General features: G+C 42.5%; 5 protein-coding genes across 9 annotated transcripts; 3 read left to right on the top strand and 2 right to left on the bottom strand.

Moving 5' to 3' along the window:
- The first annotated feature begins 32,457 nt into the window (after nucleotides 1–32,457).
- SFTPB (surfactant protein B) lies at nucleotides 32,458–56,380 on the top strand. Its single transcript, XM_066593122.1, has 11 exons — nucleotides 32,458–32,506; nucleotides 37,060–37,190; nucleotides 39,038–39,109; nucleotides 43,229–43,348; nucleotides 44,092–44,241; nucleotides 49,690–49,776; nucleotides 49,871–50,054; nucleotides 50,772–50,923; nucleotides 53,139–53,219; nucleotides 54,229–54,336; nucleotides 56,186–56,380. Exons 1-11 carry the CDS (start codon nucleotides 32,458–32,460, stop codon nucleotides 56,219–56,221), a joined length of 1,170 nt encoding a protein of 389 aa, XP_066449219.1. The 3' UTR covers nucleotides 56,222–56,380.
- A 3,519-nt stretch (nucleotides 56,381–59,899) lies between these two features.
- USP39 (ubiquitin specific peptidase 39) lies at nucleotides 59,900–75,612 on the bottom strand. The gene is made up of 13 exons (XM_066593121.1): nucleotides 75,482–75,612; nucleotides 73,405–73,480; nucleotides 73,233–73,327; nucleotides 73,006–73,142; nucleotides 71,170–71,322; nucleotides 69,425–69,650; nucleotides 68,457–68,531; nucleotides 64,710–64,777; nucleotides 63,333–63,521; nucleotides 62,749–62,891; nucleotides 62,179–62,314; nucleotides 60,843–60,929; nucleotides 59,900–60,579 (listed from the first exon to the last, which is right to left on the bottom strand). The coding sequence occupies exons 1-13, from the start codon at nucleotides 75,537–75,539 to the stop codon at nucleotides 60,532–60,534; spliced, it is 1,491 nt and encodes a 496-aa protein (XP_066449218.1). The 5' UTR covers nucleotides 75,540–75,612; the 3' UTR covers nucleotides 59,900–60,531.
- Nucleotides 75,613–75,766: 154 nt separating this feature from the next.
- Nucleotides 75,767–81,398, top strand: C2H2orf68 (chromosome 2 C2orf68 homolog). Its single transcript, XM_066593123.1, has 4 exons — nucleotides 75,767–75,919; nucleotides 77,650–77,765; nucleotides 78,388–78,524; nucleotides 79,316–81,398. The coding sequence occupies exons 1-4, from the start codon at nucleotides 75,819–75,821 to the stop codon at nucleotides 79,436–79,438; spliced, it is 477 nt and encodes a 158-aa protein (XP_066449220.1). The 5' UTR covers nucleotides 75,767–75,818; the 3' UTR covers nucleotides 79,439–81,398.
- A 14,079-nt stretch (nucleotides 81,399–95,477) lies between these two features.
- TMEM150A (transmembrane protein 150A) lies at nucleotides 95,478–109,330 on the top strand. Of its 4 annotated transcripts, none has more exons than XM_066593119.1 (8): nucleotides 95,478–95,554; nucleotides 98,373–98,551; nucleotides 100,952–100,999; nucleotides 102,346–102,432; nucleotides 102,540–102,607; nucleotides 102,830–102,957; nucleotides 104,714–104,891; nucleotides 106,274–109,330. In XM_066593119.1, exons 2-8 carry the CDS (start codon nucleotides 98,487–98,489, stop codon nucleotides 106,513–106,515), a joined length of 816 nt encoding a protein of 271 aa, XP_066449216.1. In that variant the 5' UTR covers nucleotides 95,478–95,554; nucleotides 98,373–98,486; the 3' UTR covers nucleotides 106,516–109,330. The 4 variants fall into 4 exon arrangements, with proteins under 4 accessions (XP_066449216.1, XP_066449215.1, XP_066449214.1 ...); XM_066593118.1 differs by having other exon boundaries at nucleotides 95,483–95,578; XM_066593117.1 differs by having other exon boundaries at nucleotides 95,548–95,625.
- Nucleotides 109,331–116,040: 6,710 nt separating this feature from the next.
- On the bottom strand, nucleotides 116,041–141,923 carry RNF181 (ring finger protein 181). 2 transcript variants are annotated; one of them, XM_066593115.1, is made up of 6 exons: nucleotides 141,834–141,923; nucleotides 136,093–136,190; nucleotides 127,816–127,949; nucleotides 127,469–127,584; nucleotides 119,098–119,172; nucleotides 116,041–116,681 (listed from the first exon to the last, which is right to left on the bottom strand). In XM_066593115.1, the coding sequence occupies exons 2-6, from the start codon at nucleotides 136,176–136,178 to the stop codon at nucleotides 116,622–116,624; spliced, it is 471 nt and encodes a 156-aa protein (XP_066449212.1). In that variant the 5' UTR covers nucleotides 136,179–136,190; nucleotides 141,834–141,923; the 3' UTR covers nucleotides 116,041–116,621. The 2 variants fall into 2 exon arrangements, with proteins under 2 accessions (XP_066449212.1, XP_066449213.1); XM_066593116.1 differs by having other exon boundaries at nucleotides 141,790–141,903.
- Nucleotides 141,924–144,179: the final 2,256 nt, after the last annotated feature.

Here is a 144,179-nt window from a genome sequence, read left to right as displayed (position 1 = left end):
ATGAGACATTGGATGAAGAGTGTACTGCAAGTTCCATTTTAACCTGTCTAGCAAGAGAAAGATGTCTACGGCTCACTTGTGTCAGAATTCCATGTACGTCATGGGGCGTGAGGACCACAAGAGGGTAGTCTAGGACCACCTCAGAAGCTTTCTCAAGTAGTGCTTGTACAGCCAGAACTGCTCTTACACAGGAGGGTGAACCCCTGGCTACTGCATCAAGATGTGCACTGTAGTATGCTACAGGGCGCTTTTTGTCACCATGCTCTTGTGTGAGGACGGCAGTAGCATGTCCCGCCATCTCAGTCACGAACATCTGGAAGGGTTTATCATAGTCTGGCAGACCCAGTGCTGGAGCACTGGTAATCTGTATTTTCAGCTGATGGAAAGCTGACTCGGCTTCCGGAGACAAAGCAAATGGCTTAGAACTCAGGCAGTCGTACAGAGGCTGCATGGTCATGGAGGCAGAGCGAATCCACGGCCGACAATATGAAACTAACCCCAGAAATGTCCGCAACTGAGCATGGGAGGTAGGGAGTGGCATGTCCTCCACCACCTTGGTACGTTCTGGCGTGAGGTGTTTTGTACCAGGACCTAGGCAGTGACCAAGAAACACAACATGAGATTTGCAAAACTGTAATTTGTCTTTACTGGCTTTACACCCACTGTCTGCAAGAAAACAAAGGAGGCTGAGTGAGGCCGCAACGCAGGTAGGTCTGTCCGGTGCACACAGTAGGAGGTCATCAACATACTGAAGCAGGGCCACACCTGGTGGGACCGTCCATGCATCAAGTACAAGCCTCATACATCGGGTGAATTGATTTGGGCTGTTTTGTGCCCCTTGTGGTAGAACAGTCCAGCAGTACTGTTTTCCTCGGAACGTGAAGGCGAACAGGTACTGGCAATCGGGGTGGATCGGGACGGACATAAATGCATTGGCGAGATCGATCAAGGTGTACCAACAGGTTCCGGAAGGTATGGTGGACAACAGAGTGTAAGGATTGGGGACCAAAGGTGTTTCTAGGATGGTCACCTTATTGATTTCTCTTAGATCGTGAACCATCCGGTAGGTATCAGGTTCACCTTTCTTCCCTTTCTTTTTAACCGGGAAGAGTGGCGTGTTAGCGGGTGAGACGCAAGGTTTTAAAGCATTCAAGGCACATAACTCTGTAATAGTGGAGGCTATTGCGTCTTCCTGTGCCATGGCTAGGGGATATTGGCGGATCATGGGGGCTTTTTCCCCATCTTTGAGATATACCATGACTGGGGGTACGTGGAGATGGCCCAAGTCTGTCTTCCCTTTTGCCCAAAGGGTCTCTGGCACTGCTGAGAGAACCTGTGTATCTTCTGGGGTCAACACATATACAGTACAAGAAGGAGGCGGAGTGACCAAGTCTGCTGCCATGAGACAGAATACTTGGTGGTCGGCCGCAGAGGTACTGACATGAGCCTCACCGGAAGGATGGAGCTGAATACAGCACCCCAGGGGTCCCATCACATCGGTTCCCATGATGCAATCCCCAGCGGGTGACACCAGGAAGCGAGTGAGGACTCGTGACCCTTGAAAGGAGACTTCTATGGGCTCGGTCTCACGCATGGGTGTTGGTTCCCCGGACACTCCAACGGCTATGGCTATGGAGTCTGAGAGGGGAATACTAAGGTCATTGACTTGTGAGGTACTGACACATGATTTAGTGGCCCCTGTGTCAATTAAAAAGGGCACCTCCTTCCCCTGGATTTTTAGAGGCTGAAAAATTTGTGGCCCACGTGCGTCAGTAACTATAAGGGACACGGGGGAAGGAGTGCCAGACCTTCATTGGTAATTGGTATACCCGTTATTTCCCTGTGGGCGGGATGATGTGGTATTGGCCGTACTTCCCTGTTGCCCCCTTTCGTCTAACATGTTCTGTCTAGGGCGTTTAGGGGCTCTACAATTACGGGCCAAGTGTCCAGTCTTCCCGCAGTTATAACACTTACGGGTCTCCCGCCTGGGGTCTGTAAGTCGGACTGTGTCCCCCTCCATGGTGTAATGTTTAACCATAACACCCTTTGTATCTTCTGTGTCCATGACAAATCCTACAGCTTTCTTATATAGATCACGCGGTTTGGCCTGTCGCCAATCGGGGGTACATGCTTTAACGCGTTCAGACAGGCGCTTATCTATTCCTTGCATAAAGGCTTCACAAAAAGCAGCATTACGTATTGCTTTTGGACAATCATATAAACCCAGATCTCTGCCAACTTCCTCTAAACGGCCAAAGTAACATTCAATAGACTCGCCCTTGTTCTGTCTACACTGGGTTAGGGCTGTACGTCTCTCTTGGGCTTTATCCTTAAACCAGGCTTTAACCTTGTCAACATATTGAGTACCACTAAGTAATGTCTGGGGGTCATCTGGGCGATCTTCAAGACCACAAAATTGAGCAATACTATTGTAAAGGCCCAGAGGACATTTTACATTCATAAGACATTCCATATCTGTCCAAGTGGCAGAGTAGTTTTTCTGTATGACTTCCAACTTTCTATGGAAAGCTGCTGGCTCTGTCTGGGGATCGGGCAGTTGCTGACACAGTGCCATCTGGTCTGTGGCGCTCCAGGGTCGCCATGTAGTGACTGTAGACCCGGGAGTTGGTCTATGTGCGTCCGTAGGTCTGTCATTAGAAGACGATGGTCTGTCAGTGTCCTCTTGTCTGACCGTGCCCAATGGTGGACTCGGTCTGTTTGGTTCTCTATAATGGGTAGTGGAGGTTGTAACTGGGAATAAGGGAATCGGTTGTCTACACTGATCCCTGGGACGTGGAGTCCCACATACTGTACAGAGTTCTTTAAAACAGGCATTCTGTTGACCACAACGTGGACAGTCCCAAGCCGGACCTCTATTTACTTCAGGGCCTGGGGATCCTGATTGAGGGCTGTAGGGAGGTGTATCCATCTGGGCAGTAGCCTGTGGATACGTAGGAGGCAAGGGCGGCAAATTGGGATACAGAGAATTAAAGGGATTATTAGGAGACATTGGTGGAACGGCCGGGACGACAGGAGAGACTAATGGAACCGTAGGGGTTTCCATGGGAACGTCTATTGGTGGCCGGGGCATAGGACAATAAACTAAAATGCCCTCGCCTCGGGATTCGGAGTCCCAGTGTTCGTCTTCTGCTGTTTTAGAGCAGTCCAGAATAGCCTTCATGCCTTTTTCCAAACCCTTATTTCTTATTTCCTTTCTATGCTTATCCTCATATTGTGACCAAAATTCATAATTGAATGTTCCCGCCTTCTTAAGGCCTATACGTTTGTAAACTTTATAGGCTTGTCTGCAAATGTCCTCCCCTTCTCTATCTTTAATTATCTCAATAGGAGTCTGATATATCTTAGATTGTTCAGACCCCATCTTGACCACTTCCGACTATTCTTCACTAAGTATACAGGACGTATATTTCACACAGTAAACTAAGATAATCACTGAGACTATCTGGGAACACACAGTTCCCTGTCCCGGAATAGATTTACAGAACTAAAACGTGGTCAACTTCAAACACTAGGATTCAGGGGAGACCAGACTTCGCCTCTTAGGGAACTTTTAGTAATATTATAACAGATCCAGAGTAACAATATGACTGCCAGAAATGAGACTATAACAATAACAATTATTTCAATCTCCAATACAGACAACATGACTCTTTAAGTCCCAATGAGTGAGTTCTTCCGTCTAGGACAGTTAAATGAACTTATTCACTCTAAAATATGGACGGGGCAGAAAATATAGGAAACAGGCAACAACATACCTCTAGTCCGTTAGAGACACACAGATCAAAAGAATCCAGACTGTATAATAGTAAGATAAGCTCTTACCTGTTACACCGGTGTTTTAGTCTGGGGTCTCCGAATCCAGTATCCACGTCAACGGGCCAGGAGTTTGTTTCAGTCTACTGGTTGCGATGTCCCGTAAAGGTAAGCCCCGCCCCCTAGTTGGACGCCAAGAACTGTCGAGGGTTAATTTGTTCAAACAGACTGATCAGTTATGTTGTCGGTTCCGAATTGACCTAAGCAGGAGGAGCGCTCCTTTTGAGAGTCTAAGTACTGACCATACACACGGTATATGATGAAGTAATGAACTCTAAGTCTTTATTGGCATAGTCTCAGTTTATATAGAAGATCGCCCACGCAGGGATGCGACCTCTGGTAATACAAGGAGTAACCTCATGATACATACATTCATCTGATAAAAACACATGACTTCTATATCTTACAATGACATAATCATTCAATAAACTTTGACATTTAGGCTTGATATATGACATTCAAGAAATAGCTGATTTCACATGACTTTTAGACTAGTACATTAGTAAATATAGAGAAATAGCTGACAACTTCTTTGCGGTTAGGCTATGTCTCACTACATTTATGAACATCTGCTCTTAACTTCCTGATTCCACTTAGATCAGACGTTTGGCCTATTACTCAATAGTCATGAGTCCTTCAGAGCAGAATAGAATATTTGCAGTATTCAACCTTATTGATTCAAATAGATTACTAAGCAAAATATATTAACTCCTTTTTGATTAGCGACATTTATTAATTTCTTTACAGCCCCCATTGGCCCTTATCAATAGATAGATAGATAGATAGATAGATAGATAGATAGATAGATAGATAGATATGAGATAGAGATAGATATGAGATAGATAGATAGATATGAGATAGAGATAGATATGAGATAGAGAGATAGATAGATATGAGATAGATAGATAGATAGATAGATAGATAGATATGAGATAGATAGATAGATATGAGATAGATATGAGATAGATAGATAGATATGAGATAGATATGAGATAGATAGATAGATATGAGATAGATAGATAGATAGATATGAGATAGATAGATATGAGATAGATAGATATGAGATAGAGATAGATATGAGATAGAGAGATAGATAGATATGAGATAGATAGATAGATAGATAGATATGAGATAGATAGATAGATATGAGATAGATAGATATGAGATAGAGATAGATATGAGATAGAGAGATAGATAGATATGAGATAGATAGATAGATAGATAGATATGAGATAGATAGATAGATATGAGATAGATAGATAGATATGAGATAGATAGATAGATAGATAGATAGATAGATAGATAGATAGATAGATAGATATGAGATAGATAGATATGAGATAGATAGATATGAGATAGATAGATATGAGATAGATAGATAGATAGATAGATATGAGATAGAGAGATAGAAAGATAGAATGAGATAGATAGATAGATATGAAATAGATAGAATGAGATAGATAGATAGATATGAAATAGATAGATATGAGATAGATAGATAGATATGAGATAGATAGATAGATAGATAGATAGATAGATAGATAGATAGATAGATAGATAGATATGAGATAGATAGATAGATATGAGATAGATAGATATGAGATAGATAGATAGATATGAGATAGATAGATATGAGATAGATAGATATAAGATAGATAGATATGAGATAGATAGATATGAGATAGATAGATAGATAGATATGAGATAGATAGATATGAGATAGATAGATATGAGATAGATAGATAGATATGAGATAGATAGATAGATATGAGATAGATAGATAGATATGAGATATGAGATAGATAGATAGATAGATAGATAGATAGATAGATAGATAGATAGATAGATAGATAGATAGGAGATAGATAGATAGATAGATAGATAGATATGAGATAGAGAGATAGAAAGATAGAATGAGATAGATAGATAGATATGAGATAGATAGATAGATATGAGATAGATACATATGAGATAGATAGATAGATAGATATGAAATAGATAGATAGATAGATATGAGATAGATAGATATGAGATAGATAGATAGATATGAGATAGATAGATAGATAGATAGATAGATATGAGATAGATAGATAGATAGATAGATATGAGATAGATAGATCGATATGAGATAGATAGATAGATAGATAGATAGATAGATAGATATGAGATAGATAGATAGATAGATAGATAGATAGATAGATATGAGATAGATAGATCGATATGAGATAGATAGATAGATAGATACATAGATATGAGATAGATAGATATGAGAGAGATAGATAGATATGAGAGAGAGAGATAGATAGATAGATATGAGATAGATAGATAGATGTGAGATAGATATGAGATATGAGATAGATAGATAGATAGATAGATATGAGATAGAGATAGATATGAGATAGAGAGATAGATAGATATGAGATAGATAGATAGATAGATAGATAGATAGATAGATAGATAGATAGATAGATAGATAGATAGATAGATAGATATGAGATAGATAGATAGATATGAGATAGATAGATAGATAGATATGAGATAGAGATAGATATGAGATAGAGAGATAGATAGATAGGAGATAGATAGATAGATAGATAGATAGATAGATATGAGATAGATAGATAGATAGATATGAGATAGATAGATATGAGATAGATAGATAGATAGATAGATAGATAGATATGAGATAGATAGATAAATAGATAGATAGATAGATATGAGATAGAGAGATAGAAAGATAGAAGGAGATAGATAGATAGATATGAGATAGCTAGATAGATAGATAGATATGAGATAGATACATATGAGATAGATAGATAGATAGATAGATAGATAGATATGAAATAGATAGATAGATAGATATGAGATAGATAGATATGAGATAGATAGATAGATATGAGATAGATAGATAGATATGAGATAGATATGAGATAGATAGATAGATATGAGATAGATAGATAGATAGATAGATAGATATGAGATAGATAGATAGATAGATATGAGATAGATAGATAGATATGAGATAGATAGATAGATATGAGATAGATAGATATGAGATAGATAGATAGATAGATAGATAGATAGATAGATAGATAGATAGGAGATAGATAGATAGATCGATATGAGATAGATAGATAGATACATAGATATGAGATAGATAGATAGATAGATAGATAGAAAGATAGAATGAGATAGATAGATAGATATGAGATAGCTAGATAGATAGATAGATATGAGATAGATACATATGAGATAGATAGATAGATAGATAGATAGATAGATATGAAATAGATAGATAGATAGATATGAGATAGATAGATAGATAGATAGATATGAGATAGATAGATATGAGATAGATAGATAGATATGAGATAGATAGATATGAGATAGATAGATAGATAGATAGATAGATAGATAGATAGATAGGAGATAGATAGATAGATCGATATGAGATAGATAGATAGATACATAGATATGAGATAGATAGATAGATAGATAGAAAGATAGAATGAGATAGATAGATAGATATGAGATAGCTAGATAGATAGATAGATATGAGATAGATACATATGAGATAGATAGATAGATAGATAGATATGAAATAGATAGATAGATAGATATGAGATAGATAGATAGATAGATATGAGATAGATAGATATGAGATAGATAGATAGATAGATAGATAGATAGATAGATAGATAGATAGATATGAGATAGATAGATAGATAGATAGATAGATATGAGATAGATAGATCGATATGAGATAGATAGATAGATAGATACATAGATATGAGATAGATAGATATGAGAGAGATAGATAGATATGAGAGAGAGAGATAGATAGATAGATATGAGATAGATAGATAGATGTGAGATAGATATGAGATATGAGATAGATAGATAGATAGATAGATATGAGATAGAGATAGATATGAGATAGAGAGATAGATAGATATGAGATAGATAGATAGATAGATATGAGATAGATAGATAGATATGAGATAGATAGATAGATAGATATGAGATAGAGATAGATATGAGATAGAGAGATAGATAGATAGGAGATAGATAGATAGATAGATAGATAGATATGAGATAGATAGATAGATAGATAGATAGATAGATATGAGATAGATAGATATGAGATAGATAGATAGATAGATAGATAGATATGAGATAGATAGATAAATAGATAGATAGATATGAGATAGAGAGATAGAAAGATAGAATGAGATAGATAGATAGATATGAGATAGCTAGATAGATAGATAGATATGAGATAGATACATATGAGATAGATAGATAGATAGATAGATAGATATGAAATAGATAGATAGATAGATATGAGATAGATAGATATGAGATAGATAGATAGATATGAGATAGATAGATAGATATGAGATAGATATGAGATAGATAGATAGATATGAGATAGATAGATAGATAGATATGAGATAGATAGATAGATATGAGATAGATAGATAGATAGATAGATAGATAGATATGAGATAGATAGATATAAGATAGATAGATATGAGATAGATAGATATGAGATAGATAGATAGATAGATATGAGATAGATAGATATGAGATAGATAGATATGAGATAGATAGATAGATATGAGATAGATAGATAGATATGAGATATGAGATAGATAGATAGATAGATAGATAGATAGGAGATAGATAGATAGATAGATAGATAGATAGATAGATATGAGATAGAGAGATAGAAAGATAGAATGAGATAGATAGATAGATATGAGATAGATAGATAGATAGATATGAGATAGATACATATGAGATAGATAGATAGATAGATATGAAATAGATAGATAGATAGATATGAGATAGATAGATATGAGATAGATAGATAGATATGAGATAGATAGATAGATAGATAGATAGATAGATATGAGATAGATAGATAGATAGATAGATATGAGATAGATAGATCGATATGAGATAGATAGATAGATAGATAGATAGATAGATAGATAGATATGAGATAGATAGATAGATAGATAGATAGATAGATAGATAGATATGAGATAGATAGATCGATATGAGATAGATAGATAGATAGATACATAGATATGAGATAGATAGATATGAGAGAGATAGATAGATATGAGAGAGAGAGATAGATAGATAGATATGAGATAGATAGATAGATGTGAGATAGATATGAGATATGAGATAGATAGATAGATAGATAGATAGATATGAGATAGAGATAGATATGAGATAGAGAGATAGATAGATATGAGATAGATAGATAGATAGATAGATAGATATGAGATAGATAGATAGATATGAGATAGATAGATAGATAGATATGAGATAGAGATAGATATGAGATAGAGAGATAGATAGATAGGAGATAGATAGATAGATAGATAGATAGATAGATATGAGATAGATAGATAGATAGATAGATAGATAGATAGATAGATAGATATGAGATAGATAGATATGAGATAGATAGATAGATAGATAGATAGATAGATAGATAGATAGATATGAGATAGATAGATAAATAGATAGATAGATAGATATGAGATAGAGAGATAGAAAGATAGAATGAGATAGATAGATAGATATGAGATAGCTAGATAGATAGATAGATATGAGATAGATACATATGAGATAGATAGATAGATAGATAGATATGAAATAGATAGATAGATAGATATGAGATAGATAGATATGAGATAGATAGATAGATATGAAATAGATAGATAGATAGATAGATATGAGATAGATAGATAGATATGAGATAGATAGATAGATAGATAGATAGATATGAGATAGATAGATAGATAGATATGAGATAGATAGATAGATATGAGATAGATAGATAGATAGATAGATATGAGATAGATAGATATGAGATAGATAGATAGATAGATAGATAGATAGATAGATAGATAGATAGGAGATAGATAGATAGATCGATATGAGATAGATAGATAGATACATAGATATGAGATAGATAGATAGATAGATAGAAAGATAGAATGAGATAGATAGATAGATATGAGATAGCTAGATAGATAGATAGATATGAGATAGATACATATGAGATAGATAGATAGATAGATAGATAGATATGAAATAGATAGATAGATAGATATGAGATAGATAGATAGATATGAGATAGATAGATAGATAGATAGATAGATAGATAGATAGATAGATAGATAGATAGATAGATATGAGATAGATAGATCGATATGAGATAGATAGATAGATAGATAGATAGATAGATATGAGATAGATAGATCGATATGAGATAGATAGATAGATAGATACATAGATATGAGATAGATAGATATGAGAGAGATAGATAGATATGAGAGAGAGAGATAGATAGATAGATATGAGATAGATAGATAGATGTGAGATAGATATGAGATATGAGATAGATAGATAGATAGATAGATAGATAGATAGATAGATATGAGATAGAGATAGATATGAGATAGAGAGATAGATAGATATGAGATAGATAGATAGATAGATAGATAGATATGAGATAGATAGATAGATATGAGATAGATAGATAGATAGATATGAGATAGAGATAGATATGAGATAGAGAGATAGATAGATAGGAGATAGATAGATAGATAGATAGATAGATAGATAGATAGATATGAGATAGATAGATAGATATATAGATAGATATGAGATAGATAGATATGAGATAGATAGATAGATAGATAGATAGATAGATATGAGATAGATAGATAAATAGATAGATAGATAGATATGAGATAGAGAGATAGAAAGATAGAATGAGATAGATAGATAGATATGAGATAGCTAGATAGATAGATAGATATGAGATAGATACATATGAGATAGATAGATAGATAGATATGAAATAGATAGATAGATAGATATGAGATAGATAGATATGAGATAGAGAGATAGAAAGATAGAATGAGATAGATAGATAGATATGAGATAGATAGATAGATATGAGATAGATACATATGAGATAGATAGATAGATAGATATGAAATAGATAGATAGATAGATATGAGATAGATAGATATGAGATAGATAGATAGATATGAGATAGATAGATAGATAGATAGATAGATAGATAGATATGAGATAGATAGATAGATAGATAGATAGATATGAGATAGATAGATCGATATGAGATAGATAGATAGATAGATAGATAGATAGATAGATAGATATGAGATAGATAGATAGATAGATAGATAGATAGATAGATAGATATGAGATAGATAGATCGATATGAGATAGATAGATAGATAGATACATAGATATGAGATAGATAGATATGAGAGAGATAGATAGATATGAGAGAGAGAGATAGATAGATAGATATGAGATAGATAGATAGATGTGAGATAGATATGAGATATGAGATAGATAGATAGATAGATAGATAGATAGATAGATAGATAGATAGATAGATATGAGATAGAGATAGATATGAGATAGAGAGATAGATAGATATGAGATAGATAGATAGATAGATAGATAGATAGATAGATAGATATGAGATAGATAGATAGATATGAGATAGATAGATAGATAGATATGAGATAGAGATAGATATGAGATAGAGAGATAGATAGATAGGAGATAGATAGATAGATAGATAGATAGATAGATATGAGATAGATAGATAGATAGATAGATAGATATGAGATAGATAGATATGAGATAGATAGATAGATAGATAGATAGATAGATATGAGATAGATAGATAAATAGATAGATAGATAGATATGAGATAGAGAGATAGAAAGATAGAATGAGATAGATAGATAGATATGAGATAGCTAGATAGATAGATAGATATGAGATAGATACATATGAGATAGATAGATAGATAGATAGATAGATATGAAATAGATAGATAGATAGATATGAGATAGATAGATATGAGATAGATAGATAGATATGAGATAGATAGATAGATATGAGATAGATATGAGATAGATAGATAGATATGAGATAGATAGATAGATAGATAGATATGAGATAGATAGATAGATAGATATGAGATAGATAGATAGATATGAGATAGATAGATAGATAGATAGATAGATATGAGATAGATAGATATGAGATAGATAGATAGATAGATAGCTAGATAGGAGATAGATAGATAGATCGATATGAGATAGATAGATAGATACATAGATATGAGATAGATAGATAGATAGATAGAAAGATAGAATGAGATAGATAGATAGATATGAGATAGCTAGATAGATAGATAGATATGAGATAGATACATATGAGATAGATAGATAGATAGATAGATAGATAGATATGAAATAGATAGATAGATAGATATGAGATAGATAGATAGATAGATAGATATGAGATAGATAGATATGAGATAGATAGATAGATAGATAGATAGATAGATAGATAGATATGAGATAGATAGATAGATAGATAGATAGATAGATAGATAGATAGATATGAGATAGATAGATCGATATGAGATAGATAGATAGATAGATACATAGATATGAGATAGATAGATATGAGAGAGATAGATAGATATGAGAGAGAGAGATAGATAGATAGATATGAGATAGATAGATAGATGTGAGATAGATATGAGATATGAGATAGATAGATAGATAGATAGATAGATATGAGATAGAGATAGATATGAGATAGAGAGATAGATAGATATGAGATAGATAGATAGATAGATAGATATGAGATAGATAGATAGATATGAGATAGATAGATAGATAGATATGAGATAGAGATAGATATGAGATAGAGAGATAGATAGATAGGAGATAGATAAATAGATAGATAGATAGATAGATATGAGATAGATAGATAGATAGATAGATAGATATGAGATAGATAGATATGAGATAGATAGATAGATAGATAGATAGATAGATATGAGATAGATAGATAAATAGATAGATAGATAGATATGAGATAGAGAGATAGAAAGATAGAATGAGATAGATAGATAGATATGAGATAGCTAGATAGATAGATAGATATGAGATAGATACATATGAGATAGATAGATAGATAGATAGATATGAAATAGATAGATAGATAGATATGAGATAGATAGATATGAGATAGATAGATAGATATGAGATAGATAGATAGATATGAGATAGATATGAGATAGATAGATAGATATGAGATAGATAGATAGATAGATAGATAGATAGATATGAGATAGATAGATAGATATGAGATAGATAGATAGATATGAGATAGATAGATAGATAGATAGATATGAGATAGATAGATATGAGATAGATAGATAGATAGATAGATAGATAGGAGATAGATAGATAGATCGATATGAGATAGATAGATAGATACATAGATATGAGATAGATAGATAGATAGATAGAAAGATAGAATGAGATAGATAGATAGATATGAGATAGCTAGATAGATAGATAGATATGAGATAGATACATATGAGATAGATAGATAGATAGATAGATAGATATGAAATAGATAGATAGATAGATATGAGATAGATAGATAGATAGATATGAGATAGATAGATAGATAGATAGATAGATAGATATGAGATAGATAGATCGATATGAGATAGATAGATAGATAGATAGATAGATAGATAGATATGAGATAGATAGATAGATAGATAGATAGATAGATAGATATGAGATAGATAGATCGATATGAGATAGATAGATACATAGATATGAGATAGATAGATATGAGAGAGATAGATAGATATGAGAGAGAGAGATAGATAGATAGATATGAGATAGATAGATAGATGTGAGATAGATATGAGATATGAGATAGATAGATAGATAGATAGATAGATATGAGATAGAGATAGATATGAGATAGAGAGATAGATAGATATGAGATAGATAGATAGATAGATAGATAGATAGATAGATAGATATGAGATAGATAGATAGATATGAGATAGATAGATAGATAGATATGAGATAGAGATAGATATGAGATAGAGAGATAGATAGATAGGAGATAGATAGATAGATAGATAGATAGATAGATAGATAGATATGAGATAGATAGATAGATAGATAGATAGATAGATATGAGATAGATAGATATGAGATAGATAGATAGATAGATAGATAGATAGATAGATAGATAGATAGATATGAGATAGATAGATAAATAGATAGATAGATAGATATGAGATAGAGAGATAGAAAGATAGAATGAGATAGATAGATAGATATGAGATAGCTAGATAGATAGATAGATATGAGATAGATACATATGAGATAGATAGATAGATAGATAGATATGAAATAGATAGATAGATAGATATGAGATAGATAGATATGAGATAGAGAGATAGAAAGATAGAATGAGATAGATAGATAGATATGAGATAGATAGATAGATATGAGATAGATACATATGAGATAGATAGATAGATAGATATGAAATAGATAGATAGATAGATATGAGATAGATAGATATGAGATAGATAGATAGATATGAGATAGATAGATAGATAGATCGATATGAGATAGATAGATCGATATGAGATAGATAGATAGATAGATAGATAGATAGATAGATAGATATGAGATAGATAGATAGATAGATAGATAGATATGAGATAGATAGATCGATATGAGATAGATAGATAGATAGATACATAGATATGAGATAGATAGATATGAGAGAGATAGATAGATATGAGAGAGAGAGATAGATAGATAGATATGAGATAGATAGATAGATGTGAGATAGATATGAGATATGAGATAGATAGATAGATAGATAGATAGATAGATATGAGATAGAGATAGATATGAGATAGAGAGATAGATAGATATGAGATAGATAGATAGATAGATAGATAGATAGATAGATAGATAGATATGAGATAGATAGATAGATATGAGATAGATAGATAGATAGATATGAGATAGAGATAGATATGAGATAGAGAGATAGATAGATAGGAGATAGATAGATAGATAGATAGATAGATATGAGATAGATAGATAGATAGATAGATAGATATGAGATAGATAGATATGAGATAGATAGATAGATAGATAGATAGATAGATAGATAGATATGAGATAGATAGATAAATAGATAGATAGATAGATATGAGATAGCTAGATAGATAGATAGATAGATATGAGATAGATACATATGAGATAGATAGATAGATAGAAAGATATGAAATAGATAGATAGATAGATATGAGATAGATAGATATGAGATAGATAGATAGATATGAGATAGATAGATAGATATGAGATAGATATGAGATAGATAGATAGATATGAGATAGATAGATAGATAGATAGATATGAGATAGATAGATAGATAGATATGAGATAGATAGATAGATATGAGATAGATAGATAGATAGATAGATATGAGATAGATAGATATGAGATAGATAGATAGATAGATAGATAGATAGATAGATAGATAGGAGATAGATAGATAGATCGATATGAGATAGATAGATAGATACATAGATATGAGATAGATAGATAGATAGATAGATAGATAGATAGAAAGATAGAATGAGATAGATAGATAGATATGAGATAGCTAGATAGATAGATAGATATGAGATAGATACATATGAGATAGATAGATAGATAGATAGATATGAAATAGATAGATAGATAGATATGAGATAGATAGATAGATAGATATGAGATAGATAGATATGAGATAGATAGATAGATAGATAGATAGATAGATATGAGATAGATAGATAGATAGATAGATAGATAGATAGATATGAGATAGATAGATCGATATGAGATAGATAGATAGATAGATACATAGATATGAGATAGATAGATATGAGAGAGATAGATAGATATGAGAGAGAGAGATAGATAGATAGATATGAGATAGATAGATAGATGTGAGATAGATATGAGATATGAGATAGATAGATAAATAGATAGATAGATATGAGATAGAGATAGATATGAGATAGAGAGATAGATAGATATGAGATAGATAGATAGATAGATAGATAGATAGATAGATATGAGATAGATAGATAGATATGAGATAGATAGATAGATAGATATGAGATAGAGATAGATATGAGATAGAGAGATAGATAGATAGGAGATAGATAGATAGATAGATAGATAGATAGATAGATAGATATGAGATAGATAGATAGATAGATAGATAGATAGATATGAGATAGATAGATATGAGATAGATAGATAGATAGATAGATAGATAGATAGATAGATAGATATGAGATAGATAGATAAATAGATAGATAGATAGATAGATATGAGATAGAGAGATAGAAAGATAGAATGAGATAGATAGATAGATATGAGATAGCTAGATAGATAGATAGATATGAGATAGATACATATGAGATAGATAGATAGATAGATAGATATGAAATAGATAGATAGATAGATAGATATGAGATAGATAGATATGAGATAGATAGATATGAGATAGATAGATAGATATGAGATAGATATGAGATAGATAGATAGATATGAGATAGATAGATAGATAGATAGATAGATATGAGATAGATAGATAGATAGATATGAGATAGATAGATAGATATGAGATAGATAGATAGATAGATAGATATGAGATAGATAGATATGAGATAGATAGATAGATAGATAGATAGATAGGAGATAGATAGATAGATCGATATGAGATAGATAGATAGATACATAGATATGAGATAGATAGATAGATAGATAGAAAGATAGAATGAGATAGATAGATAGATATGAGATAGCTAGATAGATAGATAGATATGAGATAGATACATATGAGATAGATAGATAGATAGATAGATATGAAATAGATAGATAGATAGATATGAGATAGATAGATAGATAGATATGAGATAGATAGATAGATAGATAGATATGAGATAGATAGATCGATATGAGATAGATAGATAGATAGATAGATATGAGATAGATAGATAGATAGATAGATAGATAGATAGATATGAGATAGATAGATCGATATGAGATAGATAGATAGATAGATACATAGATATGAGATAGATAGATATGAGAGAGATAGATAGATATGAGAGAGAGAGATAGATAGATAGATATGAGATAGATAGATAGATGTGAGATAGATATGAGATATGAGATAGATAGATAGATAGATAGATAGATATGAGATAGAGATAGATATGAGATAGAGAGATAGATAGATAGGAGATAGATAGATAGATAGATAGATAGATAGATAGATAGATAGATAGATAGATATGAGATAGATAGATAGATATGAGATAGATAGATAGATAGATATGAGATAGAGATAGATATGAGATAGAGAGATAGATAGATAGGAGATAGATAGATAGATAGATAGATAGATAGATAGATAGATAGATAGATAGATATGAGATAGATAGATAGATAGATAGATAGATAGATATGAGATAGATAGATATGAGATAGATAGATAGATAGATAGATATGAGATAGATAGATAAATAGATAGATAGATAGATATGAGATAGAGAGATAGAAAGATAGAATGAGATAGATAGATAGATATGAGATAGCTAGATAGATAGATAGATAGATATGAGATAGATACATATGAGATAGATAGATAGATAGATAGATATGAAATAGATAGATAGATAGATATGAGATAGATAGATATGAGATAGAGAGATAGAAAGATAGAATGAGATAGATAGATAGATATGAGATAGATAGATAGATATGAGATAGATACATATGAGATAGATAGATAGATAGATATGAAATAGATAGATAGATAGATATGAGATAGATAGATATGAGATAGATAGATAGATATGAGATAGATAGATAGATAGATAGATAGATAGATAGATATGAGATAGATAGATAGATAGATAGATATGAGATAGATAGATCGATATGAGATAGATAGATAGATAGATAGATAGATATGAGATAGATAGATAGATAGATAGATAGATAGATATGAGATAGATAGATCGATATGAGATAGATAGATAGATAGATACATAGATATGAGATAGATAGATATGAGAGAGATAGATAGATATGAGAGAGAGAGATAGATAGATAGATATGAGATAGATAGATAGATGTGAGATAGATATGAGATATGAGATAGATAGATAGATAGATAGATAGATATGAGATAGATAGATAGATATGAGATAGATAGATAGATAGATATGAGATAGAGATAGATATGAGATAGAGAGATAGATAGATAGGAGATAGATAGATAGATAGATAGATATGAGATAGATAGATAGATAGATAGATATGAGATAGATAGATATGAGATAGATAGATAGATAGATAGATAGATAGATAGATAGATAGATAGATAGATATGAGATAGATAGATAAATAGATAGATAGATAGATATGAGATAGAGAGATAGAAAGATAGAATGAGATAGATAGATAGATATGAGATAGCTAGATAGATAGATAGATATGAGATAGATACATATGAGATAGATAGATAGATAGATAGATAGATATGAAATAGATAGATAGATAGATATGAGATAGATAGATATGAGATAGATAGATAGATATGAGATAGATAGATAGATATGAGATAGATATGAGATAGATAGATAGATATGAGATAGATAGATAGATAGATAGATAGATAGATATGAGATAGATAGATAGATAGATATGAGATAGATAGATAGATATGAGATAGATAGATAGATAGATATGAGATAGATAGATATGAGATAGATAGATAGATAGATAGATAGGAGATAGATAGATAGATCGATATGAGATAGATAGATAGATACATAGATATGAGATAGATAGATAGATAGATAGAAAGATAGAATGAGATAGATAGATAGATATGAGATAGCTAGATAGATAGATAGATATGAGATAGATACATATGAGATAGATAGATAGATAGATAGATATGAAATAGATAGATAGATAGATATGAGATAGATAGATAGATAGATATGAGATAGATAGATATGAGATAGATAGATAGATAGATAGATAGATAGATAGATATGAGATAGATAGATAGATAGATAGATAGATAGATAGATATGAGATAGATAGATCGATATGAGATAGATAGATAGATAGATAGATACATAGATATGAGATAGATAGATATGAGAGAGATAGATAGATATGAGAGAGAGAGATAGATAGATAGATATGAGATAGATAGATAGATGTGAGATAGATATGAGATATGAGATAGATAGATAGATAGATAGATAGATAGATAGATAGATAGATAGATAGATAGATAGATATGAGATAGAGATAGATATGAGATAGAGAGATAGATAGATATGAGATAGATAGATAGATAGATAGATAGATAGATATGAGATAGATAGATAGATATGAGATAGATAGATAGATAGATATGAGATAGAGATAGATATGAGATAGAGAGATAGATAGATAGGAGATAGATAGATAGATAGATAGATAGATAGATATGAGATAGATAGATAGATAGATAGATAGATATGAGATAGATAGATATGAGATAGATAGATAGATAGATAGATAGATATGAGATAGATAGATAAATAGATAGATAGATAGATATGAGATAGAGAGATAGAAAGATAGAATGAGATAGATAGATAGATATGAGATAGCTAGATAGATAGATAGATATGAGATAGATACATATGAGATAGATAGATAGATAGATAGATATGAAATAGATAGATAGATAGATATGAGATAGATAGATATGAGATAGATAGATAGATATGAGATAGATAGATAGATATGAGATAGATATGAGATAGATAGATAGATATGAGATAGATAGATAGATAGATAGATAGATAGATAGATATGAGATAGATAGATAGATAGATATGAGATAGATAGATAGATATGAGATAGATAGATAGATAGATATGAGATAGATAGATATAAGATAGATAGATATGAGATAGATAGATATGAGATAGATAGATAGATAGATATGAGATAGATAGATATGAGATAGATAGATATGAGATAGATAGATAGATATGAGATAGATAGATAGATATGAGATAGATAGATAGATATGAGATATGAGATAGATAGATAGATAGATAGATAGATAGATAGATAGATAGGAGATAGATAGATAGATAGATAGATAGATAGATAGATATGAGATAGAGAGATAGAAAGATAGAATGAGATAGATAGATAGATATGAGATAGATAGATAGATATGAGATAGATACATATGAGATAGATAGATAGATAGATATGAAATAGATAGATAGATAGATATGAGATAGATAGATATGAGATAGATAGATATGAGATAGATAGATAGATAGATAGATAGATAGATATGAGATAGATAGATAGATAGATATGAGATAGATAGATCGATATGAGATAGATAGATAGATAGATAGATAGATAGATAGATATGAGATAGATAGATAGATAGATAGATCGATATGAGATAGATAGATAGATAGATAGATACATAGATATGAGATAGATAGATATGAGAGAGATAGATAGATATGAGAGAGAGAGATAGATAGATAGATATGAGATAGATAGATAGATGTGAGATAGATATGAGATATGAGATAGCTAGATAGATAGATAGATATGAGATATGAGATAGATAGATAGATAGATAGATAGATATGAGATAGATAGATAGATATGAGATAGATAGATAGATAGATATGAGATAGAGATAGATATGAGATAGAGAGATAGATAGATAGGAGATAGATAGATAGATAGATAGATAGATAGATAGATAGATAGATATGAGATAGATAGATAGATAGATAGATATGAGATAGATAGATATGAGATAGATAGATAGATAGATAGATAGATATGAGATAGATAGATAAATAGATAGATAGATAGATATGAGATAGAGAGATAGAAAGATAGAATGAGATAGATAGATAGATATGAGATAGCTAGATAGATAGATAGATATGAGATAGATACATATGAGATAGATAGATAGATAGATATGAAATAGATAGATAGATAGATATGAGATAGATAGATATGAGATAGATAGATAGATATGAGATAGATAGATAGATATGAGATAGATATGAGATAGATAGATAGATAGATATGAGATAGATAGATAGATAGATAGATATGAGATAGATAGATAGATAGATATGAGATAGATAGATAGATATGAGATAGATAGATAGATAGATAGATATGAGATAGATAGATATGAGATAGATAGATCGATATGAGATAGATAGATAGATAGATAGATAGATAGATAGATAGATAGATATGAGATAGATAGATAGATAGATAGATCGATATGAGATAGATAGATAGATAGATAGATACATAGATATGAGATAGATAGATATGAGAGAGATAGATAGATATGAGAGAGAGAGATAGATAGATAGATATGAGATAGATAGATAGATGTGAGATAGATATGAGATATGAGATAGCTAGATAGATAGATAGATATGAGATATGAGATAGATAGATAGATAGATAGATAGATATGAGATAGATAGATAGATATGAGATAGATAGATAGATAGATATGAGATAGAGATAGATATGAGATAGAGAGATAGATAGATAGGAGATAGATAGATAGATAGATAGATAGATAGATAGATAGATAGATATGAGATAGATAGATAGATAGATAGATATGAGATAGATAGATATGAGATAGATAGATAGATAGATAGATAGATAGATATGAGATAGATAGATAAATAGATAGATAGATAGATATGAGATAGAGAGATAGAAAGATAGAATGAGATAGATAGATAGATATGAGATAGCTAGATAGATAGATAGATATGAGATAGATACATATGAGATAGATAGATAGATAGATATGAAATAGATAGATAGATAGATATGAGATAGATAGATATGAGATAGATAGATAGATATGAGATAGATAGATAGATATGAGATAGATATGAGATAGATAGATAGATAGATATGAGATAGATAGATAGATAGATAGATATGAGATAGATAGATAGATAGATATGAGATAGATAGATAGATATGAGATAGATAGATAGATAGATAGATAGGAGATAGATAGATAGATCGATATGAGATAGATAGATAGATACATAGATATGAGATAGATAGATAGATAGAAAGATAGAATGAGATAGATAGATAGATATGAGATAGCTAGATAGATAGATAGATATGAGATAGATACATATGAGATAGATAGATAGATAGATAGATATGAAATAGATAGATAGATAGATATGAGATAGATAGATAGATAGATAGATATGAGATAGATAGATAGATAGATAGATATGAGATAGATAGATCGATATGAGATAGATAGATAGATAGATAGATAGATAGATATGAGATAGATAGATAGATAGATAGATAGATAGATAGATAGATAGATAGATATGAGATAGATAGATCGATATGAGATAGATAGATAGATAGATACATAGATATGAGATAGATAGATATGAGAGAGATAGATAGATATGAGAGAGAGAGATAGATAGATAGATATGAGATAGATAGATAGATGTGAGATAGATATGAGATATGAGATAGATAGATAGATAGATAGATAGATAGATATGAGATAGAGATAGATATGAGATAGAGAGATAGATAGATATGAGATAGATAGATAGATAGATAGATAGATAGATAGATAGATAGATATGAGATAGATAGATAGATATGAGATAGATAGATAGATAGATAGATAGATATGAGATAGAGATAGATATGAGATAGAGAGATAGATAGATAGGAGATAGATAGATAGATAGATAGATAGATAGATAGATAGATAGATAGATAGATAGATATGAGATAGATAGATAGATAGATAGATAGATAGATATGAGATAGATAGATATGAGATAGATAGATAGATAGATAGATAGATAGATAGATAGATATGAGATAGATAGATAAATAGATAGATAGATAGATATGAGATAGAGAGATAGAAAGATAGAATGAGATAGATAGATAGATATGAGATAGCTAGATAGATAGATAGATATGAGATAGATACATATGAGATAGATAGATAGATAGATAGATATGAAATAGATAGATAGATAGATATGAGATAGATAGATAGATAGATATGAGATAGATAGATAGATAGATAGATAGATAGATAGATAGATAGATAGATATGAGATAGATAGATCGATATGAGATAGATAGATAGATAGATAGATAGATAGATATGAGATAGATAGATAGATAGATAGATAGATAGATAGATAGATATGAGATAGATAGATCGATATGAGATAGATAGATAGATAGATACATAGATATGAGATAGATAGATATGAGAGAGATAGATAGATATGAGAGAGAGAGATAGATAGATAGATATGAGATAGATAGATAGATGTGAGATAGATATGAGATATGAGATAGATAGATAGATAGATAGATAGATAGATAGATAGATATGAGATAGAGATAGATATGAGATAGAGAGATAGATAGATATGAGATAGATAGATATATAGATAGATAGATAGATATGAGATAGATAGATAGATATGAGATAGATAGATAGATAGATATGAGATAGAGATAGATATGAGATAGAGAGATAGATAGATAGGAGATAGATAGATAGATAGATAGATAGATATGAGATAGATAGATAGATAGATAGATAGATATGAGATAGATAGATATGAGATAGATAGATAGATAGATAGATAGATAAATAGATAGATATGAGATAGATAGATAAATAGATAGATAGATAGATATGAGATAGAGAGATAGAAAGATAGAATGAGATAGATAGATAGATATGAGATAGCTAGATAGATAGATAGATATGAGATAGATACATATGAGATAGATAGATAGATAGATAGATATGAAATAGATAGATAGATAGATATGAGATAGATAGATATGAGATAGAGAGATAGAAAGATAGAATGAGATAGATAGATAGATATGAGATAGATAGATAGATATGAGATAGATACATATGAGATAGATAGATAGATAGATATGAAATAGATAGATAGATAGATATGAGATAGATAGATAGATATGAGATAGATAGATAGATAGATAGATATGAGATAGATAGATAGATAGATCGATATGAGATAGATAGATCGATATGAGATAGATAGATAGATAGATAGATAGATAGATATGAGATAGATAGATAGATAGATAGATAGATAGATATGAGATAGATAGATCGATATGAGATAGATAGATAGATACATAGATATGAGATAGATAGATATGAGAGAGATAGATAGATATGAGAGAGAGAGATAGATAGATAGATATGAGATAGATAGATAGATGTGAGATAGATATGAGATATGAGATAGATAGATAGATAGATAGATAGATATGAGATAGAGATAGATATGAGATAGAGAGATAGATAGATATGAGATAGATAGATAGATAGATAGATAGATATGAGATAGATAGATAGATATGAGATAGATAGATAGATAGATATGAGATAGAGATAGATATGAGATAGAGAGATAGATAGATAGGAGATAGATAGATAGATAGATAGATAGATAGATAGATATGAGATAGATAGATAGATAGATAGATAGATAGATATGAGATAGATAGATATGAGATAGATAGATAGATAGATAGATAGATAGATATGAGATAGATAGATAAATAGATAGATAGATAGATATGAGATAGAGAGATAGAAAGATAGAATGAGATAGATAGATAGATATGAGATAGCTAGATAGATAGATAGATATGAGATAGATACATATGAGATAGATAGATAGATAGATAGATATGAAATAGATAGATAGATAGATATGAGATAGATAGATATGAGATAGATAGATAGATATGAGATAGATAGATAGATATGAGATAGATATGAGATAGATAGATATGAGATAGATAGATAGATAGATAGATATGAGATAGATAGATAGATAGATATGAGATAGATAGATAGATATGAGATAGATAGATAGATAGATAGATATGAGATAGATAGATATGAGATAGATAGATAGATAGATAGATAGATAGATAGATAGATAGATAGATAGATAGATAGATAGATAGGAGATAGATAGATAGATCGATATGAGATAGATAGATAGATAGATACATAGATATGAGATAGATAGATAGATAGATAGAAAGATAGAATGAGATAGATAGATAGATATGAGATAGCTAGATAGATAGATAGATATGAGATAGATACATATGAGATAGATAGATAGATAGATAGATATGAAATAGATAGATAGATAGATATGAGATAGATAGATAGATAGATATGAGATAGATAGATATGAGATAGATAGATAGATAGATAGATAGATAGATAGATATGAGATAGATAGATAGATAGATAGATAGATATGAGATAGATAGATCGATATGAGATAGATAGATAGATAGATACATAGATATGAGATAGATAGATATGAGAGAGATAGATAGATATGAGAGAGAGAGATAGATAGATAGATATGAGATAGATAGATAGATGTGAGATAGATATGAGATATGAGATAGATAGATAAATAGATAGATAGATATGAGATAGAGATAGATATGAGATAGAGAGATAGATAGATATGAGATAGATAGATAGATAGATAGATAGATAGATAGATATGAGATAGATAGATAGATATGAGATAGATAGATAGATAGATATGAGATAGAGATAGATATGAGATAGAGAGATAGATAGATAGGAGATAGATAGATAGATAGATAGATAGATAGATAGATAGATAGATAGATAGATAGATATGAGATAGATAGATAGATAGATAGATATGAGATAGATAGATATGAGATAGATAGATAGATAGATAGATAGATAGATAGATATGAGATAGATAGATAAATAGATAGATAGATAGATATGAGATAGAGAGATAGAAAGATAGAATGAGATAGATAGATAGATATGAGATAGCTAGATAGATAGATAGATATGAGATAGATACATATGAGATAGATAGATAGATAGATATGAAATAGATAGATAGATAGATAGATATGAGATAGATAGATATGAGATAGATAGATAGATATGAGATAGATAGATAGATATGAGATAGATATGAGATAGATAGATAGATATGAGATAGATAGATAGATAGATAGATAGATATGAGATAGATAGATAGATAGATATGAGATAGATAGATAGATATGAGATAGATAGATAGATAGATAGATATGAGATAGATAGATATGAGATAGATAGATAGATAGATAGATAGATAGATAGATAGATAGGAGATAGATAGATAGATCGATATGAGATAGATAGATAGATACATAGATATGAGATAGATAGATAGATAGATAGATAGAAAGATAGAATGAGATAGATAGATAGATATGAGATAGCTAGATAGATAGATAGATATGAGATAGATACATATGAGATAGATAGATAGATAGATAGATATGAAATAGATAGATAGATAGATATGAGATAGATAGATAGATAGATATGAGATAGATAGATAGATAGATAGATATGAGATAGATAGATCGATATGAGATAGATAGATAGATAGATAGATAGATATGAGATAGATAGATAGATAGATAGATATGAGATAGATAGATCGATATGAGATAGATAGATAGATAGATACATAGATATGAGATAGATAGATATGAGAGAGATAGATAGATATGAGAGAGAGAGATAGATAGATAGATATGAGATAGATAGATAGATGTGAGATAGATATGAGATATGAGATAGATAGATAGATAGATAGATAGATAGATAGATAGATAGATATGAGATAGAGATAGATATGAGATAGAGAGATAGATAGATATGAGATAGATAGATAGATAGATAGATAGATATGAGATAGATAGATAGATATGAGATAGATAGATAGATAGATATGAGATAGAGATAGATATGAGATAGAGAGATAGATAGGAGATAGATAGATAGATAGATAGATAGATATGAGATAGATAGATAGATAGATAGATAGATAGATATGAGATAGATAGATATGAGATAGATAGATAGATAGATAGATAGATATGAGATAGATAGATAAATAGATAGATAGATAGATATGAGATAGAGAGATAGAAAGATAGAATGAGATAGATAGATAGATATGAGATAGCTAGATAGATAGATAGATAGATATGAGATAGATACATATGAGATAGATAGATAGATAGATAGATAGATATGAAATAGATAGATAGATAGATATGAGATAGATAGATATGAGATAGAGAGATAGAAAGATAGAATGAGATAGATAGATAGATATGAGATAGATAGATAGATATGAGATAGATACATATGAGATAGATAGATAGATAGATATGAAATAGATAGATAGATAGATATGAGATAGATAGATATGAGATAGATAGATAGATATGAGATAGATAGATAGATAGATAGATAGATAGATAGATATGAGATAGATAGATAGATAGATAGATAGATAGATAGATAGATAGATATGAGATACATAGATCGATATGAGATAGATAGATAGATAGATAGATAGATATGAGATAGATAGATAGATAGATAGATAGATAGATAGATATGAGATAGATAGATCGATATGAGATAGATAGATAGATAGATACATAGATATGAGATAGATAGATATGAGAGAGATAGATAGATATGAGAGAGAGAGATAGATAGATAGGTATGAGATAGATAGATAGATGTGAGATAGATATGAGATATGAGATAGATAGATAGATAGATAGATATGAGATAGAGATAGATATGAGATAGAGAGATAGATAGATATGAGATAGATAGATAGATAGATAGATATGAGATAGATAGATAGATATGAGATAGATAGATAGATAGATATGAGATAGAGATAGATATGAGATAGAGAGATAGATAGATAGGAGATAGATAGATAGATAGATAGATAGATAGATATGAGATAGATAGATAGATAGATAGATATGAGATAGATAGATATGAGATAGATAGATAGATAGATAGATAGATAGATAGATAGATATGAGATAGATAGATAAATAGATAGATAGATAGATATGAGATAGAGAGATAGAAAGATAGAATGAGATAGATAGATAGATATGAGATAGCTAGATAGATAGATAGATAGATATGAGATAGATACATATGAGATAGATAGATAGATAGATAGATATGAAATAGATAGATAGATAGATATGAGATAGATAGATATGAGATAGATAGATAGATATGAGATAGATAGATAGATATGAGATAGATATGAGATAGATAGATAGATATGAGATAGATAGATAGATAGATAGATAGATATGAGATAGATAGATAGATAGATATGAGATAGATAGATAGATATGAGATAGATAGATAGATAGATATGAGATAGATAGATATGAGATAGATAGATAGATAGATAGATAGATAGATAGATAGGAGATAGATAGATCGATATGAGATAGATAGATAGATACATAGATATGAGATAGATAGATAGATAGATAGAAAGATAGAATGAGATAGATAGATAGATATGAGATAGCTAGATAGATAGATAGATATGAGATAGATACATATGAGATAGATAGATAGATAGATAGATATGAAATAGATAGATAGATAGATATGAGATAGATAGATAGATAGATATGAGATAGATAGATATGAGATAGATAGATAGATAGATAGATAGATAGATATGAGATAGATAGATAGATAGATAGATAGATAGATAGATAGATAGATAGATATGAGATAGATAGATCGATATGAGATAGATAGATAGATAGATACATAGATATGAGATAGATAGATATGAGAGAGATAGATAGATATGAGAGAGAGAGATAGATGTGAGATAGATATGAGATATGAGATAGATAGATAGATAGATAGATAGATAGATAGATAGATATGAGATAGAGATAGATATGAGATAGAGAGATAGATAGATATGAGATAGATAGATAGATAGATAGATAGATATGAGATAGATAGATAGATATGAGATAGATAGATAGATAGATATGAGATAGAGATAGATATGAGATAGAGAAATAGATAGATAGGAGATAGATAGATAGATAGATAGATAGATAGATATGAGATAGATAGATAGATAGATAGATAGATAGATAGATAGATAGATAGATAGATATGAGATAGATAGATATGAGATAGATAGATAGATAGATAGATAGATAGATAGATATGAGATAGATAGATAAATAGATAGATAGATAGATATGAGATAGAGAGATAGAAAGATAGAATGAGATAGATAGATAGATATGAGATAGCTAGATAGATAGATAGATATGAGATAGATACATATGAGATAGATAGATAGATAGATAGATATGAAATAGATAGATAGATAGATATGAGATAGATAGATATGAGATAGATAGATAGATATGAGATAGATAGATAGATATGAGATAGATATGAGATAGATAGATAGATATGAGATAGATAGATAGATAGATAGATAGATATGAGATAGATAGATAGATAGATATGAGATAGATAGATAGATATGAGATAGATAGATAGATAGATATGAGATAGATAGATATAAGATAGATAGATATGAGATAGATAGATATGAGATAGATAGATAGATAGATATGAGATAGATAGATATGAGATAGATAGATATGAGATAGATAGATAGATATGAGATAGATAGATAGATATGAGATAGATAGATAGATATGAGATATGAGATAGATAGATAGATAGATAGATAGATAGATAGATAGGAGATAGATAGATAGATAGATAGATATGAGATAGAGAGATAGAAAGATAGAATGAGATAGATAGATAGATATGAGATAGATAGATAGATATGAGATAGATACATATGAGATAGATAGATAGATAGATATGAAATAGATAGATAGATAGATATGAGATAGATAGATATGAGATAGATAGATATGAGATAGATAGATAGATAGATAGATAGATATGAGATAGATAGATAGATAGATAGATAGATATGAGATAGATAGATCGATATGAGATAGATAGATAGATAGATAGATAGATAGATAGATAGATAGATATGAGATAGATAGATAGATAGATAGATAGATAGATCGATATGAGATAGATAGATAGATAGATAGATACATAGATATGAGATAGATAGATATGAGAGAGATAGATAGATATGAGAGAGAGAGATAGATAGATAGATATGAGATAGATAGATAGATGTGAGATAGATATGAGATATGAGATAGATAGATAGATAGATAGATAGATAGATAGATATGAGATATGAGATAGATAGATAGATAGATAGATATGAGATAGATAGATAGATATGAGATAGATAGATAGATAGATATGAGATAGAGATAGATATGAGATAGAGAGATAGATAGATAGGAGATAGATAGATAGATAGATAGATAGATAGATAGATAGATATGAGATAGATAGATAGATAGATAGATATGAGATAGATAGATATGAGATAGATAGATAGATAGATAGATAGATAGATATGAGATAGATAGATAAATAGATAGATAGATAGATATGAGATAGAGAGATAGAAAGATAGAATGAGATAGATAGATAGATATGAGATAGCTAGATAGATAGATAGATATGAGATAGATACATATGAGATAGATAGATAGATAGATATGAAATAGATAGATAGATAGATATGAGATAGATAGATATGAGATAGATAGATAGATATGAGATAGATAGATAGATAGATATGAGATAGATATGAGATAGATAGATAGATAGATATGAGATAGATAGATAGATAGATAGATAGATATGAGATAGATAGATAGATAGATATGAGATAGATAGATAGATATGAGATAGATAGATAGATAGATAGATATGAGATAGATAGATATGAGATAGATAGATAGATAGATAGATAGATAGATAGATAGGAGATAGATAGATCGATATGAGATAGATAGATAGATACATAGATATGAGATAGATAGATAGATAGAAAGATAGAATGAGATAGATAGATAGATATGAGATAGCTAGATAGATAGATAGATATGAGATAGATACATATGAGATAGATAGATAGATAGATAGATATGAAATAGATAGATAGATAGATATGAGATAGATAGATAGATAGATATGAGATAGATAGATAGATAGATAGATAGATATGAGATAGATAGATCGATATGAGATAGATAGATAGATAGATAGATAGATAGATATGAGATAGATAGATAGATAGATAGATAGATAGATAGATAGATAGATAGATAGATAGATATGAGATAGATAGATCGATATGAGATAGATAGATAGATAGATACATAGATATGAGATAGATAGATATGAGAGAGATAGATAGATATGAGAGAGAGAGATAGATAGATAGATATGAGATAGATAGATAGATGTGAGATAGATATGAGATATGAGATAGATAGATAGATAGATAGATAGATATGAGATAGAGATAGATATGAGATAGAGAGATAGATAGATATGAGATAGATAGATAGATAGATAGATAGATATGAGATAGATAGATAGATATGAGATAGATAGATAGATAGATATGAGATAGAGATAGATATGAGATAGAGAGATAGATAGATAGGAGATAGATAGATAGATAGATAGATAGATAGATATGAGATAGATAGATAGATAGATAGATAGATAGATATGAGATAGATAGATATGAGATAGATAGATAGATAGATAGATAGATATGAGATAGATAGATAAATAGATAGATAGATAGATATGAGATAGAGAGATAGAAAGATAGAATGAGATAGATAGATAGATATGAGATAGCTAGATAGATAGATAGATATGAGATAGATACATATGAGATAGATAGATAGATAGATAGATAGATATGAAATAGATAGATAGATAGATATGAGATAGATAGATATGAGATAGATAGATAGATATGAGATAGATAGATAGATATGAGATAGATATGAGATAGATAGATAGATATGAGATAGATAGATAGATAGATAGATAGATATGAGATAGATAGATAGATAGATATGAGATAGATAGATAGATATGAGATAGATAGATAGATAGATATGAGATAGATAGATATGAGATAGATAGATAGATAGATAGATAGATAGATAGATAGGAGATAGATAGATAGATCGATATGAGATAGATAGATAGATACATAGATATGAGATAGATAGATAGATAGATAGAAAGATAGAATGAGATAGATAGATAGATATGAGATAGCTAGATAGATAGATAGATATGAGATAGATACATATGAGATAGATAGATAGATAGATAGATATGAAATAGATAGATAGATAGATATGAGATAGATAGATAGATAGATATGAGATAGATAGATATGAGATAGATAGATAGATAGATAGATAGATAGATAGATAGATAGATAGATAGATATGAGATAGATATGAGACAGATCGATATGAGATAGATAGGAGTGGTGCATTTATTCTGGGAGTGCCATTAGCGTCTCTCCCTCCTCCTGTCCAGGTATATATAGGGTCGGCAGGTAAGGGAGGCTTCCCATTGCAGCTAATCATGGAAGGGACACGCCTGAGCCTGGTATTTCTCCTATGTGTGTTCGCAGGTAAGAGGTTTTCCTGTATCTTAAGATGTAGAAGCACTTGGTGGAATTACTGCTTTAACCTTATAACAAGCAAGTGAAGGAAGGCACCTGAACAACTTCTGCTGTGATCAGAGTACCAAACTTCAAATACAGTGGGTAGAAAAGACCACAGTATCACAGAGCGAGGACATTCAATATCTATATGCTACTTTATATAAGGCTGGATTCCCATCTGCGCCGGTTGGAGGCTCCATCGTGGATCCGGGGCAAAATACTGAAAGAAATAGCATTGCATGCAGAGTTTTTTCATCCAGTAAAATGCCGGGAAGCTGAGCCGAAACCGAACAGACTCCATTATAGTCAATGGGGCCTGTTTGGTACTTTTCGGTTCTGTCATAAGACAGAGCCGTTTGGCCAGAGGATTACCCTTTTGTGTCATAAGCCGGAGCACGAAAACGGGCCCCCCGACGCAGATGTGAAAGCTGCCTAAATTAATCCAACCATAATAAAGCGCAGCATTTTGCCATCAATAGACTGCAAGCCTGAAAATGGCCATCTTTGGGTGTTGAAGCATTGTACTTTAATATAGTTGGATTATTTTAAATAAAGCAGCAAATCTGCTTCAGACTTTAACTCAGTTTATAGGAATTATTCTCTGAAGCCAATATAAAGAACCTTGTCTCTATTATCAATCACATCAGAATCGATTCTGACCAAATGGGTTGTGGTTCTCCAGAATGTCCTCTCTTCTCTTAGGGTTTCTCAATGTAATGTTCATGATTCCTGTGATAAGCCTCTGTCTTGCTGCTGATCATCTCCCTCTCCCTTTAGCTCTTCTAAGCATAAGTTAGGTTTTCTCATAGTATGTCCAACATAGTATAAAGCTCCAATCTGGTCCTTGTATTTGCTTGAAGTTAAAGGTCTTGCTTGTTTTGATCACTATTGTCTTCCCCAACAGTGTCTCACATGTCCCAGTTTTGGTTGTATCTTTTGACCAATGGCTATTTTGTTGTTAATAACTCATTCAAGCTTCTACATCTTCCATATCTTCGCCATTAATCCTATTGGGCTGGGTCTTCAATTTTCACAAGTAAATGGTCATTTATAAATATATTGTAGGTTGTTGGTCTAATTTCTCGGTAATCTTGGATCTTCAGGGAATTTCCTTCAGTCCCGCTTCTCTTATTTGCACTTTGTAAGTAACATTTTAGGATAATGACAAACAGTATCCCTTCTGTAGGTGCCAGGCATCATTCTTAGTGTGCATCCTAATTTTGTCCACATATGTCCTTAGCAGTAGAGTCTATAGCAAGTGTCAGGTGTGATTGTGACGGCTGCACGAGACTGAGTGGAATACAACAGCATCAACTGGTGCCTGGTCTGTGATAATGGAGTTGTGCAGGCCAGAGAGTCAAATTAAAGCTTTTAATCCTGGGATATTGTTGGGTAGTAAGCCACCAAGTCACCATCCAGTCATCCCCACCCTTTGTCAGCTGTAACCTTGCTTCCAACTGCTGGGCCTGAGTAGAACCTTTCACCGGAAGTGTCTGAGGTGGATGCAGATCTCCACCTATAGCGTGGGCTCAAAAAAGCCCTAGAAGTACTGTTGTGGTGACCAGAGACTGTGAGAGACAGTGCCCCACCAAGTTTTATTAAAATGAGTTACTCAGTGACATTAACAGAAACTGTAACCAGTAGGCTGAGTGCCCTCAAAGAGAGACTGTAACCAATATGTTATGTGCCCTCTTGAGAGTTTCAACACTAATAGTAATTCATCACTAATAGTAATTAAAGGGGTTGTCCCGCGCCGAAACGGGTTTTTTTTTTTTTCAACCCCCCCCCCCGTTCGGCGCGAGACAACCCCGATGCAGGGAGGTAAAGAAAGCTCACCGGAGCGCTTACCTGAATCCCCGCGCTCCGGTGACTTCTCTACTCACCGCTGAAGATGGCCTCTTCCTCCGTGGACCGCAGCTCTTCTGTGCGGTCCACTGCCGATTCCAGCCTCCTGATTGGCTGGAATCGGCACGTGACGGGGCGGAGCTACACGGAGCTACACGGAGCCCCATAGAAGACTGCAGAAGACCCGGACTGCGCAAGCGCGGCTAATTTGGCCATCGGAGGGCGAAAATTAGTCGGCACCATGGAGACGAGGACGCCAGCAACGGAACAGGTAAGTATAAAACTTTTTATAACTTCTGCATGGCTCATAATTAATGCACAATGTACATTACAAAGTGCATTATTATGGCCATGCAGAAGTGTACAGACCCACTTGCTGCCTCGGGACAACCCCTTTAAGCCTTGTGCCACCTGTCGACTTAAGTTAAGTTAAGTTTATCACTGTGTGTGTGTGCCTTTTCACCACGTGGCAAGGGTTAAGGGCCACAGACAGAACTGACCCTCTTACTTGTTTGTTATACTTGTCATGTGTAAAGGGGGAAGAGGGTGCTTTGCTGCCTCAAGAACTGGATAACTTCCCATAAACTGAAGCATTTTTTTATTCATGTTGTAAGCAGTACAAAGTAAGTGGTTTAAAAACACTTACTGTAATAAAAACAGGACCAGCACTCCATGGATACCTCTGTACAGTACTGCTAATATTCTTCCATCAGTCCTTACAGTATAAGGCTACCTCATATGTAGTATTGAATGGACCAACCCCTAATGTGTGAACTATACTAAGGATAGAACCCGTTACTGCAGGACTTTCTACAAGGGCATAACTAAAAGGGGCACTTAGGTAGGAGTAGCATCCATGCCCCGTGCCAAGTAATAGGACACAAGTATTATAAATGATCTATGACACTTGGGTGGGCTGCTATGGATAGGACATTGGGGTCAAGGAGCTTCAAGTTCTACTTTCTGTGCATTATGGAAAATCCAGCCCTGCACATCGGTCATTTAGGTGAGAGATTCCATCACAATTCTTGTTGTATTATTGGGTTAATCAAGTTCCCTTTATTTAACATTAAAGGTTAGTGGTCATCTCCTTTTAGCCGCATAAACAACATTATGGGAACGCAAGTCCAGACAACTGGGTTTCATACTCACCAGTTGCTCCATTCTAGTGCCAGCAGATTGACTCTTTCTGTGCTCACACTGCAGCATCCGAGGAGCAGGCCCTCAGCCTAGGAGACAGCGGGGTAGAGTTTGAGCCTTGTCATGGGGCTCTACCATCTCCCACCCTGAGGGTAGCACCGGACCCATCCAAGTAACTGAGGTTGGGCCTTTCAAAGGAGTAACCCAATATGTGGCTACCTTAGTAGTCTGTTGTCACGGGTGACGACACCGTTCCTTCCCCTGAATTCGGATGGTGAAATAAATGGTCCACACTCACAGGGAACTTTTATATAGTAAAGTCGGAAACGGTCGGCAGAGCTCCTTTACTTGTAGAAAACTATTTACAGTCCAGTTACAAGTATTTAACTCACGCCAGCAGGAAAATGGTGCAGACATCACAAAGTGGTGCGACAGGGAGGAAATCACGGATTGACAGAAGAATCTGCAGTCCTAGTTATCTGCAGGGTTCTGCTCCCGGTACCAACTTCTTTTACTCTCGCCAGCTCTCTACCAGTCGGCACTCACATTTGGTTGACGCTCCACACTAAATGGCAGTTCCACTCTCTCTTCATCCATCAGTGGCTTAGGACACCACTGGCATCTTCTGGGTAAGGCAGACCCAGCAAAGGCTGAGGAAACATTTCAGCCTCTTCCATTCTTAGCCACAGAGAACTGAAGGTGTCTGTGCGGCTCACTTGCAGCTCCGCGCACGCTCCTCACACTTGCAAGTGCAGAACGTATCTCCTTGCAAACCATCTTGCATTCACATATATAAAGCACGATCACATGACAAACAACAAGATACATTTCTCAGACATTCACACATACCAGACAGTTAACTCATTCAGTGCAGCAGAAGTGCAATGCACATCATATTCATGCAACATGAAAGACACTGACAACACAAAGCATGAGACAAATGCATTCATACATTATGGAGGGGCCCCAGTAACTCCGGGCCACTGCAGCACCTCCCATAGAGATGAATGGAGATGCGCACAGAGAGAGTCAAGCTGATAGAACGTGACAACTTCCTGATGACACAGCGCTGTAATGTGGTGTTTGGTGAGTATGAAACACAACTCCTTGGACTACTCAATCCCTTTTCTTTGAGCCCTGTAGTCTTTGGGGCTCGAGCCTCATTCACATTAGTGTTGTAGGCTTCATTTGGAGCCTCCAACACAGATCCAGCAGAAAATCTCAGCTGTGCAAGAAAATGCCCGTCGGAATACTGAAAGCCGGGAGGACCCCATTACAGTCAATGGCGTGTGTTTGGTGTTGTTCCGGTGGAACATATGCTGAATCTGGCAACTGCGGTCATGTTCATCGTTCAGGAGCCAAACAATGGAAAAAGATTTAACTCTAGTCACAAACAAATGGGGACTAACTTTTGTATTAAGATCCAAAACCCTTCAGTATGGGAGGGTGCAAATACTTCTCACCATTATAGACTCCTTGATTTTAAACCTTTCTCTGTAAGTAAATAGATATTGATCCCGCATGACTCTCCACAGCTGTGTCCGGCCATGTCCTGGTGAAGGAGGAATGTGCCCGGGGGCCGGAGTTCTGGTGCCAGGATCTGCAGACGGCCGCTCAGTGTGGGGCAATGGAGCATTGTAAGCAGCATGTATGGAAGGAAGATGTGGTAAGACTCGGAGTCACATAACCATCACTTCACCCTAGTAGTATATCTAGACTGCTGCTCATGCTGGCTTTTTTGCAAGATGATCTTGGTCATTTTCTTGTTTTATATACTAGGCCGAAAATTTTTTGTATTCCTGAATTTGAAAAGTAACACCAACCGAAAAAACATAATTCACTACAACTGATTTACCCTTTCAAGTGTCGATGAAAGGGACCACGGGAGGTGGTGAGTTCTTCAATGGAAGTCTCCAAACAGAGGCTGGACAGACATCTGTCTGGGATGGTTTAGTGATCTTGCATTGAGCAGGGGGTTGGACCCGAAGACCCTGGAGGTCGCTTCCAATTCTACAGTGGAAAATCCACGACAAATCCATTCCAAAGTTTGCATCTGTTGTGGATTTTACTGCAAATTTTCAGTGGCATTCACCCTATACCAGACAAAGGGTGCTATCAGCAACGAAAATCCACAGTATAAATTAGCATGCTGTGGATTTCAAATCTTGATTTTCCTTGCAGTGTGAGGATGGGATTTAGTAAAATCTCATCCACTTTGCTGCTACTGTAAATGCTACGAATTTTCTGCATGCAACTCCGCCGTGGACAATGTGGATGTAGCAGGTTTTCCATCAGTGACAGCAAACTTAATTTTTAGTGTATAACTGCCCAGTTGTCTCAGCTTCGCCACTTTTACACACCTCACTGGACAGAAATATCATTTTCTTTAAACTCTTAAACTGAAACGATTCGTCCACCTGGGGTGTAAATGCTGAAACATTCTACAGTGGAATCGCATATGGAAAAACTACAACATTTACAGCAGCAGCATAGTGGATGAGATCTTACTGAATTCTATATATACACTGCAAGAAAAAAATCTGCGGCGTAAATTGACCTGCCGTTCTAATATCAAATCGTCCGCAAGTCAATCTATACTGCTCATTATCGCTGTAGATTTCATCTTTGCAATCTATGGTTCGAATTTCTTGACAAATCTGCGGCAAACCCCTCCTCTGATTTTACTGCAGATTCAACACGGATTTTCCGATGCAGAAAATACATCCCATCTGGATTTTAACCTTAAGGCCTCATGTCCACGGGGAAAATCAGGCCCGCCGTGGATTCTCCATGTAGAATCCGTATCGGGTCCCTCCTGCCCCGCGGATATGAGGCCTAAAAATCAGAATAAACTCACCTGCTCCGGACGATGCAGATCTTCCTTCCTTCGCGGCCGGATCTTCTTTCTTCGGCCCGGCGGATCCGGATGGCTTCCATAGGCTTCAATAGAAGCCTGCGGGAAACCCGCACGATAATGGAGCATGTCCATTTTTGTTCGCGCATGCGGATCCGCGCCTGACGGGAAAAATGACATCCGCAGGTATTTAACTACCTGCAGGTGTCCAAGGCATCCCTATGGGGCGCGGATCCGCGTGCGGGAAAAAACGCTGCGGATTTTAATTCTTCTTTTCCCCGTGGACATGAGGCCTAATGCATACTTTACAGACAGTTCCTCGGAACCCTGGGCACCTCTACTCTCCATACCCGATATAGAGGAACTCCGGTGAAGAAAAAAAAGTTTTTTTAAAAATATGTTTGGATCTCCACAGTCCTTATGCAGCATATTAATGTGATCCACCAGCACTTCTGCCACCTGCGCGCATGGTGGAAATGGCTCTGCCAATGCTCGTAATGCCACTGATTTCAGTGCCCCCAAGTCCTCCAATACTGACAGACACAAGTTGATTATTTATAAGGTTTTGAGATGTTGGTTTATGCCACTTTATAATGCCAATATGTAGAATGTCGTGTGACTCACTAACGTACCACTGTCTGATCGTTTCCTCCTAACAGGATACTCTGTGTTTGCAGTGTACGCAGATAATCACAATCGTCACTACCATGGTGAAGTCATCCTCCCTCCAGGTATTACAGAGGTCTATCATGTATAATGACTGAATGGACTCGCAGTTTATAAATGCTGTGCCTGTCACCTGTATCAATGAATATAGCAATGCAGCATCAATTGTAATGTTTACAGGAGCAAGCCAATTAGATCTAACCAATGGAAATCTATGTGACTGGCTGCTACATTCATCAGACAGAGTTCTATGTTTTTTTCTTGACTGATAGATGCCAACAATGCTATAGCTAAATAGTTTTCTGGTGTTGCTGGCTTAAAGCACTCCTTGTCAAAAACAACCTCAGCCCCTAGAGGAAGTTGTCATTTTGCTGTAAAACTGGGCATGCAGTTCCATCTCAGGCAGATATACGAATGATTAGATGAACGGTCTTGACATCTGAGGCCCTTAAAAGTGGTTCAATTTTTGGCCTATAAAAAGGCTCTCGGAGGCTCATTGTGGGTAGTGACCTCTTGTTCCTCTTGTGTGGACCTTGTTTTCATGTTGTGTAGAGCTTGTTGACCACTAGACGCCTTTACGACGCAGAGAAGAGATTTCACCCAGTTGCCATAATTTGAGAAGGGGCACATTATTGGAATACGAGAAGCAGGACAGTCATATCAACAAATTGTCCCTCACCTGGGCCATTCTGTCCAGACTGTTAGGAAGTGTTGGGACCAGTTGATGTGTGAGGGCACACAAGGCAACCGGGCTCAAAACGCCCTCCACAGATTACCAGTAGAGAGGATCATCGGATCATCCGACAAGCACTAGCAGTTCCAACTGTTTTGTTGCCCGCCATCCAGAGACAGGTGGCACCATGTCTGTTGGAACCATTTCCAGATGCTTGGCTGAAGGACATTTGGTCTGACAACGCCCATTACATGTTTTGCCTTTGACACCCACCGTCGCCTCCATTTGCAGTGGTGCTGTGAACAATGAAACTGGACACTACGGAGTGGAACCAGGATGTCTTCAGTGATGTATCCAGGTTTAGTTTGAGACCTAGAGATGAGTGCCACAATCCTGCCTTTGCTGTGGAGCAGCACATGGCCCCCTGCTTGTGTGATGGTCTGGGGGCAATCGCATATGACAGTTGGTCACCCCTAGTAGTGGTACAAGGGACAATGACAGCTCGGTGATACGTTCAGGACATCCTGCAGCCACATGTGTTCCTCTCATGGAGGCTTCCAAGAGGCATTTTCCAGCATGATAATGCTTAGCCGCACACACAACAACATCATCAGACGTCCGTGGTCTGCCTGGTCACCAGATTTATCACCAAAACAACATGTATGAGACCAACTGGGACACCAACTTCAACAGCCTAAGAGTTTGCATGATCTAGAGGCTCAGTGACAGCAAATGTAAACTGATATGCTGCAGGATACCATACATAACATGTATGCCCCTGCCCGTATCACTTCTTATATCCAAGCTAGAGACAGGCCAACAGGGTACTGGAACCTCCATGCCCGCCCGTATCACATCTTGTATGCAAGCTAGAGGCAGTAAAACAGGGTACTAGAGCCTCCAATGCCTGCCCATATCGCATCTGGTCTCCAAGCTAGAGGTGGTATAACAGGGTGCTAGAGCCTCTATGCCCGCCCATATCACATCTTGTATCCAAGCTACAAGTGGTACAACAGTGTACTAGAACCTCCAAGCCCATCCGTATCACATCTTGTATGCAAGCTATAGGCAGTACAACAGGGTACTAGAGCCTCCACCCACCCATATCACATCTTGTATCCAAGCTAGAGGTGGTACAACAGGGTACTAGAGCCTCCATGCCCCCCGTATCACATCTTACATTAAAGCTAGTACCCATCAGGGTACTAGAGACTCCATGTACGTCCGTATCATATCTTGTATTCAAGCTCGAGGTGATACAACAGGGTACTAGAGCCTCCATGCCTGCCCGTATCACATCTTGTATCCAAGCTAGAGGTGGTACAGCAGGGTATTAGAGCCTCCATGCCCGCCCGTATCACATCTTGTATGCAAGCTATAGGCAGTACAACAGGGTACTAGAGCCTCCACCCACCCATATCACATCTTGTATCCAAGCTAGAGGTGGTACAACAGGGTACTAGAGCCTCCATGCCCCCCGTATCACATCTTACATTAAAGCTAGTACCCATCAGGGTACTAGAGACTCCATGTACGTCCGTATCATATCTTGTATTCAAGCTCGAGGTGATACAACAGGGTACTAGAGCCTCCATGCCTGCCCGTATCACATCTTGTATCCAAGCTAGAGGTGGTACAGCAGGGTATTAGAGCCTCCATGCCCACCCCTATCACATTTTATAACCAAGCTAGAGGCAGTACAACAGGGTACTAGAGCCTCCATGCCCACCCATAGCCCATCTTTTATCCAAGCTAGAGGCGGTACAACAGGGTACTAGAGCCTCCATGCCCACCCGTAGCCAATCTTTTATCCAAGCTAGAGGCGGTACAACAGGGTACTAGAGGCTTCCTGTAATCACTTACTTATATCAATGTTACAATCACACAGAGACAGTTTCTTAGAATTCCAACAACTCCTTCTAGGGAAGGGATGTTTTTTGACAATGAGTTGTCATATTAGATGACTCCAGTATATCGTTCTAATATTGCATTTCCCCTAGCACCAAACTGTATATGTAATACAAATTATGTCTATATGGCACCGGCCTTATGATAATTCTGCACGGGTTGGAAAGAATCCACTATGGATTTTGCTGCAAATTTGTCGAGGATCTGCAGCACCGCCTGCATGCGCTACAAATTTTCATAATCTGCAACACGTCGCTCATATTTCCCGGTGGAAAAAAACTGCAGCATGTGGATGCGATTTGTAAAATCTCATCGAGTTGTTTGATACCGCAATCCTCTGCAGGTTTTACCTGCGTAAATCAGCAGGTAAAAATCTGCATCATTTTCATGTGGTGTGGACATACCCGTAGGCCTCACTTACAGTCTAATTTAGTGTCAGATCCACAATGGATGTTTCCAATGTGGATCTGAAATTTAATCCACTGCAGAAATCTGAGGCATACAGCTTTCATGATACTCTTAATATACACAGGGGAGGGAACTGTCAGTCTTCATGCAGGGGGCAAAGAGAGCCTGTCATGGCCCGCCCCCGTGACTCGGGGGTCAGCTGTGAGTCAAACTTCACAGTATGATTATTCTGTAACGCTGCAACTTTTCAGAATAAAACACTAAGAGACCAACAGGCATCCGGGATCATGCTGTCCGTGGCAGCATGAACCGTTGGACAAAATCCCTTTAAATGTCCACTCCAGCACAGCTGCCCTGGTCAGCTCTCATTCATTATTCACATGACTGCTGCAGCCAATCATTGGCCTCAGCAGTCGCCTGTTGTACATGGCATAACCCCAGCTGGAGCCAGTGAATGGCTGCGAATGGGTGTATCTGTCATGTGAATGAAGCTTTCATGACTGTAGCAGCAGGGACCGAAGCAGCTGCACTGGAGGAACGTTTCATGGGTGAGAACTGAATAGTTTTTCATATTATTTCATTTCCTGCCCTTAACGAGTTATTTTTAAAGTTCCACAATACCCATGTCCCCTTCTGCGCTCCGTGTTACAATTTACATACAATATCTAAAAGTTGGGAAATATTTTCAATACATTATTTTTCCTTCTACTGATCCTGAGTTGCAATATAGTCCAGAGCTGCATTCACAATTCTGCTAGTTGCAGTTGGAAGCAGTCAACAAACAGGTAATAGGACACGCCCTAACAGATGAGCTGAGCTTCTCTAATGAAGTGCTCTAGTTAGATCTTTCTACATCACTTCAATGTACAGTGAAAAGGGTAAAAACTCTTTGCAGAATACAAATCACAAACAAAACTCTGTGTAGACAATGGACAAGCAAGGAATTCTGGGAGATTCTCGTTCTGAAGCCAGAATTGTGAATGCAGCTTTGGATTATAGTACAAGCTGTAACTGAGAATTAGTGCAAGATACTCAATTTATTATGTAGTTCTATGTGCAAACTGTAAAAACACTTCAACGGCGGATTAAAGGTACACAGCCAATTCTTTGTTACCGTGTTAAAGTACAGACCATGAAATATAGCAGATAGGAGGGGAACTTTCTTCTGTTCTTATGAAATGTCCTTTGTCTGCAGTCCAAGTTCAAGAAATTTCTACACGAGCAATGTGCCAAAATTCCTCCATTTCAGACAGAGTGCCTCACGATGGTGGATGAGTATGAAGAAGTCTTGATAAGTGTTCTGGAAAATCAGTTTGTAAGTACCAGTGAGGCATTAATCATCAGTAATAATACACAGGACCAGATTTACCTACAGAAACAGTAGGTATTGCCCATAGGTCCCCCGGTGGAAGGGCATCCGCTCAGGGAAACACATGAAGACATATTGAATACAGGACTGTGACTGTAACAAGGGGGCACCCTCTGCTTCTAGAGGAAAGAAGGGGGTTCTTTACTGTAAGAGCAGTGAGACTATGGAACTCTCTGCCTGAGGATGTGGTGATGGCGAACTTGATAAAAGAGTACAAGAGGGACCTGAATGCTTTTCCTGAGCATTACAATATTACATATTATAGTCACTGATTACTTGAGAAGGGTCGGTGATCCAGGGATTATTCCGATTACCAGATTTAAGCAGCGAAGGAATTTTTTCCCCTAAATGGGGAATATTGGTTTCTACACCATTGGGTTTTTTTTACTTCCTCTGGATCAACATTGGGGGGGAATCGTATGAACTGGATGGACATATATATTTTTTGGCCTGACATACTATGTTAATTTTGAAGTCACAGTGCAATGAGAATAAGAGCAGGACATCCAGGGAGATACAAAGCACTGGCTGCGGGAGGCGCTAAATGTAGTGAGGAGTGCAGCGCAATATTATGCTTTATTTTATAAAAATAGATAAACATTTTAAAACCATACCTATCCTAAATTGTGCCTACAGGTTGTAAACCCAGTACCGATAATCCCTTATTAAAATTAATCATTGTCTTACAGAATCCTACTTCAGTCTGCACTAAATTAAAATTATGCCATTCTGAAGAAGCTCTTCACTGGAACGCAGATTTTTTCCCCAAACCAATGTTGGAAAATATCTTACATTTTTTCAAAGAAACTATACAGACCATGCACACCAAGGCAGCACAGGTAAGAGGAGGTCTTGCGGGTTGTGTTCGGTAAGGCACCTCTCAACCATTAGAACTTGACTTACGGCCCTATTACGTTGCCCCATTATTGGACATTAATGTCCCCTCTTATTACTGGGCCATGTAAAATTAACCAAGATTAGCTGCTCATCAACTAATCATTGACTTTCACCAAGCTTCTTGATTGGCACTCATGACATTGGGCCAAGATATGGCTCGTGTGAAAGGATTCTTAGTGATAAGTTTGGCCTTGGCTCTTCTCATCACGGTAGTGGTCACAGTTGCTATTCAGTTGACATGGAACCTTATGTATTGAGTTATAACTAAGGTACAAATCTATAGTACATTGTATTTTTCAGAGGAAGTATGGCGATAAGTAAGATTGGGTGTGGTATAGTGATCCAGAAGGGAGGGATCTGATTCTTCCATGCGCACCGCATGGCAGAACTTAATAGGCAGCAATAAAAAGTATTATATATTGTAATACAGTAGTATTGCAGTGTATGATACAATCAGATGATCACAAGATAAATGGGTTAAAAAAAAGGCTTAACATTTTGCACATATTCGCTATGGTTTGAGGGTTGAATTTTTTTTCATTTTGTGCATTAAAAATATAAAATATTTTAGCGTTAGCAGCTGTAGATTTCAGACACGATGCTAATAATACAGTAGCTTTATCATTTCGACTTTAATACCTGGCTCTAATATTCCGCAGCGCTTGTTCATATTTATATAAATCTAGTTGATGTAACCGATCTTGGAGGATACGTATCATTTCTGATCTAGCTAGGCAGTGTTTCGCTTTGTTTAATTGCCTGAAATTAATAATATTATTTGTGGGATGTAATCTAAAATCTTTTTTCTTTGTTTTATCTGCAGCAGCTAAGCCTATAAAGTGTGTCCTAATATAAGCGTTATGAGCAAACCATATTATGGATGGCTGTATTTTAGGTGTGCAGTAGTGATGAGCGAGTATACTCGCTAAGGGCAATTGCTCGAGCGAGCATTGCTCTTAGGGAGTACCTGCCCGCTCGAGAGACAAGGTTCGGGTGCCGGCGGCGGGCAGGGAGCTGCGTGGGAGACCGGGGAGGAACAGAGGGGAGATCTCTCTCTCCCTCTCCCCCCCCCCCACTCCACCCTGCTGACTGCCGCAACTCCCCGCTCCCCCGCGCCGGCACCCGAACCTTGTCTCTCGAGCGGGCAGGTACTCGCTAAGGGCAATGCTCGCTCATCTCTAGTGTGCAGTCATTCTGGAAAAAAAATCACGTAATAATGAAGACATTTTGACCAAGCATTTAGCAGAATGTTAAAGGCAATTGTTTAGTTTCCAAGAAATTGTAGGGGAAGTTATTATAAGTTTCACAGCTAAGTCGGACCAAGTAATTATATCAATCTTAGAAGATACTGCTAAGCGTTGAAACAGTAGATTGTGAAGAACATGCCTATGAGAGTGTTAGGTCTTGTGCATGTTTGAAAAAAAAGTGTAATCATTTTCAGTAAGGTGTTGTAACCTCCATATATGAAGAAAACTTTCTTTTTGTGTCAATTACTATAAATCGGTGGGTTAATCTGTCAAACGAGAAAGCAGACAAGTGTAGAGATGGCCACAAAATCTCCTGCAATCAGGACAGACCCATTCTTATAATGGTTGATTTTTGTTAAAAAAAAGCAAAACAAAATTTAATTTGTTTTTTCGTTTGGGGCCTAAATGACTCCTATAGTATGATTTATATTAATTATTGTACAAACAACATAGTATATCTCCCCCTTGGGTTGATAAAGCCTGAATTAGAAAAAAGCTAAAAGCATTTTTCACTGCAATGGCTACTTCTCCTTGTTTGTTAATTACTGGAATAGCAAGAATATATGGGGAAAAAATTGTGTCTCAACTACAAAACGTCCGCCTGAGTAAGGTGTGATTCTTGTTTGCACAGGATGTAGGCATTCAAGCTTTTAGCCTTTTTCCAAAGTAGAAACCTTTTAAAAGGACTGTTAAGTCGTTTTACATTGAGTGAGACTATGTTGAAGACCATTTCTAGAGGTTATATAAACGGTGAAACAAATTGTGACCAGCTGACAATAGGTGGGTATCTTCTGTAGAAGCCTAGTAAATTGCAAGCACAGTTTAAAAACTGATAGTAAGATGCATTAACATCAAACAACACAAACATAGGTTTGAGTATTTAATCACCCTTTAGTGATGATGCAAAGCGGTGTTTATAAGTTAGGAACACCTAACCAAAATGTTCGTGTATGCCACTCTTGGGCTATGATGCATGCAGTATATGAGGGTCCTTTTAGATGAGCCGATCATCGCTTGAATGAGCAAACGAGCAAGTGATGTCATAGCTATGTCGTTCACTCTCGTGCAGCCTGTTTAAACAGGCAGATATATCACTGGTTCGTTCAGACGTTCAGTCTTTCACATTTGCTGTATAAGCGAATAAGAGCGATAAGTGAACAAGTCAGCAATGATATTTATGGCTGCATAAAATGGACGAACAAAAAGTGAATGATTATTGTTTGTAGTTTGGTTGTTTTTTCAGCAATAATCATTTCGTTTAAAAGCACCTTGAGGCTGCATTCACACAAATGTATATCGACTCGGTTTTCACGACGAACCGATATACGTCCTCCTCATCTGCAGTGGGGGGAGGATGGAAGAGCCAGGAGCAGGAACTGAGCTCCTGCCCCTTCTCTTCCTCCTCTGCACTATTTGCAATGAAAGGGGGCGGGATGGGGCAGGGCTAAGTTTCAAGAATTAGCCACGCCCCCTTCCCGCCTCTCCCCATTGCAAATAGTGCAGAGGGGCAGAGAGGAGGCAGAGAGGGGCGGGAGCTCAGTTCCTGCTCCTGGATCTTCCATCCTCCCCTCCTGCCGATGAGGAGGACGTATATTGGCTCGGCGTGAAAACCGAGCCGATATACGTTCGTAGGAATGCAGCCTAAGGCTGAACAAAATCTACCCACAATAAATGATGTTGTAAGGTAATAAATAGTTATACATGCCCTTCTACTCACACTGGGAGAAGGTATATGGCCACTGCATTATATACTTTACATCTTTAAGGGGTTGATTTTTGGCATGCAGAATTTTCGTGCCAGTAGGAAATTTGTGACCTCTTGCCAGAGTGTCCGCAGATAGATCAGTAAACAAGACATGTCTTTAAATCTATCTGGGAGGCTTCATACGTTCCTAGCCATTTGCATCAGTTTATCTTTAAAATGGTAGAAATGTAAATGAGCGATAACATCTCTTGGAGTTGATGCAAGCAGAGATTTAGGTTTTGGTATTTGGTGCACTCTATCTATGAACAGATCAATTTGAGGTTTATCTGGAAGGACCGAAACAAAGAAATCTGTAAGATAGTCTTTAAGCTGTTCTGCTTTAACCCTTTCAGGTATGCCACAGAATCGCATGTTGTTATGGCGAGACCGATCTTGCAGATCTGCCACTTTCAATTTCAGGGCTCCTACCTCCTCCTCTAGGGATTATTTGTATCAACCCAACTTATTCTGAGCTGTTGAGAATTCTGCTATTTTAGAATCAATGTGAGAAGTACGGCCTTATCAATGCTGTGAACTCTGCTTGTATGTTTTTTAAAGCAGCATTAATGTCTTTTTGGAGTGATGCTCTCAACCCCAGCTGCAGAGATTTAGGCCTCGTTCTCATGGACGGCAAAGTCTCGCGATTTTCTCGCAATGCAACAATGCTACAGATCGCATGTATGTGAAGCCCATGCTTTCCTATGGATTTCTTCACATTTGCGATGTTTGATAGGCTGCTACATTGCGTGTCAAAAACCTCGCTAGTTACGCGATATGCACACGACTCGTGAGGTTTTGTAGCCCATGCTTCCCTATGGAGCCTTCCTCTCTGTTGCATCGCACGAAAACACAGTTTTCGTGCGGTGCGATGCAACTTTGACAGGAAAGACTACTGTCAAAGCCCTAAACTAGCCATAGCTGCAGAAAGACATTAAAAAAAAACACATACATCACCTAAGAAGTGCTGTCCAGATCCGGCCTGTCTTCTCCCCAGGCCCTAGCAGTTGTCTTCAGCATCTCTGCTGGCCGGGGATTGGAAAATCCCCGCCTCCAGGAAGTGCTGCCTCTGATTAGCTGAGGGCTACAAATGAATAGTTGTGATTGGTTCATCAAGTGCTGACTTTGATTGGTTGAGCATCACAGCACCAAGCCAATCAGAGACATCACTTACTGGAGGCAGGGATTTTCCAATCCCCGGCCAGAAGAGATGCTGAAGACCAGTGCCGGGGACCAGGGAGAAGATGCAGCGCTTCTTAGGTGATGTATTCTTTTTTAAAAAATTTTCTGCAGCTAGGGCTTACTTTCAGGGTAGGACTTATATTTCAAGCTGGCTGTGATTGGCTGGTGCTCGATCCAATCACAGCACTTTCTTACACGGCTCTGACAACGGCGGAATTCAAAGCCGATCAGGAAGATGACAGCGGGGAGAATTCTCAAGCAGCTTGCCGCACCGCCGGGAAGACCCTCGCGCCGGGGACACAAACGCTGGCTGCGAGTTGAGTATTGCGTTTTTTTTAAACCTAGTATATACTCAAGTATAGCTAGGCTTATACTCAAGTCAATAAGTTTTACCAGTTTTTTGTGGTAAAACGTATTGACTCGGCTTATACTCGGGTCGGCCAATACTCGAGTATATATGTTAGTTTAGTATGCTGGAATCATATTGACTTGCACAATAAATTGAAATCACAGAGGTGAGAGAAAAAATGTACAAAGACATAACTCACAGAAAAAGAAGCCAAATATGCATTCCCTGATACTGCAGGGCAGGCCAAATCAGAATATCCCCTAGTAGCATACAGACAGATTGCAATATGAGGAAGCTAAATGTTCAGTGCAGACTAAAGTGTATCAGGTGATGCATATTTGGCTTCTTTATCTACAATAAAGTGAATATGTAATTTTTACCGCAAGCCTTCAGACGTAAAAATAAAAGAAGTTATGGAACTTGGAAGAGGGAATAAAAAAACTAAAATGAAAAGCTGAAAAGTCTCTGGTAGAAAAAAGATTCATCTCTCTGCCAAAGGCGAGGCCTGGATTCATAGGATGCAAAAAGGGCTTATGCTAATCAGTTTCTTGTACAGTACAGAAAATTGCGGTGACAATGGAACAATATGGAGTGACAGGAGATACAGTCTACAAGCACTACGCTATATAAAGGGCACATGTCATCATTTGGGCACCTACATAACTTGGCAGCACTCTATTTATCCACGGAGTAGCAATTACTTCTGATCATAGTCCTCGCTTTTGGGACAATCATAAAGCACTGTGTGTATATATATATATATATATATTATATATCAATTTATTTATACATACATACGCAGTGTAGTTAGTTCTTCTCACTGGGTTATGTTGCTACAGTAAGTTCACCCATCTGTATGGATGTTTTACAGGACGTGAAGGAGGACTGGCCAATTCCAACGCCCCTTTGCTGGATGTGTAAATCATTTGTGGGAAAATTTGAGGCAGCGATCCCGAAGGTAAAATTTAAAGTGATATTTCTCTACTGAATACACCAATCTGAGGAGAGCACACATATATGTATATATGCTGATATATGTTTCATGTATACAGAAAGCTATTGCAAAGGGAGCATCAGAGCTCTGCCTCGTACTGCCATTGAAGCTAGCTGGCATATGCCAGTGCGTGGCTGAGAAATATGTCATCCTTATTTTGGACACCATATTGGGAAAACTGGGACCAAAACTGGTGTGCGGACTGTTATTCATGTGTGTTACAGATGAAAACTGTGAGCCAGGTCAGTGCGGGTATACTTGGAATGTCTTCACATTGTACTCTGGGTACAAGACTAGCTGGCCAGCTCTAACAAACATACATATACTCTAAAAACTATGGAGGAGGCTCATAGAAAACACAAAGTGCGACAACGCCACCCCAAATATACCCTGAGAATTGGGCAGAAGTTTTATTGAAAATCAGCAACCCTGTTGCTTCTGTTACCCACAGATCCACATATTTCATAGCTCCTCCTTACTAAACAAATAAGTGAACCCTCATTCCCCATTTCCACTACTTCAGTAGATAAAGGGATTGTCCAGTTACAAACTACTGGTGGCCTATCCTTGGTACAGGCCATCAATAATAGATCAGTGAGGGTCAGTCACCCAAGACTCCTGCCAAACAACTATTCATTTAGCCAATGCACTTATGAACATAGCTGATTTCTGCAGGAAGTAGACAGCTCCATTTCCACAGCAATGGTCAGGCTTAGTATTACAGGCAAAGTTCCCATTGAAGTGAATGTGGACTTTGCCTGTAATACCAAGCCTCGCTACTGCAGTGGGAAAGGAGCTGTCTACTTCCTGCAGAAATCAGTTCAGCAAACAGCTAATCAGAGGGAATCCTGGGTGGCTGACCACCACTGATCTACTATTAATGGCCTATTCTAAGGATAGACCATAAATACTTTATAACTGGACAACTCCGTTAACCTGTTAGATGTTTTTCTCTTCAGAGGAAGTGCCAGTGTTGGAATCTGATCTGAGTTGTGACACTTGCATGGCCATCACCTCCATCGTGAAGAGTACAAGTGGTGCCAACATAACACAAGAAGAAATCAGTGTGGCTCTCTCCAAAGTATGCACCTCCGCAAAAGATTGGAAGGAGGTAAGAAAAATAGAGAGCAATGGTGCAACTATAGGAACTACAGAGGTATCACTAGCTGCCAACAGGCTATAGATGAGGGCAAAGGAGGCACATGCAATGGTGCCTCCACTACCTACTTTCCCTCATGACCAGTTTATGATCCTGTCCAGTACAGAAAAGATGGGTAGACATGCATGTAGATCGCTGCTTTGATGTATATGTGAGTCACTAGCTTGGCTATCTGTATAAATCCCATTGACTTATATGTAGATGGCTATATATATATATATATATATATATTATATATATATATATATATATAATGTCTGTAAGTGTGTATATGTTGTTTGGAAAGTTCAGGTGGGATCTTGGTGCAATGGTGGCTTCCATCAACCTTAGTCAGACCCTGACTGACCAATCCCCAGATTATAAGCTGAACAGTGAAGATCAAATATGTCTGATCTAATAGTCTTCAAGATTGGACACGGAAATCTCAAGTCAGAGCAGTTCTCAAGGCTTCCATTCATTTTGGCCACCTTTCTATTAAGGAAAGATCATGGGATTGCCTCATTCTCTGGATTGGTGGTGTCCTAGCGGCCAAATCAATACCTATTCCCGTTCCAGTCTTTTATGACATCTGATAGCCATATAATATGTCAGACAATAGATCAGGACAGTCATGTTCGGGTGAGATACAGTATTTCAGGCTCATAGACTTTAAATTATCAGTGTATTCAACCGAAAAATAGCTAATGGCTTACATATGCGGTTGGCAAGTCCTGGTGAGATTTAAAGGGGGTTTCCTGGGACATAGAAATTGAGAATCTATCCTCAGGATAGAATCCCTGCACCCCTACTAATGAACTGTTTATAGAGGCCGTGGCTCTCAGTTGAGCTGCAACCTCTTCATTGGCTTGGAACGTGACATTCATCAGTCACATGGCCTTTGTGCATCTCAGTACTATTCAAATGAGTGGAACTGAGCTGCAATACCAGACAGCGCCACTATGAAATGAACGCCATTCAAGCACCGTGACTCTTCAAACAGCTAATCAGTTGGGGTGTCGGGAGTCATACCTTCTCTGATACTGATTACATATCCTATGATTAGATTGATATAGAAACCTGGAAAACCCATTTAACAATATTCAGTAGATGTGATTTGCAGTTATCAATTTAGCAGATCTAGATCGATATATTTCATACAAATGGAGCTTCCAAGGGGTCAGATTTCAAAGCAAAACATAAACCTAATAAATACCTGAAGACTACATCTACCATCTCATACCCTTAAGATAAGGCCTCTTTCACATGGGTGACGCGGCTTCGCGGCGAGAAAATGGCAATCGCTACATCTTCTCACGGCAATACCGCGGTTTTGTAGCGCTACAAAGTCGCATGTGGGGTTATGAAGTTGCTCGACTTTGTAGCATCACATGTGAGGATTTTCAGGTGGGGGCTTGAAATATAAGCCCTACCCCGAAAATATACCCCAACTGCAGGGGGAAAAAAAGTATACATCACCTAGATGTGCTGTCTGTGGCTCCGCTGCAGCTTTTCCCCGGATCCCTGACACTATTCTCCTTCATCATCTTCGGGCCGGGGATTGAAAATCCCCACTTCCTCGAAGCACTAGATGTGATTGGCTAATGCTTAGCCAATCAGAGCCAGCACTCAATGAATGGCTGTGATTGGTTAATCGAGTGCTGGCTGTGATTGGCTAAGCGCCAGCCAATCACAGCCAGCACTTCCAGGAGGCAGGGATTTTCAATACCCGGCCAGAAGATGATGAAGGAGAATAGTGCCAGGAACCTGGAGAGAAGATGCGACCGGGCTGATGTATGTGTTTTTTTTTTTCTTGCAGCCCGGACTTAGGTTATGGCTTTGACAGTAGGATTTCCTACTGTCAAAGTTGTATCGCACCGCACAAAAATCGCGTTTTCGTGCAATGCAACAGAGAGGAAGGCTCCATAGGGAAACATGGGCTACAAAACCTCACGAGTCGTGAGCATATCGCGGGACCCACGAGGTTTTTGTGTCGGATTGTTGCATTTTACAATACATCACATGTGTGAAGTAACCCATAGGAAAGCATGGGCTTCACATACATGCGATTTGTAGCATTGTAGCAACGCTACAAAATCACGGGACTTTGTTGCCTGTGTGAAGGACACCTAATTTGTAATTCAGTATATGGTTCTTTCAATGTATGTGATGAACTTTTCTATATTCTTAGTGTTATGCATTCATCCAAGACCACCAGAAGGAACTATCTGATCTTCTCCTGAAGCCTTGGAACCCCAAGATCACCTGTCAGGTATGTAATGGTAAACCATAATGCACATTATGACAAGCATTCTGTACAACTGTGGATATGGATGACTACATAAGTATATAGTGCCTACATCATGAATATAGATGGATTACATGTTATTGTTGTAGTACACATGTCAAACACAAGGCCCGCGGGCCGAATGCTGCCCGCCACCTGTACATCGAACTCACCCAGCCTGCAGCTGTGGTCCAGCAGTAGCAGTGCAAAGACTATGACCACTGACCTTTTTTACCCCGGCATCTGCGGGTGCCGTCCCGTACGCATCACAGATGCTCAGGAGATGTCCGTGGTCCCCGATGTAGCAGCGGGTCAGTACTGGAGCTGCTGGCTGGATGAGTGAAAAGCCTGTAGGGATGCTGCCCAGCCAGAGGCAAATAGAGGGGTTGCTATAACTACTGTGACTACTATGGGGACACCATTACTACTGGGGCCAATATAGGAGACACTGTATTACTACTGGGGCTACTATGGGGGGTCAATATTATTACTGCGGCCACTATGGGGTCATTAGTAGGGCTTGTTCACATGAGCGAAAATGCATTTCAGTCGTGCAAATATGCTGCTTATTTGCACAACCAAAAATCGCGTTTTTTGAGCGCTCTGGCTTGTTTTTATTCTGCGTATTTGCGCATGCAAAGAAGAATGTAAACAGGCCATTGAAACGATGTGCAAATATGCACGTTTCCTGCGTATTCACTGTGTATTTAAGCCCACCAATTCTTTTCAACGGCCTATTGCAATGTGTACTTTTTCAAATGATTGTTCATTGGGTGAAAAAATATGCAAATGTGAATGAATACATTAAAATCAATGGGTTCTATTCACTGCGTATCATGCATGCAAATAGGCTCATGTGAAGGAGCCCTTACTATACAATTACAATCGGCCCTTTGAAGGCAACCATAAGGCTGATGTGGCCCTCGGTGAAGAGGAGTCTGACACCCCTGCTGTAGTATATATTATAGGTACAAACCATGTTTCCTGTCCACAGACACTGGGTGCATGCCCAGCTCCTTCCATGACCTTACAAGTGAACACTGCCTGTGCCGCCGGACCCTCATATTGGTGCCAAAGCTTGGACAATGCAAGAGAATGCAAGGTATGTGATGAGGAAAGCCGAGGGAAGCACCGCTTGTTTCATTGCTTGTGTAGGCTTCCTTGGTATGAAGGGGGTACAGCATGTGAAATTCAAAGAGCAAAAACAAAAATGGCCAGCCAAAGTGTGACTGAATCAAAAGAGGCTGTTCCGCCCTCTATGGAGATGGATGGGGTTGGGGGGAGGGGGGTGCGGGTTGCTTTGGTGAATCTGCAAGGATTCGGTACAATGTCTTTCTGCACCGCAAATATCTAACTTTAAAATTGCTTCACTTTATTTGCAACTTGGTTAAAACATGTTGGCGGGTGCCGTATTATTCTATTTGCGTCCCTACGCGTTTCCAGCCTAAGAACAGCATGTGGATGTATGTGTACAGCATGTGGCCCACTATGTCATTCTGTGTGGCTCCAACCACCTGGGCACAGATATACAGTACTTGCCTGTTAACATGTAGTTTCCATGTTAGAGGAGGGGCACACAGTCCAGGAGCGGACAGGCAAGTACTAATGGTGCACTGAGGGTAAGGCGGCTTTCACATCTGCGTTGCGATTTCCGTTTTTCTGCTTTGTTCAGAAAGAAGGAAACAGAAATCGTCTGGTCAAACGGGTCCATCTTATGACGGAAGCAAACAACGCAGAATGGACCGCATTGACTAGAATGGTTTCCGTTCAGTTTCCACTCAGCTGCCCAGTTTTACCAAAAGAAAAAGTGCTGCATGCAGGGCTATTTTTTCCTGCATTTTTTACCAGATCTGCAACAGAACCTCAGAACGGACCCCTGCCTAATCCATATCAGACATATAGGGTCCCTTAACCCGTCCAGAAAGGAGTATTACAGTTAGAGAAGTGTACATTTATGGATGCGACTTTCTTAGTTGTAGTTTATGGAAGTAGAGAATGCCAGGCCATTACTACAACACCCATAATGTACAGTGGAGAGCCACATACATCGTCTCCTCCTCTCTATAGCCATGATTGAGGAAGAAGGGGGCCACCATTGTCCTGGTACGTGGAAGTCCTGGAAATGGCACCTATCAGATATCTATTGCATATACGCTTGATATGCTGTAGCTGCTGCAGATGGTAATAGCCCATAACGTTTTATTGCAGCCCTTGGAAATGTTTCATTATGATAATGTGGCCCAAGGAACATAAAAAAAAGTGGTGCCCACCTACTGTATACAGTCCAAGTAGAGTAAGCAAAGGGTTTTTCTGCAAATGGTATATATAAAATTGAAGAATGACGCCAATTTCACATGTCCTGCACAAATCCGAGAGGGGAAAAAATGTGTACACTGGCAGCGGGGCAGGCAAGCACCTCTAAAGTATGTTTTGCAAGCTCTGGCCACTCGTCCAGCTTAGGCACCTGAAGTCAAAGGGGACAATGCCATATCTGAGTACATCCATGCGGGGTCTGACATACTCTTGGACCATCATGTATAAGCGCTGACAGCGACTGTGATTACTACACTGTTTTTTTGCTGCAGGCTGCAACGGACTGAAAAACTATGCCACATCTGTTAGACTTCGCTTGCCATCGGCGGTGAGGCTGCTGCGGCCGCGGCTTCCTGCTCATCCGGCATAAGTTGCAGAGCTGCGATCCATTGCACATTCATCACCGCAGCTGTGGCTAAATGCTCCACTCAAACTGCTGATCAGCTATAAACAGAGCCTTGCGCATGAGCCCTAATGTCAGCACTAGCATTACAAGCCCAGGAGCATTGAGCGGTATACGTTTTATCACCATGTTCTGTAAACTTGCGCAAAGATGTTTTTGTCTTAGACTCAGAAACCTTTTTGAAATGCAAATCTGTGATAATGTATATTAATGACCTTGTGTATTATATTTCCAGGCCATCGGACATTGTCTGGCTCATGTTTGGCACTGAAGTCCTGTCTGTTTCCAATCACCTTACAGAAATTAGCCTCTACCCCTCCTCATAACTCAATGATTACTGTCTGTAAGAAATAAAGCAGGCTGCACTATGTTTTCAGATTTTCCGCTGTATTATGAACGTACCCTTACTGCGCCACTCATGGCAAATAAATACACACATTGCAACATCTACGTTATACATATGCCAATTCCAGGCTCCGCTTACTTGTGTTTGGGTCCATTTCTTTTGCTTTTTGAAAATCCACATTTTCTTTGTAAAGCCTGCTTAGCGGGTTGTTAGTGCCATGATCGGCACTCGGAACCAATCAGATGTCTTCTTTCACAGCACGCAGTCTTGTAGACAGAGTGAGAAACTGCAGCTGCACCCCCCTCCTCGTTATAGTACTATTTACTATAGAAATAGACAGAATCTGTATTGTGGGTCTGTATTCCAATCCTGTATTATTACATTTGAGTGAATAAAGGCTATACACAAATATAAAAAGGGGGAAGGGTGACGCAATTTGCTTAAAGGGGTCGCCCCATGAAAGACAACCCACTTCCAGATCCCTGACTTGCAGCGATCAACTAATTGTTGGGGCTGCCAGAAGTGGGACCCAGGAGACATAGTAGATCCACAGCGTAAAACAATAGTACAAAGAAATGAATGAGATTTCAAGAAACCCCAAATTGATGCTTTCCCCACGGAGTTCAAAGACGACGCCAAAATCCCCATCAAGTTTAAAGAGTTGCAGATTCTGCTACCACTTACTTTGCAGCAAAATCCCCAGGTAGGTACAATGATAATGCACCTTCTTCCAACTCCCTACAGTGGCTTGCCCGCTTCTCCCGCCAGCCTCTACATCCAGTAGGGACTAGTGGGGGAGCAGCTGAAGATCTGGATGGGAATGAGGGAAGCAGGAGTATTAGAGATGAGCGAACGTACTCGGTAAGGCTGATTTCGCAATCGAGCACCGCGATTTTCGAGTACTTCACTACTCGGGTGAAAAGTACTCGGGGGCGCTGTGGGGCGGGGCGTGGCGGAGCGGGGGGGTAGCAGCGCGGAACAGGTGGGAGCTCTCTCTCCCTCTCCCCCCCACTCCCCTCTGCAACCCCCCGCTCACCCACAGCGCCCCCGAGTACTTTTCACCCGAGTAGTGAAGTTACTCGATTGCGAAATCGGCCTTACCGAGTACGTTCGCTCATCTCTGAGTATCTGATTTTCATGTAAGCGGATTCGCAGATTTGGTGATCTTGTCACTAAGGATTATCTGCAGGTTAACTGTGGAAAATCTGAACTGCAAATCCACCCTGTGTGAACCTAAAAGTTAGAGAACACCCTCATGAAGGCTCATCTAAAAACTTTCTGCTACAATTAAAAAAAAAAAAAAAAAAAAAAAAGCGCCTAAGGGACCTTTCAGATGGGTGAAATTTGGCTGCAATATATGGAATATTCTGCACCAAAGTCCACATGCCTCGTGTAATTTTTTTTTTTATTTTGATACTTAAGCTTTATTAGGTTTTTAAGTTTTACAAAAACATACAACATTCCCTATATTGGGTACATGTATACAAGTAACAGAAAGTAGTAGAAGACATTGCCAGAACGCAGCTGGATACCTGGTTTGATTAGTATGCATAACACCGCGTTAACAAGAAAAGGAGTCTGTAAAGATTATGTGACAATTCCAAACACAATTCTTCACCAAGGCAGGAAGTTCCCATAAGGGTGCAAGTATACTCAACAAGCTATAATCTAGAATACACAAAAAGCAAACAACTAGGAAGAACAGGCGCACTGGACAAGGCTAGTAATTAACCCCTTCCCGGCCCAGGACGTACCGGTACATCCTGGGAGCCTGGTACTTCCCGCAACAGGACGTTCCGGTACGTCCTGGGGATAGCGCGAGATCACATATGATCCCGCGCTATCCCGCAGCGGGAGCCGGCTGTCAGTCACAGCCGGTGTCCCGCTGCAACAGCGGGGGGGCATCGGAGATGCGCCCCCCGCTGTTAACCCCTTCCCTGCCGCAATCTATGTAGATCGCGGCAGGGAAAGAGTTCACAGAGGGACCGCACTCCCTCTGTGTCTCCAGCCGGCACTCACGATGTCATCGCGAGAGCCCGGCCTGTCACCATGGCAACAGGACGCCAGACACTGGCGTCCTGTATTGCCTATGATCGCTGTATAAGCGATAAGGCATGGCAGAGCAGTAGCTCTGCCATGCCTTATGACAGCGATCATAGGCATAGTGCTGCAAGTCCCTCAGAGGGACTCAAATAGTGTAAAAGAAAACAAAAATGTAAAAAAAAACAAAAAAAAACAACCTTTTTTTATGCTTTTTCTAATATTAGCATAAAAAAAAGGTAAAAAAAATTAAAACCCCACATATTGGGTATTGACGCGTCCGTAACGACGTGTACAAAAAGTTGAACACACTTTATTTTGTACGGCAAAAAGGAAACGCTAAAAAACAGAGGCAAAATGCTAATTTTTAGCATTTTGCCTCCCAAAAAATGCAATAAAAGTGATTAAAAAAGCCGTACATTCCCCAAAATGGAACCAACAAAAACTACAGCTCGTCTCGCCCTTATAGAGCTCCGTACATAGAAAAATAAAAAAGTTACAGGACTTTGAATGCAGCTATAGAGAAAAAAAAAAAGATTTCCAAAAAAAGGGTTTTTATTGCAAAAGTGTGTAAAAACCTAAAAAAAAATATAAGAATTTTGGTATCATTGTAACCGTACCGACCCGCAGAAAAAATTTAGTGTCATGTATGCTGCATGATTAACGCTGTAAAAAAAAATCTATGGCAGAATTGATGCGTTTTCTCTCCGTTATCATAAAAAAAAAAAAAAAAAAGTTTTACGATATTGTCTATGTACCCAAAAGTGGCACCGATAAAAACTCCAGCTCGCCACGCAAAAAACAAGCCCTTATACGGCCGCGTCCACAGAAAAATAAAAAAGTTATGGCTTTTGAAAAATGGAGATGGAGGAGATGGAAAAATACCAAAAATCGCTTGGTCCTCAACGCCAAAATAGGCCGTGTCCTTAAGGGGTTAAGGGGCATCTGCAAAGAACAAGCCATCACAATCCACACAGTGGCGTGTGAACGGCGTAACAATGCCCGCATTCCCATCCCGTGAGAAGACTCTTCTCGCATTAAGGAAAGTAAAAAGAAAGAAAGAAGAGGGAAAAAAAGGGGAGAGGAAGAGGGAAAGAGCCTGAGGAGCAACTTGTGAGGCTCACCCCAGGTAGTGTGCCAGGCAACTCCCTAGGGGTCAAACTGAGAATGGAACCACCACTTAAGGGGCCTGTGGCTGTTTAGTCGGCCTATATTTCCAGAATCTTGTTACAAAATTAAGCAGTTTTCAATTCTGCATCACAATTAGCATTTAGACATGCGGGTATTGGTGCAGAATTCCGCAGCAGCAGGTTCCGTCGCATATTGCAGACAAATTCCAGCCTTTGTGAAAGGTCCCTAAATGGTTCTCTTTGCACAGTCCTACATTTTCGATGCTGTGAAAATCCACAATATATTGGAGTTGTGTGCTAGAAACAAGTGCTGAATTAAAGGATCTCACTGTATATGACTACTATCTACTATGGGTGCAGATGGTTTCGAGAAAATGTAAGTCACTAATTAATAGTCTGACACCGAGCAACAGTCGAGGGATCACACAAATAAGACTTGAAGAAAACAGGGTTTATTTTTCAATACACACACAAAAAAACCAATATCATATGAACAGTTCATCTTCTAGACATCTGATATAAAAATATACAGTCACACAGTGCAGGAATTACGTCAGGTCTTCTGACGGGTGGGAAAGTAGGGACGGCAGTTTTTTTCCCTATCAGCTCATTAACATAGAAGATTTGGGCTGTATACAAGGGTGTCCTGACTATTAATTAGGGAAATCTCCAGCCTCCCTGATGAATAGCATCACACCCATGACACCAATAACTGGGCAGTGGCCTGGATATGTTGAGGCCGCTGCTCGGTAATAAGTTATGCAACCGCTGGGGGACAACTTTTTAATCATAGGGGTCTCATGTAGGTCCACAGTTGCCACATCCATTGGGATAAAGGGGTAGAGGTCTACATTTATAATGCCTCCAGCACTTCTATCCTGGCTCCTAGGTGAAATAGAAGAAGACGGCAGCCAGGACCAGCACTGAACTGTGGTTCTGTTTTATCTTCAATTCTATGGCAGCAGTAGAGAGGTGGCCAAGTGAGGGGAGCGGGCAGCTGTACCAGCGCCCTTAATGTCTCTTCTTTTTACCTCCCTAGTTGCAAGGTAGATTTGTGTATACGTTTCAGGCTCCCTCCTGGTTCTGTTCACCGTCCTCACGTCTCTTCCAGATCTTTTGGGGACAAATGAATAATCATTAACCGAGTTGTCGAATAATACTTATTATTACCTAATAATGGTCCGAGTTCTGACTAGACGTATGTTCTGTGCTAGTGAAGAAATGACGTTGCACCATCGATATAAAGCACAACACTCCAACATCTCAGACTGGAGTGCAGATTCCTTGAATCACTTCAGATACTTCAAGGAGTTCATTTACTTCAGAAGTAAAGGAGGTCACTGAAGTGTCAGTGCATGAAGACGAAAACCACATACCTGAATATAAGCTTCTGATAGCGTGATCATCTGGGGTAGGATATCTGTTACCTGCAAGTCTTGCAGTTCATACCATTTCCCGGTGCCCTAGACACAGATAATGTAGACTGTTAAAGAGATTTCCACCAATCAGACATTTATGACATCAAATTGACACATCAAGTGGAACGTGGATAGAACATGACAACTAAGTAATTATATATGCCACTCCTGTCTTCCCTCTGCTGGAGGAATTAGTGGGTGGTTGAAGTGGAGCGCTCTGCACCCAACCAACACTGTTAGAGGACTCAGGCCTTGAATCCAGGAAAGGGGTTCAAATCCCTGTTAGGCTGGGGTTGATCTTCCCCCTTAGGTCCACCCAACCAGATGATCTATCTTTATTCGGCAGCATGTTGTGGAGCTATCGGAATCCTCCTCCTCCTGGCTCAGTCTCTTCCCCTCGGATGTTCATAAGCGCAGCCATCAGCCCATCAATGCTGCCACAACACAATCACCTAGTTTTGGAGCTGTATTTATTCACCAAGCTGTTCTGGTGTGGATATGCTGCTGTTTTCTGCACAAGTAGTATTCAGGCAGACTACCTATCGGTGCTAGATTATATATATATATAAACCTTTTTTTTTATTATTACGTGGGTGGGGCACCAACAAAAATTAGGGTATCATCTAGCCTAAGATCAGCACTGTTTGCAGCCTAAGCCTTTGCGCACATTACATAAGAGTCTTCTGTCAGAGATATATGTGCCAAGGATTTCAATGCCATAGGAGTCGAAAACACTCTTCTCTTTTAGCTTCCGCCAATAAATGGGCATTGTGAGCAGAGCCTAAAAGTAGGGCTAAAACTGCTAGTTTTGGTCTTGTGTGCCCATGTTGCACATGCAAAACTATCAGAAAGTTGTGCTTTCCCCATTGTAAGTTCAGATGCACAACACTATGCAAACGGTGCAACTTAATGTTTTTACATGGAAACTACAGAGTGATTCTCCACAGGAGCGCTGATAACATTGTATTCAGCTCCAGTCCCATGGCAGAACAAAGGGTCTGTATGCAGATAACAGATCACCTACAGTTCTCTGCATACAGCTCAGGGAGGCTCATTAACATGCAAATGAAGCTAACAAGCTACTAATTGGCTTTCGTGCCCATTAGTAGCTTATGCAAAATGATCGCTCAAACTGTCATTCTCCCTATCTTCTGAACGAATTTTGAGTGATCATCTTTGCGTGTAAATGGAGCTTAAATGTAGCCCCCAACCTTAAGATGTAATGCTGATGGAGTCATTAATAAATGGTGACAACAATACAGCGCTATGGGAGTGGAAGCCATAGTATACTCACATGGTGGAGAACATGGATACGGTATGAGCCTTCATTGGGTTTCCCATCATGCACTATGTTTGCTATAAGATCATACGTCGTGTTCTTGTGCATAGTCTGATATTCTTCGGCCAGATACTCACGTAGATCCACATTCCTAGAGGAAACGATGGAGAAGACATGGTGTGCCATGAAAAATCCACCTCAAGAAGCACTAAAACCACAGATGCATCCTACGACATTGATGATCCAAAGTGAGTGGAGTGAATGGAGACATTCCTCACATTGCTCGCATAATATGGGTGTAATATATATATATATATTATGATTAGCAAGCTACATGAGCAATGTCCCCACTCACTGTGGATCATCAATGTAGTAGGATGCACCTGTGGTTTTGGTGCTTATATACTGTATATCTGGGGTAATGAATCTGAGCCCACCAGTCATTGTGCAAGTGAAGACCACAATGAATGAGTACTCAGCATGGATTACTTAGTCAATACTAAATCAATATAAATCCAGAAACTAGCACACAAGTAGCGCAGCACTACAGTAAGACAGCGTCCCAATAAGGTGCCATTTACTCACGTGATGGGAAAATTGACAATAGTTGGGTTTTTCTCCACGAAAAAGTTGTTCTTGGTAAAACGCTTTATACAGAATATCAAGTATGGAGGCAACTTGGTCAGCTGGAAACGCTTCAGGAAGTTCTCCTTGTAGGTCTTGTACTCCTGTAATGGTAAGCGCAGCTACTAAGTGGCCTTCTAAAGGATTCAGGCATCAGAAGAAAACATTCACAGGTAGTGGGTGCAGAAATATTGAACATGGATAAATGCGTAAGGTTTGTACGTCATTGGATGGTTCTCCGGTATGTAGGGAGGGGGGGTCTATTTATCTCTATGAGGACCGCTGAAGACAAGCAGAGTACAGGTCTTAATCTCCAGCGGTACAACAAAGACAAATGAAGCAGCAGTGGTCATGCTCGGCAACATACAGGGGGCACTGGACCCCCGTTCTTGTGATCTGACACTTATGTGGATAGAAAGTAAGTGAATACATTGGGACAACCCCTTTACATACCTTGTGGTGTCGTGTCATTATGTCAGCTGTACAGAGATGGGTATAAATTATATATAGTAACACTACAAATGGGTTGGCATTTGTGGCGGTACCTTTTCTGTGATGCCATTGAACTTGGCCAGGATACTGAAGAGTGGGACTTGGGGGATGATGAGCTGCTCCTTCTCATCCTTGTAGAGGGGGGCAGTGGGGAGGTCCAGCGTCAGGTACATAAAGGGGGACTCCAACATTTTCTCCTGGTACTCTTCATTTTCGAGTAGCGCCTCCTTCTCCTCTGATGGCTGCAGACAGAAGACAGTTTTGTAACCTACATGGGCTGTCGAATCACAGCCATCCCATTTACTATGGGAGTCACCTGGTGACCACTATGGTTCTGGATCATGGGACCCCCAGCAAGCAGCTGATATTCTCCTAGCCTGGCAGACTGCTCCGATGAAGGGTAATGGCAGTAAAGCATTGAGGCCAGTGAGATTACGGCCTGTTCACGTTAGCAGCTCTCCATTCTGGCTCATAGAGGGATGGGGCTATAGTCTCTGAGGTTCCCATGTGCCCTAAGAAAGCATACAGGAAGTGACGGTCCTGATGGCACAACCCCGATAAAGGACAAATATAATTGGGCAAGAGGCAAAAATTCTCAAGTGCAAAGCAAACAATGTCTGGGGACGTAAACAGGAACATTTCATTCCCATTTCTTGAGTGCTTCGGAGTGATCAGACCTGTGGAAACTGTTCTCATGCAGAATCTTTATTTCTCCTTAACCCCTTCCCACCGGGTGTTATACATGTACGGCGCACGTAAGGCTTCGGAGTCCATTTTATACGCAGAAGCCAAACCCGCTACATACAAAGTGGGCATCAGCCATCTTTGATAGCCAACAGCCATGATCAGTATCCACGTTAATTGTAGCCGTTAACCCTTTAAACGCTGTTGTCAATTTATAAACTCTTTAACGTCTTCCAGCATGTTATACGGCACTTTATAGGATACCATTAGAAATACAACTCATCCCACGAAAAACAAGCCCTCATGCAGCCTTAGAACCAGGAAAATAAAACTGCTATGCTTTACATGGGATGACTCGTTTAAACCGGCGCCCAAGAGAGTGTTGTCACCGCTAGTTGTTCACGCAGTATGTTTAGCCAGGCAGATCATTGAGAATCGCTCCCTTCTTGCTCAGCGCCCCACATTCTATGTGAAACACTGAGCGGAGAGCGATCAGACGTAACGGGAAGTGAGCGAACCAGCGATGATGTTAATGTAGGCGGAAACGGAATGACAAATAAAAAGCGAACGAATAGTGCACGAAGGCTTCACGTTAAACGGAACAATTCTCGCGCACGCTTGTTAGTTGCAATTAATTTTGAGCAACAATCGTTACGTGTAAACGAGCCTTTAGATTCTGTCTTACATGTCAAGGATACAGGCGTAGAATTCTCATCGTATGGGCTCAGTTTTTTTTTAACTCTTACCAAATCAGGATGAGGCAATTTCTTCGTAAAAATCCGCATTGATCCCTGGAATACTTCTGTTACAATGGCTGGAAATAAAATTATATTGTAAGTAGAATGGAGTCCATTAAATCAGTAAAAGTAATGCTAAAGACACAAGACACACCTAGATATTTAAAGGAGCTGAAAGACAAGGTTGTAGCCTTCCGTAAATAGCGCCAATCTTGTCTGATGCCCATTTCTGCAATTGCAGCTCCGTGCCACTGTGATAATGCATCAGGAAGGAGAACTTATAAACAAGGTTCAGGGATGCAGAGTAAAACGGAACTGTAGATGGCGTTTGGGGAGAAAAGCCTAGTTAGCGGCACTCCTCCAATCAGTGATGCCGCTAAGACAAACGTCACCACTAACTGACAGACTGCTTGTCCCCGAACTCCAACCATACATCCCTTTCATGGGGGTGTGGAAGCAGAAAGCAGCGTCTCCCCCGAACTCTGCTCTTTATCTGCTGTCCTAACTTTTGGCGCGTGTACACAGAATACTTGAATTTAAAAGGCGTTTTCCGGGACCAAGACATTGACCGATCCTCACAATAGGCCATCATGGTCTGACAGGTTGGGGTTCACTGCTCAGGACCCATGGCATTCAGCTGATTGAAGCAGTCGCAGTATTTGGGCGCGTGCCGTGGCCTCTTCTCGGGCGCGTGACGTCATGTTCATCACTCGCATGGCTCAAGAACAGCTCAGTCCCATTCTAGTGAACAGGAGCGAGATGCTATAGCAGGCACAGCCATTACAAAACGTACAGCGCTGTGCACGGTATGCACTGAAGTGGACTCTTCAAACAGCTGACCAGCGCACCCCCACGATCTGATATTGATGACCCGTTGATCAGCCAGCTGGTGAAACAGTTTGTTCATCCGCTGACCGAAAAATGCAAACAAGGAGATGTGCAGCCGATCAAAGACATCCGTACAGGGACGAACGATTATATTGATGATCGGTTGAACCCATAGAACAGAACAGATAATTTGCCCGTGTACACAGCGAGGACAAGCACGTGGTTAGCACGGGCAGATTATTATCTGCCCATATAAAAGGAACATTAGTCTCTCACTTCAAATGCAACAATCAATGTTGCCTGCAGCATTTAAAGAGTTAAACATCAGAAATCATCGCTTCCCCTGATCTCGCTGTGAGAACGGAGCTGCAGCGGTTTATTACAACCGCGCCTGGTCACGCAGGCATAGCAGCAGAGCGTACGATCAGCGTGACGAGGAGGACGCTCATCATTACGTGGAAACTACCCGCGGCTCATGAGGAGCGTACTCCTCGCAGGACGTCGACCGGTTAAATAAGGGATTGATCGGCGGCGCTGAAGGAAACATCAGAGTAATGTTCTTTAGCGGTCATTTGTCCGTTTGTAAGTAACCTGCTGTCTGAAAGGCCGTGAAGTGTGTTAAAGTGGTCGTGTCCCAGTGGGCAGCGAATGAGTAGCAGCAGGACGTCTCAGGACGGAGTACTAAGCACCTAGGTAATATGAAGAAAAGGAAAGTGATGGCGGAGGAGAGCGTGATCCGAGACACCGCAGGAGGGGAAGTAAGACGTAACAGAGTTATCAGCCCCATCAGCAGCCATCTATGTCATCAGCCATTAGACCTAGTAGAGCATTTACTGTGATGCGGGTCATAAAATACTACTTTGGAAAATGTGGATCATATACACTCTGTGTACAAATACACAAATAAACCAAGCACCTAGTTGTCGTTTTGTTGTAAACCCGGCATGACGTTCCATCTCAGACAGATATACAAATGATTAGATGAACAGTATCGTCACCCGAGGCCCTAAAAGTGGTTCCCCCTTGGCCTATAAGAGGCTCTCAGAGGCTCCTTGTGTGTGGTGACCTCTTCTTTCGCTTGTGTAGAGCTTGTTAACCACTAGACGCCTCTATGACGCAGAGAAGAGATTTCACCCGTTACCAGAGTCTGAGAGGGGCGCATTATTGGGATGTGAGAAGCTGGATGGTCGTATCGATGAATTGTCCTCCACCGGCCGTTCTGACCAGACTGGAAGGACCAGTGGATGTGTGAGGGAACACAAACACTCAACAGACCACCAGTAGAGAGGATTGTCTGACAATCTAAAAGGTCCATTTACACTAAAAGATGATCGCTCAAATGACAGTTTGAGAGACAGTTTTGAGCGATCATCTTTGCATAAACTATTAAGTAGCTACTTAATAGTTAAATGCAGGCGGAGCAGGATAATACTGACAGCTCCAAGAACAGCAGCTGTTTTGTATATGCAAACAGCTGCTTTGTTCTCGGAGCTTTCAGCTGGTGTCCCGTTGAGCTGATAGTGCCGAGAACAGCAGGAGCTGCTTTTTTCTGAGAGCTATTGCTGAGAGCTTCGTGCGGCATACCAGCTGAAAGAATGCTATTAGCTGGTATCCCGCGGAGAACTTAGCGCACAGCGCTGATAAGGTTCATTGGTGATTCCTAGCTTGCTAAAAATCAGCGATGAACGAACAGTACATGTAGGCAGCATGTTCAGACACAACGATTATCGCTCAAAAGATGGCTTTTGAGCGATAATCGTTGTGTCTAAAAGGGCCTTTACTGTTTCGTTGTCCGCCATCCAGACACAGGTGGCGCCATCGTTCCCAGGTGCTTGGCTGAAGGACATTTGGTTTCACGGAGCCCATTACTTGTACTGCTTTTGACACCCAACCACCATTGCCTCTATTTGCAGTGGTGTTGTGAATGACGAAACTGGATGCTACAGAGTGGGCCCAGGTTCTCTTCAGCGATGAATCCAGGTTTAGTTTGGGCATTGATGATGGCCGTGTTAGTGTCTGAAGACCTTGGGGTGAGCGCCTCAATCCTGCCTTTGCTGTGAAGTGACACACTGCCCCCTGCTGGTGTGATGGTCTAGGAGGCCATCGCATACGAAAGTCAGTCCCCCCTAGTAGTGGTACGAGGGACAATGACAGCTCAGCGATATGTTCAGGACATCCTGCAGCCACATGTGTTCCTCTCATGGTGGCTTCCATGAGGCATTTCCTAGCAGTATAATGCTCGGCCGCACACACAAGGGGGTCACAGGAATGTCCCCACAACTGTCACACTTCTGTTGCTGCCCAACTGCCAGATTTATCATCCAAAGAACATGTATGGGACCATCTGGGACACCAACTTAGTCTACGAGTGTACACAACCCGTATCACATCTTGTATCCAAGCTAGTAATGGTACAGCAGGGTACTAGGGCCTCAATTCAAGGGGTCAGTTTTCCACAATAAACTCTCCTTCTGCTCTGATATTGTAATCACTTACTTGTATCAGCGGGAAAGTCGTACTGAGAAAGTTTCATTTGATTCCAACAACTCCTTATAGGGGAAGGAATTTTCATTTTTCCAATGAGTGTATATATATTTTTTGCAAGAATTTTCGGGGAACCACTAAACCTACAAATCAATAATGGGTATCACACTGGCGTCATACAGCGGTTGTAATGAATCACCCCAGACCTGCACTGAACCAGAAGTGGAGACTAGTAACAAGCAGCACATATGGATTGCCAAAGGATCCCTTCAGGTCCGGGATGGACCCAAACAATAGGAGGATTTATTCAGTATCCAGAAAATAAGAACTTTCATAGACATTAATTGAAACCCCCAAGAAGGGTTGTAGTGTAGCCAGCCAGATTCTACTCCCTTTACGACATCTCCATCATTCCTCTCTGCATGTACACGAACTATTACTTACTTTTCTTTTTCTTGTTGCCACCAAGAGCCGAGCTTAAAGCATTTAGGAACCAGGAAAGAAAATCAACACCATCACCTAGAAAACACACAAAAGGTAACGAGTTGTGCAAACTGCTGAATCTAAAGGAAGTTCTAGACATTAACAGCTATGGACATAATCACAACATTTCCCCAGCTTCCCCATACACAGGAACACTAATTATACCCAAAACGTTCATGTGTTTAAGGGAAGTAAGCAGCAGCCAACAGCTAGCTTATCTCCCAGAGAACAAAAGGATCATGCATTAACATTCAATGTTCCCGATCCTTCAAATCGGAGTCCTCTGGACCCGTCATTATCGGCTGGTTTAGACAACTATATTCTCATGTGTATGGGGACCCTAGAGGAAGTTTCAAAGTGAATGGACAAAAGTGAAAAACAGCCTATTAAGTCCCTGTAGAGGATCTATCCCTAAAACATGGCACACAAGGAAGGGAAGAAGCAACCTCTAATCTATCCTCCAACAGTTCAAAAGACCCTGGAAGTTTCAAAAGTAATCAGGGGTCAGATAACCTGAAAATTAATTCAAATGCCTGCAGAACCTCTTGCAATGTAGCGGCACTGATGCCAGCCGCATACAAGATGAAAAGTTATGTAGCGATTAGACATACCCCGATTGTTAATTAAATCACCTACATCCACGTGACTGCTGCAGCCAATCAGTCTTGTGCCACACATACTAGCATTACTACGGAGGCCGGTGATTGGCTGCAGCAGTGATGTGTATCTATGGCACATCATCACTGTAGGTAAAGTAAGCACATATGGCGGGGACCTCTGTCATCAGGGTGCTGGACTAGACAGGTGAGAATAGACGTTCTGTTATTTTATAACATTTCATTCATTATATTCGCAGGCAATCCCCCTTTCAGAGGACTTTACAATGATTTGTACATACGAATGACGTTGCGTCCGAGCTCCGATCTCACCCTGTTTCGTGATCTGGAAGTTCTTCTTACTGCACAGAACCACAGCCTGCAACATCTCATGTGGGGAAACGTGCGCCTTAAAGTTTCTGGGGTTCCACAGTTTACGCATCAGCTCCCCGAACCTCTGTACCAAGAGGAACATTATATCTCCCGGTGGGCGCTGAATTGCACGGTAATTCTCTTCCTCCAAGAAGTAGTTCCTCAGAGGGGGAACATTGGATAACGCCTAGAAGAGATATGCAAGTATGTACATGGGTAAGAGCAAACAGGACTTGGCATGTAACACCGCACATTGTACACTGCAATGTTACAACGAAGCACCCTATGATTATTAACCCCTTAAGAACCAAGCTCGGTAAATAATGGCGCTGGCTTTTAATCCCGGCCGATAGAATAAGTAAAAAAAAGATGAAAAAAAGATATAAGATCCGATCCCCCTCCATACAAACCCCTAACCTCCAGGACATGAATGTATCTCCTGTAGAGTTAAAGGGGTTCTCCCACAAAAAGGCCGTACGACAGTCATTAGACCCACACAGGCTGCTTTTCCTTTGACAACTCTAGACCTCTGATCTGGAGTTCTTGGCTTTCAAACTGTTGCAACACTACAACAACTCCAATCATGCCCTGACGAACTGGAGTTGTAGTTTTCCAACAGCTGAAGAGTCACTGCTCTATATTACTAATCTGCACCATCTGAGCCCCTATGACCAGAAACAGCACAGTGCACACAATAAATGCAGACCTGAGCTATGCAGATGGACTCAGACCGGGCATCAGTGAGGATATGTCCTCCCCAATACAGACCTGAACTCTGCAGATGGACTCAGACCAGACATCAGTGAGGATATGTCCCCCCCTTATACAGATCTGAGCTTTGCTAATGGACTCAGACCAGACATCAGTGAGGATATGTCCTCCCCTAGACAGATCTGAGCTTTGCTGATGGACTCAGACCAGACATCAGTGAGGATATGTCCTCCCCTAGACAGATCTGAACTCTGCTGATGGACTCAGACCAGACATCAGTGAGAATATGCCCCCCCCCCCCCCTTATACAGATCTGAGCTTTGCTGATGGACTCAGACCAGACATCAGTGAGAATATGTCCTCCCCTATACAGACCTGAACTATGCTGATGGACTCAGACCAGACATCAGTGAGGATATGTCCCCCCCTTATACAGATCTGAGCTTTGCTGATGGACTCAGACCAGACATCAGTGAGGATATGTCCTCCCCTAGACAGATCTGAACTCTGCTGATGGACTCAGACCAGACATCAGTGAGAATATGTCCTCCCCTATACAGACCTGAACTCTGCTGATGGACTCAGACCAGACATCAGTGAGGATATGTCCTCCCCAATACAGACCTGAACTCTGCAGATGGACTCAGACCAGACATCAGTGAGGATATGCCCCCCCCTTATACAGATCTGAGCTTTGCTGATGGACTCCAACCAGACATCAGTGAGGATATGTCCTCCGCTACACAGACCTGAACTCTGCTGATAGACTCCGACCAGACATCAGTGAGAATATGTCCTCCCCTATACAGACCTGAACTCTGCTGATGGACTTAGACCAGACATCAGTGAGAATATGTCCTCCCCTAGACAGATCTGCAGTACTAGCAATTCTTCCTTCACAAGGAGAGATTTCATATTTATGCAATCCCTCCCAAAATGTTTGTTAATCAAACATGATCCCCCCCTCTAAGAATGCGAGACTCTCTTGCACTCACCTGCAATACAGCATTGGCGTAGTCATTAGCTTTGATGTTATTGAGCCCCACAATGCCTGGTAGGTAGGTGGTGCCATCATAGGCCCGAGACAACTTGGCTTGTTTGTCCAGATTGCTAATTTGAGCTTTAGTGAATGTTGGCTTCAATACATACTGAGGAATAAATGTATGACAGTGTGATGCACAGACCTTGAGAAGTGGGAGGATTGGGGCCCTTTGACATGCAACAATTAGCGTTCAAAAAAAATTGTTGGATCGTGCGAATTTGAATGCGAATCCTTCAGTGGAAACAAGGCTGATAATTGGGCGCCGAACAAGAATTTGTTCGCTTCTCGTTCGTCATTCATTCTATGCAGGTGTCAAAATCATTGTTCGATTGTTTACAGATCAAGCAAACCCCCTTTTAAGATTTGTTATTGTCATGACACATTTTACAGCGAACCAAATGTGGTTATGTAGTCCTCGTCTTATGCTGGATGCAAAATGTTATCGAACTCCCTTAGGAAAAACATTAACTGATGAAAACATGGACAATTTCAAATATCAGCAGACTGGGAGTACCCAACCTATGGTCGTATTACCAAGCAATAAATATAAATCAATCAACCCTATGGCTTGGGGACTCCTGGGCAGTACCGTGGCCACATATGGAAAAACATAAATATCAGCAATCAGTGTGTTCACCGAGTCTCAGTAAGGATATGCGGACTATATGAAAATGACCAAAACAGTACAATATACTGCTGAGCTGTTCAGGATCCCACATGAAAGATGCCCTTTGTGCCAACGATCCATCCTGCCCGGGACTATGTGGGTGGGATCTGTCAGTGATATGTGGGTGCAACCACAACACCTTACATAATAAAGTGCAATGGATGTGGCCATATGGTCCAACTCAGCCAACAAAACACAATGTATACTCAGTTTACACAGTGGGTGCCATTTCTTGCAAATGTAGGCCTCTTAAAAAGTTTGCAAGAGCACCCACCTGCTTTTTTTCCTGTTAGCTGTCCCAAATTAAAGGGGTTGCCCCACCAAAAGAAGATATCCCTTATCCATAGGAAATGGGATAGTCTATCACCCCCTGGGATGATCCCCACCGATCCCAAAAATGGGGGTCCTAGATTGCCCTGTATGAATGGGTGGTTGCACATGCACGCTGCTGCTCCATTCCTCTCACTGAGACTCCCGGAGATAGAGTGCTTGCATTTAGCTATTTCCAGCATTCCTTTTAAATGAATGGAATAGTGATGCACATGTGACTACTGCTTCATTCATTTAGGGACCTTCTGGACCCCTGTTCTTATAACAGAGTCCCTGCTGTTGGATCCCACTCATCAGATACATTATCCCACATCCTATGAATAGGGCATAACTTATTCTGCTGGGACAACCCCTTTGTAACCTGGATAGACCCTTAAGGCTGGGTTCACACGGGTCGGATTTGCCACGGAAATTCTGTACGGCAAATCCGCCCATGGCTCCTAATCCTGAAATTAGCCAGCCATTTGTAAGAGATTTTGCAAAAATCTCATCCACACGGGGTGGCCAATCTGTCGCAACAAAGCCGGGCAGAACCGGTGATGCGGCACGGAATTGACGACCGCAACATGTAATTTTTTTTTCTGTTGCGGCCTCACTCCTCTCTATGGGGAGAGAAAGGCACAACAGAATGCCGGTGGCCGAACCGCTCCAAAACCCATGGGTTTTGAAGCTGCGGCTCTCCTGCGGAAATCTCATGGCTTTTCGGTGCGGCCAAGCCGCGAGATTTCCGTCCCTTGGGAACCCAACCTTAGACTTCCTTTAAATCCACTTCCTAACATTGTAGCAACGTACCGTAATGTCTTCCAGGGATGAATCGATGATTTTGTAGTTATCGGGCAGACAATAAAACATCAGGGTGTGCAGATTGAGGAACACATGATGACTAAACTGAACGCTGTGGATGTAGGCATGAGACTTCAGCCCCCGACCTGCGGATGGAGAAGAGGAGAACATGTGGGAGTCAAGTATCCCCACCCTACCTCCAGTGCCGTTACTCATCATCCAAGCCGGCCACTTACCCTGGAAGTATTTGCCGCACACCAGACAGGCATAGACATTAATGTGGGAAAGGGAAATGGAGCAGAGCTTCTCAAAGTCAAAATCCAGGACGCTCCTGGAAGAAGAAACCAGCATTAAAGAAACTACAGGAACCGTCTAGAATATTTCCTACCACCTCATCGTTACACTGACCTGTTGATGGTGTCCAGGTACGGGCAATGTCTGCTGCGCCGGTCTTCAGGCTCGTGACGACTGTACTTGGCTTCCACTGAAAGATTTAGGGCAGAATGGTAATTTTTTTTATGTACAAATGATCTTAAAATGTTATGGAAATCCAATGAAAATGGTCTTCTAATAGGTCAGATGTGTGAGAAGTCTCCAAAGACATAAATGTACAGTCATATAGTATGCAGGGCTGAAAAAAAAACATATGTCCATCTAGGTCAGCCTGTCACCCCTTCCCCAACACACACACACACACACACACACCTCCACTGTTGATCCAGAAAAAGGTAATAAAAAAAAAAAAAAAAGAGGTAGAAGCCAATTTTTCCCATTTAAAGGGGAGAAAAAAAAACCTTTTCTTCCCGACTCCAATCTGGTAATTGGAATAATCTCCGGATCACCGACCCTTCTGAAGTAATTAGTGATATAACATGTAATATTGTTACGCTCAAGAAAGTCGTCCAGACCCCTATTGTTCTGTTACTGTGGTGGCCTGAAATATAAGTAGTCCGCCATCATATGCGTATCCCATTGTCCGCAGTACTGGTCTTCCACGGTCACCAGTAGTCCGCCATCATATGCGTATCCCATTGTCCGCAGTACTGGTCTTCCACGGTCACCAGTAGTCCGCCATCATATGCGTATCCCATTGTCCGCAGTACTGGTCTTCCACGGTCACCAGTAGTCCGCCATCATATGCGTATCCCATTGTCCGCAGTACTGGTCTTCCACGGTCACCAGTAGTCCGCCATCATATGTGTATCCCATCGTCCGCAGTACTGGTCTTCCACGGTCACCAGTAATCCGCCATCATATGCGTATCCCATTGTCTGCAGCCCTGTCTTCTACAGTCACCAGTAGTCCGCCATCATATGCGTATCCCATCGGCCGCAGTCCTGTTCTTCCACGGTCAACAGTAGCCTGCCATCATATGCGTATCCCATCGTCCGCAGTCCTGTTCTTCCACGGTCACCAGTAGTCCGCCATCATATGCGTATCCCATCGTCCGCAGCCCTGTCTTCTACAATCACCAGTAGTCCGCCATCATATGCGTATCCCATCGTCCGCAGTCCTGTTCTTCTACGATCACCACTAGTCCGGCATCATATTCGTATCCCATCGTCCGCAGTCCTGCTCTTCCACGGTCACCAGTAGTCCACCAGGTACCCCGTGTAGATTCCACAATTCAAACCCGCCGTGGACATGAGCCCTAAGGCCGGCTTCACACAAACGTATTTCCGTGCGCAATACGCAGTGAATGGCAGCCATTGATTTCACCGTGTTCGTTCACATGTGATTATTTTGCAGATAGCACACGCTCTACATTTTTGCACCCCAAATGGTCCCCATAGAAGTCAACTGGGATGCGCAAATGTGAGGAGATGCATGAAACACTGCGGAACTCATTAGACGAATTAGCCATTTCAATTAACGAGTCTGTATGCCGTGCACAAACAGACATGCCCTGCAGGCAGAAAAAGTACAGCCGATCCGCACACAAAAAGGCCTCATCCTTAGCGTAAAGACATTGTGCTAAGACATGCAGAATTGAGCTTACGCTCATGTGAAGCCGGCCTTAAAGCCAGAGATGTGCAGCCCACCATTAACCTTTCGTATGCTCACCTAGATGACACGATCAGCCGATGAATGAGCGTTTGTTCATTCGTCAGCTGATCATGTACCCCGGTCTGTGCTGGGGGGGCGCTGTAGTGCAATCACATAGAAGGAGCATAGCAGCAGGTTGTATGATGGCTGCCATTGTGTATTCTCAGACTAGGACTACAAGTGAGAAGCATGCCTACAATCACTGCCGTCCATGTACAGCAAAGCCAATAGTAAGTTACCCCTCCTCTTGGACCCCCATAAGGAGTCACAGTGGAAGCGGCCATGATAAACAGGCTCCCCATAGCAACCAATCACAGGCCGCCTTACATACTTAGTGAACCGTTCAGAAAACTAAAGCTGAACGCTTATTGGCCGCTCTCCTCGGTAGCGCACAGCTGCATGGTAGCACACTGCAGAGCTCCCGGTGACCCGCACACACCTGCCTCCTCCTCCACATTCTCCTCCGCTTCCCGTTTAAGCCGTTTCTCCACGTTCATCCTTCTGCTACAGCCACAGCTGCGTCCCGAGCCTCGAACCCACCAGAAGTCCCGCCCCCCTGGCACATGGCGAAAACGATAGGGCCATACAGAACGACAACGAGGTCTGAAACGCAGACATGTTCTGGACGCTGATTGGTTCTAAGCGTGTAACCCTTGACCGTAGGTCACCAATCAGCGTTGAGCTCTATCAGCCAGCCAATTAGCGAGCAGCAGGGTTATAAAGCGCTCAGAGAAGGGATTGGATAGTTATTAGGGGGCAGTGGTGAGCGGAGTGGTATGGAAGAAGAAGCGGAGCCGCGAGTGAAAGCGGGGCCCGGCGGGCGGCTGGATATGAATCATGGATTCGTTCATCATATCCGGCGGAACCAGAAAGCACGGTGCGGGCGCCCGGGGGAACATTGTACTGCATGCAGTGACACGAAGGGCATGCTGGGAGTTGTAGTTTCCTTGTAGTCTAGTGAAATTTTCACAGCCCCCTGCTGAGCGTGTTGGATGGTTTTAACCCCATCAGCTCCAGTTCATACAATTTTTATTTTTCCTACGGAAAATCATGTGAAGTATGACAGTGACTGTGTGCAAATATTCCCATTGTGGCTCCAACTTGAGCCCCGTAGAAGCTGTAACAGATGGAAACCAACTGATCGCCGCAGATCTGGTGTGTCTTACTGAGCTATTGCAGCGACATTACATGGTGGTCCATCAGCTGCTCATAGAGGGGGTCCTCAGCAGACCCTCTGCCTTCCATGTACCCTAAAAGGGCATATAGACGTGGGTTGTCGTAGTCAGAGAATCCTTTTTAGGGGCAGATTATTATCTGTACGTGCTAACGACCGACCATGAGCGTGTCAGTGAGCGCTCGTTACCGCCTGTACACGGGCGGATTATCAGCTCCTCAGTAACTGATTGTTCTGACTACAGCGACCGATTCCTTGTTGGAGTGACTGATGTCTCCCATTCCCTCGGGCAGATACATCGTTGAATTTGTTCCGTCATTCGCTGTATAAGTGACTGAGAAGGACTGAACGAGCGCCGGGTAAACCGAATGACCGGTGAAGGAGCGCCGGGTAAACCGAATGACCGGTGAAGGAGCGCCGGGTAAACCGAATGACCGGTGAAGGAGCGCCGGGTAAACCGAATGACCGGTGAAGGAGCGCCGGGTAAACCGAATGACCGGTGAAGGAGCGCCGGGTAAACCGAATGACCGGTGAAGGAGCGCCGGGTAAACCGAATGACCGGTGAAGGAGCGCCGGGTAAACCGAATGACCGGTGAAGGAGCGCCGGGTAAACCGAATGACCGGTGAAGGAGCGCCGGGTAAACCGAATGACCGGTGAAGGAGCGCCGGGTAAACCGAATGACCGGTGAAGGAGCGCCGGGTAAACCGAATGACCGGTGAAGGAGCGCCGGGTAAACCGAATGACCGGTGAAGGAGCGCCGGGTAAACCGAATGACCGGTGAAGGAGCGCCGGGTAAACCGAATGACCGGTGAACGAGCGCTGGGTAAACCGGACGACTGGTGATCGAGCCAACGATGAGCTTTGATGCCTACAGAAAATGAATGAAAAGTGATCAGTGCTGCGGACACTACTGCAAATCATCCCCCGTGTGGACCGGCCTTCCGTGCCTGTACATGAATGTCCTGTCTGCATGTAGCAGCTGCTGGAGAAGATGTTCTGCATAGAAGCGTTGCCGCTCGTAGCGATTTCAGTCGGGCTTCGTTCACATCTGGGTCGTTCCGAGCCTCAATGGCTGATTTCTGCAAAAATGTTGTGTGAGATGTAGGTCTCTTTCATCCAGGAAGACGCCGTCGTGTGTAACGTTGCTGGACGGATCTCATTAGTCGGTGGGTTTTGCTCTTTTCCATTTGGATTTCCTGTTCAGCTCAACGGAACTGCCAGACCTGAGTGTGAACGAGCCCTTACTTCAGGCCTCCTATCTAGGACTGGTCTGGCCATTTTCTTCTGACCTCCACCAAAGCGGGGGTCTCCCATCGCCTTGCATTTGGCTCTAGTCGATAGTATAAATTGGGGTGTGATCAGACGCCCGGATGCTCCGTACAAGGCTTTGCTGAATTTTACTAAGATTTTTTGTTTGTTTTTTCTCCATCAGGGATGATTATGATAAGGAGGTGAAACAAGCTAAAGAGAAGCAAAGGAAAAGGTACACCCCAGGACCGTCCCGACCCAAGAAACCGGACCTACAGGTCTACCACCCCCGTCCGAGAGGTGAGAGCTGCGTGTAGGAGGCCTTGTGTCGTATGAAGAGGAGATCGCTATGTCATTTCCGTAACTACTATAGAAGTAAATGGGAGTTACAAAAATGGCATACACGGCGATCTGCGCTGTTTCCATAGCGCCTGAGCTACGTATAGGGAGTCGATCACTGCCATGCTGTAGCTGTAGTTCCCATTCTCTTCTGTATGAGTTACAGAAATGGAAGGCACAGTCAGCTTGGCTGTTTCTGTACTTGCGACTGGCTTGATTGACAGATCTATTTGTTTCTCTATAAGGAGAGACCTGACAACTAAGTGAAGGCCGGTCTCACGTCTGTGTTGGAACCTCTGGCCGGAAGTTCCAAAAGCAGGCAGACCCCATTATGGTCAATGGGGTCCGCTCAACTCAACTGTTCGGTTCCGTACAGAGATGGAACTAATTGGCTGCGGGTATTGTCTTCACACCATGTTTGGTGGCAATTACTGTAGATGGACTGTATTGTAAATAGATCCGAAGGGGGAAGGTGAAGCTCACAAGTTGGATAGAACACTAATTCCAATATCAGTCGTGCGCTTTGGTTGATGTTAAGCAGCATTTTCAGTAATGTGGTGTCTCTCATCCTCTTCCTCCCCAGAAAGGCCGCCCCGCACTGCGGGTGATGACCTGAGTGACACTGATTCCAGTACAGACCCGGAGACACCTGGAAATCGGCTCTTCTGCTTGGAGTTTGAGGCAGACGGAGGTGAAATTACATCTGTTATTGTATACGAGGTGAAGTATCCTTTATTGACGATGCGCTGTTTTGTATACACTTACATGCCTGTATGCTGTACTCCATGAAATATGCACAGAAGTCAACCTGGGCGATACTGGAGGGCCAGGTGATGGCAAAAATGAGAATGGCCTTTTTGAGAGCATGGCTAACCTTCAGCATGAGAGAACGCAGATGGTGTGGAAACTTTTGGTCTGTGGTTCAAACCTCTTTAGCTCCTCTGAAAATAGACTACACACTGTGCCCCCATGCTGAGCCTCTACGTTTCTACCCTCTACATATCAAATCCCGATGTCACACATTGGGGGAAACTTACCCCATTCTCAAGATCATGGAGGTCTCAGCAGTGAGACCCTCCCACTGATCACGTTATTCCTTATCTTGTGGTACAACCCTCTTTCATTCATCTTGATGAAACTGGATTCTCTGCATGATACTTTTGTCCCCCCCTCCCACTATAAGGTGCTTTCTGTGGCTCCTGGTTCATTGCTTTGGCTGCCCTACAAGAATTCTCTATTCTTGACATGTCCTGGAGATTAGTGGGCTTTGTATGGGTTGTTTAAATGTAGATGGTAATATAATGGGTTAAAAACTCTAAAAGTATTAAGCTATATTGCATTGGGAGAATAAAAGGGGAAGAGGACCTGCTTGGCCTTGTTCCACAGCTTAGTTACTGCACATATCATTTAGTCTGTTGCTCCTGAACACATCGGATACATTATCTAAGGCTACCTTGGGCCTAATGCTCCTATGTTATCTTACGGTGTGACTTTCTTCCATGTTGGTGCAGGATGATGATGCTGAGCAGATTGCAACAAAAATCTCAGTGGAGAATCAGCTGGAAGCCAGAATGAAGGAGGCTCTGAAAAGACGGATTCAAGAGGAAATTGCAAAAAGAAGGGCGCACTGCTGAAGTCAGCAGCCTGTCTCCTCCTGTGTGGCGCACCGCCGAAGTCAGCAGCCTGTCTCCTCCTGTGTGGCGCACCGCCGAAGTCAGCAGCCTGTCTCCTCCTGTGTGGCGCACCGCCTTCATCGCCAAAGGAAATCTGCTTTACTGAGGCTCAGCGGAGACCATGTATGAGCTGGACTTGTGCACTACTCTTATAGCCCGTCTATAGGAGTTTAGGAGATTTCTTACAGTAGTGCCTTACATACACTTCCAGATTCTGGCAGATTTTAATTCAGTTTGTTTTGTCCAAGTATTTATAGTACTTCTAGAACCGGAGTATGTCTGAACGAAGAATGCTGATGTGATGCGAGTACACGAGCCTCGTGCAGGAAGAGAGAAGCCTTTACATAAAGCTGAAGAATCTACAAGATGCCCTTGTACTGGTTAGATAGTGGGTACAAGTCAGAAATGCCAGTGTGGCTCTATCATGACCCTTAAAGGGTTATTCCAGGATTTTTTAACAGATGACCTATTCCCTGGGAAAATCGAAGCGCCCGTGTGAAGGAGCCCTACGCCTGGGTTCACACATAGCTCTTTCCATTGGAGTGAAATCTACTTCAAACCTCCTATGTGTGAACGCAGCCTAGTTCTACATAATTCACTGACTTGGGGGCCTCTCGATGGACACTGGCCACTACGGGACATCTTGTGCTTAACCCTTTCCAATCCAGTCACCCTGCCACCCGCACACTCCCTAGCTCTTATTTATTTTGGGTGGTCAAGGGCTTTGTGGATTCCTTGGAATTACTCAACAGAAACACATGAAAATGTTCCGTACTGATTATTTTATTAGCAGTTTTGAACATGAGTTGCTATGTATGTATATTACACTATGCAGGAGAAGTCCGACGTCCACCATGTCTCAGCATACTGTAATAGACACATGCAGAATAGCACTCTGATGACGGATCTCTTCTGCATAGTGTTAGAAGCGTGTCGGACTTTGCCTGACAGGGCTGCTATACAGGGAAATCTCAACGGTTCACGAGGTCTGGCACTGGATTGGAAAGGGTTAAGGCGATATGCTGAAGATAAAGATGCCCTTTTATTATCAATCATGGAGGCGGTTTTATGAAGACCTCTAACAGATCTTGTACCTTAGGCTGCCCGTACAGTTGCCCGAGTTCATAAGAACAATCCCACGGACTATTAATTAGCCATATTGTGGTTAATCAACAATTCATATGTATGGCAGCTCAAGCCCTTGCTGCTTTCTACTTGGCTGATGAGTAACCACGGGGCGTACTCCATGGCAACTTTACAAAAATGGAATTGGTGTGGCAGTCGGCCGAGAGTAAAGTACTAGTTGGTAAACTGATAGTTTTGCTGTGTGCAATAGGTTTTAGAACATCCAACGGCAGCTCTGATGTGGGGCCTTGGCTCCAAGCTCGGCCCTGTGTAACCTATCATACAAGAACCTTTCCTAGCAATCCCTCGTCCTACTGCTATAGTAGAGGGGCTTCAGATCTAACCAGCCATAAAGGACCGATGATTACAATGAAGCCTAAAAGTGGATCGGTGTGGTTTGTATCTGAGGGCAGCCTAGGATAGAGGGAATGACGCTGAGCTTGGGGCTATACAACTTGCTATCGCTGCCAGGACTCCTGGAGCAAGCCTGAGAGTCCTGCTTACCCCACCCACACGAGGATTGACAGGACTCTCAGGCTTCCTCTAGGAGTCTGGGTAGCATTTATACTGCTGTTCCCATGACAATACTGAATGTTACCCTATAATCCATATATCCCTGAGCTCGGCATTTCCCCCTCTGTCCTGGGTTACGCTCAGATAGGAGACCGGACCGATCTTTATACTGTTACATTTCCTACTATATTGCAATGTCCCAAGAACTGTTCTTACCGTACGGGTAGCCGGATGGCATCAAGTCTGATTACGGGGCTGTTTTTTAATAAAAAATAAAGGCAAATCTCTGTCTTGGTGTGTGGTGAGTTTCCTGGATTTAGGTGCCACAACCGGCGGCCTACTAGGGTATGACTTGTATGATAGAAGCGGTGTTTCATATCCCACCAGTATCCTGGCAGCCCGTCATGCTCCCGGTAGTGTATGATGCACGAGGCTCTGCTCTTGGAATAGTCGGTCTCATGTAGAGAATGCAGGCGCCATTCTGTGTATCGCTCTGCTGTTTGTGGTTGGGGGATTGGCCAGCTATGACAAACATCACTGGCGCCATAGATGGCAGATGGAGGCACTCTTAGCTGCTGCTATTGGCTGCGTTCTCTTCATGAGATAGACTATAGAAATCGTACTGCCATTGGCATCAATGAGATGCTGTACTGGATGTAGGCATCAATGGGGATTGTTACATGTGATGGGAGGGGTCTCTAAATCAAAAACACTTCACACTGTGATGAAAACCACCTGATGGCACGCAAGATATTTTGGGCTGAGTCTCTTGGGTGCAGCTCTCAGTTCTGGGTAGTCTGCACCTAGCCTTACACTATTGATGACCCATTCTCATGATGGGTTGATGGTAGAGGATAGTTGGGGTGTGGTGTTGCCTAGCCCCCCTTGCAACAACTCCTCATGGGTGGCTGGAAAAACCTGGAAAACTCCTAATTACTCTATAAATTAAAAAAAAAAAGTACAGCATTCTAATCTACTTTGGGTTCCAAATAATTAGCATTTTCAAGATATTTGCTTGCTGTTGGTGAAAGAGAACACTTATTTCGGTTCACAGCCTCCAAGTACAAAACTAAGAATTCGCACATAGCGTGTAATGTTTTCATTGGCGCAGTTCAAAGATTTTTTCTTTTTAGTTCAGCTATAGTCAGATGTCACAGTTTATAACTGAATATTCAAAGGTCTACACCTACAGGAACACACTTACCAATGCCGTCTGCTAGTGTAAACCCATCCAAGTCCACTGTCAGACATCGTCCGACCTAACCACGGAAGCTTATATAGTCCGATGTCAGAAGACGTGCAACAGGGTATACTTACACTATTCTATCCGCCACTGGGATGCGTCCCATCATGTAGTTACTTCCTTTAGCCAGCAGATGATGCCATTGTGTAACTGCAGAAACAACAAGTCCCGTAAGAAACCCTCAATCCAAAAATGGATTTGAAAGGGATAAAGGGGTTTTCTCATTTCTTAAAATTGCTCTATAGCCCCTCTGTACTTCGTGGTTGTTGCTGACCAGACATGTGACTGCTGCAGCCAATCACTGGCTATAGAAGGTAACTGATTGTCCGTAGCAATCACATGTCCTGGTCAGTCTACACCAGGGGTCCCCAACTCCAGTCCTCAGGGACCCCCAACAGGTCATGTTTTCAGGATACCCTATGGTAAGAACACCTGTGGCAATGTCTGAGGCACAATAATTACATCACCTGTGTAACACTGAGGAAATCCTGAAAACATGACCGGTTGGCGGTCCCTGAGGACTGGAGTTGGGGAACACTGGTCTACACCACATGTTTCAAACTCAAGGCCAGCGGGCCAAATCTAGCCTGCCACATGATTTTAGGTGGCCCGTGACAAGGTCCAGACACAACCAGTGCTTGGCAGAGAGGGCAGCGCCAGAACAGGGAGCTGGTGCCATCTTGGATTCTGACCTCTGATGCCCACCTCCATACCGCTCTATTTAGCAACTCCCATGTGGTGGCACAGCTCTGACAGCCCTACCTGGGCACCCTAGCCACCCTCCAAGGTAGGAAGCTCCGTGCTACAGAGGTGGAAGGGTCTGGCTATTATCCAACCTGGACCTTAATAACTGGTTGAATTACATTTGTTGTGCTTGCATTTTGTTGTTATTTTCAGGACATGATCAATGGATGAGGATGGCGTCTCAATATATTGTTGTATAACCTAAGGAGTAGTTACATTTATACTCTTAGGCCTCATTCACACAACAGTAGGTGTAAAACGCCGCGGGGGTCTGGCAGCGTTCTACCTGTCTGTGTGAGGCCGGTTACTGCCACGTATGGCAGTGAGGGCACTGCGCAGCTCACAGCCGTTGTCGTGCGCGGTGTGACTTTTTTCTTTATTTTTATTGAAAATTTTCCAATATACAAAAAATATCAGTATGAAAAATTATGTTGGCGTAATATAAAAAAGTTATCACATAACAATATTTGATCTGGTTTGAGAAACAATACCAAGTTTAACCAAAGTTTTCTCCGCCTTTTATTGCTGTATTTCAGGTAGTAGCAATATACTGGTAACAATGGCCTAGCCAATGAAGGTCAGAGGGGAGGAGGATTCTTCTCTCTCAAGGTGACAACCCAAAAGGGGTGGAGGGAGCTGCAAGACTTTGTTTTGGGTATTGGACTTATTGAGAGGGTGTTGGGCCAACCCCCGTTGCAGGGAGGGCATAATCTATCCATGGGGTCCAAATACTCGGGAACCTATCATACCTGCCTTCTGTTATCGACGTTAGTTTTTCATTGACTAGATACCAGTTCATGCGGCGCTTAACCTCAGAGAAGTCCAGGGAAGCCTTACGCCAAGATTTAGCGATAGTTTGCTTTGTGGCTAAAAAACAAATGGCGGTATATTTTTGATCCTCTTGTTTAACAGAGCTTCCCATGGGGTTTTTTCTCAGGTTATGATAGGTTACCGAATAAATTAGGGAATATGTCCTAATCCAGAGTCTTTTGACTTGAGGGCAGGACCTCCATATGTGGAACAAGTCTCCTGGGGAAAAGCACCCCCGGAAGCAATCTCTAGAGTAGCCAGGAGCCACATTTGCTATTCTAGTGGGAACTAAATACCAATGCAGTAGAATTTTATATGATGTTTCCAACATTAGTGTATTCCGGGCACCACTGTTGGTTGATCTCCAGATTTGGGACCACTCATCCTCCTCTAAGGTATTACCTGGATCTTGTTCGTACAAGGTATGTACTAGCCTCAAGTAGATTTGTGAGATGAGGCCTTTTGCTCACGGTCATTTAAGACAATGTTTCAAAGGGGGTTATGATTAATGGGGAGTTAGTATTTTGGAGGAGGGAGGATACGAAATTTTTAAGTTGTAGGTCATTAAATATTTCGGAAGGCGGTAGGTCATATTACTCCTGATGGGTGGGGAATGTTACTATGTCGTTCAGTGAGAGTAAGTGGTTTATTTTGGAAATACCTTTATTTGTCCAGATCTTAAAGGAAAGGGAGGAGTCAAGGCCTGGTGGAAATAAAGGTTTGCGCAAGAATGGTACAAGGGGTAAATGGGGGGGGAGATCAACTTTCCAGAATATTTCATGAAGTCCCAAACTTTAAGGGAGTGCCTTATAATGGGATTAGAGATTGCTGGCCTATGTGTTGGGGGAAATCCATAAAATCGAATCTACAGTGAGAGGATGTATCTCCATGACTTCTAAGGCAAGCCACAGAGGGGTATTAGTTGTGGAGTAGAGGGAGGCTATTTGGGCTACTTGGTAGTAATTTAATAGGTTCAGGGCTCCCAATCCGCCTTGCAATCTATGTCTAAACAAAGTGGAATCCGACACCCTAGCAATGGACCTATTCCAGATAAAGCGAAGGGTCATCTGCTGAAGTGTCTTCAGGATGTGCCCAGGTACATGTACCAGAAGAGCTCTAAAAACGTAAAAGTGCTTTGGGAGAAACATCATCTTTAGAGAATTCACTCTGCCAATCCATGAGCTGTGGTATCGGTTCCAACTTTCAAGAAGTAGTCTGAGTTTGCGGAGAAGTGGGATGTAGTTTTGTGTGTATAACGAGGCATAGGAGTTTGTCAAGTTTACACCCAGGTAGTCCAACGACCCATTCGTCCATGTAAATGGGAAATTAGATTGAAGCAGGAAGACCATGTGTGGGGGTAGTATAAGGTTAAAGGCTTTTGACTTTCTGTTGTTAATTGTCAGGCCTGAGAGTGACCCGAACCTGGACAGCTCCACCATAAGGTTGGGGATGGTAGTGTGGGGAGAGGTTATCATAGCCAGCATATCTTTCGCAAACATACTAATTTTGTGGTGGATCAAAGCAACTTTTATTTCCTATGTCAGGGTTATTCCACATTTTTAATGCTAGTGGTTCTATGGCTAGGGTAAAAAGAAGGGGAGACAGTGGGCATCCCTGCCTTGTTCCTCGCCATATTGGAATGTTCTCAGAAGCGTATAAAATTCGCAGCCATGTCAGAAATTCAGCAGGGAACTTCCAGTGTTCCAACACTGAAAACAGGTACGACCAGTTTAGTGTCAAAAGCCTTGTAGATGTCCAGGGAGAGTAACATTGTGGGGATGCCCCTGGTTTGGCAGATGTCTGTGAGGGGAGTTATTCGACGGATACTGTCTTGGAGCTGGCGGCCGGGGACACATTTGGTCTTTTCCTATTAATGATGGTAGAGCAATGTTTAAACGCGAGGCTAATATTTTAGTGAGTAGCTTTACATCTAGTTAATTAAGGAAATAGGCCGGTAACTCTGTTTATCCAATGGGTCTCTCACAGGTTTTGGAATCATTGAGATCGCTGCCATGAGAGAAGTTTGTGCCACTTGTTGTCCCTCTCAGATAGCATTAAAGTAGTTTGCAAGATGTGTATGTAAGATTAGGGAGAATTTTTTATAATCGGAGGGAGAAAAGCCGCCCGGGCCTGGGCGTTTATGAACTTTCAGTGTTTTTATTGCGTCTGTGACCTCTTCTGGGTTAATTTTAGCTGCTAGGCATTCCAAAAATGTATCAGGGACTGTAGTGTCTCGAAAGTATAAATTTAACTGCTGTGGAGATGGGTGGTGTGGCTGGGAGTAGAGTTTAGCCAAAAATTGTCTAAACTCTGATACTATTGTCGGTGGATTGGCTGTGACTGCGCCAGGTTTAGAAAAAAAAACTAAAATATGGGCTGGTGATGGGCTTAGCTCAGAGCTGTCGTGCTAAAGGAGTAGATGGTTTATTGCTTAATTTATAAAACCGCGGGCGGGTCCATCGTAGTTTATGCTCAATAATATTCGTAAGGCATAAATCTAGTTCTGTCCTTGCTTGAGACAGTATTCTCAAGTTTTCCGATGAAGGGTGCTTTTTAGCCTCTTCCTCCCACTGTAGGACTTTGTCTTCTAGTTCTAATTGCCAAGCAAGATGTTCTCTCTTGCACTGGGCCGAAATTTGGATGAGGGCTTCATGGAGCACAACCTTATGTGCTTCCCACAGTGAGATGGGAGAGGAAGCTGAGGGACTGTTTATAGCGAAGTATTCTTCAAGTTGTGGCGTTATTAAGGACACTATCTCCAGGAGTGCTAGAAGGGAATCGTTGATGAACCATATGGCATTAGTAGGTTTGGACATTAAAGGGGTTGGAAATTATTGATACCGGGCTGTGGTCCGACCAAGGAACGGAGAGCATTTTGGAGTAAGTTATTCGTGGCAGGAAGGATGCAGGCACAAGGATGTGATCTATTCTCAATTTGAGTCCCCACATAGAATGACTGTGGTATTCTTGTTAGTCTCCACAAGTTCAAGGAAAGGAATTTGTCTAGAGTTTGGGGTGTAGTACAAGACAATGGTTACTGGGACATCATGGATTATACCCATGAGCAATATGTATTGGCCGTCAAGGTCAGAAATAGTTGATGTGTGGGTGAAGGCGACTGATCGGCCAAAACATATGGTCACTCCTTTTGTTTTAATTGGAGCTGTTGATGAAAAAAGGTGGGAAAATGAGAAGACAGGTAGCGTGGGGAGCAGTTTGTGGAGAAGGGAGTCTCCTGTAGGCATACTATGTTGGCATGGATACTTTTATAATAACAGAATGCTTTAGTTCGTTTATTGGGGGAATTAAAACCCTGCACATTATGTGAAATTATTTTTAAAACCATGGGGGTATATGTGAGAGGTTATAGAGGATAGTTATCCGGGTGCTCCCGCCCTGAGAGAGAAGAGGGGAGGGCAGGGTGGGGGGAGGGGTGGAAAGGATAGCAAACATACAAATGTAACTTTTAACACAGTATAAGTAACTTGTATAATGAGTGCTGCTCATAACAGCGACTTCTAGCGGGATCAACACCCCGCAGTAGTGCTGAAGAGGAACTCTTATTTAAAGCACTACATGAGAGGGGGGAGACCCCTATATATGGTGGAGAGGAGAAGGGGTGGGAGTACAGCAATGCAGCAAATATAGAAAAAAGAAGAGGGGTTAAGAAAATTAGGGATCAAGACATGGGAGGGGGCATGAGAGGGAGAGAAAAGAAAAAAAAGGGGGGGCATCTCAGCCCAGCAGAGAGAGAAAATATGGTTCATCTTTGAAACATCTTCAACAATAAGAATAAAGCTTATCTGTCAATGGGTACCAAACGTTAAGAAATTAACTCTCAGCCGAGCAGCCGTTTTGTATATGTGGCATAGGGACGTCTCTGCAATGGAGTGCAAACACAACATTTGCCCCATTAGTACCAAGAGTCAATGAAGTTCAGTTGCAGATGGGCCTATTCACCGGAACATAGGTGTATGTGAGTTGAGGGGATTCAGATGAGAAAGAGAATGTAGCTGGTGGGTATAATACCCCAGACGGTCAACCTGTTCAAGGAAGTAGGATGCAGCCACCCATTGGTGTCTTGCAGTATTCTGAGGGAGAGTCCATTTATGGTCATGTCCCGATTAGGGGGTACTTATTCTTTAAAACTATTAAAGAATCATATAGGGGATCCAGAGGCTCGTTATGACAATGGATAGCCTGGTTGGTGGCACGGATATTAGGACCTCTTTGGAGTAGTTTCGGGCATCCTCCGTGTGTATGATGATATATATTTTATCGAGTACGCAATTTGTAGACCAAGTGAGAGGACCTCCTAAATTGGGTACGGAAGTTCTTAACGGGGTTCCAGGAGTCCTCATTTTGCATATGTCCAAGGGGATTGCTCAGGAGACAATTGGCAATCGTGCCGGTATGTAGTAGTCCACATGGTGGAAGCCTTTTAGATCAGAACATTCCAAGTAGGGGGATGCCAGCTGGCATCACGGCTCTTCATTGTTGTTTAGACCCATGGGAGATTTTGGTGATTGCGATGGAGTTGGAGAGCCTGGGTGTTGGGGCGGTTGCGGGAACCGCAGGTCGTCGAAGCAGCGCTGGTCTCTCCAGGGATAAGATGGTGTGGGGTTTGTCATGGAAGGCAAAGGTCAGTTTAAGTGGCAACCCCCACCTATATTGGATGCGCTTCTGCTGCAGGACTTCTAGATAGGGTTTAAGGGCTCTTTTTTTGCGAGCGTCGAAGAAGCTAGGTCAGGGAATAGCTGATAATTGTGTCCTTGAAAGGTAAGCTGTGAGTTGGAACGGGCTGCCTGTAATAGTTGTTCCTTGGTACGATGGAAGTGCATTTCCAACACTATATCCCTTGGTGGGCCTCCGGTTTTGCGGGGTCGCAATGCTCTATGAACTCTGTCCATCTCAAGCGCTCTATGGCGATGTTGGGATATAGTTCTTGAAACAGGGCCGCTGTGGTGGATTGGAGGTCCTGGATAGACTCAGGGAGGCCATGTATTCGCAGCTTGTCCATATGGGCTCTATTTTCGGCATATTTTAATTTATCGCTCAGAATCAAGATTTCTTCATGTAACATTCCACTTCCTTTTGGTGGGATTCAAGGACTGTTGTTACATTACCCATTCTATCTTCTAGTGCTGCTGTATGGTATCCCAGGTCTCGGTTTTCTTGGTGAGCTTAGACGTTATATCGTTTGACACTTGTGAAAGTTCCTTTTTTAACCTCAATTGAATTTGAGGTAAAAGGAAATCGGAGAGGGGGGATGTCATTGTTTCCAAAACATTAGGACGTGAGGAATGGAGTCCTGGGACGGTACAGGGTCACGTGACTTTTTAAAAAATTCCCCACTGTTTCATAGCAAGGTTGCTTATGTTTGGTCCATACAAAAGAATAGGGCTCACGCTGCGTGGTGTGCAGAGAAATAGAGCATGCTGCCATCTTTTTCTTGTACATATCTACACCCTAATGTGAATGCACTTTCATTGACCATACATGTGTCATCCGGCCAAGCACCGCACACCGAAATCACTATCGTGTGAATGAGCCCTTACAATCGGCACCTTATGTAACGATAAGGCTGATGTGGCCCTCGGTGACACCCCAGGTATACACAATGTGGGCTGGGAGATGCTGGCACGGTCCGCCCTGTGACTCACTCAGCTCTGAGTCAAACTTCAAAGCATATTTATTCTGAAATGCCATAGCGCTTCAGAATAAAAAACACACATGGGGGCAACAGCGAGCCTTGGCAGCAGGAACCTGATGACAGAATCCCTTTAAACTAGGCAGTCACATGTGCCAAATTCATCAGTGGCACGGACTGATTGGGGGCATCTTGCATGAAGTTAGACACTTTTTTCTTTTTAAGCCAACTCTTAGGCCGGCTTCACACGGGCCTGAGCGATGTGTTTGTGCGGAATGAACAATGCTTTTTTGCACATGCATTGGTGTATTTTAATGTAATTTTTGTGCCCCCAAGGCATGTTTATAGTAAAGATGCACCAATCGAAATGACTAATTAGTCTTAATTAGTTCCAGATGTGTTCTTTTTCAAGCAGAGTTACTTAGCGTTTCCCGCATCTCCTTACGTTTTGTGCACGCATTTGAGCACCATACATCGAGTCTTATGGGGAACTTTGGCGCAAATACACCGAAAAATAGAGCATATTCTATTTTTTTTCGTTACCGAAATGCGCGTGCGAAATATGAAAATGTGAACAATACCATTGTAATCAATGGGTTCTATTCTCCAGATATTGCAAATTTGTCCGTGTGAAAGCGGTCTTACAGTATATTTACACTGGCGATTTCCACATCTGATTTTTGTGCGTTGAGATGATGTGAAAAGAGCCTTTTAATTTACATGGCTGATCTTTCTCTTGCAGCAATACTGTGAGATATAAAAATTGCACCCATGTTCTATTTTTGGGCAATTTCTATAGTCAGATTCGTCCATTATTCCCTATGGGAGGCATAAAATAGTACTCACTTATAAATGCAGTTTTCACGTGTGTACAAATCGCATGTGCAGCAATGCATTTTTATTGCAAACCGCATTGCACTTGCTTGTAAAATCGCAGTTTTAAAAGTGCGACATTGGTCCAACTTGGCTGGGAAAAAACCTCTGGCACGCTCCGCCTCTATTCAGTGGGCAATTATTGCTCCTGTATGAAAGTACCTTAAGGCTACGTTCACACGGGCGAGTGCAATAACAGGCAGAGAGAATCGGCGCGATACTGCGATTGTCAGTGTGCGTTTTCATGTAAAAATACCCTGCATTGCTTTTGTAAATTTCCAAACATCATGTGCGTCAGAGGATTGCAAGCGTATCCTATGGTCTTCAATGGGAAGCACCGCCCTCGCACGTACAACGCATGTTATGCGAGTGCCAAGCGATGTCTTCAAGGTACCATTGAAAACAATAGGCGAGGCATTCCGAGGAATGCAAAAAAATTGGACATGCAGCGATATGCTTTACTTTGCAGCATCCCTCACGAGTATGGCCTCATTCAAAGGAATGTAGTTCAGTCGCACGTCTCACAAAGCACAAAACTCGTACGAGTTTGGCGCTCGTGTGCATGTAGCCTTAACTAGGACACACTGAGGGGGGAAGGAGCCCAACACCACACTGACAGTATGTCATTGGGCTCTACTCAAAGCCTGTTACTCTGTCCCCTCATCGGAGGTCTCATCAACCTGTCCTAGTTATACTATAGGATGGCTTCAACAGACAATAGCCATTTAACAGCAGGCATCAAGTCTGATTAACTACAGTTACTGCCCTAGACCACCAGGAATGCTCACATTCACCCTCAGTCCCCTAGACCATCAGGGATTTTGCCATTGGCCTCCTCACTACACCACCAAGGATGTTGACATTGACCTTGGATCACAAGGCAAGAGTAAGGCTGGGTTCACACAGGGTGGATTTGCCGCGGTTCTGCCGCACCAGATCCACCCGCGGCAATTCCGCCCGTGGCCGCTAATCTCGGGATTAGCCAGCCATGTGGATGAGATTTCTCAGAAACCTTGTCCACATGGGACGGCTAATCCGCTGCGGTAAATCCAGTTGAAACCGCGGCTGCAGCCGCCGCGGTTTCAAAAGACGCAGCATGTCTATTTACTTTTTTTTTTGTTTATTTTCGTCACAGCCGCACTCTCCTCTATGGGAGCGCCGGCAGCAACGGAAAAGCAAGCGGCCGGGCCGCTTCAAAGCTGCCGCGGCGGTTCTCCCGGCAGAAATCTCGCGGTTTTTGCTGCGGTCAAACCGCGAGATTTCTGACGGGAATACACCCTGTGTGAACCCAGCCTGTGGGACCTATTACTCATGCAGACCCCAGGAATATTAAAGGGGTTTTGTCATTAGAAAAAAAAAATCAATACCAGCCTAATCCTTCCCCGTCAGTTTTCTCACCGCATCTTCTCCTTACTGATCTTCTCCTGTCTTCCCTAGTTCCCCGGGTCACCTCACCGCAAGCCGGATGGATCCTTTTCTTCTTGTTATGATGCGGCCATTCTCACCATTCTTGTTCCTGCAGGTCAGTGTAGGCTACGTCACTAGTGATGTAACATTCACTGCCTAGCAGAGAATACCGAGCTATTACCGAGACTGCGCATGCCAGCTGTTTGGCGACAATAGTATATGAACGCTTGCTGCGAAACGGCGAGCATGCGCAGTCTCTGGAATAGATCGGCACTCCCTGCTAGGCAGTGAACACTACGTCACTAGTGAGGTAGTGTACATTCACCTGCAGGTGGGAAAATGCAAGCAATGTACGCTTCATCACTGGAAGAATTATCGGCCGGCTGGAGGTGAGGTGACCCAGGAGGACTGCAGGACTCAGGAGAAGATGCAGTAAGAAGACTGACGGGGGAGGAATAGCTAAGTAGAACTTTTCTTTTTTCTATTGATGGAACCCTGTAAGGATGTGTTGTGTTTGCAGCATGAAAATCCACCGCAAAAACATCCCCAAATTCTTCCACTGGAAGGGGCGATGTCTGCTCTGTCACGTGTCAAAATCGCCATCAAATGGTGCAGATTTTGCTCTATGGTTTTCCACTGCGAAAAATCTGCAGCAACTGCGCTGTGGGGCAAAATACGTAAATGGTCAATTTTTCTTGCTAAGCCGTATGTGTGTCCTAGCCCGATCGTGGGTCTACTGAGCATTGTGCATTCCTATAAAGGTGACGGTTCAGACCAGTGCAACACACAATGCGGCTACCGGCTGTTTATTCCAGCCGATGCCTGCCGGCGACAGCTCATATTAGCAGCGCCGCTGATTGAAGGTGTCAACAATTTGCTACAGTTAATTCTGACAGCGGCATTTAAATGCCCTGATCAATGTTCCCGCACTGCCCCCTGCGATGCGATTGCCATGCCTGCTGTTGTCCTGGGCTGCCATTGCAGATTGCCTATCAAGCCATGCCTTGCACAAGACAATACCAGAATGCTAGAAATGTAGTTTTTGTCACCTTGCCCCCCAACCCCTCAAAAAAGGAGGCCAAAAAAGACATTTCCTCACCTGTCCCGACGCGGTTGGATCTCCTTTCTTCTGCACAGCAGATGCTTCCAGGCCCGCCGGCGGTGTGTCGCGCACATGCGCCATTCTTTATTTTTCAAATCTCCTGCTTTCTTTTTGATCTGCGACACAGCCGCAGTGTCATCTGTGTCGCAGATCAGGCGGCTTCCATTGACTTCAATGGAAGCAGTCCGTGCGGGAAAACCGCAGAAAATGAAGCATGCTGTGGGTGTTTATTCGCACGCCAGGGAAAAATGACATCCGCAGGTACCCAATGATTCCCTATGGGCGCGGATCGCATGTGTGGGAGACCAGCACAGATTCCCGCAGCGGGTCCCCTACCTATCTGGACGCTGAGGGTCTCCCATCCGTCGCATTGGATCTTCTTTCTTCTTTCTCGTTGTGTCATCATTTTGGGGTACATATAATGTATCATTTGTTGTGAGGGACAGAGTGGGGAAAAAAATTCTACTAGTGTTTTTATTTTTTATCAAAGCAGCTGCTTGAGGGCTTGTGTTTTTGCAGGACAACCTGTAGTTTCTATTTGTACCATTTTGGGGGACATGTGACGTATTCAGCACTTTTTTTAAAGTTACATTTTCCACGCAGAAGGCCTGATAAGAAAGAAAAAGCGCCCAATTTTGGCGCGGTGTATTCTTTTTCTGACAGCTCACTGTGCATGATCCTAATAGGTTGGACATTTACAGACCGGATACAGATAGGCTTTTCTTGTTAATCATAAGTATGGGGGAAGTGTTCTTCGTAATTATTAAAAAAAACTTTTACACTTTTTTTTAGTGCCCACAAGAGGCTTGAACTTGTAATCATTTGGGTGCTTATATACTATACTGCAGTACTTCAGTATGGCGGAGTAGTCGATTTTTTAGGCATTCTACCATGATAAACTTAAATACATGGTAACCCTGAGGGCCTTCCCAATGCTGACCAGCACCCCACCACTCCCTCCCCTGTTCACCTCCACAATGCTGACCAGCACCCCACCATTCCCCAGCTGCCTCCCATGTGCCCCCACCACTGCCTGGCTGCCCCCGCACTGCTCCCCAGCACCTCACCATTCCTAGAAGCCTCCTGTGTACCCCCACACTGCACCCCACTATTCCCCTGCTGCCTCCCGTGCACCCCCACACCTCACCATTCCTCGATGCCTCCCCTGCGCCCCCACCTCTCCGGCTGCCCCCGCACTGCTCCCCAGCACCCCACCATTCCTCAGCTGCCTCCCATGCGCCCCAACACTGGTCCCCACCACTCCCTGGCTGCCCCCGCACTGCTCCCCAGCACCCCACCATTCCCCAGCTGCCTCCCATGCGCCCCCACACTGGTCCCCACCACTCCCTGGCTGCCCCCGCACTGCTCCCCAGCACCCCACCATTCCCCAGCTGCCTCCCATGCGCCCCCACACTGGTCCCCATCACTCCCTGGCTGCCCCCGCACTGCTCCCCAGCACCCCACCATTCCCCAGCTGCCTCCCATGCGCCCCCACACTGGTCCCCACCACTCCCTGGCTGCCCCCCTACTGCTCCCCAGCATCTCACCATTCCCCAGCTGCCTCCCATGCGCCCCCACACTGGTCCCCACCACTCTCCGGCTGCCCCCACACTGCTCCCCAGCACCCCACCATTCCCCAGCTGCCTCCCATGCGCCCCACACTGGTCCCCACCACTCCCTGGCTGCCCCCCTACTGCTCCCCAGCATCTCACCATTCCCCAGCTGCCTCCCATGCGCCCCCACACTGGTCCCCACCACTCTCCGGCTGCCCCCACACTGCTCCCCAGCACCCCACCATTCCCCAGCTGCCCCCCTACTGCTCCCCAGCATCTCACCATTCCCCAGCTGCCTCCCATGCGCCCCCACACTGGTCCCCACCACTCCCTGGCTGCCCCCCTACTGCTCCCCAGCACCCCACCATTCCCCAGCTGCCTCCCATGCGCCCCCACACTGGTCCCCACCACTCCCTGGCTGCCCCCGCACTGCTCCCCAGCACCCCACCATTCCCCAGCTGCCTCCCATGCGCCCCCACACTGGTCCCCACCACTCTCCGGCTGCCCCCCTACTGCTCCCCAGCACCCCACCATTCCCCAGCTGCCTCCCATGCGCCCCCACACTGGTCCCCACCACTCCCTGGCTGCCCCCGCACTGCTCCCCAGCACCCCACCATTCCCCAGCTGCCTCCCATGCGCCCCCACACTGGTCCCCACCACTCTCCGGCTGCCCCCCTACTGCTCCCCAGCACCCCACCATTCCCCAGCTGCCCCAACACTGCTCCTCACCATTCCCCTGCTGCCACCCGTGCGCCCCCACACTGCTCCCCAGCCCCCCACCACTCTCGGACTGCCTCCCGTGCGCCACCCTGATGCTCCCCGCAGCTATAAACTCTCCCACAACGAGGCGTTGTTTACACAAGCCTGAGCACACCCTGTGACGTCAACGCGCTGTCCTCTCCGCCCACCTCTGTACGTCAACACGTTCCTGACAATCTCATTACCTGTTACGTGACGCTTTTCCCGCAAGTGATGCCGGGTAACGTAGTCCGTTCCGTCTTCAGGGGCTATACTGGGCAGAGCTCCCTGGACTACAATTCCCGTGAGCCACCTCGATGTAAGGCACTTTAATGAGTTGAAGGTCTGTGCTGTGAAGGCTCCGGGGGACCCAGGGGCAGAGGGGAGCGGGTGGGTATCCGTGGGGAGACTGGTGTGCAGCTGGCGGTGTGAGTGCAGTGTGTTGTACGTGACGTGTCCGTTATGTGCTGTGTGCCCAGCAGCGTGTGCAGCTGTCTGTATACACAAAGGTGTGCATGCATAGTCCTGTATATACATGTCTATAGAGCCAGCATATTCTGCAGCGCTGTACAGAGATGTCGCTTCCATCAGTGCCCAGCCTGCATGAGCCCCGCGCACGCCAGCGCACGCTGTAAGGCTGCACACGGGCGGAAGCACGCCTGCATTTTAACTGTATATTTGCGCGCTGGCCGTTGTGTATTCGCATGCGCGTATTTCTTGCACACGTATGCCCTGCGTATTTGTGCACGCAAAAAAACATGCAAGCGCGCTCCTGTTGATTGCAAGTGTAGTTAGTGTCATGTGTCCTATTTTCGTGCTCAATGCACGCGAAAATGGGACACGCTGCGTTTTGTTTACTCTTTTTCGTGCTGCAGATGTGTGCGCAAAAAAACGTACGTGACCAAACCCATTGAAATCAATGCTTCTATTCACTGAGTATATCACGTGCAAATTTTGCACGCTTAATACACGTGTGTGCGTGTGTATAAGCCGGCCGTAAGTGCAATTGCACGTGCTTTAGCGCAACATTCTTGCGCTATGAAAGAAGGACCTTTTCGTACAGATGGGTGTATCTACCATGGTACTATTTCTGCCCGCAGGATATGTGAGCGCAGATCTGACCGTGTTAAGCCGCCATATTGTGCTTTTATGCCCGCTGAATTCTCCCCCCCCGATGTAACCCTGACTGACGCGCATGGCGGTCGGCGCTCGTTTAGTTTTCCTTAAGGAAATTTTGGTATGTGAAAAAACGCACGGTTTTCCATATATGTGTGTTTTTAATGTGCGTATGTGCAGTCCGTGTTCACTGCGTGCTAAAGTGATGCTAGTTTTCTTATGGCCGACAAGAACAGTGCGCAAAAAAATCCGTACTGAATACAGATGCTGTTGCGTATTTGCTGCATTTTTTTTTTTTGACGTACCCTTCAATGGGTGATTTTGGTCTATGAACACGGACCAAATTAGGACCAAATTAGGACCAAATTAGGACCAAATTAGGACATGCATGGAAACCAAAAGAATTGCTGAAACATTGGTGCCATCAGATGCGTTTTTTTGGGGGGGTTTTTAAACGCAAACCAATTTAAAATGACCCCCGTGAAGAGTTCCGTATTTATGGAACTCCTCCCCCGATAAGACATTTGAGTCTACAGGATGCACCTCTCTGGTGTAAAAGGCACACTTCATAAAATACCGAGAAGTAGTCCTAGAGCGCCGGCACGGGGGCCATAACTAGAAGAGCTTCCATGTACATCTGTCAGGCCGGGCGTGTGGTAGATATACATCTGACGGGTATGGTGTCATCACTGCTGGATTGTATCTGCCCGATCCTTCTGTTCTCGAGGCACGAGCCGCTGCCGGAGGTATCTGAGAGCAGCTCTACCTGCTCAGACAGACTAAATGTACGCATACGTAGGGGGGCCGGAAGAGAGAGCTGTCGCCGAAGGGTATGGCCAACCTTACTGGCCTACGTAGGGGGGCTGGGAGAGAGAGCTGTCGCCGAAGGGTATGGCCAACCTTACTGGCCTACGTAGGGGGGCCGGGAGAGAGAGCTGTCGCCGAAGGGTATGGCCAACCTTACTGGCCTACGTAGGGGGGCCGGGAGAGAGCTGTTGCTGAAGGGTATGGCCAACCTTACTGGCCTACGTAAGGGGGCCGGGAGAGAGCTGTTGCTGAAGGGTATAGCTAACCTTACTCGCGTATGTAGGGGGGCCGGGAGAGAGAGCTGTCGCCGAAGGGTATGGCCAACCTTACTGGCCTACGTAGGGGGGCCGGGAGAGAGAGCTGTCGCCGAAGGGTATGGCCAACCTTACTGGCCTACGTAGGGGGGCCGGGAGAGAGAGCTGTCGCCGAAGGGTATGGCCAACCTTACTGGCCTACGTAGGGGGGCCGGGAGAGAGAGCTGTTGCTGAAGGGTATGGCCAACCTTACTGGCCTACGTAGGGGGGACGGGAGAGAGCTGTTGCTGAAGGGTATAGCTAACCTTACTCGCGTATGTAGGGGGGCTGGGAGAGAGAGCTGTCGCCGAAGGGTATGGCCAACCTTACTCGCGTATGTAGGGGGGCCGGGAGAGAGAGCTGTCGCCGAAGGGTATGGCCAACCTTACTCGCATATGTAGGGGGGCCGGGAGAGAGAGCCGTCGCCGAAGGGTATGGCTAACCTTACTCGCGTACATAGGGGGGCCGGGAGAGAGAGCTGTCGCCGAAGGGTATGGCCAACCTTACTTGCGTATGTAGGGGGGCCGGGAGAGAGAGCTGTTGCTGAAGGGTATGGCCAACCTTACTCGCGTACATAGGGGGGCCGGGAGAGAGAGCTGTCGCCGAAGGGTATGGCCAACCTTACTTGCGTATGTAGGGGGGCCGGGAGAGAGAGCTGTCGCCGAAGGGTATGGCCAACCTTACTTGCATATGTAGGGGGGCCGGGAGAGAGAGCTGTCGCCGAAGGGTATGGCCAACCTTACTCGCGTATGTAGGGGGGCCGAGAGAGAGAGCTCTCGCCGAAGGGTGTGGCCAACCTTACCCGCGTATGTAGGGGGGCCGGGAGAGAGCTCTCGCCGAAGGGTATGGCCAGCCTTACTCAGGTAAGTGACACCAATGTCCCCCAGAGCTGTGACCGTATCCTGTTCTGCCCTCATACAGGTGGTCAGTGAAATGGCCCTTGATCCGGTGGTGAGTGCCTGCTGATGTTTCGTGGTGGAGTTTCCAGTACCGCCTGCTCGTCCCCCTCCCTTGACCCCTGGACCTTCCTCACTAATGACTGGCTGGATTGTCCTACCCATCAGCCTGACTGCATTTTCCATTCCCGGGATATGGATTGTGTAAGTTGCCTCAGCTTGACATATTCTTCTCCGAATGTTGGATGGCTCATTAGGAGTAAGGTCTGTTTACTGAATGCAGCCGCTATGTGCGGCACTATACTATTAGTGATTTATCCTCAGGACAGGTAGTGGATCAATGGGCCTTTCAGGATCCCTACTGATTGAAATGACAATGGCGCTTCAGTGAGCTCCACTGTCCATGCCAGGCACAGCGCCGTACATTGTATAGTGGCTGTGCTTGGTATTGCAGCTCAGTCCCATTCACTTGAATTGGACGGAGCCTCTCTCAGGCCATATGGCTGACGAACATTTCATCACAGGCTGAGAAGAGGCTGTGGCGCTTGGCCTCAATGCCTTTTCAACAACTGATCGGCGGGGATCCTGAACTGCGGACCCCTTCAATCAACTGTTGATTAACTATCCTGTAGATATGTCCTCAGTAGCATAATCCTGGAAAACCTCTAACTGCAAATTTCAAATGGGGCTCCCCCCACAGGTCGATGATGGGTGTTTGGGCACCCTCAGGTACTGCTGCAGTCTCTGCACCTCCTATAGTTCTGCCCCTGAAGCCTGTGAAAGCCTCCCCTATATCCATGTTTAATACATGTGTAGAAAACTTAGTTAAAGGGGTTTCTATCCTCAGAACATGCCATAAACATATGATGGGTAGTAGTGGTAGTGGTTCCGAGGAGGCTAGCAGTGGCCACATCCGGTATAGTTAGTCAAACACAGAGATGCACAGCTTTCTTCAAAGCTATAGGAGTTACAGAAACAACCAATCACATTTATGGCATCATCTGAATATACAGTAATGTCTAACACAGGAAAATCTCTTTCAGCCTTTTCTCAACACTCCCCTTCTTTAAAGGGGTTGTCTGAATACTCTGCAATTTTTTTAAAATCTCGATCCAAATGTGTGAAAAGGATAAAAGTAGTGGCACTTACCCGTCGTGGTGATCCAGCGCTGCAGCGTCGCAGTCCTCCTGGTCTTCGGTTTGGAAACCACCTCACCGTTGCAGCTGTCAGGTACCGTTTACCTGCAATCATGGCTCCTAGCATATGAGCGGTGATGCCAGGAGAACGCCATCTCACTTCTGTAGAGGTCAAGTGGTTTCCGTTCCACAACAACGACTGCGGGGGCTGCAGTGCTTGATCATCGGGACTGAGGATGGGTAAGTACCATAACCTTTTTATTGTTTTCACACATTTTGGATCTACCGCGTTTCCCCAAAAATAGGACCTACCCTGATAATAAGACCTACCCTGTTTTTCAGGGGAAGCTCGGAATATAAGGCCTCCCCAAAATAAGACCTAGCTAACCTGCATTAAAAAAAAATCTGTACTCACCTGGTCCATGACGTCCCAATAGTCTCCGGTGGCACTACGGCAAACTGCGTCCTCCCCGTCTGACAGCTGAGCTTCTTCCTGGTGACGGGGCTTTGAGTACCCCACCTCCAGCAAAGCGTGCTCTGTGATTTTGCTAATCGAGCCACAGCCAGCCAATCACAGCCAGCGCTCGATGAGACAATCACAGCCACTCAGTGATGTCAGTCACCGAAGACCATCGGAAGACATCAGGACACTGCGGACCAGGTGAGTATAAGCCCCCCCCCACACCCTCCCTTCCCAAAAATTAGACACTGTACCCCTTTTGGGGCAAAAATTAATATAAGGCAGTGTCTTGTTTTCGGAGAAACACTATGTTTAAAAAAAATTGTAAAGCATCTGGACAACCCCTTTAACCCTTTGCAATCCAATTTCCCTGCCACCCGCACCCAATGTATTGTGGATTCCTTGGAATTGCTCAACAGAAACACATAAAAATGATTTCATGATGATCCTATTAGCAAATGTATATTTATTTATTTTTTTAATTAACATTTTACAATCCAGCGTCGGCCCTCATCCGACATTAAGATTTCCCTGCATAGCTCCGATGTCTGAGGCTGTTCTGCACATGTATGTTACAGTATGCGGAGAGCTGTCCTGCATAAACATGGGTCTGACGTTGAAGCAATGTAAGGAAATCTTCATGTCGGACGAGGGCTAACACTGTATTGGAAAGGGTTAATCTAAAGCTGCTTCAGGTTACCTGTGGTTATAGGACCTGTGCACATGGGGAGCAGCAGACCCTGCAAGAAGTATAGATGTGATTGTAGACATGATGATCTCTAGGCATCTACATAAGCGGTCCATGGTATGGTCAGACGAGACAACAGTGAATGGAGGAAATACTATACTAATATAGAGCTGACAGGAGTGCTAGTGGCCATATTGGGCAGGCCAAACCTGGAGATTACCTGGTTAGGCACTAGTTGGAAAGTGTGAGCTTTGCTTCTGTATCGCAGCGAATGTTGATGAAATTCCGGTAACGCTGTCATCTGGTCTCCTCTCCTCCAGGTACGCAATGGCTGTGATGAACCATCACGTGTGTCCTGTGGAGAACTGGTATAAAACACTCGCATCATTATTCTTCCATTGTGTATATACTGACCGCTGTAGCTTTAGGGGACGGACACATGTATGCAGCTCCCGGACTGGGCAGTAAGCCATTATTCCCCCATAGATGACACAGTCAGGATGTAACCGCTTGTACAGTCCTAATGACGTCAGGATGACAGTATAGCCGGCCAGAACGCAGTATATAGCAACCAGACCTGGAAGCAGAAGTGTTAAGACTTGGAGAATAGAACATGTTTAATCAATCCGGAATGAAAATTGTTACCCCACCCTGATTATATAAGAGGGACGCTATAAAAATATGTAGGGCTGGGTCATGGGACTCTCTATACTATTAGTTTCCTTGACAGGCTCAGGTACTGCCCAGGTTTGCTGTAGTACACTATCCTACCAAGAGTAATAGAGCAAGAACCAAAAGAAGGCTTTATTTCCATATGTTAATACTTAGTGGGGCTCCTTTGACCCTCATGACATCGGATACACTCTGTGGCATACTTTCTACTAACGTCTGATACACTTCAGCTGGTATTTCCTTCCATTTGTCCTGCAAAGGTCTGGAGAGTTCTCTCAAAGAAGATGGACGCTGTTCATATTTCCTGACCCAACCTTCCAGTTCTTCCCAAAGATGTTCAGTAGGGTTCAGATCGGGACTCTGTGCAGCCGGTCCAATCATGGAACATCCATATCCTGAAACCAATGTAAAATAGTATAGGATGTGTGACGCGGTGCGTTGACTTGTTGGAAGTATGGCCGACCATTCCCAGAGTATTGCTGCATTGTCAGCAGCACATTATTGTCTAGCATGTCAGGGTGCACCTCCATGTTCATTATTCTTGCTACTACAACCAACAGACTGAGACCATGCCACGTAAAACATCCCTAGACCATAATGGAACCTCCGCCGTACTTAACTGTTGGCACAACACATTCAGGCAAAAGATGTTCCCCAAGTATCCTCAACACCCAGGTATGTCAATCTGATTTGGTGGAGTAGTGCGATTCGTCACTTCTTAAAATGTTCCTCCATTGCTCAACTGTCCAATGATGACGCACCTTGCACCATTACAGATGGGCCAATGCATCTTCTTTGAGAGAACTTGCCATAGGTTTGCAGGATGAATGGAGGGAAATACACTTCAGTTAGTATCAGACGTTAGTAGAAAGTATGCCATGGAGAGTATCTGATGTCATTAGGATCAAAGGAAGCCCCCACTAAGTATTAACATATGGAAATATATACTACTTTTGATTCTTGCTCAGGTGCCCAATTACATTTGCTCGGATAGTGTATATGGGTATCCTTATGTAATGTGGTGCATGGACCCTCTTCGCAGGACGTACAACGTGACATGTTCCGATGACAACGCTAAGCAGGGGTCACCCAAGACATGCTGTACCCTGGATGACGTCCCCCTTATCAGGTAACTTTGCTATCTGTTTACCGCTCTCATATTTGGTGTCTTCTCCAGGCTTGTGTTATCAGTGACTTACACCTATGGTTCTTGTATCTATTCTCTTGTCCGATCAGTAAGTGCGGGACGTATCCACCCGAGAGCTGTCTCTTCAGTCTGATCGGAAATGTTGGAGCCTTTATGGGTGAGTGATCCCCAAGAAACCTCATGTATCTTCACTGTCCGCATTTTCCACCATTGTCTTTCCCTTCTACCCACACTCACATCATCTTCCCCATCTCTTCTCCCATTACACTTATCACCCCCCACCCTGTTGCCATCTTTCCACCCCAGCACGTTTCTCCCCATTCATCCTGAGCCCCGTGTCCTCCGTCCCTCCCTCCTCCCTGACTCTCCTCTCTCTCAGTGGTGATGATCTGTTTGCTGAGATACAGTCAGGTCATCGAGCTCAGCCACAGCTCCTGGCTGAACACTGTTGCTCTGATCTCCGGCTGCACCAACGCGGCAGGACTAGTCATGGTGGGAAACTTCCAGGTAAGCCAACAGTCGTCTGTACGTCTCTGTGCTAGATTAGTTGTGTTCTGCTTTCCTGTATCTTTCTTCACTCCTGCGGTGCTACTCTGCCAACTTCAAGGGGTTCTTTACCTAAACTTTTTGGCCAAGCTTTTGCTTCTGTAATAGTCATGTGTCGTAGCCTGACGGCGGGTCTCCTTATCCAAACTACGAGCATCATAGGGATCACGGGCCTTTAACATTTTAATCCCTGCATGACCGCCCAATGTAAATTTACGTTGTGTGGTCATGAAGGGTGTATGGGCCAGGCTTGGGAGCAGAGTCTGCTCCATACCTGGGGGCTATCAGCTGTTTTTGACAGCCGCCGGTAACTGCTGAGATCAGAGTTAGCTTTGATCACCGTAGTTAACTGTTTTGATGCCATGGTCAAAGCTGACCGCATGTCTAAGTAGTGAGCAGGAGTGGGGGGACCCCTTTGCACACTCCATTAGCATTCACCCAATACCGGTAGGAGGGTGCTGATTAGAGATGAGCGAGCATACTCGCTAAGGACAATAGCTCGATCGAGTATCTCCCCGCTCGGGAGCAAATGTTTGGCTGCCAGCGCGGGTGACAGGTGAGTTGTGGCCATGAGCAGGGGGAAGCGGGGGGGGGAGAGAGGGAGAGAGAGATCTCCCCTCCGTTCCTCCCTGCTCTCCCCGCCTGCAACCGAATCTTGTCTCTCGAGCGGGCAGGTACTCGCTAAGGGCAATACTCGATCGAGCAATTGCCCTTAGCGAATATGCTTGCTCATCTCTAGTGCTGATGGACTTGTATGGCAGCCCAGAGCCTACTGAAAGCTCCTAAGGCTGCCATGCATATATACTTATCAAGCTCTGGTAGGGCTTCATAGACGACATTAAAAAACAGTATATACTGCAATACTGAAGTATTTAGACTAAATGAAAGAAACATTTTTTTTTTTTAATGTAATTTTTTTTATAATGGTAAAATAAACATTAAAAATATTAAAAGTTTACAAAAAACAAACCTCTTCCCATTTTCCCCTTAAAAATCTAAACAATTAAAACTCCCCACATGTTTGGTATCGCCGTGCATGTAAAAGTCCCAACTATTAAAATATCACAATATTTATCTTATAAGGTGAAAGCTGTAAAAAATTTTTTTAAAAAGATGGAATGCCAGAATTGGTATCCCAGCTCCCAAATAATTTGAATAAAAAGTGATCAAAAAGACATACAGTATGTTTCCCAATACAAACGGGTCACTCTTCAAAAAACGAACCCTCATACAGCCCCCAAAAATATAAAAGTGAACTTCAAATAAACTCTATAAATTTGCTATCCCTGTAATTGTACTGACTACAGAATAAATTTCATGACATTTTTACTGCACTGTAAACGCTGTAAAAACTCCCAAAATTGCACAACTGCTTTATATATATATATATATATCTCCCCACTTGGAAATTTCTGAAAGATTTTCCAATACATTAAATGGTACATTCAATGGTGCCACAAAAAATACAAATCATCCAGCGAAAAACAAGCCCTCCTACAGCCACGTCAATGGAAAGATCAAAAAGTTATGACTTTTGGAAGGTAGGGAAGAAAAGACGAAAGTGTAAAAAACTTAAAACCCCCGGCCGTGAATGGGTTAAAGTGAATGACTTGTATAACCTGTGACTATGTTTAGTACCTTTTCCTCATCCGTGGTGTTTGGGGTGTGGGTAGCTATGGATAATGTGGTCTATCACTAAACGGTCTCTTCTTGACAGGTGGATTACGCCAAGTCTCTGCATTACATTGGCGCAGGTGTGGCGTTCCCAGCTGGCCTGTTGTTCGTATGTCTCCACTGCATCCTCACCTACCACCTGGCTACTAGTACTCTAGACTACTGGGTAGGACATCTGCGCGTAAGCCTGACCACTGTGGCCTTAATATCCCTTGTCCTGAGTATCCTTTACATACAGAGGAGTGGAGCAACCAAGCAAGGCCCCCGTACACATTACTGAAAAGTTGTTTAATTTCGGCAGGAATGGACGATTGTCATGTATGTTTGGGGGCCTGCTGACCTTCTCTGGACAGATGATGTTGGGAGAGGGGGAAGAAGTATCGGACATGTTTAATCCTTTTATTCTCCTTTGAGATAAGCTGCTGCCAGTGTTGTCTGACTTTGGCTTTCTCCACTCTCCTCATTGAAAACTCATGTCTAGAGATGAGCGAGCGTACTCGGTTCGGGTGTTTTTGCACTCGAGTACCGCTTTTTCCGAGTAACTGACTACTCGGACGAAAAGATTCAGGGGGGCGGCGTGGTGGAGCGGGGGGTAGCTCTCTCTCTCTCCGCGCTCCCCCCGAATCTTTTCGTCCGAGTAGTCAGTTACTCGGAAAAAGCGGTGCTTGAGTGCAAAAACAACCGAACCGAGTACGCTCGCTCATCTCTACTCATGAACAATTGGCAGAAATAGCTGCCGGCTGAATGAGCATTTGGCCAACAGCTATTGAAGGAGTGTGGGCAACTTAAAGGGAATCTATCACTATGTTCTTGCAGCCCTCACTGAGAGCACTATAAGGTAGTGCCTGTCACTCTGATTACAGTGATATGTCTACTATATGTGTCTGTGCTGGAGTTTTGGAGAAACGTGCATTTTATTAGTAGCAGTTAAGGCCCTTTTAGACACAACGAGAATCGCTCAAAGCCGTCTTTTGAGTGATTCTCGTTGTGTCTAAATGCAGGGACATCATGCAGTTTTCGTGCACGAGTCGTTAATCGCTGAATTCTAGCTTGCTAGAATAAAGCGATCAGCTGGCTGCGCTGATAAGATTCTCTGTGCCTGTGTCCTGCTGTGAATTCATAGCAGGGACACTGTCAGTCAGGGCGGAGAAGAATACAGCTGTGTGTTTATGCAAAACAGCTGTATTTTCCTATTAGAGGCCGCGGCTGTGTCCCGCTCCGCTTGCATATTCTATAGTAGCTACTATAAAGTATGCAAAGATGATCGCTCAAAACTGTCACTCAAAATATCGTTCGAGCGTTGTATCAGTGTAAATGGGGCTTTAGACCCAGAACTAGTCCTGCATATTCATATGCAGCAGCTAGTCACACCCCCCGCCCTCCAGCCAATGAGTGGCAGCTCTCGCTTTACACAGTAATAGGCAGACAGCAGTCAATCAGTGGCTGGAGGGTGAGGTGGGTGTAGCTCACCTGTAGCTCATGACTACTTCTTGTAGTCCTCCTACCGATACAATGTACGTTCCTATTAAATCATGTCCATTTTGACTGTGCTGAGCCACTGCTAGTTGTTCTCCCAGTACATTTCCCTTAACTTTATACCCAGGTGGCATTTTTTTCATCCATGAAAGCTTTCTCCTCCAACATCTGGCAGCAATCTGCGAGTGGATCTTTGTCCTGGACATATTGGTCTTCTACGGGACCTTCGCTTATGAGTTTGGCTCAGTTTCCACAGACACAATTATGGCTGCCCTGCAGAGCTCGGCCGCTCGCAGTTGTAAGTCGCCGGGAAGCAGCAGCACATCCACCCACCTTAACTGTAACCCTGAGCGGATTGCCATGATTTAAGAACAAAGTGGTCAGTGGGCCATTGACCTACCAGTCCCAACACTCAGGATTATTTTTAAGACTTTTTATTTTATTTTGTTGTTTTTACCAAATATATAAAGAAATGTAAGCCAATTTTAACTCTTTTACAGCCGGATAGGCCTAAGAACTTGACTGGCAGCAAAATGTGTTCTGTAAAACAAAAGTATTCACAAAGTCTCACGTTTTTCATGGACATTTGTCACGTCTAACACTTTTTGGGGACTTTTTTTTTTTTTTTTATATATTCACTTGTATTTCTTTTTTTTTTTCTTTTTTTTTTTTGTGTGCGAGAGTATTTTTATAGTACTGCCATTGCTTAAAATATATGGAAGCTGTACAAATAATAGTCCTAATACGCTAGTATACGGATCCAGAAGGAAGTACCTGTACCTTTTATACACGACTTTCTCATGTGCAATGACTTTAGTTTAGCGCATTCGCAGTAACAGTAGGGCTACACGGTAACAGTCAAACATCGCACTGTGCTCTGCTACATCACCTTCAAGTTACTGCAACTCAACCATAGCAAGGAATCCGCCAGGTAACTTGCATTAGGATGCGATGTAGCAGAGCCGAGCGACGTGTCACGGGCCTAAAAGTGCAACTGTTATCTGACGGGAGCATGGTAAAAATACGAGGACGTTTAGAAGGTGCTCATGTGGGGTTAAACGAATGGCCCATATAGGCAACCCCTGGACTGTAGTTTTGGGGTAGGCAGTATATTGGGCTCATTTAGTGCCTACTAGATTAACCCTTTATGCGCATCTCAAAGTTGTTCTCTTTAAATCCCCCTGTTACTTTTAAAGGGGTATTCCATAGATATTAATGTCAGATAAGTCGGAACCCTGCTGATTTCGAAGACTGGTGTTCAGCGTCCCTGTAGAAATCTACACTTGTTCAACCGTTTCCATAATTCCCATAGAGAGAGATGCTATAGATATGACATTAATGACTATGGTCGGAGTACCCCTTTTTAAATAAGATCGGTCAGCTCTCCTGACATGAGTATATAGTTGTATTCTCCATTAGAAATAACAATTCTGTAACCTATTTTCTCAGAACTGTGTGGTGTGCCTTTCCTCTGTTACTCCTCCTGGACATGTATGAATAAGTTAACAACTTGATGTTACCATTCTCCTTGTTCCTACACTGTTACTGACAGCACTGATTGACTAGTGCCGGTGAATAGGGACAAGTGGAATGGTAATGCCCACTTATCACTTTATTCATGTATTTCCAGGAGGAACAGCAGAGGAACAATACAATTTACAGTCACTTGAGACATGTTATTTTATGGGAAATGCAATTATTTATTAAACCGGAGAGAGTGATGAGCGTTGTAGTGATACACCCTGTGGTTTTTCTGTGGCACTCCAGAACGTACAGCGAGGCAGAACATTGGCATTGAATATCATGGTGCTACGCTAAAAGAATGTCTTGATAGATGCAGTCTTGGCTAAGAGTGCCTTTACACAGTGATGTGTAAAGGCACGCTGAGGAACCTTTCACACAGTACGGAAATACTGTAGTCAGCACGGACATTACTGAGTCATAATGTTACCCCTATGGGGCTTGAATTCCGCGTCTGTACTTCAAAACCGCAAGATTAAATTTTGGGATACTAAGGATGTCTGGCGCAATTGTTATTGCAAATTTCTAACATACAGGAGATTTCATTCCGCAATAAAAAAAAAAACACCGCAATCCGCTTCAGTGCTGCGGACAACTCCGTCCTGCGTGAAAGTTCCCTAAGAGTGTTTATGCCAATGGATGATACAAACTTAGCATTCCACATAGTAAATACAATATCGGAAAGACTAAATCGGCACAGATGAGGCTACTTTCACGCTGCGCTTTCCCTGTATGTACCGAGAAAGCACACACCTTAAATATACGCATAGTCCCCCATTATACAGGCAGAGGACATAAGGGCGTTCTTGCCGTATATATTGGGGATATCGTTTTTACTGCAGCGAATTGTGCTATTCCATACAGAGGCATCCATTAAAGTACACCACGCCGTATATGTTTACTACTGGCGCCCATCGGTGACGGATGCCGCTATATGGTATGACGTAAGCGTTAAAGAGCCTGGTGCGATTCTCATAGTAGATGAATAATGGCGACCGTGGTTACACGACACGCAGGTCCATATTACTGTAAGTATTGCGTTGCCTTGCATTCCCTTTGTAGAGCTGATGGAAATCTTGATACCTCACAACTTTTCCATTTTTTTTTTTTTTGCTAAGACATGATGATGATTTTTTTTGTATGTAGGACATGGTAACGTCTGTTTTCTATGTTGTATGTTATCAGTGTGTATCCAGGGTGACACCATGTTTTTTCACTAGTACAGTATTTGGCAATAAAACGGAAAAAAAAAAAAAAAAAAGCAGTACACCAGACCAACCACTAGGTGTCACAATGCAAAAATAACCAGGGCAAAGGCAATGTTCTGTTACGTCATCACTTCAAGGTCGCGTATCCACAAGCCTTAAAACTTTTTTTTTTTTGGTGTCTGGCTTTGTTTGGAAAGTTCTTCTTTTCCTGGAGAGTGACTGTTGCTGCTTCAGCCGGGTGGGAAGTGCCCTTCCTGTCCGAAACTCTTACAAACTTCCTCACTGCCACTTAACACATACAGGAAATCTCGTCCGGAGTACGATAGAGCCGGGATTCCTGTTCTCTCTGCTATCCCAGGGGATCCACACTGTTCTATATGCTGCTCTAACAGAGGCGGGGAGCCTTGTGTGTTACAGGATAGCTTTTTTTAATTGTTAATAAAGGTGGAATTTTATCACGTCTTCTCAGGTCTATTATTCCTGCCGTATAACGGACCAGCGATGCCCTGTCTGCCTCGGCCAATCGCAGATCAGAGGGCATCTGGAAGCAAGTATCCCGTTCTCCAGCGCCAAAATTCTGCAACAATTCCAAGATGTGTGAACACAATTTAAGGGCTTATTCAGACGACCGTGTGCAATGTGATGTGTTTTCAGCTTACAAGCGCGATATCTGTCTGAATTTCTTGGACTGATACTGAGCTTGTGTGTGTGCGTGTGCGTTCACCCTCAGGCCAGATTCATACAGGCGCGATATCGTGCTTGCCAACGCGTGTTTTTCACAGTGATGCGGGATAAAAAAATGCATATTTTCTGTGAAATTACACTCTCACGCGTCTCAGAGGATCGCAAGGGTTTCCCGTTGACTTCACTGGGAAACGGTGCATTGCAATTGCGTGTACAGCACAGTGCATGCACATAACTCGCACGGGAATATTCGTGTGAATGCTCCCTCCACACACACGCTAAAACATGTTGTTTTTTTTTGCTCTATGCGAAAGTGAGTAAAAAAACAGATTTATGAAACCAATGTCTTTCAATGGTTTCATTTACATCGGCGATGTGTTCTCTGTTGCGATAGCAAAAAATCGTGGCATGTTCTATCTTTTGGCTTTTTTTGCATCTATGTTTCCATATGAAGCCATCATTTTTTCGATGTGGGGGAAAAACGGCACGACGACGCACTTTATAAAGCGGACACACATTTTCCCTATCGCTGCGTTTTTCGCCTGCCCAAAAACGCAAACGCCCGTGTGAAGGCACCCTTAGGCCTCATGTCATTTGATGTCATTTTTCCCGTCAGGCGCGGATCCGCGTGCGGGAAAAAATCCGGACATGCTCCATTTTCGTGTGGGTCTCCCACAGGGACGACTCCTGCTTCCTTTTATGGAAGCTGTCCGGATCCGCGGGAGACCCGTACCAGAATTAAACTCACCTGTTCCGGACGATGCAGATCATCTTTCTTCGGCCCAGCAGATGTGCCCGGCGCATGCGTGCGGCACGACGCCGAGCCGAAGAAAGAAGATCCGGCTGCGAAGGAAGGAAGAGCCGCATCGTCCGGAGCAGGTGAGTTTATTCTTATTTTTTGGCCTTATGTCCGCAGGGCAGGAGGGACCCGCTACAGATTCTACATGAAGAATCCGCCGCGGGCCTGATTTTCCCCGTGGACATGAGGCCTTACCGTGCGTGACACACAAGGCTGTCCACAACCTGTGCTCTGCATGCATCTCAGGCCTAATCTGGTGATACCTTCCTACATGTAGCCTCCAGTCCTCACAAGACTTCTCTTCCCGCTCTCTTCTGGTCTTCATGGCTAATTTTTGTGTGTCCCACCTTGTATAATAAACCGAAATACCACTACACTACCCGTCTGTCTCCGCCTCCCTTCCCTCGCTCATTGTAAGCCAATTATTGGCAGGGCCCTCCCCCTTTACTAGTCTGTTACCGATCGAGTCACGATTTTCTATTATATGTACCGTAAACCTGTTTTTTGTGTGCAGCTCAGGGGTTCCCAATCCTACCCCCCTCCCCTTCATGAGATCACGTGGTGCAGTTCAGTTGCAATGGCAGCCCTGGGGGCTATCAAGCTATGCTTGTGGAGAGTAGTTTTGATAAACCGCCAGTCAGATCACCGTGTAATGTATTACATTATACTACAAGTGTGCCATGGGGACTGGAAAAAAATCGCGGCAGGCATGTCCTATCTTTGGCCGTGCCCTTGCATCGCATTGCCCATTGTTTTCAATTGGGCTAGCAAAGCATAGCACCATGTGCGATGCAACGTTTCTCATTGAAAACAATGGGAGGCACTCCGCGTTCCTCTACCGTGACTATAAGCTGCATCGGAGGATCGCTACTTACCCAAAGTGATGCAAGGTGTTTTTGATACATCCATTGGGCAAATTTGGCGAACGCAAGATTGGGCCATTTTTCACAGCCTGATATTGCACTCGCCGGTGTGAAACTTGCCTTAGGGTGCGGCCCTTTCTTTCTCTTCCCCTTCTACAATAACTCTTGTATTTATCCATCGCCGCCGCTGTATGAGGGCTTGTATTTTGCGAGACGAGTTGTATTTTTTTTAATGGTACTATTTAATGTACCTTATAATGTACTGAAAATCTCCTACGGTATCTATATGGCTTGTTCTGTAAATACTGTGGATTTTCTGTATGGCATATCCACAGCATTGATGTAGACTCAGGGCTCCCACACACTTGCGTTTTTTTAATGCGACTTTCTAAAGTTAAAACCGCATTGCAAGTTTGTGATTTTTGTGCGATGTGGTTTTAACATTAGAAAGTCCCATTAAAAAAACGCAAGTGTGTGGGAGCCCTTATACACATAATGGGCCTCATTTATCAAAACTGCCTGACTATAAGCCTGCCCTTGTTGCCCACAGCAACCAATCACGTCACAGCTTTCATTTCTTAACTCCTTAGGCCTCCTTTCCATGAACGGATTTCCGACGCGTAATTCGCGGCGGAAATCCGTTGCATTGCCTGCAGCTATTAGGTTCCATTGCAGTCAATGGAAGCCGTCCGTTCACGCTATCTTCCGCTGTAGCACAGCGGAAGATAGCGTGAAATCGCCCTACCGCGTCATATGACGCGGCTAGCGCGTCATATGATGCAGCCGGCCGCGTCATGTGACGCGGTGGGCGTGTCGTGACGTGGCCGGCGCGTCACACCGCAGCGTCATGCGGGACCTGGGACGCCGGATCCGGAGGGAAGTATGGGGTCTCTGGGGGGCACCGTGACAGGCTCCGCCGCAGGAATTCCATCACGGCCGTGTGCAGCCAGCCTTAGTGACTGAGCTTGTTTTTTCCATTTTCGTTTTTTCCTACCCCCACCTTTAAAAAAAAAATCGTAACTCTTTTATTTATCCATCGACTTAGCTGTATAAGGGCCAGTTTATTGCAAGTTTTTTTTTTTTGTGTCTTGTTTCTACGGCGCACAAACGGCAACAAAAATTACACGATAACTTTATTCTATGGGTCAGTACGATTACGATGCCAAACATTTTTTTTTTTATTATTTTCGCTCTACTACTTGTATTAGGACATTTAATTTTTTAAAAAATTTTTCTGCCGCCTTCTGTGCGCAATAGCTTTTTTTTATTCTTCCATCAACATAGTTGAGTGGGGCTCATTTTTTGTGGGACGTCTTGTAGTTGCCGGTGGTACCATTTCGGAATACATCGACTTTTTGATTGCTCTTTATTGCATTTTTTTCTTGGAGACAGGGTGACCAAAAAAGTACATTTCTGGTGTTTTGTTTTTTTTTCTGACGACGTTCACCGTGTGGGGTAAATACTGCATTACTTTGATCAATCAGACTTTTACGGACGCACTGATACCAAATATGTATTTTTGTTTTATTTAGATTCTTTTATTATAAATATGGAAAAGGGCTGCACTTTATTTTATTTTTTATAATTAGTAAAACTTTATTAATCTTATTTTTACTTTTTTTTAGTCCCCACAGGGGACAACAACTTGCGATACTTTGATCGCTCCTGCAGTATGATGCAATGCCATAGCATTATAACATACTGCGATCGGGCAGGCAGTCTATCAAGCCAACCCACAGGCATGGTTTCATAGGTATTCTGCCATGACAGCCCCGGGGCCTTTCAGAAGGACCCCGGCTGCCATGACACTTGCACGGCTTCCTGCGATCTCATCGCAGGGGGCCGTACAAGACCCCCGTACATCGTTAGGAGGATGTAAATGCCGCTGTCACAATTGACAGCGGCATTTAAAGGGTTAACAGTCCCGATGAGCTGTGCGGCTTATTGGAGCTGTTGCCGCCGGGTGTCGGCTGTAAGAAGCAGCCGCGATGTTTGGAGGGAGATTGCCGTGCGATCTCTCTTCAGACATAGCCCGGCAAAACAGGACGCAAAAAGAAGATAGTCCGGTCACTAAGGAGTTAAACGGCTCTGGAAAAATGAAAGCTGTTGTGATTAGTTGCTATAGGCAACAAGCATAGTTGTACAGTGAAGTTACCTTTACAAAGGGGGGTTATATTCCAAATATACGCTCAAAAACAAAATTTTAGGTGATATCGTACCGTCACAGCGGTCTCCGACAGATCACTTGGTTGACAGGCTGAACATTAGGGCCGCCATTTTCCAAGGTAAGCAAACGGCGTGTATATATTATATGCCTGTACATTGCTGTTTGCACAATGCAAACTTCCGCTTTTCACTTTTTTGCTCATTAATGCTAAGTGAACCATGGAAGAGACTGCGGCAGCAAACAAGTCAGTGCGCATTCAAGGAGCCCCGCGCTTATGGATTTTCGTACATGTGGGCAGTGAACTCAGCAACCAATGACCGTGTGTGGGGAGTGTAGAAAGGAGTGCTTACCTGCCAAAAAACAAAAAGACAAATACACCCCCCCCCCCCCTTCCTTCCTTACAGTATCAACAATAACTAGAGATGAGTGAGCGTACTCGGAAAAGCACTACTCGTTCGAGTAATTTGCTTTATCCAAGTATCGCTGTGCTCGGGTCTGAAGATTCGGGTGCCGCTGCGGCTGACAGGTGAGTCGCAGCGGGGAGCAGGGGAGAGTGGGCGGGAGAGAGGGAGAGAAAGATCTCCCCTCCGTTCCTCCCCGCTCTCCCCTGCAGCTCCCCGCTCCGTGCCGGCACCCGAATCTTCAGGGACGAGCACAGCGATACTCGGATAAAGCAAATTACTCGAGCGAGTAGTGCTTTTCCGAGTACACTCGCTCATCTCTAACAATAACGCTTGAGTCACACGGGCGTGTTCGCATTAGTGAATCAGATTTCCAGTTCTTGCGCACACCTCTGTTTTTAGCTGTACTTTTTCCACGTGCAAAAGACACGCAACCAACGGCCCCGCTGATTGACATGGCCAATTAGTGTAATTAGTTCCATATGTTCTATTTCCCAGTACAAACGCACAGCAAAATAGAACATGTAGCATATTTTTAATTTTTTTTGCACATGCAAAATACACGCTTGTAAACGAGCGTATTGAAATCAATGGGTTCTATTCATTGCACATCGCACTCGCCCATACGGTCGTGTGAATCCGGCCTAATCCGTCCTGTTTAAACGCTTCTAACTATTTGTTTTGACGAATGCAAAACTGAACAATCACTCAGCGTAAAGGTTTTCGAACAACTATTGTCCGTGCGCTATAGTGACCGCTCAGAGTAACTATATGGGCGTTAACTGCCCTGTGTAAGGCCTTATCTACACGAGCGTTAGATTGCAGCTAATTAAGCCGCACAAAAAGAGGATCGCAGCCATCTGAAGCATTGGTGTCCAATGTATTAATGCAGACAAACTATTTTTGGGCACGCAAAAATATCAGAGTGAAAGATATCGCACACAAGCACGTTTCTTCAGCGACCCAAATTTTTTTTTTATCCAGAAAAATATAGGTCTTGCCCTATTTTTGGACCGTACAACGCTAGCGGCTCCATAGACTCCTATGGAAGCCATCAGAAGAGAGAGGGGGAGGGAGTTTAGCAGTGGCTACCGCTGCCAAACACTGACGGGTGCGTCTAGTGAGGCATTTAAAAATGATTACCTGTAGTTCTGCGGACCGAGGGATTTGGGGGCTGCAGTGTAACTTCCCAGCATTACGCCGCAGCCAGCCGTATGAATGCACAGAAAAATCGCGAACAATAGCCACGACATGATTGCGGCTATTCTTTGTTCATGCGATACAATGGTGCGAGCGGCGGAACATAAAAATCGCAACACTCGTGTGAAAGAGGCCTGAAGGTAACTTCAGAGTAGACAGTCTTGATCAATGAAGCCCACTGTGTCCAGAATTTCAGTTCAGGTCAGCCCAGAAAAGCGTTGCATTGTTTCGGATGTATGCAATAAGCGTGGAATTTATGGAAAGCTAACAACATACAATCTGTGCACGGACAGATCATTGTCATGAGCTGCCTGAAAGGACGCGTCTATATGGTGCCATAGGATCTTACGGTACCCAGACAGGAGAATTCATGTGCAGCCTGGGAGGTGGAAGAGAGCAGAGCTTCAGGTAGGGAGCAGAGCCAGACACTGTTCGGAACACTCTTACGGAATTACCAGGAATGCTGGCCCTTTACAGCAAAATTATAGCAATTCCAGACACAATAACAAGGGTTCACAAAAAAGGTGTGTTGTATAATAAATATATAACTTTTATTGATTAAAACATACAACCAATTCTGTCATAAACCCTAGTCTATAGATGGAAAAGCAGAGTAACTCCCCTGAAAAGGGCAACCCCACATAGGGTCAGGAGAAATGAGATCTGATCCAAATAATAGATATTGGACAAAACCAAAAGGGATTTATTTCCGTCGTTCCATAGCTAATATGATCGACGACCAAACTAATTCAAGAATAGATATAGAAAAGCTTTTCAAATATGAAATTAGTACCGATGACACCTGCAGTCATGCGCCCCTCCCACACTCATACCATGCCAGTTTGCACATGAATTCTCCTGTCCTAGAATAGGTTTCCTTGGCTGCACTACCAGCTTTTCATGCTATTGCTGGGCAACCCCATTTACCGCAAGAATGCCATGTGATCTGATCAGCAGTAGAGCATATTAAGTAAGTGACCACACCCCCAACCCACCCACACCCAGACTGTGTGGTATGATTAGGTGCACCTTCATAGGAACACGGTGCATGCCCAGCAGTAGGATAACTTTATTGCCCATCCTGATATGAATCTATATAAAACTATTCTGAATATGACAATTCTCAGCCACACATGGAATTTGTGATTTGGGAAATATAAAAAAAACCAAAGAATTTCACGAGACTGACAGTAAAAGGTATGAAGTGTCCTTCTCCGGCTTTAGACAACCACATATGATCTCCGATGGGTTCGGCAGCCTGTTGACCTGTCCTAGTCATGCCGGAGACTTCAGTGATGTCTAAGACGCATTAGGGACCTTTTACACGGGAGGGGATTAGTCCACGCGGACACTTCTGTGTCACAATGTCATCCCCCATGGGGCTTTAATTCCGCCCCTATTAAAATCCACGTCTTTACTTCAAAGTTCAAATTCCGCAGCGGAAAACCTGATGTAATTCCGCAATTAAAGTCTGCTTAAAAAAAAAACATAAGATGTTCAGCAAAACAGATTGGTCAGTTAAAAACGCAAAAACATCGACACTAATTGAAAAAAAATCCACATTTGCGGTGCGTCCTGCGGTCAATTCCATCCCGTGTGAAAGGCCCCTTAGACAAGCCTGATGAACAGCGGTCAAGTGTACATGGCGCCATGGAGGTACTCCAGTCGGTGTTCTCGCTGCTGCCTTCTTGCCTGTAATGCAGAAAGTAACAATCAGATCTCCGCACCGGATTAGGCGACTTGTGCACAGACGATATTTGTCTGATTTTCAGAACGAAAAATATAGCCCATTCATTTGACGGACGAGGGGGATTAGTGTACTTACATGGGCATTTTTAAAAGGTAGTATATTATGTAGTTGCTTTAGGAATACTAAGCGTTATATATAAAAACACAATTCTAATTGGCAAAGGCAAAAAATACCCCAAAAATATAATATAAATACTTTATTATTCAAAAAAGACAATATCAAATCATATTTTTAAAAAAGGGGCAAATGGTGTTAGCAGTCAGTAATCAGTATCATGTGTGTAATTGTGCATATACACACTAAGGGCTTATTCACACAAGTGTAGATCAGCCCCTTTTTAAAGGCCAGTTGATATATGCGACCAACTGATGCATTGGATTCGAATGCATGATTTCAGATGGTCGATTTTCGGGTGCGTAAAAAGCACATACAGAATGGGAGGAATTGGGCTAAGCAGCAGCACATGGGAAAAAGACTTGGGTATACTAATAGATCATAGACTGAACATGAGTCAATAATGTGATGCAGCAGCCAAAAAGGCAAACACAATTTTGGGATGTATTAAGAGAAGCACAGAGTCTAGATCATGCAAGGTAATTATCCCCCTCTACTCTTCCTTAGTCAGACTTCATCTGGAATACTGTGTCCAGTTCTGGGCACCCCGCTTTAAAAAAGACAAAGACAAACTGGAATAAGTTCAGAGAAGAGTTACCAAGATGGTGAGCGGTATGCAAATCAGGTCCTATGAGGAACGGTTAAAGGATCTGGGAATGTTTAGCTTGCAAAAAAGAAAGCTGAGAGGAGACTTTATAGCTGTCTACATATATCTGAAGGGCTGTCACAGTGCAGAGGGATCAGCCCTATTCTCATTTACACAAGGAAAGACTAGAAGCAATGGGAAGAACCCGAAAGGGAGGCGATACAGAGTAGATATTAGAAAAAAACTTTGACAGTGAAGATGATCAATGAGTGGAACAGGTTACCACAGGAGGTGGCGAGTTCTCCTTCAATGGAAGTGTTCAAACAAAGGCTGGACAGACATCTGTGTGGTATGATTTAGTGCAGTGTTCCCCAACTCCAGTCCTCAGGGACCGCCAACGGGTCATGTTTTCAGGATTTCCTCAGTGTTGCACAGGTGATGTAATTATTGTTGGTGCCTCAGGCATTGCCACAGGTGTTCTTACCATAGGATATCCTGAAAACATGACCTGTTGGTGGTCCCTGAGGACTGGAGTTGGGGACCCCTGATTTAGTGATCCTGCTTTGAGCAGGGGGCTGGACCCGATGACCCTGGAGGTCCCTTCCAACTCTACCATTCTATGAAATTTTTTTAAGCGTCCGGAAAAGATAGTTCTGGAACTATCCTCTGGCCAGAATACGGTGGCTGGTCCCATAGGAGCTGTCGAAAAAGGGAGGTTCTGCTAAAATCCCTCCCCCTTGCCGGCTGTCGACAAAGGGAGGGGGTGGGACGGGGTGGGAGATTAGCACACTAACTCCCACCCCCTTCCTTTTGCCAACAGCCGACAAGGGGCAGAGAGAGCGGGAAGTGAGAGAGAGTTTAGCAGAAGTAAACTCTTTCCCCGACCCGACAGTATCCTGGGCTCGGCATATACTCGCCGCACCTGAGATGTCTGAACAGGCGTATAGACAGAAGATGCTGCCGATAACCTGCTGTTTGGTGGGGCCTGAATACCGAGGTCCCACGGAATCCTTAGAATAGGAGTCCCATGTTCTCCCCTGCAGTGACGTCAAACTGAATGGAGTGCTGACTGAGCAGGTGCGGCTGCTGCTCCATTTATCTTAGAGGGGCTGCCGGAAATACCTGAGTGCTTGCTGCTCGATATCTCTGGTAGTCCCAATAAAAAGAAATGGAGCGGCAGCTAGTGTTCCATTCACTGTGAAAGAATTGCAGAATGCAGCAAGCCCACAGTGAGGAGGACGGGGGATATAGGACCCCCATTCTCAATAGTGAGAGTCCCACCAACTTGTAATTCTGATACAACTCCTTTAAGCTTCTGTTTGTCGACAGTCATACAATTTTCCATCTTTTTCCTCACTTCTCGTTAACCTATTAAAAATATATTAATAAGAAGTAGGGGACGTACAAGTATGACTGCTGGACCAGACTTTATATAGTTCACGTGTAATCTGTTACCATGGAAACACATAGCTCTGCATAAGAGCTGCAGCCACAAAACGGTAGGATATATTCAGATGAGACAATTTGTACATTTATTTCCAACTTTTTAAAATTTCAGATGCATTGGAGAAATAAAACTTGGCTGTGAGGTGGATATTAACAACACCCCCCCCCCTCCCCCGCCATTTGTCTATAACCCCGGGTACCACCCTCTTTACCTTCTCTTGTTTGTATTCTTCATACTCGTGGCTCTCTGTAGGCAGCTCATCTCTACATAAAGGGCAGGAATTCGTCTGTAGATAATAAAGAATTATTAGTCTTAATATGGCTGTGGCGTTATAAACGACTGGTGCCGCCATACAGATATTATAGCTTCTGTTCTAGGGGCACGGTCACACAATATTAACTACATATGCAATTTGCATGCTAAATACGGCCCTCTTTACTGCTATGCTGGGAGGACATCATCCACGAAGCGCTCTAAATCTCGTTTAAGCGCCAATAGTCTGTGGTCTGCATCATACAAGCAAAGGGGGAGTGTTTATCAAACTCCGCCCAGCAGAGATGGCCCGCCAACCCACCGGACCGCTTGTTTCACGCGGCAAAGGAATATTCTAAAGGCCAATTTCTTCAGCAGCCACAGCGAAATACATTTTGGAAACACTTCACTATTCTGTCACCGTACGTGGTTTAATAGCTTTGTACTTGCTGACAGTTTCCCTTTAACACGATGCATCTTCTTTTTCCGGTCCCACCATCTGCTGAATACGTCTTTACCTTTTTTGTAATTTTTTTGCTTCTTTATACTTCGACTTTGGCTAAAATGCAGGTAATTTAAAATGAGTAATTTCAGGTCATGTCCTGTCCGATGGAACCCATGCCTTGTTATTCTTCGATTAACGCAGTTGGCCACGATTAACAAAGTGCTGCTGTATAAAACTTGGCCATGGTGAGATAGTAAAGGGGTCGTCCGGTTAAAATTTACTTTTTTAGGGGCGTGGCCAAGCAGCCGTCCTGACCGGCCGCATGTAAGAAGGGCTCCTGCTCAAGCTGACCTACCGGTAATCCTGTACTGATCCTGAGGACTCCCAACCCCGATATACCATCACCGGAGGAAGGGGGAAGAAACTGCATCTCCGGACGGCCACCCCTGACGACCGAGGTGCGGCGGGAGCGGAGCTAGAAACGGGGCCTGTGAGGTGGAGAGAGCCGTCGCTGCGGAGCGGGAGTCACCGGCTGACTGGCGGGCTCTGGACCTGGCGCTCCACATAGCGGAGGGAGAGGAGTGAAGTGCCCAGACCACCGGCGGGGCTGCAGAGCGGAGGGACGCTTACCGGACACCACGGCGAGAGGACCCTGGAGGTGAGCGCGGGAAGCTGCGGCCGCCATTTTGTGAGGAGGGCTCCCGATCGGCGAGCGACTTCCCGGGCCTATCGCCCCCATTGCCACCACAGAGAGGAGGAGGATTGAGCCCCGGTGCGGAGTCTGTGACGCCGGCAGCCATAGCGACGCCGGCGACAGGCTTGCAGCGCCGCGGCTGACACGGCCGCCATCCTGAGGACGGGGCAGACGGGCCCAATGGTGAAGGGCTGTGCAGAGGAGACCACATAGAGGGAGGCAGGGGGCTGAGACGACCGGCGGCGCCCCGGGTGCCGAGATACTTATAAGGCGCCCCCTGACGGCAGGGACCCGGTGGAGGCACACGTGGTGCTGCAGCTACCGCCGCCATCTTGCGGAAGAGGACCCAGCCGGCAACAGCTTGGGCCCGGTGAGCCTCTATTAGCGCGGGGGGGCGATTAGACGCCGGGTGAAACAACCAAAGTGCCGACAGCCACAGCGACATAAACGGCAGATCTGCACTGCTGCGGCTGACATAACCCTACTCAGAGAGCTGGACTGCTGGAGCTGAAGGTGAGAGGTCAGGAGAAGAGGTCATACAGAGGTCCCCTATCTGAAGGAGAAAGGCAGCGCCAGTAGCAACAAACAGCTAAGTGTGCTGGGGGGGAAGGGGAGAAAAGGAGCAGCAGCTCCTGTATACTAAATAGACACGTGCCAGAGAGTGGAACCCCCCCTCCCCCACAATACCTAGAGAATAGGCCAAAAGAAACAGACCCAGAATACCCCCCAAAACAAAGGGGGAGAAGAGAGTAAGGCCTGCAAAAGACCACCATAGCTGGCTACAAAGCATAGACCAAACACCACGCAGATAAGCCCTGCAACAAGTATACTGGTGAACCCAGCACTATAAAATACAGACAGACAGCCGAATACGCCGCTAAATACCTCTGACTAAGCAGCATGGGGCCTACCAGGCAGAACGCTGCAGCAGACAAATTAAAGGCATTTGTCAGAAATGAAAATCGCAGAGATGCAGGATCCGACTCTGGGCCGCCGGCCCCGGGGGGCTCATCCCCTCCAATAAAGAACACTAATCCAAATCTAACAGAAGGGACAGTTCAAACTCTACAACAATTATCCGAACAGCTACTGACAGCAATCCAAACATCCACGACTACTCTTACCAGTAAAATCGATGAAGTTAAAATGGATGTCAGTCTTCTTAGACAAGACCTTCAAAATCTGAGAGAAAGAGTCACAGCGACGGAAGATAGAATTTCTACGCTAGACGACACTGTTCCCCCAATGTCAGCCGCAATAAGAGATCTTACGCAGAAGGCCGACTACTGGAGACAGAAAGCGGACGACCTCGAAAATCGTTCACGACGCAGTAATTTGCGTATAGTCGGCCTGCCAGAAAGAACCGAGGGACAGAGACCAGAAGAATTCTTAGAGAAGTGGCTCCGTGAGCTTCTCCCCAATGCAGAACTATCGCAGGTCTTTGTCATCGAACGGGCTCATCGAGTGCCAATGAAGCCACCCATACCCGGCGCCCCACCCAGACCGCTACTGGCAAAGCTACTTAACTCCCGTGACAGAGATAATATCCTGCAAGCTGCCAGAAAAGGCGGACCCCTGCGCCACGATAACGCTACGGTCTCCATCTTCCCGGACTTCTCGGCGGACCTCCAGAAGCAAAGAGCCTCGTTCTTCAATATTAAAAGGCAACTTAGAGATCTGCAGCTCCCGTATTCTATGATGTACCCAGCGCGACTACGAGTGATAGACGGAGATCGCACCCGTTTCTTCTCCTCACCATCTGAAGCAGGGGAATGGTTGAACACCAGACGACGGCCAGAGAGACTGTAATGTATACCAAAACCTAACCATTACTTCTGTCCTCCTGTAGGTGACGGGACTTTCATATTATATGTAAGAGGCCCATCAGGGCCGCCTAGTTGTGATGTGGGTTGCTGATCTGGGGGGGGAATCACTCCCCCCTCCGGGTCACCCCTGACAATAACCGCCCTGTGCTCGCCTTTCCCCATCCCCCCCCCCCTCCGCCTCCCCCAGAACTCCTTATTCCCTCCCATCTTCTTGGAAGGGAGTCCACCTAATAAATGCACAATATGACATGGTCGGTTCACATCATTGTATTAACAACCAAAACCACAAGTATAGCAACGATGGAGCTATGCTAAGTTGGTTACCCCGAGTTAAAGTTAGCCACGAATACTAACGCAACGATAGTCAGTATTCAAAGCCTGTTCAGTTGTAAACGGTTTTAAGAGTTATAATTTGGTAGTACGCTGCCATGATGTTTTTAGAGTGTATGCATCAGATATTCAATGTTTTCTCTATAAATGTATTGAAGTGCGATTGCATGGCGGGTAGGGGGGACGTGGTGGGGCGTGGTGGGGGGTCTCCTGGCGGACTGAGTAGCATAAATAATTTCATCCGGGCTCAATTAAAACACCTTTGCCAATGGCTGAGATGATTTTTGTATCCTGGAACGTCAGAGGCATGGGATCTCCCAGGAAGCGAGTCATAATAAACTCCTTAATACGCTCCTGGCGACCGCATGTGTTATGCCTCCAGGAGACCCACCTCACGCCTGAAACTTCTAAATGCCTGCTAAAGCCATGGGTTCAGTGGTCGGCACACTCATACCATACATCGTACTCTAGGGGGGTGTCCCTACTGATAGAAAGGTCCATCAGATGGGAGGTAGAACAATTAAAAAGAGACCCAGAGGGTAGATATATTTTCGTAAGAGCCAAAATAAACAATGAACCATATGTACTCCTATGCTACTATAATCCACCAACAACGTCAACAGCCCTGCTGGCAGAAGGCATACAATTTGCCTCATTTACACCAGATGTAACAACTATCTGTATGGGGGACATGAATATGGTCATGGACCCACACCAGGACAGATTTGGGGGGGGTGCTCGGGGGGCGGGAGACGGGGGACCGACTCGCCTGGCTTCTATGATCTCAGTGGCTGGATGGCTGGACTTATGGCGAACATTTCACCCTCACCAACAGGAATTTTCTTGCCATGCAGCCCATAACCATGCACTGAGCCGCATAGACTATATATTTGGATCCCCCTCGCTGTTCACAAAAATAGAATCTATAGAATTCCTCCCAAGAGGGGTCTCAGACCACTCACCAATCTGTATGGTCCTCAAAAAACCAGGTCCCCCCGCAATTAGGAAGCAACGGATACACCCGTTCTGGCTTTCACTGCTTGGCCCAAACGATCGAATTCTAGGCCAAATTCAAATATATTACGAGGCACATGAAGAAAGCCGGGACAGGATGCTAGTGTGGGAAGCCTTCAAGCCATACCTTAGAGGATGCTTTACATCCTCAATCTCTTACATAAAAAAAAACGCAGCTAGAGAAGAAGAACAGTTAGCGCAGCAATGCCAACAATTAGAGAGAGAATTCATAGCTCAACCCTCAAATGAAAAAAGAGATAAATGGCTACAAGTAGGTAGAGAGTATCTGACACACTTGAAAGAAAAGGCTCAGAGGAGACTATTCTTCACCCGTCAGTCCTTTTTTGAGCTAGGTAATCAGTCCAGTAAACTGTTAGCATATATGGCCCGGCAAGAAAATACCTCCCCCCCAATATTGAGAATCAAATCGACCGAGGGTGCGGTGCTCACAGACCCCCAAGATATACTAGAGAGATTTCAACAATTCTACCAAGACCTATACAAGTCCCAGATTAACTATACCTTAGCAGAGCTAGAGAACTATCTAACTAACATAACATTCCCAGTATTACAAGAAACACATAGATCCCTACTAGATGGCCCTATCACAATAGAAGAAATACAGGAGGCAATGGAGGGCATGGCAAAAAATAAGACCCCGGGTATAGATGGCATACCAGTAGAAGTCTATCTCCAGTACAGAGAGGAAATAACACCACAACTACTTTCACTATATGAGGATATATTTGAGAAAAGACGCCTTCCAGAGTCGATGTTGGAGGCTAATATAGTCCTTATACTAAAGCCTGAAAAGAACCCGGAGGAGTGTGGGTCGTATAGACCTATCTCCCTCCTAAATACAGACTACAAAATCCTCGCCAAGGTGCTAGCCTGCAGGCTAAATCAAGCAATCAAGGATATCATACATCCGGACCAATCCGGATTTATTCCCGGAATGTCCACATCCGATAACATCCGAAGGACCCAGGTAATTACGCAGGTGGGGCGGAGGTGGAGGGAAGGCTGGGCACTGGCCTCATTGGATGCCGCTAAGGCATTTGACTCAGTGGAGTGGCCGTACCTGATGGAGGTTCTGCGGAAATTTGGGTTCGGGGAGCCGTTCATCAGGTGGGTCTCCATCCTATATACAGCCCCGACGGCAAGAGTAATGGCGAACGGCCTGGTCTCCGCCTCTTTCCCGCTTCACAGGGGAACCAGACAGGGCTGCCCACTTTCTCCCCTCCTATTCGCGATTGCTATAGAACCCCTAGCACTTAAAATTCGACAACACGCACTATATAAGGGGACCCAAATTGGTCCTAGAGAGGACAAGATAGGACTGTATGCGGACGATATAATACTCTATATGTCAGAACCCCAGAACACTTTGCCCTTAGCCGTTTCCCAGGTGGACAAATTCGGGAATTTTTCAGGCCTGCGTATTAACTGGCAGAAGTCTACGTTTATGCCACTGAGAGAGGAGGAATGGAAGGTGGGGGAGGTATACCACAACCTGCAAATCGTCCCCCAATTTAAATATCTGGGAGTCTACATCACCAGGGACCATACTCAAAGTTTTAATTTAAACATCGCACCTCTATTAGCGACCCTGCAATTAAAACTAAAAGCCTGGAGTTCCCTGCCACTATCTGTGGCAGGAAGAATAAATCTTATTAAAATGATAATTCTCCCCAAATTCCTGTACCGACTAGAGCACGCAGAAACAACTGTAGCACAAAAATTCTTTAAAACAACTAATTCATTAATAACATCATTCGTATGGGGAAAGGCCAGAGCCAAACTCCGTATGGAAACTCTACAAAAGCCTAAAGAGCTGGCGGGGATGGCGTTGCCGGACTTTAAAATATATTACCTGGCAGGGCAAGTCAGATATATACGTCACTGGCTGTCGGGCGCTCCTCTCCCAAACTCCGAGCACCACCTGATGTACTTCCTTTCGGAGGCATCCCTCTGGATAGTCCTGGAAAAACCGGGGCTGTTGACGAAACCAATGCTGCCCATTCACAGACTCGCAGTAAGTGTCTGGAAGGCATGTAGGAAACTGGCGGGACAGGAGGACACCCCACTGGAAACCCCCTTATGGAATAACAGAGCGCTGCCGCATCTATTGAATCTCCCAGACAGACAATTCTGGCTAAATCTGGGAGTCACCGCACTGGAACACCTATACATAGACGGGACACTAGTCTCCTTCGAACAATTGCAGCAAATGTACGGGGTACCTAGAACAGGATTTTTTAGATACCTGCAACTCAGACACGCATTAACAGCGCAGTTCCCGGAACCCAGGGGACCCTTCTCCACGTACCCATTAATAGGTATACTGCGCACACAGGGCCCCAGGGGCCTAATCTCCAAGTTATATACCCACCTGTTATACTCTAAGATCCCCAACACGCGAATGGTGGTGCTGGAAAAATGGAGGGAGCTGATCCCAACACTGACCGATGAAGACTGGGAGACCGCAATGGCCACCTACACCAGGGTCTCACCAGCCGCGAATAATAAACTGACCCAGTTATATATCTTACACCAATGTTATCTAACGCCAACTAGACTGCATAAAATGAACAGATCAGTAACCAACCAGTGCCACAGATGCCACGTAGCAAGCGCAAATTTTAATCATCTAATATGGGGGTGCCCGATAGTATACACATATTGGGAAGAGGTCACAGAATTCCTGACCCAACTGATGGGATTGCCAGTACCACTGGATCCAGTAATGTGCTTACTGGGGATTATAAACGAGGAACAATGGCAACATTATGATAAAATATTCCTCACTAAAGTATTATTCTATGCCCGCAAAGTTATAGCGCTAAGATGGATGGACAGACGCCCTCCGACAATTGCAAAATGGCAGAGTATTATCAATACCATCCTACCATACGAGAAAATAGTCTACAAAAACAGGAAATACCCTGAAAAGTTTGATAAGGTGTGGGGGATTTGGTGCGGGACAACAAGTACAAACTTCACGCAAGAAATGTTCCAAAATTTATTAAGACAGAACACATCCAGGCTTGGCAGGTAAAACGAGCAACAAAGCTATGAATAGTACAGATGTACATGCCGAGATATATTGAATAAACATAGAGAAAATGTAATGCACTTGTGTACTGAATGCCGTTAACAGAGAATTTCTGATGTATGTAAGGTTTAACCATTTGTTAGTGTATGTAAATACACACGGTTTGAGAAATTGTTTATCCATGTAATGTATAATACATACTGTTCAATAAAACGAGTTAAAAAAAAAAATTTACTTTTTTAAATATAGAACCAAAGAGCAAAATAAAATGCACCTTACCTGTCCTCAGCGCTGCCGATCTCACCCTACGATTCAACTGGTTAACAGTGGAAGTCGGGTGACTTCTGCAGCTAACCAGAAGCTGCAGCGTCATCACCCGTTCTTTTGGCATTAGCGCTCTCATCCCAGGGGCCATGATGCTAGGAGTTCTGCGGCCTCCGATTGGCACACGGCTGTCAACAGAGACTGAGTGACTCGCGGGACTGCAGATGGTTATGTACCCCTTCCTTCGTTGTTTTAACTCATTTATCTCTAGATTTAAAAAGTTAACCCCTTAATGCCATGGCCTATCTTGGCCCAAAGGACAGTGTGGCATGCAGGGCGTTAACGATGATTGAGGGACGCACAGAGATAATGCTGCTGTTTTACTCTCCACCGCTCCATACCGTGCACATCTCCAGCCCCTTTACCTTCTGTATCACCCCAGTAGTATGTAAGCTCGTTGGAGCAGGACCCTCACCCCTATTGTCTCCATCAACTGATTACTACATGTAACCGGGGTTCTGTTTCTGTTCCCCGTCTTGTAAGCGCTACGGAATATGTTGGCGCTATACAAATAAAGATTATTAGTAGTAGTAGTATTTCGGCATGTCAACATTATATAGCAGCACTTAGTTAATAATGGCCAACCCTTTTAAGACAAATAAAAAAAATATATATATATATCATATCATATAATTTTAGGACCTTGCCAAGCCAAGGCAGAATACAGGCAGAATGGAAGAGGTGTTCGCAGGGCAGCTGCCGCACCGTCTCGTCCTCCTCGAACTCCAGCAGACACACCGGACACTTCAGGCCAGCATCTGTACAACATACAAGACAATGGGTCAACAATATCAATACACCATCCTAAATTGCCCCAGATATCTGCAGCCACATGCAATGCACCTGGCCTACAAGGTCTGCGCCATTCAGCATGGTCTGCCATATAGCCCCCGAAACAAATATGATGTAACACGAAAAGGGGCCCCTGTGTGCCAAACTGTTATTACTGTGGTTCCTAGTGGATTTCAACTTGTCATGTAGCTTCTTACCTGCTTGCTTTGCTGTCAGCGTAACTTTTGGCAAGTTTTCTACAACTTTTTTAGCAGCCGGTGGTGGAAGTCTATGGTCCCAGTCTGTGACATCCAGACCACCAAGATCAATTTCTATCCCGCTGAGGAGACTCCTGGGGCAGAAACAAGATGGCAAAAGCTAAGCAGACAAGAACATTAGGCTTTGTGTTATGGCTACATAACGGATGGGGGTGATGGAGCTTTGGGAAATAATCTTCTAGTTTAGCTATATGAGGTGTGATGGATGTTCAGGGTCATAACTTTATATACGAAGTGCACTCAAGTTCTAAGGTCCGATTGACCGTGGAATAGATTGGGGGCAAGGTCGGCATTTCCATAGGATTGATGTACACTATCCTGTGTAAAGACCTGAAGAGGTGGAAAGTTTCTGGTGATCATAAGGCTGCGCACGGGGTAGTAACACGGTATGACGGCATGAATGATGCCCTCATTCCATCAATTGTCACCATGGATGAGACGTGGATGAAGGTCGCACGTTTTCCAGTCGTGCCGCTCTTGCTTCGGCCATTTTCCAGTGGGCAAAATAGACCCCTAAAGCAGCACTCATGGCAGCGATATTGTGAAAAATGTGAACTTCAAGGGGTAGAATGTGTTGAGAAGTGACAATACTTTTAGCTTTCTGGGGCAACTAATAGTGCTGTGACATTCAGGACCTCGGAAAGCTGGGCGATAATCCCTATAGAGGCTGTAATACAGGAAAAAGGTACGTACCGTAGATACAACCGATAAACTAATAATTAGTGATGAGCGAGTACCTGCCCGCTCAAGACAAAAGGTTCGGGTGCCGGCGGCGGGCAGGGAGCTGTGGGGGAGAGCGGGGCGGAATGGAGGGGAGAGCTCTCTCCCCCCTGCTGGCTGCCGCTACTCACCGCTCCCCCGCGCCGGCACCCGAACCTTTTGTCTCGAGCGAGCAGGTACTCGCTAAGGGCAATGCTCACTCGAGCAATTGCCCTTAGCGAGTATGCTCGCTCATCTCTACTAATAATGTTTAGAGCCTCGACAGCAACGGACAACGACTCAAGGACTTGGGTGGAAATTCTTTAATAGGCTATCAGCCCCTGACTACAGCCGCCACTTACATAATACCCCCTGTGATGTTCAGCTGTGTATGATCAGGCGGTACTATTTATTTTCCTGGCAGCACAAAAGCTCCCGCAATATAGCTTTGATTAGTGCTGAGAACACAGTAGAGACTGGCAAAGAAAACAAATTCTAGCGCCGTGGGATAAACATGTGGCCAAGAAACCTAAAAGAAACTGATTAATTCAGCAAATTCAAGACTGTAATCCAAGTACAAGAATGTCGCATATTAGAAACCGAATGACTTTCAGTAGAAGTTACAATCTCCATATTAGGCCTCTTAGATGTCCGTAACACAACCACAATTAAATGCCTGCAAAACCTGGAACCCCCATAATTCAACTGAATTTGGACCACAAATGAACCCCATAGCAATCTCAAGTTGGCTCACTTTAACCTCAGAAGTCCAGACAGTAAATGCAGCAGAATTACAGCCCTCTACTTTGTTTGGTCTGCGGATCAGGCCTTAGATCAGGCCTATGTAGTCCATTACTGGTCAACGCTGCAGTTCTCGAGCTTTCTCTTAGCTCTCAATTCATATATTCAATGCTCAGATGCTGCAGCAGTCCCTGCTGGTTCAGGGGCTTCTGGAAGGTGTAGCTTTTATATCAGACACTGCACTGTGTTGATCTAGGAAAATCATTCAAGAACGCAGAACAACAGGGAACATATTAGTAGAATTCATACGATACACTTTTGCGGATGCACAAAATCAACAAGCAGCATTCTAAATACAGCTCTGGAGGCAACTAGTGTAAGAGTAACCTGTAAGAGAGTCATAACTGTCTTGTAAGACTAGTCAAAAACAGAAAGTCATCAGTGGGCGAGGCTGTAGCACTATATTTATTTATGTATACTTGAGAGAAGATCATTGGCAGCATTAAGCCCCATTTACATGGGACTCATCCCAGTGATGCTCGCTTCTGGGGTGTTACACAAGAGCGAGTACCGCTGGCATGGCTGAAAGCATGGAGGCGGAGTGGGTCGGGGAGTGTTCTTTCCTCCCGCCTGCCTCCGTTCACAGTAAGCAGACAGTAGTTTAGAGGTGCATGCAGAAACTGAACGGTTCAACAATTCTCGTTCAGTTGCTTTATGCGGGAGCGCAGGAATTTAACCAATTCTGAATGAATGTCCCGTGTAAATGGGCCATCAGCATTTAGCGATTGTAAATGTTCCCAACGCGCCCGAGATAATGTAACTGCCAGCTTTAGCATTTAATAATTATATATGTTCACATGTAAATTTGAGATAAAGTAACTGCTACGTCAATTGTAACTTTTAGAATAATTTGGTGATCATTGCCAAGTTGGGGAAACGAAACAGTCATACCACGATCGGTGACGGCCGGGCGGTGTCAGCTCATGATACATCTGTTTTTCTGTATATACTTTTTACTAAAGACCCAACACATTCACTTGTTTACATGGTGGGATGTCCTATGAAAGAGTGAGCACTTTTATGTAAAAGATTTAATCAGCCAATGAACAAGTGTCCACTCGCTCATCAACCAATTATGGATATGTCCAGACAGGCCAATGATTGGGTAAACATTGTACAAACATTCGTGCTTGATCTTTGGTTTGTGTAGGTACTCAACACTCTTCCACTAGGCCATAAGAAGCTTGTTGTTCAAAATGTCCAATCTACGTTAGATATGTGGATCCAATTTTGCCAGTACAAACCTTGGCAGCCAAATTCAATGTCCTTGTGAGCTGCAAACTCTGCATCCACAGCACCCATAAACTCTACCAAGGTCTTGGTGAGCTCCCTTACCTTCTTGATGGCCCTTGGTGATGCTGTGTTCCTCCTTTGCATAATCTTGAACTATAAAACCTTTGCCATCTTCCTCTCTATGCGGTCATTTCCATCATCATTCAACTGATGAGGGCCAAAGATTTAATGCTCTTCAAGTCTTTTGGGGGCTGAAGACTATGTGGCCATTGTCATTTTTACCCCTAACTAACTCATTACTACCCCTACTCTTATAGTAACTCGGACTTAGTCCCCCATTCTTTGTCACTAATTCACTGGAGCTACAATACCAGATATTGGCAATGGCAATGTCTATCTTCTCATAAGCCCCCTTTACCGGCCCCAGCAAGAACCGGCCTACAAAAGGTGAACAGATATGTTTCATATGTAGCCATGTACTCAAATAATCTGTGTTTTGGTTCCCAAATAACTCATTGTGAAGAGGAAGGAAGGAGCTTAAGTTATGTTCCCTCTAAACAATGCCACCAATCACTTCAGAAATTTATAACGGGGTCAAGAAGTAGGAAGTTTCTTGGAACCAAAGAAATAGGAAAATTCCCAAGAATTTCAATCACCTTCTATTTACTTAGTAGAAAGGAAGACAGAGTTGATGTTTGCCGACTGGAACATTCGAGTCCATAACACGGGAAATGCAGAAAGTCTAATAATGAACTGCGGACCAGAAATATATACTCACCTAGAGATGAGCGAGTATACTCGCTAAGGCACATTACTCGAGCGAGTAGTGCCTTAGCCGAGTATCTCCCCGCTCGTCTCTAAAGATTCGGGGGGCGGGGAGATCTCTCCCCGCCCCCCCCCCCCCCCCCCCCCCCGCCGCAACTCACCTGTCACCCGCATCTTTAGAGACGAGCGGGGAGATACTCGGCTAAGGCACTACTTGCTCGAGTAATGTACCTTAGCGAGTATACTTGCTCATCTCTACTCACCACCCTAATCCACACTGCTAGTATACTGTGTATGAGCTGCTGTCAGGGACTACGGCTGCACATACAGCAACAGCTTCTTCTCTCTAAGCTTGCACTTCAGTGTGCCTTTCTGGACCCGGGTTGTCGACTACGCTATTCTGTGCGGTAAAAATGCCAGAAACATACGGTAACCTGTTCAAACTTTGATCACCTTTGGTCTCCCTTTAATGAAAGCCTAAGGATCTGAATGTAGTTTTTGGCAATTCACAGGATGCAGAGTCTGGGCGCACACTGAAACACAAAGTAAGCGCAACTTTAAAGTGGTTGTCAGATCTTTTACAGTTTATAGGCTGCTGCAGCCTGCGACATCCCGTACAGCTGTAGCCAATCACAAAGCCCAGAGCTTGATCGCTCAGCTCTGTTACTGGGTGAACACCCAATGATCACCAGAGTAGTGCTCCCAAATCCCCCTTGCAAATGGAGCAGCAGTGCGCATGTGTGACAACGGCTTCATTTACTTCTATGGGATTGAGGGAAATAGTCCATGCAATCAAGCAGGTGCACCGCCGCAACACTCCCAAGGAGGTTTGGGGATATGCCTCTCAAGATAGAGCATCTTTTGCTAGTGATGGGGTTTGAAGACACCGCCTCCAGCAAAAGATTGCTTTGATCGGCTGAACTGCGGGCTCAGTCAAATCAGAGGTAGCGCAGGATGCACCAATCACAGCTATTCATTCAATGGCTGTGATTGGTTCCTCGAGCCCTGGCTCTGATTGGTTCCTTGAGCGCTGCCTCAGTCAATCAGAACAATCCCTTGCTGGAGCAAACCCTTTTACTAGCAAAAGATGCTCTATTGGCAATGACAAGTAGCCGGAGAGCAGCAGGAGGGACCCGGACGGCGCCTACTAGGCAAGTATTGATTTTTTTTTTTCTTTAGGTACTGCAGCTAGGGCTTCAGGTTAGCGCTCCCAAAAACGCGATACCAAGTTGTGCTGTGTTTTCAGCAACGCTAAAACTGCTGCCCATTCATTTCAATGGGCGACACACAGCTGAAAACGGCCAAAGATAGGACATGCATCACTGTCAAAGTGAAGCATTGAAGACGCTTGTCTGAGCAGCCCCAATGAAATGAATGGGAGCGGTGTACAACGTTTAGCGTAGCTGAAAAGAAAGAGCTTAAACGCTGTACAAAAACGCCTGTTTGAGGGAGGCCTAAACCTTTTCACACTGACAACTTTATTAAAGGTTTTATCATATGTACAGCCAGTTGGTCTTTGCATCGTAATATGGTAGAAACTCAACAGGATGACAGTTTGAGTGATTATTTTGCATAAGCTGCTAATGGGCACTCATGCCCATTAGTAGCTTATTAGCTTCATTTGCATGTAAATGAGCCTCTCTGAGATGTATGCAGAAAACAGTGGGTGGTCTGTTATCTGCATACAGCCCCTTTGTTCTACCCTGGGACAGCAGCTGAATACAATGTTATCAGTGCTCCCGTGGACAATCACAGCATGTGGTCCCTATCATCAGCTGCCCGGCTGAACGATGGATTTTAAACTCAACATAAAATCATCATTCAGCCAAAAAGCAGATGATGGTAGCATTTACACGCAACGATTATCGCTCAAAAGACATAGTTTGAGAAAATTTTGAGCAATAATCGTGCCATGTAAATGGGGCTTTACTCTGAACGTACTTGGCTTGATGAATGGCACATTGTCGTGTTCGGCAACAAATACAGCTTCTGTCTCCGCAATGATGGTCACAAAGCGAGGATCTGGAGACGAGGTGGCAATCAGGTTCAACAGCAGATCACCGTCAGTTTGCATCAGGGGCACATTGACGGCAGGTCGTTATATTGATGAGGTCTGCAGCCCGTCACACTACCATATTAGGATAACATGCGGCCGCACACAACGAACATCAGCAGTAATGCTTTGCAGGGTGTCCCGTTGATTCCTTGGCCAGCACGACCCCAGATCTCTGTCCACTTGCAACTCTGTGGGACATTATTGGACGTCAAGTAAATGCTTCCCACAGCCTCGTAATGAAGATGAACGGTGGACTCTAGTCAATACCAGCCAGTCAGTCAACACTACCGCAGGACAGGATTCTAGAACTCACAGAATCGATGCTGCGTTCCATTAACGACTGTACCTCCAAACATGGTGGCCCCGCTACTTACTGAACATGCCGTTATTGCGGTCCAGAAGTGGAATTGTTTGAAATTAAAACTAATTGTTCAGAACTTAATTCTCCCTGGGTGTGTTGAGTTTGGTTGCATTTCTTCATAGTGCAGCATTTTCTCTGTGAGGCATGTCACAAAGCCATGGATTATAGGTCATATATCATGTGCTGGACTCTACTTCTGGATGTGATGGCGCAGCACTGTGCCTCTGTGCTCCCTTCATAAGCTTTAGTGAGCTGGAATTGGCCTTTCCCTCGACGATCAGGTGAATAAAAATTTGTTCCAGATTATCGGCTCCTGCAAAGTGTCTTCAGGCCGAATTCACATGAGCGTACGCGTATTTGCCCACACATGAGCGTAGCGTTTCTGAAGAATGAACATTGGTTTTTTGCGCACTCATCAGCGTAAATTACTGGAATATTACTGTGCGCAAAAAAAAAATATGCTCCAATGATCCCGGCCATAATTAATCCGAGTTCATGATGTGTTCTATTTCTGCACAATTACGCAGTGTTTCATGCATCCCCTAGCGTACTACATGTAGTCGCGCATCCCCATCGAATCTGTGGGAACTTGGTACGCAAATGCCCAGGGAAATAGAGCATGCTGCATTTTTTTTTTGCATGACCGAAACGCGTAGGTAGAATATGCACATGTAAACGAACCTATTGAAATCAATGGGTTTTATTCACTGTTTATTGTGTGCACAAATATGGTTGTGTGAATCTGGCCTTACCCTACTAAGACTGGCCCAATTATGACATCATCTGTCATGCGGGGGTCGAGAAGCTGATCAAAGATTTCTACAATTCCAGTCGCTGCCACAGGCCCTGTCCCACGGCCGAGGCGGAATACTGCTATCGATATTCCGCCGCGGGGGTGGAGGGGGAAGAACAGACAGGTCTCGGAGATGAGCTTATCTAATAGATAGGCTCACCGCGGCAATCGCAGAATGACACGATTTAGATCCTGCGAGTGGAAAATTGCTACGATTCTCCGTTCGTGGACCACGGCGCTGCGCTTTCTATAGTAATCCTATGGAAAGCTTTACAGAGTGTGATCCGCAGGCGATTTATCGCAAGTGGATCATCGCCCGTGGACGGACAGCCTTAGGGGGCTTTTACACAGGTTGACCATTATCTGAAAAAAAATTTAAAAAAAATTAAAAAAAAAATAAAAAAATAGCTCAAACAAGCAGTTTTAACAGAAAGCGACTAATGAGTGGCTTCTTGCTCAGTGTAAACGGTTCGCAGTGAATAGAGGCGGCCGGCCGAGATCTCCAGCGCCATTCACTAAACGACCAGCACTCCTGATATAAAGCACAAGAGCGAATGTCATTTGGATGCCCGACAGTCTTGTGTAAAAACACCCTTAGGTTCCATCTAAACAATGTTACTAATCAGTTTACAGGGGGATTGGAATCAACGGGTCAAAAGGCGGAAGTTGCTTGGAAATGAAGAAATAGGAAAATCCCTAAAAAGTTCTAACAACTTTATATTTATCTAACAACAAGTAAGAACTGCTGGTTACAGCTTGTTATGCCTGTGCCATCCCCGGGCCGACATGTAGGCTGTTAGTCATGCCTGTTACATACGGGTAAGGTCATATATGTATACTCATGTGACACCAATGCAAACTATGGCCGTGCTTCTGAGTATCATAAAGACCAGAAAAATAAGTCACTACCGGTAATAAGGATGTACAAGACATTCGCACTCTTCCTGTACCCTAAAGGAAGATAATGGGTCTGAAAGCTTTCCTGTGTTGCGTGCTCATGTCCTTCTTCTTAAAGGGGTAGTACAAATTTTGTCCTGAGTAATTCAATGGAGTGTTTCATACGGTCCTTGGAATGTCTTAAAGGGTTCTCCAGGACTTTTCCTATTGTCTAGCTATCCTCAGGAAAGGTCTTCAATAGCTGATGGGCAAGGGTGAGCCATTCAGCTGATTCCAATGTCAGCATAAACAGGGCTGGAAGCAGATAGCACTGTCTATATTGCAGTCCCAACCCAGGCCACTGCAATGTTGAACGGCGCTGTCCTTACTGACAGTAGGTCCCGCAATCAGCTGATCGGTACGGATCCTGACTGGCCGACCCTCGCCCATCAACTACTGATGACCTATGCTGAGGATAGGTCATCAACAGTAACGTACTGGAGAACCCCTTAGTATTACTTCTCACAGGAACTTTGGCGTTCTGTAGTTTCATGTCGAGATAGCTTTATTGGATCCACAGCGGTTGATGCCATTCTAATATATAATATGGTATATGACAGTCTAGTCACTGACCTGGCCAGCTCTAACAAGGCATTCTGGCGGTACTGCTCCTCAGGGACTGTGGGCTCACAGTTATGTTCATCAAAGTAGGATGCCATAGAGGATGAACTCTGGAAAATAGAAACAATAGTGTGGAGCACAATTATACAACTTCTCAGTTTGATCGCTGGTGTAATAATTCAGAATACACAGCATTATAGCCTGTCAGTGTAAGACCAACAGGCCAGCAATCAGAACATGCCAGTAGCAGACTTGGGGGCATTTGGTGCCGCAGGGCGCCGATGGGCTGGCAGAGGGAGCTTCCTTCTTCTGTGAAACTTCCTAGATGCCGTGGTTATTGTTGGCCGCAGCATCTAAGGGGTTGAACTGCTGAATCAGGATGTTGGCTGTATAATCTTGTGCCCACCATGCCAGCTGCTGGACGTACCATTACAATCTACTGCGGTAACGACATTACAATTAGAACGTAATGGAAAGGGCCTAGAGGTAAAATGTTTATATAGAAATAAATAAACATGGCCAAATACAGCACCACACCTTCCACAGGTTATATGAGGTACTGCAAGTCAGCCCTATTCACCTTAATGTAGCAAGGCCTAACACAAATAATGGGCAGGTGTGCTGCAGATCTATAGCAGATTTCACCCCTTCAGTTTGAATTTAATTGAAGGGGTGAACTCCGCTGCAAAGCCGCACCACAACCTAAGCCAAAATCTGCAGCAAATCAGCGACGTGTGAACATACCCTACACCTATTAAGATGACAGTCTGAGACACAATACAGGAGTATTTCAGTGCATTGTAGAAGAGATCAGGGGATCATGTGTTCAAGTCCCCTAGTAGGACAAGAAAATAATATAGATCAAAAGTTAATTTAAAAAAAAAACATTTAATGCTAAATGAAAAAAAAATATTATGTACATAAACAAAAATATCCAAACTATTATAACTATTTATTCCCTAGAGAAAAAAAAATACACCACACCAAATTTGCTGTGTCACTTCAGCTCCCGCCACAAAAAATAACAAAAAAATCTTATGTACCTCAACATGATATATCGCATCCCTCCATATACGAGCCCACATAGAGAAAACTAGAAAAGTTACAGCACTTGGAAGAGGAAAGGATACAAAAAACCCCCAAAAAAAACACACAACCAAAAATGGCTGCGAAGGGGTTAAAAACTCATTTTCAGCAGTTTCTGGTAGAGCTGGGTGACCACCAATGTGTCTTTCCTGGGACTGTCACCCAGTGTCTTGAAGGGCCAAATACACTCAGCTACATACAACCTGGTTGCTACTAGGTCCTGGATGGCCAGTGCCTAGGGCGTCCAGCTACAGGGGGGCGGCTTTACAGTTTTTTTTATTTGCATTTCTGCAACCTCACACCTCATATTTTGCGGACCCCTGCTACCGGCCGTGGGGGAATGTTGGGGTTTGCGGAGCAGGGCTCAACTTACTTTGGGAGCTAGGAGGGGGAGCTGGTGGGATTCCAGGAACGGGGAGCACTCTGCACTATTGTCTCGTGGGTGCCAAGATTAGTGTGTGGCAAGGGAAGAGCAGTGTAGCCGGTTGCCCGTACAGCTCCTTTATACCTGAAGTGCAGGGAACTCTCCATCAATGTTATAGGTATGTGTATATGTATAGAATATAGCTCTGTGTGCGTGTAAAACTGTGCCTTTGTATCCATCTGAAATGTATGCATGCAATGTATGTGTGTTTATGCATGTACAGTTACAGTCCAAATATTTCTGGCCCTAACACAATTTTCGCGAGTTGGGCTCTGCATGCCACCGCATTGGATTTGAAATGAAACCTCTACAACAGAATTCAAGTGCAGATTGTAACGTTTAATTTAAAGGGTTGAACAAAAATATCTGATAGAAAATGTAGGAATTGTACACATTTCTTTACAAACACTCCACATTTTAGGAGCTCAAAAGTAATTGGACAAATAAACATAACCCAAACAAAATATTTTTTTTTCAATATTTAGTTGCGAATCCTTTGGAGGCAATCACTGCCTTAAGTCTGGAACCCATGGACATCACCAAACGCTGGGTTTCCTCCTTCTTAATGCTTTGCCAGGCCTTTACAGCCGCAGCCTTCAGGTCTTGCTTGTTTGTGGGTCTTTCCGTCTGAAGTCTGGATTTGAGCAAGTGAAATGCATGCTCAATTGGGTTAAGATCTGGTGATTGACTTGGCCATTGCAGAATGTTCCACTTTTTTGCACTCATGAACTCCTGGGTAGCTTTGGCTGTATGCTTGGGGTCATTGTCCATCTGTACTGTGAAGCGCCGTCCGATCAACTTTGCAGCATTTGGCTGAATCTGGGCTGAAAGTATATCCCGGTACACTTCAGAATTCATCCGGCTACTCTTGTCTGCTGTTATGTCATCAATAAACACAAGTGACCCAGTGCCATTGAAAGCCATGCATGCCCATACCATCACGTTGCCTCCACCATGTTTTACAGAGGATGTGGTGTGCCTTGGATCATGTGCCGTTCCCTTTCTTCTCCAAACTTTTTTCTTCCCATCATTCTGGTACAGGTTGATCTTTGTCTCATCTGTCCATAGAATACTTTTGCAGAACTGGGCTGGCTTCTTGAGGTGTTGCTCGGCAAATTTAACTCTGGCCTGTCTATTTTTGGAATTGATGAATGGTTTGCATCTAGATGTGAACCCTTTGTATTTACTTTCATGGAGTCTTCTCTTTACTGTTGACTTAGAGACAGATATACCTACTTCTCTGAGAGTGTTCTGGACTTCAGTTGATGTTGTGAACGGGTTCTTCTTCACCAAAGAAAGTATGCGGCGATCATCCACCACCGTTGTCTTCCGTGGACGCCCAGGCCTTTTTGAGTTCCCAAGCTCACCAGTGAATTCCTTTTTTCTCAGAATGTACCTGACTGTTGATTTTGCTACTCCAAGCATGTCTGCTATCTCTCTGATGGATTTTTTCTTTTTTTTCAGCCTCAGGATGTTCTGCTTCACCTCAATTGAGAGTTCCTTTGACCGCATGTTGTCTGGTCACAGCAACAGCTTACAAATCCAAAACCACACACCTGGAATCAACCCCAGACCTTTTAACTACTTAATTGATTACAGGTTAACGAGGGAGACGCCTTCTGAGTTAATTGCAGCCCTTAGAGTCCATTGTCCAATTACTTTTGGTCCCTTGAAAAAGAGGAGGCTATGCATTACAGAGCTATGATTCCTAAACCCTTTCTCCGATTTGGATGTGGAAACTCTCATATTGCAGCTGGGAGTGTGCACTTTCAGCCCATATTATATATAAAATTGTATTTCTGAACATGTTTTTGTAAACAGCTAAAATAACAAAACTTGTGTCACTGTCCAAATATTTCTGGCCCTAACTGTATATATGTATGAAAGTGTCTGTGTGTATGTATGTGAAGGGGCTTGTTGACATCAGCATCGGGGGCCCTCAGACACTGAATTTCGTTAAAATGTAGGAGGAAATAGCGTGACATGCAGCACCATTTCATTTTGTAGTATGTCAGACATCAGGACAAATACTGAATGGATCCCATCTTAGTCAATGGGATCCGTTCGATTCAGTAATAAGACGGATCTGTTCGGCAGTGGATTCCATTTTCCTATCCCTGCAGTGAAGCAGAAAAACAGAAACCACAAGGCCAGCGTGATGTTCTTTGTGAAATATCTACCACGGATTTTGCCACAATTCGCCACCAAATTACCCACAGCTAAATCTGTAGGTGTGAGGCTACATCTGCACCTCGTTTGGGCACCTAACCAGGTTCCCCATCAAAGAATTCCATTTGACATTCCGAAACCAGCCCTCAGACGGAACCCCAGGGCGGCTTCATAGGCCATCATATCTGAAGCGGAGACCCCCTGTTCCCCGCTGCTACCCCCCGCTCCGCCATGCCTCCCCCCGAATCTTTTCACCCGAGTACAGAAGTACTCGAAAATCGCGGTGCTCGATCGATGAATTACTCGAAACGAGTACGTTCGCTCATCTCTAGTCTCCATCTCAGCAGGCTTGTGTTCACTAACAGCGTTTTGGCCGGATACAATGGGGTGCGCTATTCTATCCAAATGCCAGAAACGAACAGAAACCAAAGCTCGCTAGTCTGCCCGCCCAAAATGCTGGGCACAAACTGAAACCTGCTGCTTGCAGCTTTGGTCTCCATTTCAGAGATGATGGCCTACGTTGCCGTCCGGGGTTCCGTCTGAGTGCTATTATATTGGCATATTAGACAGAACCCTCAGACAATATGCCTGGAAGGGCGTCCCCACAAAGTGCAAATGTCGCCTTACGTGCAGATTCGTCTATGTAATAAGCTTGGTATTTATTAAGTTCCATTCTGTTATCATATTATCCATATGTAGTAAGCTCGCTTCTGGTGCTGTATGAATGTAGTCAACTTGGTTCTGGTGCCGTAACCATGTAGTAAGCTTGGTTCTAAGTTATCTAAGGCTCATACCCATGGCTGGGTCGGATTCAGCCAGCGAAATATCTCAGCGGAATCAGACCCGGCGCCCCCCAGAGACCCTATACTCACCTCACCGGATCCGCGGCGAATCCTTGTCAGCTAGCCTGCACAGTGTAGCGCATGACGCGCCGGCGCAGGGCGGTGACTCGGATTCCCATGATACTTCTGCTGTGCTCACACTGCAGAAGTATCACGGGACGGATGGCTTTCATTGACTACAATGGAAGCCGTCTGCGCATTTTTCTGCACAGAATAGAACATGCTGCAATTCTCCCCCGCAAGCGGAAAGTCGCAGTTAATTTCTGCTCGTGGGCAGGGGAGAATCATTTAACATGGCGTGTCTATGGACGGATATTGCTGCAGAATTCGTGGCTGGCGTCTGACCACAATTTCCGGAGCGAAAATCTGTCCATGGGCATTGGGCCTAAGTAAATAGCTCGGTTCTGTTACCGTATCTGTGCAGTAAGCTCGGTTCGGTTATGGCATTTATATAGTAATCTTGGCTGTGTTGCCATATATAAGCCAACGCTGGTGATAAGCCTCGGCCAGAGTCACCTAGCTGCTGCTTATTTCCTTCTCCCCAACAAAAACCCACGCAGTCTCAGGAGAGAGTCGATGTGACAACTCTTGTCCTAATGAGCGTTTGCCAACAGGTATCTGAAGTCTATAGACAGCAGCTTCAGGCCGGCTTCACGCGGACATATTTGTGTGCATATTTGCAAGCGCAATACACAGAGGATAGAACCCATATTTCCATATTTTGCACACGCAAGAAGAAAAAAAAATAGACGTTCCATTATTCTGCATATTTGCGCACTAAAGGTCCCCATAGAGGTCAATGGATAATGGGGGGGGGGGGGGGGGGGGTTCGGCAGAAAGTTCTGACCATGGCGCAGCAGCCCGGCCTGGTGATACAGGTACAGCTCCTGTTGAGCCTTGCACCTGCACTACCAACCCAAGCCACCGCGCCATGGTCAGTGCATTCTGCTTCCTGCGCTGATCGGATTGATAGCAGCCCCAGGAATCAGCAGATCAGGAGGAATCCAAGCAGTTGATCATCGTCGATCATACAATTGAAAAAAACCTCCCAGAACCCCCCTTTAACCCGACCCTCCACTGGGAGGTGTTGGCACCAGCAGTGCCCGGGGCAGCATGTGCCCTAAATACGGCCCTTCATACATCTAGTTCTAACTAGGTGCCTGTGTACATGACAGTGCCCACATGTACCTATGGCAGAGATCGGAGGGCACAGCCGGCCCCCCGGCGGTTACCTGCTCTCGCAGCCCGCACACCAGGAAGTGTCCAGCAGTCTCAGGTGACACAGCAGCTCTTCACCTTCAGTCGCCGCTCTGCGTCTTAGCCAATCAAAAAACTTGACTTTTCCCATCGACCAATCAGCTTCTTAGGGGCGGGATTTTATGATAGAAGCTTCGAAGCCGCACTGTGAGTTTTTGACGGTCATGTGATCAACATGGGCGTGGCGTTAGTATATCACGTGACTGTATTTTACGTACTCTTCCAGCATGAAAACCGCAAAACAAGCGCACCTACCGGCAGGAGGTACCGCGCCGTGTAACGGGATGCATTTATCTATATTACACTCAAGTTCGGCACTAACAACCAATCACGTTGAATCTGGGAACCCAAACAACCAATCATGTTGAATCAGAAAACCCAAACAACCAATCAGCTTGCTGGAATTGTGAATCAGAACCAATGAGGTTGCTGGAATTGCTCCATAGTGCCGAACATGAGTGTGCTATAGATGGGGTGCGAAGAGCAACGAGTAATGCATACAGAGCCTTCTCCACTAGTTAGAAGGGAACTTTTAAAAACTTGTTTATTAACTTTTTTTTGTTTTTTACATTTTTTTCTCGCAGTTTCCAAGTTACAAGTAAATGAGGGTAGAAAGTAAAAACGGCGCAGAATTCTGCATGAACCCTTTTCGGGCACATGTGGCGCTAGTATGACACCGCCATGTTGGTGGGCGGGTCAGGCTGTATTGACATGGTGCCATAAAAGAAACGTACACGGAAAACCGTATGTGGTGTTGCTGAGTTTTTTTATGCAGTTGCGGTCTTGATCACAACTGTGTTTTCCACTGCGTGGCAAATATGTTTGTGCGTTTTTGCGGAGGATTTAGCCACACCGTATGACTACAGCCATAGAGAAAATGGCGCGTGCTTTATGGTCACCGATATGTTGGGGGGAGGGGTGGAGCGATTGTCTTACCTGTGCCGGTATGAGGTGGTTTTTAGTTTTGCTAATTTTTTTTACGCCAACGCAGGCATTTTAGACACATTTTTGAAGCATTTGTGAACCGCGGCAAAAATATTACATCCTAAATACGCGTTTTTTTTTTTAAACTGCACCTCGCTAACATTGTTTTAACGCACCCTAAGACCTGCGTCACACGAGCGTGTGCGATTGCGTTATTGCATGCCTAAATTGTTTTTTTGCGTGAGCAAAATATGCAACTTTGCATGGACCAAAAAACCTGCAGCCCCGGTCCGGTGCATTGAAAGGGTTAATTAGTGCAATTAGTTTCATATGTTCCGTTTCTCTGTGCAGGAAAATAGAGCATGCTGCGTATTTTTTTGAGCGGCGCAATTGTGCACACAAAAGGCACACTTGTGAGCAAACCCATTGCGATCAATGGGTTCTATTCGCTAGGTATTACACGCTCAAGTACGCCCGCGTGACGCTGATCTAAGGGGACGTTCACATGGCAGATTCCGCACGGAACCCACCTGTAAAACTACAGCAGAAATCCGTAGCTATTTTGCTACGTGTTCTGCCACGGATCCGTACACGGATTCAGCCCTGTCAGCGCCAGAATCCATGGTGGAGTTTCCGCATGGATCAATGAAAAGAAGTGCCGTCACTCCTTCATGGCAATCCATAGGAAAATGTGCTGGAAATTCCGCATGTGGATTTTGCCATTTAACACAGCCAGATCCGCTTGAAAATCCGTAAGAAAAAGCGCAACAGAATAGCCGTGGATCCGCGCCACAGTTTTACAGGTGTGACCATACTCTGAGGCTGAGAAAATCGCGTGAGATGTGTCCGTTGTGAGACGCACAAATATAAACCCATTCCTTTGAGTGGGGTCATATACATGAGCGTTTTTTTTGTTTTTTCCCCCCCCACATCGCATCTCGGTGTGAGAGAAAATCGTGGCATGTCTTATCTTTGGCCGTTCCCATGGAACGCCTCGCCCATTGTTTTTAATGGGGCCAGAAAAAACCCGTGAATGCGATGCTATGCGACTTTTCCCATCAGTTTGCCGCTCCCCTGAAGCGATGGGAGGCGCCCCTGAGAAATTAGCCTTAGGCCGCTGTCACACTAGCGTTTTTTTCAGCGTTCCAACGTCTCTAAAACACCTCCATTGATATCAAAAGGGCTTCTCAGACATGCGTCCGAGCGCAGCATTTCTAAAGCTGCAATTTTCGCACTATCTGCTCTATTTTAGTGCGTTTCACCTACTTTTAAAGTACCTCATCGCGCATGGCAATGATGGGATGCGTTAAAAAACACTGTCAAAGGCATTTGAAAACGTTGTAAAACGCCACCTTTTTACGGACTCCCGTGTGAGAGCAGCCTTAGAGGGGTCTCAC

Source organism: Eleutherodactylus coqui, chromosome 2 (assembly GCF_035609145.1).
Source record: "Eleutherodactylus coqui strain aEleCoq1 chromosome 2, aEleCoq1.hap1, whole genome shotgun sequence".
NCBI classification, from domain to species: domain Eukaryota; kingdom Metazoa; phylum Chordata; class Amphibia; order Anura; family Eleutherodactylidae; genus Eleutherodactylus; species Eleutherodactylus coqui.
The sequence above is the reverse complement of the archived record's forward strand: the minus strand, read 5'-3'. Positions and strand labels throughout refer to the sequence as shown.

Excerpts from the sequence above, each read along its gene's own strand:
- SFTPB (XM_066593122.1), top strand. The coding sequence starts at position 32,458 with ATGGAAGGGACACGCCTGAGCCTGGTATTTCTCCTATGTGTGTTCGCA. Across the intron at positions 32,507-37,059 it reads TCTCCTATGTGTGTTCGCAG|CTGTGTCCGGCCATGTCCTG; the intron begins GTAAGAGGTTTT and ends GACTCTCCACAG. Across the intron at positions 39,110-43,228 it reads TGAAGTCATCCTCCCTCCAG|TCCAAGTTCAAGAAATTTCT; the intron begins GTATTACAGAGG and ends CTTTGTCTGCAG.
- USP39 (XM_066593121.1), bottom strand. The coding sequence starts at position 75,539 with ATGAACGTGGAGAAACGGCTTAAACGGGAAGCGGAGGAGAATGTGGAG. Across the intron at positions 69,651-71,169 it reads ACGCCAATGCTGTATTGCAG|GCGTTATCCAATGTTCCCCC; the intron begins GTGAGTGCAAGA and ends TATCTCTTCTAG. Across the intron at positions 63,522-64,709 it reads AATTGCCTCATCCTGATTTG|CCATCAGAGGAGAAGGAGGC; the intron begins GTAAGAGTTAAA and ends TTCTGTCTGCAG.
- C2H2orf68 (XM_066593123.1), top strand. The coding sequence starts at position 75,819 with ATGGAAGAAGAAGCGGAGCCGCGAGTGAAAGCGGGGCCCGGCGGGCGG. Across the intron at positions 75,920-77,649 it reads CGGCGGAACCAGAAAGCACG|GGATGATTATGATAAGGAGG; the intron begins GTGCGGGCGCCC and ends TTTCTCCATCAG. Across the intron at positions 78,525-79,315 it reads CATCTGTTATTGTATACGAG|GATGATGATGCTGAGCAGAT; the intron begins GTGAAGTATCCT and ends ATGTTGGTGCAG.
- TMEM150A (XM_066593119.1), top strand. The coding sequence starts at position 98,487 with ATGACTGGCTGGATTGTCCTACCCATCAGCCTGACTGCATTTTCCATT. Across the intron at positions 98,552-100,951 it reads ATTCCCGGGATATGGATTGT|GTACGCAATGGCTGTGATGA; the intron begins GTAAGTTGCCTC and ends CCTCTCCTCCAG. Across the intron at positions 102,958-104,713 it reads TCATGGTGGGAAACTTCCAG|GTGGATTACGCCAAGTCTCT; the intron begins GTAAGCCAACAG and ends TCTTCTTGACAG.
- RNF181 (XM_066593115.1), bottom strand. The coding sequence starts at position 136,178 with ATGGCATCCTACTTTGATGAACATAACTGTGAGCCCACAGTCCCTGAG. Across the intron at positions 127,950-136,092 it reads GCCTTGTTAGAGCTGGCCAG|GAGTCTCCTCAGCGGGATAG; the intron begins GTCAGTGACTAG and ends TTTCTGCCCCAG. Across the intron at positions 127,585-127,815 it reads GCTGACAGCAAAGCAAGCAG|ATGCTGGCCTGAAGTGTCCG; the intron begins GTAAGAAGCTAC and ends TATGTTGTACAG.